The sequence below is a fragment of the Tasmannia lanceolata genome, unplaced genomic scaffold (genome assembly GCF_043159265.1).
Source record: "Tasmannia lanceolata isolate RefF3 unplaced genomic scaffold, GAP_Taslan_0.1 ptg000013l, whole genome shotgun sequence".
Taxonomy (NCBI): Eukaryota; Viridiplantae; Streptophyta; class Magnoliopsida; order Canellales; family Winteraceae; genus Tasmannia; species Tasmannia lanceolata.
Window position 1 is genome coordinate 22,056,708 of NW_027518690.1, and position 144,179 is coordinate 22,200,886.

The 144,179-nt window shown below is 39.1% G+C and overlaps 3 protein-coding genes and 1 pseudogene across 5 annotated transcripts; 1 reads left to right on the forward strand and 3 right to left on the reverse strand.

Moving 5' to 3' along the window:
- Positions 1-6,244: 6,244 nt before the first annotated feature.
- On the reverse strand, positions 6,245-22,796 carry LOC143890904 (cytosolic Fe-S cluster assembly factor NBP35-like; annotated as a pseudogene). The gene is made up of 3 exons (XR_013255276.1): positions 22,628-22,796; positions 22,413-22,514; positions 6,245-7,338 (listed from the first exon to the last, which is right to left on the reverse strand). The product of XR_013255276.1 is annotated as a cytosolic Fe-S cluster assembly factor NBP35-like (transcript).
- Positions 22,797-23,842: 1,046 nt separating this feature from the next.
- On the forward strand, positions 23,843-38,653 carry LOC143890905 (Restriction endonuclease, type II-like superfamily protein). 2 transcript variants are annotated; one of them, XM_077395588.1, is made up of 3 exons: positions 23,843-24,121; positions 37,249-37,894; positions 38,189-38,653. In XM_077395588.1, exons 2-3 carry the CDS (start codon positions 37,298-37,300, stop codon positions 38,507-38,509), a joined length of 918 nt encoding a protein of 305 aa, XP_077251703.1. In that variant the 5' UTR covers positions 23,843-24,121; positions 37,249-37,297; the 3' UTR covers positions 38,510-38,653. The 2 variants fall into 2 exon arrangements, with proteins under 2 accessions (XP_077251703.1, XP_077251702.1); XM_077395587.1 differs by having other exon boundaries at positions 23,844-24,121; positions 37,233-37,894.
- An 11,083-nt stretch (positions 38,654-49,736) lies between these two features.
- LOC143889950 (F-box protein SKIP14-like) lies at positions 49,737-55,906 on the reverse strand. The gene is made up of 2 exons (XM_077394363.1): positions 53,821-55,906; positions 49,737-51,276 (listed from the first exon to the last, which is right to left on the reverse strand). The coding sequence occupies exons 1-2, from the start codon at positions 54,754-54,756 to the stop codon at positions 50,734-50,736; spliced, it is 1,479 nt and encodes a 492-aa protein (XP_077250478.1). The 5' UTR covers positions 54,757-55,906; the 3' UTR covers positions 49,737-50,733.
- A 7,001-nt stretch (positions 55,907-62,907) lies between these two features.
- Positions 62,908-84,283, reverse strand: LOC143891078 (plant UBX domain-containing protein 1-like). The gene is made up of 7 exons (XM_077395728.1): positions 84,256-84,283; positions 84,014-84,160; positions 83,773-83,840; positions 83,177-83,306; positions 67,247-67,351; positions 63,483-63,701; positions 62,908-63,095 (listed from the first exon to the last, which is right to left on the reverse strand). Exons 1-6 carry the CDS (start codon positions 84,281-84,283, stop codon positions 63,502-63,504), a joined length of 678 nt encoding a protein of 225 aa, XP_077251843.1. The 3' UTR covers positions 62,908-63,095; positions 63,483-63,501.
- Between the last annotated feature and the right edge of the window lie 59,896 nt (positions 84,284-144,179).

Here is a 144,179-nt window from a genome sequence, read left to right on the forward strand (position 1 = left end):
TTGTGTCCCTTCCCAACGGTCAAGGATCTAAGGGGTGCGATCTGTACCATAGATGGATCATCTAACGGTTAGATGGGAGGACGGGAATTTAAATATCCCAACAGACTCTCTAGGATTGATCTGGTTCGTTGAATCGCGTATGGGCGCGATCTAACGGCCAGAATTCAAACCGATCTGGAAAGACTCTATACAGGGGTGCTTTTCACACTGAAAAGTCACCAGAGGCTCTATAAAAGTTGCAGAGCCCAACCATTTCAAAGTACAATCGAATTTACCCATTTCTGGATAAATTCTTAAGACTTCTAGTGCATTATACTCTCTTTCTTGCTCCCACCAAAATTCGTTTTACTAAACTATTTTCTTATTGTTTATCTAATTATTGTTATACTGCAGTAACAGAAATTAGACTGGTTCTCTCAGGCTTGTAAGATTCTAAGGGCATTTCGGATTTGACTCCGCTTGTGCATAGCGTCGTCAAATTAGTAGGACATTCCTACTATTTTCATTGTATCTTGGAGGCAGTTCGCGGATCCCCTTTGCACACTTCTAGTGGGGGCGAAATCTGTCTTAAGGAAAGCGATTTCGCTCCTTGAAGCAAACTGGTTACTGCTTTTTCTTTCCAACAGATACAGAATTATTTCTCTAACAGTATGTTTGTGGGATTTATCTTGCAGGTGTACGGCGTTGCCACGTCCTATGCCCAGGATGGGGTTTGGGGCGTGACATGATCAGATTCATACTGATTACTGTAAGAATGTTAGCCTCCTTTTCAGATGTGTATCTGGCTCAAAAATTTTCTTCTTAGCTCGTAATGGTCCAAATGTTTTTGCTGTCAACAGTCAGGAAGGATTAAAACTCTCAAGTCAAGCTATTTGTGTCATTTTTAGTAGACCAGTTTTTTCCTTGTTTCCTTTTTGCAGCTCCTTTGGCTGTTCTTTTGAGCATGACTGCAGTTTTACAATGAATCAGGAACTCTGTCCTCTTATGGTTTCGATTTTGGTTGATGAATAAAATTATCAGGAATCATTTGAATGATGTACAGGGTACTCATCTCATTAATGTAAAACCGCCAGAATTATACATGAATAAAGTCTGTCTTATTTCTATTTGTCTGGGTAATTAGACATATTTTGTTTTGTCTAACATTGAGTTTGTTGTTCATCTGTTCATTTCAGGTGTTTACCTAGATAGAGTTTGTTTAACATCGTGTTGTCTTTTCCCCTTTTATGACGGTTGGTAAACATGGTTTGAGGCAAACTAAAACCAAGTATAGTACTAAAACACCACATAATAAACTTGTTTTTCATAATTCAGGATTTCAGAATAGATAGAATTCTTTCTTTTCTTAGGAACAATAATCAGCCTAAACCAGCAATTCCCCATGACCGCCATCCTAATGTATACAAGATTTCTCTTTCTTGTCTTTCCTAATTCATATTTTTTTTATTCAGGATAAAAGCAACTTTAAAAGCTTCTTAGTCTTCTCTTTCCTATCATTCTATCATTCCAATTCTTTTTTTTCTGGATAAAAGCAACTTTAGAACAGATATCTGATCCTTTTTCATTTGAAATGCATGTATTGTGTACTAATCTTTCAATTATAAGTTCCACCGGTTTTAGCTCTTACCATCTCACACCTATGATTGTTGGCAGTGTAAACCTTTTTTCAGTCTTCTGGTATCTTAGTTTTAGGATGTGATGGAAAAAAGAAACACACTGAAGAATTACTTGAAACATGTATTCAATCAAAGGGCTTGAAAAGTGTTACAAAATTTCGGTCCGAAATTTCAGAATTTCAGTCTGAAATTTCAAATTTTGGGTCCGGAATTTGGAACCAAATTACCAAATTTCGGTTTTTGGTGGGGTCCGAAACGGTTACCGAAACCGAAATTTTAAACCTTGGTTATGGCTAGGGGTGGCAATCCAGCCGAAATCGAACCGAAAATTCGGTTTCGGTTTGGTTAAACCAAACCGATTCAAATTTCAGTTCAACCAAACCGATTCAAATTTCAAACCGAACCGTTGCCCCCGATTTCCAATGATTATGAGTAAGGGGTGGCGAAATTGGCCGAACCGAACCGAAAATTCAGTTTCGGTCAAATTTCGGTTCAGTAGAACCAAACCGATTCAAATTTCGGTTTGGTTCGGTTTGGGGATCAAACCGAACTGTTGCCACCCCTAGTTATGGCTTATTTAGAGGGATATCAAGGCCCCTCTAAATTAAAAAAAGGGGTTCGAGTTACTTTTTCATTTATACAATTGGGAAGTAGGAAATTTTGGGGAAAAAATATATCTTTTCCAAATTTTCCAAAAAATTCCTGCAATCAAAACAGGACCTAGGTATGTTTGGCAACCATGAAAAAATATTTCATGGAACATTTGCTTACCTGTTGTAAAAGAGAGGTACAGGTGGGAGAGATTTATGAGGAGACCATGAGCCATTGAGCCGTGGCTGAAAACAGGGAAAACAAAAAAATAAGAGCAGTGATAAATCGACCCCCAAATATCTTAAATCGACCGTCTTTCTCTTTCCTCTGGATTAGAGAGAGAGAGAGAGAGGGGAGAGAGAAAGACACATTGGGGGTCGATTTAAGATATATGGGGTCGATTTATCGGTCCCCAAAAATAAAGCCATTTTAAAGAGGATATATTTTTCTCTGTTTTCCATCCCCGTCCTCACCTCAAGGTGGCAACTGGGCCGTGCCGGCCCAAGGCACGCCCGGCACGGCACGCCATGGGCCATGCCGGCACGGCACGATTGCTACAGTGGGCCGTGCCGGGCCGGGCTGAAGGTTTAGGCATGCAGCAGGAAACGGCACAACACGCCCGGCACGACAAAAAACAAGGGAAAAAAGGCTTTATGTGGCTGTTTTCTCGTGCCGGCACGGCACGACACGGGCCACGGGCCGCGGACCGGGCCGTGCCTAACCTCCAGCACATTTGTGCCGTGCCGTACCTGGCCCGCGCCGTGTGGGCTGCGAAATTTCGTGCCCTGCCGACACGGCACGGCCCGTTTGCCACCTTGACTCACCGCATTCTCAAGTGTCTCTCTCACCAGTCCTATGTACCCCCCCCACCCCACCCCCCCCCTTACTCCGGGTAAACAAATATTCCATGAATTTTATATTCATGGTTGACAAACATGTCCCTAATGTACTTGTTTTTTATATAAAGTATTTAACATCTATTGAGAAATCTACATTAATAATTAAATGCAGATAATCATATTTAACTTTAAAACCATCTGCAGTGTAAGATTTATATGAAAATAATTTTTAGTTGACAGTAGCATTCCTCTGATCTTTTTGGAAGCCATTCATTATATCATTTTTAAAATTATAGTAAAAATAATAATTAAATGCAAATAATCATATTTAACTTCAAAACCATATGCGGCATAAGAAGATAATATGAAAATAATTTTTAGAGGCATCGGTACATGCAAGAAATTGATGAAATTCAAGTAACTCTGAATAGTGTTCTGTTAACATTTTTGCCTATACCTGACTAAAGACATCAGCTTAGAGTTGATAAAAGAGGGCACACAGTGGATGATGAAGCACAAAAGACTGCAAATGCACTCACCAATCTGCACTAAAATCCAAAGGAAAGAACGAATTCATCCCAAAGCTGGGAGTATCGTGGGACCCAAGCGGGAGGGAGTGAAGATTCATATCTGGCGCAGCCCAAATACCAAGATCAAACAGAAACTAAGAAAGAACAAGTAACAAGAAGAAGTCGTACGAAATCTCACGTATGCCGTGAAGATAAAATTTTATTCAATCTCAAAAACTTCCACAACTCCAACCATTCATCTCTTTTATTACATTTCTAAAAGATTTCCAAAATCTAAAAAGCAGGTAAAAATGATATTGGCATATCTATATAAAATATTAAAGTTTCCTAAGCTAACAACTAGCTACAAATAAGAAAAGCAACTAGAGCCTATCAAATCTAGTAAATAGCTAAATTAGAAAATGATAACCTTTTAGGAAACAAAATACTCAAGGTAATAGAAATCATATTTTTCAAATCTTGAAACTTGCTAAATCTCAAAGCTTGTAATCTTGCAAGCTTTCCAAGAATGTAAGTTTCTCATATCTCAAAATCAAGTAAGCTTGGCAAGTTTCCATTCCACCAAAACACCTCCTTATTCACGAAAACTTTTCGTATTTTCCACTTGTGAATCTTCCACTTATGAATCTTCCTAAAATAGCCATCCTCAAAATTTACTGCTAATTTTTGGATTGCATCAGTCACCCCTTGTTGAGAAGAATTCGCTCCTTAATTCGATATACCATCCTTCGACGAATCACCTTGCTTCCTCGTTTCAACCATACAAGCTTGTAGGAATTTGGATGATTTGTGAAGTTAATTTGTAACTTGGTCACGGTAGACTCGGGAGGGATGTTCTCACAACTGTTGTTGATAACCAATGAGTAAACCTTTTCGGCCACTGTACATATAGTATGAAGAATATTATTTTTGAGCCAACCATCTGAATTGTCTTGATATGAAACCATTTCTTTTTTTAATGATCGAGGCTTCCCCAACAACTCCTTGTAGTTCTACTATTTCATCATCGTCCTCGTCCTCGTACTCATCATAAATGGGCCTGTAGTTCCACTATTTCATCTTCATCCCCATACTCATCATAGACGGGTTTATCTTGACCTTCCATGTCTATATCAATAAGCAACTGTTTGCCTTCTCGATTCTGTAGAGTTTGATAAAGAAACTAAGACATCTAGAAGGGAGGAAGGCTTCCTTCATTTTCTTCTTCATCTTTTCCCAAGTATTGATTTTGGATTTTCCACGACGAGATCGTGTCACTTCCAATTGTGTCCACCATGCCGAGGATCGTCCCCTTAGCTTCAAAGTCACAAGTTGGACTTGCTTGTGGTTTGGAACCCCTTTGAACTCGAATATTTTTTCCACCGTGCGTAACAAATCCAAGAACTCTTCCGCGGACAATCCACCATGGAACTCCGGCATCTCTATTTTCATTCCGGATTCCCAACTATGATTGTCTTTTTCACGCGGGTTCACTGGAGCCTCCATTTGCACCATGTCATGGAAAGGGTTCAGACGGGTTTCATCTTCCTCTTCAGTTTCTTCATCTTGGCTAGAAGTTTCCAAGTGAAGAATTTGGGCCGTCAAGTCTTCAACTTATCTTCAAAGCGTGGCTAGCTCGTCTCGTGTCTCAATCTTCGCCATCGGAACGGCATGAGCGCATCTTCTATTCGGTGGCATGATCAATCCATCGCCAACCGCAGGAACGAAGCCGCTCTGATACCAATCTGGCGTAGCCCAAATACCAAGATCAAACAAAAACTAAGAAAGAACAAGTAACAAGAACTCGTATGAAATTTCACGTATGCCGTGAAGATAAAATTTATTCAATCTCAAAAACTTCCACAACTCCAATCATCCATCTCTTTTATTACATTTGTAAAAGATTTTCAAAATCTAAAAAGCAGCTACAAATGATATTAGCATATCTATCTAAAATATTAAAGTTTCCTAAGCTCAAAACTAGCTACAAATAAGAAAAGCAACTAGAGCCGATCAAATCTAATAAATAGCTAAATTAGAAAATGATAACCTTTTAGGAAGCAAAATACTCAAGGTAATAGGAAATCATATTTTCTAAATCTTGAAACTTGCTGAATCTCAAAGCTTGTATGTGCAAGCTTTCCAAGAATGTAAGTTTCCCATATCTCAAAATCAAGTAAGCTTGGCAAGTTTCCATTCCACCAGAACACCTCCTTATTCACGAAAACTTTTCGTATTTTCCACTTATGAATCTTCCTAAAATAGTCATCCTCAAAATTTACTACTAATTTTTGGATTGCATCAATATCCCACGGTGTGCTCGGATGCTTCCGCTCAGTGTTTGGCAATGGGATCTGTTCCGCTTACTCTCATGGTCAAGCCTTTTCCGGGTCTCACTAATCCCGGTTGGAGACAAACAAAATGTAGCGGAAATTCTAGAAAAGGGGGTGGAAATATCAATTCCCCCATAAAAATGTCATAAAAGAACCAAACACTCTTGCCTTCCAGATGAGGAAGATGAAATTCAAAATCAGATGAGTGGAAGAGTAGCTCATTCTGGGGAGATTGGCATCCAAGAAGTATATTAGACTGCCCATTATAAGAAAAAAAGGAAGAAAAATAATGATGAAACAGCACAAAAACATCAGAGAATGCATTTTGAAAGCCTTTATTACATTACAGGGGGAATTTGCCATAGCATATAGCACCTGATTTAAACAGAAAAAATAAAGAAGGGGAATAGCTAACATATTTATCTATACAAACAACAAAAAAGGGTCATAATTAAATATAGCCCAAATACAACTCACCCCAGGAAAAAAAACGAAAAAAAAGTCTTCCAAGGTGGAGCAAATAACTCATGTATCTACTGAAGTTTCCTGAGATTGTTGATTGGGAAGCAGTTTATCTACAATTCTCCTAAGAGCAGGTGCACTAGCACCACATTTCTGATCAGCAAAGCACGATCGTCCTTCTTCGGCCACCTTCCACAGTTGTGGGTCCATTGGCACTCGACCGAGAAACGGAACCTTCATGTCCACACACATTTTCATAGCCCCGCCACCGCTACTATCAAAGACTTCACTACAAGCAACCAAAGAAAGAAGCTCTGGAGCATTTTCTCTTATACATTTTACTGTCATTTCTGTAACATCTTTTTCTTCTCCATTCTCCATCACCTTCATAAACTTGAAATCCGTGACCGATTGCCTTAACCCACTCATATTCTCCACAACACCCAAAACTTTTATCCCTACCTTTTTACAAAAACTTATCTCTTTGCGAACATCTATTAGAGAAACTTGTTGTGGGGTGGTAACAATAATTGCACCATCTATGCCAGTGGCTTGGAGGAATTGAACTATCGATATGTGCTCATCGGAGGTACCGGGAGGAGCATCCACCACGAGGTAGTCGAGCTCTCCCCAATAAACATCCTTTAAGAACTGCTTGATAATTCCGTTCTTGCGTGGGCCCTCGATATGACGGCCTCGTCTGGGTGTGGGAGCATGAACCCAATAGACATGACTCCAAGATTGGATTCTACGTAGACAGGGGACCAGCCAAGATTGCTTTGGTGAAAGTCCTGGCCTTCTAGGCCAAGCATTTTAGGAATGCTAGGCCCACATATGTCAATGTCAAGAAGGCCAACTTGGTAATCCATACTGGCTAGAGCGAAAGAGAGCTGAGCTGAGAATGTGCTCTTGCCAACACCGCCCTTCCCGGATAGAACCAGTATCTTGTGTTTCACAGTAGCCATTCGCTCTGCTATTGCAACCAAGTCTGCAAACAAGAATAAATATAGAACAGAGACTACTACATTAGATGCCCAATTAGATGTGACGCTCAAATATATCATGTTTACTAATTACTATATGTACTAAGTTCTTATCGTACATTAAGGATGATGGATGTGGATTTCTATATGCATGGACAACGTTTTTCATGTGTAGCATACAATTTTTCAGCATATTCGACCAACAAGAGGATCACAATTTGAGAAATGAACGCATGGCTGTGCTATCATTGTCATATTAAATAACTGGTTTTGGTTGGGACTTAAAGAGCCCTAGGATGCATGCATAGGAAAGTATTGTTACTCCATATCCAAATTAATGCAGTTAGCCATTTTCCCGTGTGTCTGACCAACAGGTAATAACACCAGACAAGACATGATTTTCACACTAATGACAAACAAATTTTACCAAGTATTCATGCAATTCGATCCACGTAAAACTACTTGGAATCCACGAAAAGTAGAAAACTTGCTAGAGAATTAATTAATCATACAAATAATCTAAAAAGCTTCACAATATGAGAGAGAGAGAGAGAGGGAGAGATAAAACAACGTCGATTTGATCAAAACATGATCAAAGAAGGGTAAAATCAAAAGGTCAAATCTTGCAGCTCATCAAAACTTAACTGAAACGCACATCAAAACTTAATGATGGCCCAAAAAACCTTAAAACCATGTTTAATCCTACGCATTGGTATAGGATCAATTTCAGCCTCAGATAAACCTAAATAAAGCTTAATTCCTTTTTTAGAGTGGCCTAAACTAAAGACAGAAAGTATACTACATGATGTTGCTCTAAACTTTTCACATTTTCATTACATAGGGGCCCACCAAAAGCTAGTGAAGCTTTACAAAAATTAAATAATGATCATTAAAATTCAATTTTCGTGACAAATGGAGCCATGTGGTCCACTATTGACGTTAGCATGATGCTTGTTCCCCTCCATCCAACATTTGGGTCTTGGTGGACCCGCTTCTTTTGAAACATCTTTGCTGAATTATGGGCTTCTTCATAAATTTCGTTGAATTACAAGTTCTCACGAGGCTTGACATTCCTCTTGGAGGACAAAAAACAACCCAAAAGCCGAAAGGGAAATCTCGAACCTACTCAATGACCTCTTGAAAAGTACATCAAAACTTAATACTTGCCCAAAAAACCTTAACACCCTATTTTAATCTTAAACATTGTTATAAAATCAATTTCAGCCCATAGAATTTTTTTTCTTTTTAATGTGATTTCAGCCCCTAGATAAACATAAATAAAGCTTAATTCCTATTTTAGAGTGGCCTAAAATAAAGACCTAAAGTATACTACATGATGTTGCTCGAAAATACTGTTCACATTTTCATTACATGGGGCCGACCAAAACCTACTGAAACTTTACAAAAAAATTAAATAATGATTATTAAAATTCAATTTTCAGGACAAATGGAACCATGTAGGGTCCACTATTGATGTTAGCATGATGCTTGTTCCCCTCCACCCTACATTTGGGTCTCAGTGGACCCTCTTCTTCTTTTAAAACATTTTGCTGAAAGGAAATGTAATCAGCACTACTGTATTTTGATGATGGCACTCCTCACTTTATTAAAAGTACGATTCCTGCTTTCGATTCCCGTTTCGATTCCTGCTCTGGCAACCTTGAGCAGGATTCTTCCCTAGGAGCCTTCGATTCCCGTTTCGATTCCCACTTATGATTCCCGCTCTGGCAACCTTGATCCAAACCGTCCATTAGATGGGTCACGGTCTAAATAGGTTGTGCCCCAAAAATCATTTCCATAGGTTGATCCTACAACGACCTATTTAGGCTGTGGCCCATTTAATGGACGGTTTGGATCATCCTATGGTGCGGGCCATACTGTACTTTTAATAAAGTGAGGAGTGTCATCATCAAAATACAGTAGTGCAGATAACATTTCCCTTTACTGAATTATGGGCTTCTTCATGAACTTTGCAAACTTTGCTTGCATTAGAAGTCCTCACGAGGCTCAACCTTCCTATTGGAGGACAAAGAACACTACCAGGAGCTACTCCAAACACTTTCCAAATGAATGTTTTACTATGAAGTCTTTCAATAAAATGAGTTCTTCTTCACTTATGATTCCGTACCTTCTATCTGAAGGCATGAGCAGGTATAAGAAAATATAACTTCAATGACTTGTTGCAAATTTTGTGGGTTCCCAACGAATCTTCTCCGGTAGTTAGTCTATGGGAATTTGGATTAATTGCTTTAATATTTTACTATATGTGTTAATTTATGTAATTTCAACTCTTAAAAAAGGAGTGGTGAAAATGGTACTGTACTGGTGCCACCCTATAGGCTCCCGATGCTAAAGGCTTTTCTCATTTACATCTTGATTTAAGATGTTGTTCAAGGAGGAGAAATATGATTTTATATTTTTAGCTAGATGAAGACCATTCAAAAAAACAACAACAACTTTAGATGTATATTTTTCGTGTATTCAGTAATCAACCAATGAGGAAACCAATTTGGTGGCTAAATCTAGTGTCCGTCGGGATTCTTTTTACGAAGAGCAACCTCTACCCCTTTGTAGTTCTTCTATACTATCAGTTATCTTTTGCAATAATATAATGGTAGAATGATCCATAAGGTAGTGTTGCAACCACGAGGCTAGCTAAATTTTGCGTCGTTATAATGAGACATCTTTGGAGAACTTTTGCCCCTTTATGGAGAATGTAAAAGAGTGAAATTCTCATGTTTTTTTGGTAAATTGCTCTAGTTTTTGTGTAATGATCCAAAATATCGATAGTTTTAAAACTCCCTCGCATCATCGTGGACTCCCCTGAGTCGACTCCCTTTTACCATGGCCGCGGTCCGTGCTTTGCCACCGCGTTCCGCATTTTACCCTACAAAGTCAATAAAACTCCTTTGCCTCTCCTGGATTATGACCGCATCAACGGAGTACTCAGCCGCGTCAACCGAGTACTCAACCGCGTCGACTAGGATTTTCTTCGGCCGCGTTCCGCGCCGCATCCGTGTTTTTAGACATTGACAATATCATTGTTGATAAAAGAGCTCATATCCAAGATTGCAGCAAAGGAGTGACTTCTAGAAGGCTCCATAAGAGGGGTGTATGGAGCTAAATTTTGATGGTGGATAGCAGAATGTTCATTCAATTGGGTAGTAAAATTGAAGAACAGATTATGGTGGGACTAACTCGAACCTTTTGGGTAGTGCCCTCCTTGTGTATGTGATTCCAAGTGGCCACTTTCAAACAAACGATTTTGAGATTCTGGCTTTATGGAAAGGGATCAAGTTTCTTCAAATGTTTTAGCTTGATAAGTTGTGTATTGAAGGGGACTCAATTTTGTAACTCGATTATTTTGTACTTGGATGGCCAAATAAGAAAACTCCTCCTTATTCCTTAATGAGAATTTTGTCATGCTGTAAGGAGATAGACCTATGTTGTTTTCTCTCAAGTAAACTATTAGGAATCCACTAAAAGTAGAAACATTGCTAGAAAATTGAACAACAGCAAACAAGCTAGAAAGATAATATGACAACAGATTTGATCAACACAAGATCAAAGTAGAGTAAAACCTAAAGCACCATAAGGGAAAACTTGGAACTATTCATTAATTTCCTGAAAAGTACATTAAATTAAAACCCTGGTTTAATCCAAACCATTAGTATGGGGCCAATTTCAACCTTTAAATCAACCCAAATAAAGCATAATTTCTATTTTAGAGCAATCCAAAATTAAAATAGAAAGTGAATTACATGTTGCTGTCCTAAAAATACTACTCGGGTTTTAATTACATAAGGCCATCAAAACCTACTTAAATATCTCCTAAAAATTAATTAATATCACTTTAAATTATCATATCTATTTTTCTAATTTTCGTGATGAATGGAGCCCTATAGGGCCCACTATTAATGTTAGCATGATGTTTCAAATGCCTTTGGGCCTACTTTTATACATGAAATGTGCTTACATCAGTTCCCCCTGAGTTGAAGAATATCGGCCCTCAAGTTTGCATCATCAAGTGACAAAGCAGTCCAACTATTGTAAGACATCTTTTGAAAATCACAAGCCTTTGATTGTAGTATTGTTCTTATATGTTTCACCTCTCGATTCTGGATAAACAACAATATTCAAAAAGTTTAAGCAACAATGGTGCTAATTTCTCAAGGTTGGGTTGGCCAAACATAACTAACAAGATACCGATCTTGAATTTTTCTTCAAGAATTATTTTGCCACTCAATAGTACAAAATTAATCTGTCTCCTCACTTCTTTCCAACTACATGAAATATCTTAGAAAAAGGCTCCAATTGTTTGAATTTAATTTACCAAATAATACTTTGGAAATTCAATCAAACTCCTCCAATTTTGAATAATCAAAATTTATAAAATGGATGAAATTTCCTTCCTCGACTGTCTTATATTAAATAATCATACTCAATTTAGGAACAATTTCTGTTTCATGAGAACTACTTTCAAAAATATCAGTTGAAATAGAGTTCAGCTTCATTCTTTCATTAGCAATCATTCCATATCCTATATTTTCTTCTCCATCACAATCATATGTGTGACCACCTTCGGTTTTACAGCACTCATATTCATGTTTTTCATTGTTTTCTAGGACCAAATCTTCACATTTTTTTGAGAAAGAATATTGTAAAAATGAGAATCTGATTCTTCACTTTCTTCCACGATCTTCTGTAAATTAAGACTAAAAGCCTAATGTTTACAATATTAATCTTTAAACCTATTCTTCATTGGCAAAAGTGAGATTTTTCTCCATCCACACAAAAGAGTAAGTGTTTTATATTTCATAGTTTTCTGAGTGGGAAGCGAATGCGAGAAGCAGAAGCAGAAGCAGATTGCGAGGGAACTAGAAAAGAGAAAATGTGGGAAACGAAAAGCTCTTGGGAAAGTAAAGAGGAAACGAGTGGGGAAGCGTCATTGGAAGTCAACATGAAGCTTCTAATAAGCCTCGTTAGAACTGAAGAAGAAGCATATAGAAAGATATAGGGTTACAATAGATTACAAGCCTTGTCAGAAGTGAACAAGAAGCATATAGAAAGATATAGGGCTATAGTAGGTTATGGAGGAGAGTTAATGTAGGTTATGGTTACAAGTAGTAAAGAGCACTTACCAAGTGATTAGATTATAATTTTTGGGGATTTCTAGGTTTACATGTTTTATTTGTCTAGATTTAATGTTAAATTTTTGGAAAAAGATGCACATAAGTTTTATTTGAAACTTAAGATGAGTTTTTTAACTTTTAAATATACTTCATTGGCATTATTAAAAAAAAAAAGAACACTTTTTAAGAAAAAAATAATAATCACCTAAATACGAAGTGTATCTTAATTAAGAGAAAGCATGCTTCCCCTAAATTTGGGAAGCAGGCTTCCCCCCAAATAGGAAACTTCCAGTAACTATGTTCTTTCCCTTGTTTCATATGCATCGTAAGATTGCACGGAGTTCTAGTGTCCATCGTTTCCAACAGGGATCCCAAATTGTATCTCAGTTTTGGAAGAGTTTGCATGAGGCTATGGGAAAAAGGTTGAGTTTTAGTACGATGAATCACCCGCAGACAGATGGTCAATCAAAGAGGACCATTCAGATCCTTGAAGACATATTGAGAGCATGTGCTATTGATTTTAAGGGCTCTTGGGATAAGTAGTTGCCTTTGGTAGAGTTTGCCTATAAAAACAGTAATCAGTTGAGCATTCAGATGGCCCCATATGAGGCCTTGTATGGTAGGAAGTGCAAGTCCCCTATCTATTGGGAGAATGAAGGTGGGAGGCAATTTTTGGGCCCGGCTATTGTTCAACAAGCGGAAGAGAAAGTGCAGGTAATCAGAGAGCGCCTTCGGACAGCTCAGAGTTGCCAGAAGAGTTATGCAGATAACAGGAGGTGGGAATTGGAGTTCCAATTAGGCGATCACATAATTCTAAAGGTTTCTCCTACGGAGGGAGTAGTTAGATTCGAGATCCAAGGCAAGTTGAGTCCCAAGTATGTGGTGTCATTTTAGAATTTGGAGCGAATTTGATCAGTGGCATACAGAGTTGCATTCTCGCCCGGGTTTGTAGGCGTTCACGATGTGTTTCATGTCTCCTTGTTGAGTAAGTATGTTGTGGTTGGGGAGTGGGTGCCTTTGCAAGTCTGCAGCATAGAGAGACCAATGCGCATTGTAGACAAGAAGGATCATGTAATGACCACACCTTTTAATTTCCCTTTATTATTATTACTATTCTTAATAATATTATTAATTACTAATATTGATAATTATATCTTTTTAAAATTCGTGTGAACTTTTTTACCGTCGGATTTCAGCATACTATAAATAGTAAATTTCATTTTTACTATAAATAGTAAATTCCGATTTTTACTATATATAGTAAATTCCGTTTTTACTATATATAGTAAGTTCGTTTTTACTATAAATAGTAAAATCCGTTTTTACGATAAATAGTAAGTGGGTCCCACATGTTTTAAATAACTTTAACTGATCTTAGATTGATAACTACACCCTTTTACAATAGTTTAAACAAAGAAGGACTCTTGCTTTATTAGAAGTAGACTATGATTAGGAAACCCAACATGTGGGTTTATAAGAACAACCCACCATGGGTTTTCTAAACCCATGGACGCCCCCTTCTCCCCAAAAACGATTTGGAGAGAGACCGTGAGAGAGAAAGAGAGAAGAATAGAAAAAGAAAAAGAAGAGGTTCGATCTTCGGTTTGATTTTCATCTTCGAGTAATGTCCGAAAAACCCTTTTTTCATATTCCTTGTTCGAATTGTGTGTGTTTGCTTTTCTTTGTTCTTGATTTTTCAAAACAAGGGTTTTAGTGGTGTTTCTTGATTGATCATGATTCTTTTGGATCAAGAAAAGAGTTTTCAATTTTCTTTTAACGTTTTTAATGTAAAAATCCTATTTTTCTTATATAATTATTATTGGGTATGATCTAATGTGTTGGAGAGTTTTTTTTTTGTTACTTTAATCCATGCGTGTCATGTTTGTGAAGATTTGTCACTGTTTTTAGTAAAGATCAGCATAAAAACAGTAGTTTTATGGGCAGTTTTGAGTAGATTTTTCTACAGATATATTATATAACTTATATGAGTAGAGTCTTATATGATGTTTATGATATATATGAGATGTGAATAAGCCCAAAAGTGCTGATTTCCAAGAAAAATCAGCAAGAACGAATGGTTTTATGGGCTGTTTTGTGTAACTTTTCTATATACTTGTTATGTAATTTATATATATTAATGTTCATGAAACATATGGTATATATATACAATTTATAAGCCTTATAGTGCTGTTTTTAACTAAAAATCAGCACCTAAAAGGGGTGTATATTTGTTTTAATCATGGTTTTCGAAAAATTAGATTTATGTGTATTAAATCTATATGCTATATCAACTACTTCATTAAAAATCAGCACTATACGTGTGTTTTGATGCAATATACCAATTAGTTTTAAGGAAAACAGCCCTTCATATGTTTTTAGATGATAATAGAGCATGAATTTTAGGGAAAAACATCGCTTGTGATGTGTTTAATGTAATGCACTTACCGTTTTTATAAAACAGCCCTATGTAGATACATTTCAGATTTTTAACATGATTTCTTAAAAATCAGCCCTTTATATGTAATATATATAGTGTATAATTATTTATAATAAGAATATTGTATTTATATATGATAATGAATCATATCAAGATTTATTTTATTTTTTGGTTAGAAATAAACCTTATGTGTCACATGATGAATTTTATGTTTTATCTTTAGAAAAATCAGTACCCAAGATTTATAAATTTAAAGTTTTGATGAGCCTGATAGGGAAAAAGATATAAATATGATATAATTAAGAAAGGCATCTTTTAAGGTAAAAGGTTATACTTAAATTTAAGTGTTAGGAATAGTTTAGAAGTAGATTTATCAAGTAAAAACAAAAAGGTTGAGACGAACGAATTAAAATAAAGAGACTTTTAGCCTTGACCAATCTAATTGACACCTTGACATATAATATCAGGTTCACTTCGTGATTGATGCATAGAGCTTTTCATCTCAATTCACCCTCGAAAATTCAAGGCAAGTGATAGTGGCTTTCATGGTAACAGTTGCATAAATGGTCTTGTTATTATGATTGCATTTCGTATGATTAGATTTTTTTCTAATAGCTAAACTGGATAACAAGCTCTGTTTTGATAAATTGTTGAAAATATGGTAGTACACTAACCATGCAGGGGAAAGTAAAAGAAAAACCCCTGATGACAGAGAGGGAAGGAGGTAGGTATAAAAAGCATGCATTCACATATAGGATACAATGGGAGGGAGGCCCATGGGAGACCCCCTTGGAGCCAACCTTGGGCGAGATGCCAAAAGCCACCCCGAGGAGAGCGTACGACATTGGGCTGGCAATGCATTCAGGTGGACCTGATAGACAGGATGACCGATGAAATCCTACCTAGGTTACACCCAAATATGGGTGGGGGCCTAGATGGTCAAGATCAACGGCGGCATATAAATGACATGAAATGAGAAATAACGGAAAAAGAAAATGAATGAAATGGGGGTTTGAAATGCCGTATGGTCTTGGGGTAGCCTCATGCATTTTATTTTTGCATGCTTGCATCTTTGCATTTTTAAGTTTGGTCCCTATTTCTATTTCTAGTTCTAATTCTAGTTCTAGTTATTGTTCTATTTTTATCTTTATTTTAATGAGTGGTTGTTTTGCTTATGCTGACCCTCTAAATCATAAGAAATAATTTCATAATGCAATCTCATTTATTGGCTCTTACTTTGCGAGCTATTAAGAGATCTTGTTCAGCTTGTTGCTGACTCTGTCACCACCCAAAAGTTCTCTAGGTGTTAGCCATGGAGCTTCTGTCGTGCAGAAATACGCACTATAAATGTCACGGGATTGGGAGCTGGTTAGAGTGTCGAGCTATATTCAGTTATGGTGTTTTAGTTTGAGTTGCAGTTCAGCTTTTATTTTAAATTCAATGGTATTTTTAGTATTGGATTTTAATATTGTAATGGACCATAAATTTCATCATGGTATAAGATTTGTTCATTTTATTTGGTGAATTTTCCTCATGGGATAAAATTGGTTAGTCAGCTTGTTTCCCTTTTTGGGGTAGCGATTCAGGTTTTGGGATTTGGCAAAAAAAAAATTATGTCTAAAAATTTGCCCAAATCCCGGTCGTTACAGATCAACCCGTGACTCGATTTCTTAATTTTTTGATGCGTGACTCGTAAGAGCTTTTGACAAAAAAGAAATTTAGTTAAAAAAATAATTATATATCAAAAGATGAACCATGTAAAAAACATAACCCAATAGCAAATAGATAAAGCACTAAGCCGAAAATATAAATAACTATATGCTGTAACTTGCATGCACAAAAATAATTAAGTTCTGGTTGGAACTTAATCATGGATGAAAACCCTTCCTTGCTTTAGATTTGTATCCGCACATAATTTATGGTATGTTTGGAAGGAGATTTGTGGTGGCTTAGGCCAACAACCCAAGATTGTCCAAGACCAGGAACCTCCCGGCATGATTTTTTAAGCTAAACTTTGACGAGTTTAGCATGGGGAACCCTGGTCCTGCCAGAATTGGAGGAGCCTTGAGGGATGAATTTGGAGCTATGAAATGGGCTTTTAAGGGTCCCATTGGAGTCACAGACGCCAATGAAGCACGGATACGGGTACGAGGTGTGGGTACGACACGATACGGGTACGTGGATACGTGATTTTTTTAAAGAAAATAGGATACGGGTACGTTGTGGGTACGCTGAAGATAATATATTTTTTATATTTTATTATATATTTATAAAAATAAAAAACTAAATATTTTGTTAAAGAATTCAAACAATTTAATTGGAGAATAATCAAATAACAATAACATCACCAAAATCTAATATTACTTCACCAAAATCTAATATTACTTCTAAGTTGTTAGGTTTATAATTACATGATATATATATATATATATATATATATATATATATATTATAGATATTTTGATATATTCAACCCCCCATTTTGTTAATGGGGACAACCCCTCTATTGACTATTGTAGATCTGTAATTTTTTATTTAATTTCGATTTTTGATGTAAACTAGATTTTGGTTTTGTTTGCTATTTGGGTGCGTACCCGTTACGCACCCAAAGAGTACCCAAGAGCACCCGAACCTGATACGCACCCGACACGAGTGCGTGGGCCTCCGGAGAGTACCCATGCTTCTTAGACAGATGCTAATGAAGCCGAAGTGCGTGCTATGTACCAAGGAATAAGGTATCTTCAGAATGAACATTTGAATAAGGTAGTGGTAGAAGGTGACTCGCTCAATGCGATAAGGTGGATTACTGGCTCTCATTCCTTCCCATGGAGATTTGCCTCTTTCTTCGATGAGATCCAAGTTAGGGTGGGGGATGCATCGATTTCTTTCCATCAAGCTAGGTGGCCAGCTAATGGTGTGGGGGACAGTTTAGCAAGAGATTGTGTCTCTAGGGAGAGAGTTAAGCTATTTGACTTCGTTTCTCCTTGACCCTTGCAATGGGGCTTGTTCTTGTCTTTTTTTTTCTGTCTCTTTATTTGTATATACCTCCTCGGTCTTTTTTTCGCACTTAATGCAATTGCCTACGATTCAAAATAATAATAATTAAGTTCTAAGTTCCAACTTCCAAGTTTTCAACAATCAAAATAAGAAAGCCATGGCCCAACGACTCGACTTGACTCGTGAGAGTCTTAGTTTTTCGACTCGACTCGTAGCGACTCGTAAGAATCACTAGACGACTGGTAAGAGTCTTCAACAGAGGCGAGTTGCCCATGCGACTCGACTCGAAAGCCCAACGACTCAACTCGACTCGAGAGTTGACTCATACGACTCGTAAGAGTTTGACAACTATAGGCGTTGGACTATTCCTTACATGAAAGTCCAGTGGAGTAATCATTCTGAGTGGAAAGCCACATGGGAGCTAGAGGAAGAAATGAAAGAGAAATACCCCAACATTTTCTCAGGTATGCCAAATCTTATTCGTTAAATTACGAGGATGAAATTTTTCCAAGGGGGGAGAATGAAATGCCTCAGATAGGGTCGCAACTTGGGTCGGGCGGGTCGGGTTTTCCAATACCCTACCCTACCAGAGAAACTATCTCAGGTTGAGACGGGTCGGGTTTTTTTTTTAGAAAATGCACAATTCATAAACCCAGCCCAACCCGAGATAGTTTCTCGAGTTGGATCAGGTCGGGTCGGGTTTTCCAACATTTTCAATACAACTCCTTAATTTTACAATGTACAGACAGTACAATACATACGGTCATGCATTAGGTTTTTCACTTGATGTGAATAGCCCACAATGCAAGCCAACGACAAATATGCTTCCTTTTTTAGCATCAACAACAAATATGCTTTCTTTTTTAGCATCAGCAAGATCTCAATGTATGGTTTACCTTGAATGTCATATCAGTGCATGCAATAATTGGTTCTCAATGTAAAGTTTACCTTAAATGTCCAAGCAAATATTATGTATGAAGAGATACAACTCAACTCAATTCAACTCAACTAAGCCTTTGTCCCAAACTAGTTGGGGTCGACTAATGAATCCTTTAGAAAATTTGCATGAAGAAGGTCAAAGGATCTACCTGGCTCAAATTGACTAAGTAGACACTAGTTGGGTTCGTCAACATGGATCATTTTCTTCCATTCTATCATATCCAAGGTCATGTTCTCTGTTATGTTCCTAGCCCTCAAGTCTTTCCTCACTGTCTCTACCCAAGTTGTTTTCGGTCTGCCCCTACCTCTTTTTACTCCATCAACTTGGCACGAGTCACTTCTTCTCACTGGAGCATCCAAAGGCCTACGTTGGATATTCCCAAACCATCTTCAGCGGTGTTCTCTCATCTTCTCCTCAATTGGTGCCACCCCCAGCTTTTTACGAATGTCTTCATTTTTAATTCGATCTAACCTTGTATGGCCTCACATCCATCTAAGCATTCGCATCTCCGCTACATTCATCTTATGCACATGCTGCTTCTTGGTGCGTACAGCATGGCTGGCCTCACAGTTGTCTTATAAAACTTTCCCTTCAACTTGGTAGGTATTTTACGATCGCACAGAACTCTTGAAGCATGCTTCCACTTCAACCAACTTGCTCTTATTCTGCGGTTAACATCTTCTTCAATCTCTCCTTCCTTATGTAGGATTGAACCAAGATTGCGAAAAATATCTCTCTTAGGTACCTCCTGTCCAGTCATATTTACTACATCATCGCCCTGCCTCCTTATATTATTAAAGTTGCACTCCATATACTCTGTCTTAGTCCTGCTCAGTCTAAAACCTTTGGATTCCAAAGTAGTTCTCCATAACTCTAACTTAGCATTTACTCCTGCTTTGGTTTCGTCAATTAATACTATGTATTATGTATGAAGAGATACTAACAAAAAATTTAAACAAGCTGGTTCATGGTGTGCCTAGCTATGGATCTTGTAATTTATTTTTTATCATTGTCATTGTGGTTACAATTGATGCTTCCAAGCTACTTCATCTGACATCTTATCTGGATAGAAAGCTAGATTTACGCAAACCCACATTACTTCTAATAAATTGCCATTAGTTATCCACATGCTGGAAATAGGGAAAATAAATATACTACTCTAAACAAGAATTTTGTTTTATCATAGTTAGTGAAAAAGCACAAAAATTAGAGTTGCAACTCGGTCGGGTCGGGTTTTATAGAACCCTATCCTACCGTAGAAGGTATCTTGGGCAGGTTAGGTAAGGTCGGTTTATTTTTTTAAATACCCGAGATTCCTAAACCGGGCCCATGGTTTTTTCGGGTCTGGTTGATGCGACCCAAGTTGCAACCCTAGCTCTAGGACCACTTATAAATTGACAGAATTTTTTCAGAAGAAACCCTAGAAGAAGAGAAAGCGACGGCCGAGGAAGATTTTCCAGGGTCGGGAGATCGATCATCGATCGTGAGGTAAGAAGTTCAATCTGATCACTTATTACTGCGAAATATCATTGATGGCATGTAGGATAGGTCGTTTAGGAATTGATTAAGGGAACTTTTGCCTATTTGCGGCGTCGCCCATCGTCCGGTGAGATTCCAAAGACTTGTTGGACTCATGGGGATCCTTTCATCACAAGGACTCCGACGAGATGCACTTTGGCCGATCTCATTTAGAGGGAGAAAGATTGGAGGGTTTAAAATCAGGACTCTAGGGTGCTTTTGGTAGTGAAGATGAGTTTTTAGACAAAAATCGCTCAATAGAGGAAAACCGTAAGTTTCCGGTACGGTTGACCGTGAGATCGGACGATCGTCCGTCTAGGGAACTAGTTGTGACAGTACCTCGGACAATCGACCATGTAGTCTGACGGTCATCCGTCCAGAGATACTACTTTGCAATAGTAACTTGGACGGTCGACCGTGGGGACAGATGGTCGACTGTCTCAACGGCTCCGTCAATTTGTGATTCTGTCTTTCGGAAGGATACTTAGGGCATGTCTTATTCCCCCAATCATCCTATAATGAATACTAGAGCTCTAAGCTTGAGATGATCTTGATCGATATATGACGAAACATTGAAATTGTGGGTCTTATGCTTGTGAAGATTTCGATCAACATTCATTATAAGTAACTTCTTCTCTATACCAGTGTTTTCTTAAACAATCGGTGATTTGAAAAAGTTCTTGTGTATTCATTGTTTGTTCATCTTATTTTAATAATACACCCTTGGATATACTCTTGCAAACATGTTTTAGAAAAAGATATGTATATATTTGCATGAACTATGTCCTATGTACTTTCCAGGCACGTTTTTATTTTGTAAAATCATGGATCAAGCATGGGTGTGAATTTTGTGTGAAAGGTTATTGATTTTCATTATATAATGAGATTCCATGGAAATGTTTGACCCAGTTGGCGTCAGTTGTGGAGTGATTAGATCATGCATGTCGTTAGCCTAGCAATGTATTCGGGTAACCCACCTGCTAGTGGGACTGTGGCACTGGAACTAAATAGGATATCCTACCCGCCAGTGGGATTGTGGCACTGGCACATGGCCACATAGATTGTTAAAGCGCGCGTGTTTATTAGTGGGAGTACCACTTTATACCTATGATATCCTACCTGCTAGTGGAGCTGTGAAACTGGCCATGACCACATTAGACTGATCATACGTACTTGTTAGTGGGGCAGTGGCATTGATCGTGGCTTAGGCTATTGGGCATAAGTGATCTATCGTATAGTTTTGCAAGAAAACATGATGTTCAGTTTAACTGCTCAAGGATTCCTTCTCTCCATGATGACTGATTTGAGTTTTATCATGTTGTATGCACATGCTTGATCCGTCTGTTATAGTAAATTGGCTACTTGCTGAGCGTCAAACTAATTCTATTATTATCCTGTGTTTTTTAGATTCCGGGGAGCATGTTTTGGATCGTGTCGCGAGTTCCGGGAGAGTGAGGATTTAGTCAAGTAGAACTGGAGAACCATCATCAGATTCATTTGTTTCATTTAAGATTGTGGGCAAAGAAACTTATGTTGGTTTTGGTTATTTATTATGAACAATTATAACTGGTAACCATATGGAGAATTACTTTTATGTGGGCTCAATAACGATTTAATTAATGGTGGAATTTAGTTACACTGGTGTTGCAGGTAATAAAGTGGTTGATTAGCCTTGCACACCCGTGAGGTTGAGTCGTGGGCGTGCAGCGCTGTGACATGCCTAGCCGAATCCCGGTTCAGACGTGACAGTATTATAGCATAAGCTAAAATTTCTGATTTTGGGGTTTTTAGTCCATAGACAATTTGGGGGGTTCCTAATCTGTCTCAGTTCATATGCATGGAAGATTTTCCTATTTTGGAGACTTGGAGCCTAGAAAATTTCCCAACACTTCACACTAAATTTTCCAAATTCCATTATTTACAGGCTCAGATCCTGGTCCATGATCGACAATCAATAAAACAACAACCAACAACCCAACAAAGAAATGTATCTACTCTTATGGATGATACGAACAAAATCAATAAAAGAAGACTAACAAAATGCAAAATCCGAACCTGGGTCGGGCCCTTTTGGGGCCGTTGCGCAAGCTTCTTGATTTGGGCATCCAGCACAGGCATCGGATTTTCCTGCAGACTCTGATTGAGGACCTGGGCAATCTAAAAAAAAGAAAAGCAAACGAAATCACCACAATATGGTTAGAAAATAGAAAGAAAAACCGAATAAAAAAAAAAACCCACTAATGTTTTTATTTATTTATAGAAAACCGTACTCTCGTTAGCGTCTTCGGGGATTTCAGCGTCTCCGTTCTCCATCACTCTCTGTCTCTTATCTTTCGCGAGTAAAGAAGAGGATTTTAAATTTTTCAAAACGGGATCCCGTTTTCCTTGCAGTGCTCTTTGTAAATTTTATCTTGCTCAGTCTCGTTTTTGTTCGGAGGAAAAGTCTTTCGAAAGGGAGATTTTATACGGTGTAAGCCCTTATCTTATAGTCCTGTATTTTTTAAAAAGTACTGTAGTGTAGGATGATCTAAACCGTTCATGAGATGGGCCAATACGTAAATAGGCTGTGCCCAAAAATCACTTTCTATAGGATGATCAGGCCCATCTCATAAACACTTCATGAGATGGGCCCAAAAATCATTTCTATAGAATAACCTATTTGCTTTGTGGCCCATCTCATGAACACTTTGTAAAGTACAGTACTTTTTGTACAGCCTACACTTACAGTACTTTTTGAAAAATACGTGACTATAAGGTTTTCACCATATAAAATCGGGAAATGATAAATGCGCCCTTTTCATCACTTGAGACACCTGATAGCAGTGTATTAATGGCTGCATAGAGGCTGACATACTTCACGTCAAAAGGATTCGACGGATTTGATTGCCACGTACACCAGAGTTGGGTGTCCTATGTGATGAAAAGGAGCGCATTTATCATTTCCCTATAAAATCTCCTATTAAGATGGTGGGTCCTGGGTAAATTGCTTTCGAAGACCGTTTTGAGGAATGCTTCCTTAGGTCAATATCTTATTGTAATACAATGAAATGTACCTTTTGATTGATCTAAACCCTCCATTTGATAGGCCTCGCTCACTCTCTTTGGGTCTCATATGCAATCGTGCTATCCTAAGTAGGGGTCCAATTCAGGTCAGGTTCAACTCGAAAAAAGGTTGGGTCGCGTCGGGTTGAGTTCGGGTTGGGTTCAAGTTGATGCTTTGGAAATCCGACCCGAGTAAAACCCGACATTTTTTATTTTTTGAGCTTAAAAACTCGGGTTGTATCGGGTTTAGGTTGGAAAAAAGGGCTCCTCGGATCAAGTTGGGGTGAACCTCGTCAGGTTGGAACTTGGAAATCAGGTTGAGTCAGGTTCGTATTGGAAAAATGGGTTCCTCGGGTCGCGTCGGGTTGGCCTCAACGCGACCCGAGTTGCACCCTATTCCTAACATTCGATTTTATCTGGGCTTGCTTGCTCGCTCGAGGTCTCATATGCAATCGTGCTATCCTAACATACAAATTCGGTGTATTTGACTATTTTCAATTAGCCCTAGCACTTGGCTTGCTTGCGAGCTGAAAAAAAAGCTTTCCCCTTTCAGAAGCTTCAATGGGGGAGAAGCAATGAGTAAAGGATGAAAACCATTTCAGCTTCCCATTGTTTTTCTCAACGACCCAATACAGCCCATGTTGTTCTTTTTCTTCTCCCTCTTTCGATCCAATCGTCACCCAAATCCATTAGGAGGGTTAAAATGCAGAGGCATGGTTCAGGTACAAAAGGATTATTGCCTTTGGACTTTATCTTATATGTTCCTTTTTATAGTTTTCTCTTATTATATCCTTTCTCATTTTCATTTCTCTTTTAATAATATGGATGTGGATTTTGAAAGTTGTACAACTTTTTCTTCTTCTTTCAATAATTTGTGGGTTTCTTTTGTTTTGTGCTTATTGAGCTTGGGTTAAGACTGTTTTTTCAATTGGTTAGTTGTGGGTTTTTCTTTTCTTATTCATTGGATACTTCTTTAGTTCTGTATGTGGTTTGATTGCTTCTACTTTTTTCTGTGGCTGAGTTTCCTTGATTATTACTTAACCCGTGATTGGATTGAGCATAGGAATTTCTTCCAATATCATTTTTTCATTGAACTCTTTTGATTGAGTGTTTTATTATTTTAGGGTAATGGGTATAAAAGTGTAAATCACTCTTTATCTTTTGAACTTTGGTGTAATTCTTATATCGGGGTTTGGTTGATTGGGTACAAGTTTCAGTTTCTCTTGAGGGTTAATGGTTTACCAGTTATAGTTTCTTAATTTTGCTTCCTCAAAATAGAGAATTTAATGGAGCTTTGGTTGAACAAAGGCTTGATGTTACACAAACTATATTGATGAGAAGGGTAAGTTTTTTTTTTTTTTCTGAATGGTGAGAAAGGTAAACTTTTGCACGTAGGTTATTATCATTGAGTATATTTCTAGGTGTAAAAGAGTGACAAGGAGTTCGGAGCTGAATTATGGACATCGGAAACTTTCAAGGGCAACTTTAGTCATAAATCTGATTATTAACAAGGACATCTGGAGCTCAGCAATAGTTGATTCTTTAGTTGGTAATTCTATGCCAAAGTTGAGATTTTGCACTTGTTCTTCTTATTCTCAGCACTAGCTCCATAGACTAACTACTTTTCATTTGAAATGCCTTCCAAGCTCTCCAAGCTCATTTTTGTACCATGAATGGTTTGTAAGTTTGGCAATCCCAATAATTGGAAAGGCATTCCTCCTATGACACTGAACTCATAGAGTTAGATTCAATGACTATGCCAAATAGCTTTCTTTGGTGAAGTTGTTTATTTTTTCCACAATAAAATGTTTTGTTATACAATTTTCCAAGCAAATCTGCAATGTCATAAACAAGTCTATTTGTTTACCATCGAAGACCTTTCAAATGGTGTTATGGGGCTTGTTGTGACGTCAAAACTTCCTTATGTTTCACTCCCTGTTCTTTGTGGCATGCAAGTTGGTTCATCTTCTTCTGTCAATTAAATGGTGGAAATATCGTAGAGGTTCCCTAATGCTTCGTTTGGTTGCCTAGACTTATCTTGGAGAGTAGGAGAAAAAGTAGGGGGTGTCATTACCAATATAGGGAGAGAGGAGAGAGAGGGAAGAGATAGAAAGAGAGAGCATCGTTCCCTAGAAAATTAAACCATGATTCTTTGCTTTTGGAAGAAGGGGACAAGGAAGAGACAAGCAATTATTACATGAGAGAAATCCCTTCAGTCCTATGCATTTTGGTTACCAAACGTGGAATGGCATGCCAAATCCAAACCAAATTCCCCAGCTGTCTAGCTTTCGTGCAACCAAACGAAGCATAAGGATTTATCTTTGTGGCTATCTATTTTCATTTTCCCATTGTGTTGGAGATTTACATGGGTTTTCACCAACTGACTTCTCTCATGGGCTTGAGCTTATATTGCCTTCTTACTAGATTTTTTCAGGATCTATTTTTCCTTGGTGGGTGATGAACTATTTTGATGATGCGTCAACCTTTTAAATTTTTTACCAATCTCAAGGCCCAAGTCTTAAGACCATCACTAAAAGGAGGCATGCAGATTTATCTTTTTGTGAACATAGATTTGGTTGGTAAGGAACTTGGCTTTTTTTTTTTTTTTAAATGACAGTGAGGAACTTGTCTCTTTGCTTCCACCAATTAGGTTTTTGGTGCTAATGGGTTTGTGACCTTTGGGATAATGTGATGGTATTTGAGAACACTTGGAGGCATCATTCTGAGTAGCATGGTTGCTGTTGTTGGGCTAACACTCTCATTGGATCTTCTAAATGAGATCTTGATGGCCTTCTGGTTTCTTAAGAGAAGTGCAATGTTGCCATTCGAAAAAAATGAGAGAGATGCAATTCTTATGTAGCTTCCAGAATAGGGAAACAAATTTGAATTTGGGTGAGAATGAATTTTCCCCATGCACACTCTTGGCAAACTAGAACTGTGATTGACTTCATTGGCATTCAAATAGATTTCATTCACAAGTCTAGTTGGAAAACAGTATGTTCGTCTAACTATTCCCTTTTAAAGCATCCTGTGAGCACAAGTAATTGACACAAAACAGTTTAGTTTTAGATGAAACTATAGAAGATGGTCATTTCTTATTTCAGAGAATTTCGTGATTTTAATTGATTTTTAGGATTTGTTTAAGTGGGTTTTAAGATGGGTCCACGCTAAAAAAGTGAATAGTGTTTCTATTTCTTTCTATTTTTGTTGTAAGAATTCAATTGGGTTTTAAAAAGATATATTAGTTGTGTTTAAGGGTGTAGACACCCCATTTTGACTGGACCCCTTTCCCCAAAATCAAATAAAATTCTGAAATCGAATAAATTCCCGAAGTGTCTGAAGCCGAGTCTCAAAATTTTCGAAAAAACAAGCCCCAGCTGCGGAAAGAGCCTGAAAAGTCCAAAATTCCCTCGTTTGCAAAACATTTTTGAAAACCCAAAAGTGCCCATTCACAGATAATTCTTGAAGTCTTTCGAAGCCTTAGCAATCTCTAAACTCCTATTGGAACCCCTCGTTTAGTTATCCCAGTCATACCCTTCATTTTTTACAGAAATTGAAAAAGTACAAAGTACCCCTGAATTCTTGGTATTTGCACTACTTATTTGCACCCCTAAGCTTCAATACTTGATTTCAACTACATGTTGATATTTTCACCAAATCGTCTTGTACATTAGTGCGCCAAGAGCTATCAGGGAATTGTTACCTTCCCCAAGAGCGTTCTTGCAAGTTTTCAAGTAAATCGGTCGGGAAATGGAATAAAAGACAAGCTGAATTGGTGCTCGTATCAAAACGTAGGTGTATTGATATCAATCCCCGTCTACAGGCCATTTAGGTAGAAAAGACAAAGTGAGATGTGTCATTATCATAGCAAGGTGTTTTGGCATCATTTTTTTTATAATCCGATCAAAAAAGAGAAAAGACCTGTCAAGATGGTGCCGTTATCAAATGCAGAGGTGTGTATATCATGCCCCCTCAAGTTAATTACAGAAGAAAGGACAAGTTGAGGGGGTGCAAATATCGAATAGGGGTGTGCTAATACCATCACTTCACTCACAAAAATCCAATAAGAGAAAAAGGCAAGTAGAGGAGTGTGGCTACCAAGTAGGGGTATGCTAATATAAGAACACCCTTCCTTTATAAAATAAGAGCCTATTGAGGCAAAAAGAGGTCTTGAATGTTTTTTTCGTTGAAGAAGGGGAGAGAGACAGAGAGCATTTGGAGGGAGGGAGAAGCACAGAGGAAGAGGAGAGGCCGACCACCACCACCATGTTCGGCCATTTTTTTTTCTCCCCAATGGCCGCACCTCCCTAGTGCCCATCCATCACCCCTCGACTCTATCTCCATTAATTCCGGCAATGGCCATAGAACCCGGCCACCACCTCCATTAAATCCGACCCCACCTTGAATCCAACCCAAACCCACTTCAAACCCTTACCCAAAACCCATTCTCTCTATTCCCAAGATCGTACCCACCTCGAAACCATTTTCTACCATCGCACAAACCCACCTCCACCATCCGACCAAATTGCCTGCCATCCTCACCATCAGCCCTAGACCCAAATCCATAATCTGCAAACCCACCTCCATTTTTAACCTGCAACTCCATTCCATTTCAGATCCACCGCCTAGACCCACCAAACCCGCTCAAATTTATCAATCCGAGCCACCACCTATCATCGGCCTTCACCATCAGTCTCTCCTCCACCGATCTCAGGGCTGAAAGCAGAGAGGAGGGCTGAAAGTAGGGAGAAAGAATAGTGAGAGAGGGAGAAGATTGAGAATAGAGAGAAAGAGAGAGAGAGAGGGAAGGTCTGTGTAAATTTTAGGAAGAAGTAGAGAAGTTGCAGCAAAGGGGTTTGATCTTCATCTTCACCCATTTGGAGAAAATTTTACAAGAAGGTAAAACCCATCTCACTTTCCCTAATAATTCCCTTTTAGTGTCTCATGCTCATGTGGCTTTTTGGTTTCTTGTTGCCTGACTGATTTTTGGGTCCTTTGATGTGTGCTTTTCAATTGCTTTAATTTTCTCATTGGTGTATCCATTTTTCCTAATCCCTCTGTAATTTGCTGAAATTTGATCACCTTGTGTTTCTCATCGGAAGTGGCATCTGTTTTCTGAGTTTTGTCTGATTGGTTTGCTTCTCTCGATTTTAAATCCCATTGGTCTCCTCTTCTTAATTCGATTTCACGAGCCCATGGGAATTGTGTTTAATGAATATCAGGAGGTAAGGGTGTTGATACCATATCCTCATGTCAATGGGTTTTCCTTTTAGCCATCTTTTAGGTTCTTCCTGAGTTTGGTAATGCACATATATGATGGGCCATGTTGGCTGAATTTATGGAACAGGTCTCCACCCTCATTCGAATCAAATCAGTTTGTCCATGGTGAAACAAATGGGTTTGGCTGATTCTTCATTGAACATAGTTGGGTTATGAAGTTATCTACATCTGTTGAAGGAGAAGGCAAGTGAAGATTACCACCTGAGTTTATAAGTTTCATTGTTTTGATTATGCTAAGTTGTTAGTGAAAGCACTTGTCAGGATTAGTTGAAAATCCATGAGTCAACTGACAAGTCAAAATACCCAAATTTCTTCATTTGGTTTGGCTTTGTATACCCCACTTTGCTAATTTTCTTCTGCACCATCTTTCATCATGTCCAGTTCATTTGGAGACTCAACTCCTTAGAAGATTCCTGAGTCAATATCATTCGCAGTATCGTCCTTTGTTCACATATTGCTGTCATGTCTTAAAAGTGGAATGCAGCCATGGAATATCTGAACAATCTTGATTTATCTCTCTTGACCTGGAGGCCTCATCTGATTTATATCCAGTGTTTAGGGATTCTCATCTGATCTTGGGGCTTATTTGATCTGCGGATCATGTCGTCGGGTCATGGCCACGGTGGACGAAGACACCCAACGTCATAATCCACCTCATCTTTTGAAAATACCAAAAGCAAAAAAAAAAATCTAATAACAAAAAGTCCAAAAAAACAACAAAAATGTTTTTCGAAAAGATGTTTCGAACTATGTTGGCTTGATCCCTTTCCACAGGGTACGTAGGCAGCTTGGCACCATTCTCCCAAGTCCAGTCAAACTTTTCTCAAAAATCTTTCAAACCTTTTAAATAAAACATTTTCAAATCTTTCAAAACAACAAAAAAACTAAAAAATTCAAAAATTAAAAATGGGCAAGGATGGTGATTGCAAGGTCACTCGAAGCTCTCTTTTCATTCCATTTCCGATTTTGATCGTGGTTTTCCGGTTTTCATCGGTTTTTCCGACATTTTATCGGGTTTTGGGATGGGTGACGACGTAGCGTGGCCCCTTCACAAGGATTGTCCTCGCTGAGCCCAACGATAGGCTATGACGACCGCGAGACTCATTCGATCTTTAGCGGATTAGGACCACTGGGCTGGATTCCTGTAGAATCGCTCTCTGAGCCTATCGTATGTCCCCTTTTCTTTTCCCTGTCATCTTTGTCCTCGTATACTGTTGATTTTCCGATTCCTTTCTTTCCTTGCATCTTATTGCTCATTGTGTGTTTGTCTTTGGTTTCTTATGTGTTACTTTTAGATTGCTTACTTTTCTAGCATGTGATTGATTACTATTTTCTTAGCATTATCTCTTGCATAAGCTCGCATGCGTATTTATTCTATTGCTTTGATTGTTTACTGCTTTACTGCATATCTCATCATATCTATATTACTTGCTTAGCTGTAGCTCTGAATACGGATGTTACTGCTTTCCTAAGATGTGATGAGTTAGGATTAGATGTGATGAGTTAAGATTTGGATGTTTATTTTCTTTTGCCCATCCCCGGGTCATGCATGCTTAGATAGACGTTTTCTCGGGGATACTCGTTTCCATTTCACATGATTTTCGCCAAAAACTCTTCAAAGTTAATTAACAATGACATGAGACCAAGTGCTTTCACTTGGGTGAGCTGGGGGTGCTCTTCGGATCTTCCTCATTCGTCACTAAGCATGGACCTTTTGAATCTCTGGTTATCCTTTGTGACAGAGTATTTTATGGGGATCCAGAGCCAACTTCCCTGGATGGCGACTCTTCTTTCTTTTCAGGTAGGTCTTGGTTTCGAGGCTTTTGTCTCTCGATCAAGAGGTATCTCATTTATATCGCCACTCATGCTGTGAGGGCATTATTTCGAGAGTTCCTTGGTAGAGCTCTCCTTCACATTGTGGAGATCTTAGAGGATCGACGGGGATCTCGTATCGCCGCTCATCGTCCTCGGGATCGGGGTCCACAAAGGGCTAATATTTATTTAGGGCAAAGGATTGAGATTAAATGTGTTTAGGTTAGTTTGTCCTATGCTTCAAACTCTAGAAAGGACTGTAAAGATAGATCTTGCTATCTTTTCCTCCTAGAGAAGTTGCTAGCGCTTAGAAGTTGTTCTCGTCTACGGGAGAATACGATCACCAGATCGTCGAATCTCTATTATGTAAGTGAAGTAGATGAGGCATTAATGTTGAACAACCCAGGACGTATAGGTTAGGGTATTTGAGATTCAGTGGTGTATTTCCAACCCATGGATCAACCTAGACTCTGACTTCATCCCCCTTCTCAACTGTGAATCGAACCAAAGTTTAAAATTCTTCTCGTGCCGTGCAAATAGATCTCTATGCCCCCGACCCCTTACCTCTTCCCGGATTTCTCGCATTCCATCCACCCCATTCATTTCCATACTTGTCTCCGATGATTTTATGCCATAGAGCTACCTTTTCCTTGCCATAACGCCATAACCACTTGCCCAAGAGTGCTTCATTCCGCAACTTGATTTTTCCGATCTCTAGTCCTCCATGCTTCTTCAGTCTGCATACCTTTTTCCAACTCATCAAATATTTTAATTTTTTTCGTCTCTCCATCCCCTTCGCATAGAAATCTCTCTACAACTTTTCAATATGTCAAGCAATCTTTGCTAGAATTTTTTAGAGGGACATGAAATAGACCGGTATATTTGCAAGCGCGGCCTTGATTAGGGTGATTCTACCTCCAAATGATATGTATTTCCTCTTCCACGTGGCTAATTTCCTCTCAATCCGCTCCACCACCAGGTCCCAGAGTGATGCAACTGTTACATCATAGCTTAGCGGTAGGCCCAGGTAAGTGATCAGTAAGCATTCCTTCCTACACCCGATGCTTGAAGCGTGCTTCGCTACTTTCTCCTCTTCTACGTTAATGCTGGCCGTATCGTTTTTGAAAAGTTAATTTTCAGTCCAGAGGTTATTTCAAACACCGGAAGATCCGCTTCAGGTTTGCAACAGATACCTCATCTTCTTCAATAAAAATGAGGGTGTCGTCTGCGAACTGGAGGTGAGTCACCGTGTTTGAGTTACAACTGGGTTTCAAGCCCTTAATGTATCCTTTCCTTTCCGCTCTAGATATCATCAAAGTTGAAGATTTTATCACCCATTACCCCCTTCAACCGCCGCGCTAAGATTTTCGTCAGAATTTTGTAAATGCCGTGAATCAGACTGGTTGGTCGGAAATCCTTGATGCCTCTTATACCATCTTTTATAGGGATAAGGGTGATGAAAGTTGAGTTGACTTCCCTGCTAAGAACTCCCTCTCATGGAAATCTTTTAGACATGGCATTACATCCTCCTTAATGATTCCCCAGTACTTTTGGTAAAATGCCCTAGGAAAGCCATCAGGTCCCGGAGCCTTATCTTTGGCCATTGAGAAGATCGCACTTTCCACTTCCTCTACTAAAAACATCCTTTCTAGATCTTCCTGCTGTACGGTGCTGATACTTTTAAATTCGAACCCCCCAAGTTTGGGACGCCAATCATATTCCTCTGTGTACAGTTTTGAATAGAATCTGATTATCATATCTTTGATTATGTCCTTATCTTCAACTAATGTTTTGCCGTCCCTGATGCAGTTGATATTGTTGATTCTTCTTCTGATATTCACCATGCGGTGGAAATATTTAGAGTTATGATCTCCCTCTTTTAGCCATAGAGCACAAGATTTTTGTCTCCAACCAATTTTCTCCCTCATGAGGATATCTTCATGTTCGTCCAATAGAGCTACTCGCTCCATCTTCTCCGTTGTGTCGAAATGAAAACGCTCTTCTTTGCGTTCCAATTGGTTCAAAGAGGCTGTAATCTCCTCTTTCCTACTCTTGCTTGCCGCTTCATCCATTTTCTGCCACTCCTTTACCTTCTTCTTTAGATGTTTCATCTTTTTTAATAGAATGAAGCCTTTCCGTCCTTCTATCTGTTTCTCATTCCACCATGTGTTTATCAAATCTTCCAACTTTGGGTTATCGCACAGTGCCAAATTAAATTTGAAGGGTTGAGGCCCACCAGAGAAATCAGATACTTTTAACAACACCGGATTGTGATCCGATATGGGCTTAGGCAAAGCTCTTTGACAGATTAGAGGGAAGCTGTCATCCCAGTCATTAGAGATCAGAACTCGATCAAGACGACTCATAACAGGTGCTCCTGGTTGCTTGACCAGGTATATTTTTGCCTCCACCAATGGTAAGTCGATAAATTGGCAATCCAGGATAAAATTGGAGAGGTTTCTCATGCTTGTAGTTATTTTGGCCGATCTGTTTTTCTCCGCCAGGTAACGTATCATATTGAAATCTCCTCCAACAATCCAGTGTCCCTTCTAATGTTCCCTGATCTCTCTTAGTTCCACCCACAGACCACTTCTCTCCCTTGCTCTAGCTGGCCCATATACAGTTGTGAGCTTCCACTTCTCCGTCCAGTTTGTAGATGGAAGGAGCAGTGAACTTGAGAATTGTTTGATACTAATTTCCTCCACGACACAAAAATTCTCCTTCCAGATGATTATTATTTCACCCGCCGATCCCACCGCCTCTTTTGCCACCCATCCTCTCTTAATCCTACCCCACAACTTGTTAATTGTGGCTTCTGTAACCCCCATGATCTTTGATTCGATGATGGCAAGTAGATCAACCTTTCTATCATGAGCAAGATCCCTAACCGCACAGATTTCCTTGTCCGTCCCCAGCCCCGTCATGTTCCAGAAGCAGATCTTCATCAAGTACATTTGCAAACCCAAAAAACCTTGATCCGTGGCTTACATTAAACCACGAACCTCCCGAGCACCTTTTCGGGTCTTCCTTTTTTTGGCCTTGTTGGAATTATCCCTATCTTCAATACCTTGCAGCATGCTTCATGTCTTCGCCTCATTCTCTTCGAACGATACACCCAAATCTTTTCCAATGTTCGTCATCGCCTCTCTCTCATGTGGTATAGAGATATCAGATGGTTCTCTACCCTGATTTGTTCCCTCCACGGACCGTTTCTCAGAGGCTTCCGCTTTCTCCATGGCCTCTTTGATTTTACCATGTAACTCGACTTCAAGAGAATCCTAAAGTGAATCAGGAATTACCTCATCCCTCTCCTGTGTCAACAAAAACGGGTTGACCATCGATTCCTCGGCGTCGTTGTGCTTCACTACTCTTCATTATCTTTGTCCCGCCGAGATACTGTTGAGGGTCTTAGTATTTCTGGGGGTTGCTTCTGAGAATTTCTTGCCACCGGCTGCGATTGGTTCCTTTCCTCATCTCATTCACGCGTCATTGTTAGGCTTGTGTTATCCAGTATTGACCTTGCCTTCTCCGTGTAAGATTTTCGCCATTTTAGGTCAAGGAACTCCTATATGATCTCATCCGTTGATGGTGATTGTGTGTTGCACCTCCGAGACCCTTTTCTTGATTTTCCGGCGAGATTAGAAATATCAACCCATAGATCGTCTAGCAGGAGAGTATATTTCCTCCGAATTGAGGACAAGGTATAGTCTTTTCTGCCTTGTTTTTTCTGCCAACCGGCGGCTGTAAACCTTACTCGTCTTTTCAACCGGTCATAGGGTTTAAAGGGACTTCTTCTGGTACCCCCTTTGCCTGTTCTGGCCGGTATATGTGAGGTGTGCATCCATCTATAATCGTGTCTCTCATGCAGAGAGGTCTTCATACCTCCTCAATTACTTCATGGTTTGCAGCTGTCTTCCATTGGGTATAAGGAGATGATCCCACACCATCATGCAGCCTCCCTTTTTTCAGTGAATTTTTATTTTCTATGAGATTATCAGTAGAAAAGACCCTTGTCCCACCATGCGTCAGATGTGGCTGCTGACGGTGGCCTCTCGAGTCGCACCAGCTGCCTGTCTTCTCTGCAACGTTTTCTACAGCTGTTCGTACGTTCAGACTTCTGAGGATCAGGATGCCTCTTCGAATTTCCCCCCTTCTCTTTAAAATGTTTGAAATTTAAACGAACAGCCCGATCTGGATCTTCATTTGTCTCTGGTTTGATAGCTACAAGTGTCCATTCCTTCTCTGGGTTGGAATATCTTTTCCATGTTTCCGCCCGTTCAACCTTTTTTTCTTAAATTCAAACGGATGGTTCGATGTGGGCCATCCACTACCTCGCCTTGATCAATCGCACTATTTTTTTCCTTTTCTTTCCTTTAACCACTCCTCGCCATACGATCTCATCATATGGTCATTGATCTCACCCCAACCAACAATGGTTGAGTATTCTTCTCTGATGGTTTCTGGTGTGTGTTAGAGGAGCCAGCCACCTTGGATCGTAGAATCGAAGCGTAGCTTTCATTCACCATATTCACCAGCTCCTTTTCCCCAATTTCTTCTCTTCTACAGCTCTACTAATGTTTCCAATGTCATCTTCAAAAAACTCTGGAAGGTTATTCGTCTTTAACGGCATCTTGCTTATCTTCGTATCTTCCCCAGACTCACCGGCGATACCTATGGAATACCATCTATTTTCCACCGGTAATCGAACATATGATCGCATGAAATTCCACTCCGATGTGAAGACCTCTGCACATGCATATTCTTGCAGTTATCATGAGCCCTTTCCATTTTAACTTCAATCACCGATCCGAGCAGACTGCCCAGAGCCCTCAACCGTTGAAGAAGCCCAGGCATGCTATGGGATGCCATAAAATCTAATCGAGACGGCTTTGGCGCCAGTATGGATTAAGTGATAGTAGGAAATTCCCAAAGGCCCTCCCTTTTTGAAAATTCCAACTGACGGAACTTCGTTTTCAATTTCAGTGTTTTCCATTTGGTTGCCTGTCCTTCTGGTCCCTAAAGCCTGTTTGTACAATTACAAGTCGATATGAGCAACCAATGATTGTTTTTTCTTTCATAATATAACATGAGATTATATATCGAGATAGTATATGTCCTTTTGGTTTAGAGAGAAAGGTTTCGGAAGTTGAGGAAGATCCCAATATATTTCCTTTTGGTTTAGAGGGAAAGGTTTCGGAAGTTGAGGAAGATTACAAAACCATTTGACCCACTCCCATACTTCATCCACCTCCTTGCCCGTAACCACCACCGCCGGTATATCGCCTTCCTCTCTGATTTCAATGTTTCCATTTTCTGGCCAAAACTGTTTATTCTCCTCCCTTGAGTTCTTTGTTTCCTTCGGACGTGATGGATTTTCAGATCGTCTGTTTTTGCAGATTCAGCATAGGTCTCTTCGCTTGAAGTTGTGATATCCACAATCTCTACAAATCCAATCTCCTGAGAGGATTTGCAGATTTGTGAGTTTGTTTTCCTCCTTTTTTTGCCGATTTCTCTCAGAAATCTTTACCCAGCTCCAGTTGTCTTCGCTATTCGTGCCTCACTTTCTCCATTCAAACCCCTCTTCTACCAAGGCTAAGTCGTTTTAATGCCTCCTTTTCATGCCTCGCTTTCTCAGAAATCTTTACCCAGCTCCAGTTGTCTTCCTGATCTCATCGATTTGTACAGGAAATTCATTGATGACTTGGTCCGAGAATACAAGCAAAGTCAAAATGTGAAGCTCAAGATCATATCAGAGGGTAAAGATCACCCAGAATACAGACTCCTTCATTCCTCTACACATTTTATCTTTGATTATTTGCACCAGTGAATTTAAGCCTTCTTGGGAAGATCACTTTTATCCAGCTGGTAATTTCTATTTTGTAGTTTTTTTTATTGTTTCCACCAGATTTCCTGTCTTTCTAGGCTCCGAGTCACCTTCTAAGCTCCGCTGGACGACACGGCATTCTCATTCAAATATAGACCGGGCCACCCTAGCCCATTGAGTGCTCTTCCTCAGGCCATCGACATCATATGCTCTACTGAAATAGATTTCGTGGAAAACCAGCTCATGATTTGTGGCATGAACATAAATGTTTTCCAGCTTTCTTCCTGTAGAAATTTTATGCTTGATTATTGGCACCATTGAATTTAAGCCGTCGTGTGAAGATCACTTTTACCCATCTTTCTCCACAGGGATCTTTTCTGAATGGTAAATTTTTTCTCTCGTAGTTTTTGTCTTATTTTCCACCAGGATTTCTTTGACTTTATGAATGGATGGGGTAATGCTTTGATTTCCTTTATCTGTTAGATATCGTCACAGTTGGAACTTCATTGATTTAAGTTTGGAATTGAATACTTTGCTTGTGGTGAAGGTACCTCCTCCAACATTGCTTCATCAAAAAGATAACTTGTGATGATTGTTATTCACTAACAAGAATCTGACATTGCTGCTACCAGTGTGTTTCTTCTGAAACTAATGCTTTTTTTATACTTGGAAGTAACACAAGCTTTCCTTTAGGACCAAATTTTGTAACCATTGAACTAACAGAGACCATTAAAAGCTTATACTGTGGTTGAAGTAATGTAATATTACAAACTTGTCATGCACTTCAAATGGAGTCAATGTCAATTTTTGTTTTTTTGAGTTTCAAAACATGACAAGGAATGTCCTTTCATTTATGTAATTTCTCTTTATATAATTGTGCTTTGCTCTCTTGGGTCTTATATCTAACCATCAAGCAGTGTGTGACATTCATAGGACCCTCCAGCCGAACCCAATCGCAAGGACCAACACGAGCCTGGCTACAATGAACCATTCTTGCTTCTCCCAATTTCGAACCCTCCACCTCAAAGCAGCCCCATTTCTTCCAGCTAGAAAAGAGTACAACGGTGACATTCCCTGGTCATGTTCTACATCCTCTTCCGCACCACTCACCCTCCGTGCCCCCTCATCACTGGTGGTTGCATCTACCTTCACTCCTTCCAATGCACCCCAAAGATCCGAGGAGTGGTTCGCTCTCCGCAAAGATAGGCTAACCACAAGCACCTTCAGCACTGCCCTTGGCTTCTGGAAGGGCAACCGTAGATCCATGCTCTGGCATGAGAAGGTATTCACCCCAGATGCTCAGGCCTTCGAGGCTACCGCAAAGGCTGCCATGGAGTGGGGCGTGCTCCACGAGTCCGCGGCAATTGAGAAGTACAAGTGCATCACAGGCCGGAATGTGGACTCCCTGGGGTTTGCTACCCCTTCGGAAGAGAAGTTTGGGTGGCTTGGTGCCTCCCCGGATGGAGTCCTCGGTTGCTTCCCGGATGGCGGGATCCTAGAAGTGAAGTGCCCATTTAACAAGGGGAAGCCCAATCTTGGGTTGCCCTGGGCGGCCGTGCCGTACTATTACATGCCTCAGGTTATGTGAAACAATCAATTACTCCAAAAGCTTAAGCTCTTAGAGATGGTGTTATTTAATCATTCATTTATACTTCAACACTCCCCCTCACGTGTGGCCCCTCTTTTTTTGGGTTGGCCTTACACGTGGTACATGTAGCCCCTCTTTTGGGTTGGCCATACACGTGGAATTTTAATATCAAGGAGTTGTGGAGTTTTGAATCAAGGACCTAGCTCTGATACCATGTGAAACAAGCAATTACTCCCAAAACTTGCTATTAGAAATGATGTTATTTAATCATTTATACTTCAACAGGTTCAGGGGCTGATGGAAATCATGAACAGAGAATGGGTTGATTTGTATTGTTGGACTCCGAATGGTAGCTCGCTCTTTCGGGTATTGAGAAAGCGAAACTATTGGGCGTTGATTCATGGGGTTCTGAGGGAGTTCTGGTGGGAGAGCGTGGTGCCCGCCAGAGAGGCTGTGTTGATGGGGCGAGAAGCCGATGCGAAAGTATACGAGCCCAAGCCTAGGCATCCACAAACAGGATTGGTGATTGCTAAGAGCATAGAATTGGCAGCTGAGTCAAAGCTGGTGTGCAAGGATATTGGGGGTCATCTAGAGTTTTACAGCTGATTTGGGGTTGTATAGAGGGTGGTAATTTATCTCTTTGGGATTTGAGAGCCACTGGTTCGTGTACCATTTATGTGCTTCATTGTTTGTCATATGATCTCGTTGTATATTTCATTATTTATCATCTAATTGGTGAAGATTTTAAAATGCTGGGTTTTCATTTTTTTTCCATCAGTTGATTTAAATCTGGAGGAAAGAAGAAAGAGAAGTGTTTTGAGGTGAAGCTCAAGGTCCTTTTCGGATTCCATTTAAAAAATCATTTGCAACTATAATTTAACAAGTAAACAGTTCTGAAGTTGAATATGATTATCATTTGCAAATAATATTTTTAAAAGTTTTAGAAGGGAGTGATAAATGCGCCCCTTTTCATCACATGGGACACCTAATTGCAGTGTTAACTGCAGTGCATGGGCAATCAAATCCGTTGAATTCTTCTGACGTGAAGTACATCAGTCCCTCTGCAGTCATTGATACACTAGTCATTGATACACTGCTGCTGGTGTCCCAAGTGATGAAAAGGGGTGCATTTATCATTTCCCTTTTAGAAATGTTATAGTTAAGACTTTCAAAGAGGCCTTAATGACCATTTACAAATAACATAAGCTTCATTCGAGTAATAATTTACAAATAAGGACCAATTTTTGTGGGAAGTGATATTTGCGCCCCTTTTGATCACCAGGGACGCCCAGCATCAGTGTATCAATGACAAAGGGGGGCTAATGTACTTGATGTCAGAAAAATTCAGTGGGTTTGATTACACCGACACCGGGTGTCCCTGGTGATCAAAAGGGGCGTAAATATCATTCCCCGTTTTTGTGGCATCCAAAGATGCCCTATTCTAGGGGCACCATAATCCTTTGCAGATATTCAAGCCATCCATAGGGGGTTGCTTGAACTGGTAACTGTGCAGCTACTGATAGAAGCCGACTCTTCCAAGGGCCCTGTCCTGGGCTTCCGGCAAGGGCAGCTTATGGAGACTATGTTCAACTTATGAAAATACCTCAACGGGCCTTTTGGATATGCAGATTTTAGAATCCAGGTTTTAGTTTGAAAACAGTGTAAAAGAGGGTTCATGATCAAGCTGCTGTATGCAGCGTTTCTTGGATTTTAAGTAAGAAATTTATGCTTTAGAAATCTCTCCCCAACCTGAGATTTCTAAAACCTGAAAACATGGGACGATCTCTTGCTCTCTTGCTGTCGGAAAGAAGGGCGAGAAATCAAAAAGTGAAAACGACAGCTGCTCTCTGCTCTCTTTCTTCTTTCATCTCCCATCTACAATTTTGAGGAAATCCAAGATTCTAAAATTTACGTATCCAAACGACCCCTAAAACTACTTGTAATATAGATGTTGGGGTATTTTAGTAAAAATTGTTCTAACTTACCAAAATACCTCGAAACTAGCTTTTATATAATTGTTCAAGGGGGTTTTTTTTTTGGTAAAAAAACAAGTAGTGGGTCGTGCCAGCCCATTGCAGGCCCACACGGCCCATTGCCACCTTGATCAGAGGGCTAAAAAAGGGTGTATTTGGAATTCCAAGGCGTGGTGAATATAAACATAGGGGGTGACTTGGTACCTCTGATCCAACTTCACTTATCAAAAATCTACTAGGGACTTGACTATGAAAAACCTGGCCCGGCCTGAAGGTAATGGGCCTCCAATTTGTCAAGAGGCATCCCGCCCTCGGCGACTCAACAAAGTGTAGAAACAGGTAACTAGGAATCAATAATTCATCTAATTCATCATGCAAATGTCTCAACCAAACCAATACAAATTTTTACCATCTTTTCTGAACCATCGTCATAAGAATCAGTCTGTCTTTACACCTAATATACTCGTGTTTGGTCATCCCATGACTTTTAAGCATTGAGACAAAATAATGCTACAAGTTTTTTAAAGATTTCAATACTTTTTTGAAGATCACACAGAGAATGGTCTTCTGTCCACGTAGATAACGCCAGCTATGGCAGGAGGAACCACCCAAAATCATATTATTCTCAAAGAGACTCAACATTCAGAAATTCAAAGGCACAAGAGAACACTTGCAGGTCAAAGTAGTCTTTCATCTATCACTCAAAATTCAAAGTTTAGTCTTCAATTTTGGCAACCAACCAGGACTGAAGCCTGTGAAGTTCTTCACCGTTACGAAGTTCACTCTACTCTTCGAAGTGGAATCTCAGGAGCGAGTCTTGAATCTTGAACGGTGGTTGCTCCACAAAAGTTGGGCTTAGGAATGTCCACCTAACTGACCCGAAGAGCAGTGGCTCCCCAAGTAGTTGTCCAAATAAATTGATAAGTCGGGCATTCCCAGCACACCAATCGAAACCAATAGTTTCTTGGTCATGACCAGCTAAAGCTAAAGTTCCATTAATACTAAAAACCAAAAGAATAAAAGGGCATGTTGGTATTCAATTGAGTAGCAAATCTTCTAAATTACTTGTTAGCAGATCTACAAACATGGGAGAATGATATTGAATACAGTATCTGCCAAGTCATATGTTACGAACTTAGATCGGTTCTCAACGGATTTGATCTTCTTAGAGGAAAGATCAGCCACTTAATCCACTTCGAGAGAAGGATCAATCCTCCTTTGTGCACAAGACACAATTTCTGTAACAAATCTCTTCATTTATTCCCTTCAATGCCTTTTACTAGCTTTAAATAAATGTTTACAAACGTTATACTCCCAAGAAAGTAGGCACAACCCCTCCCAACGAAATAGGCTAATCACCTATTAAATAGGTAACTTCCTTATCAAATCCCTATCAAATAGCAATTACTCCTATAGCTACCATAACTACTAATTATTATCCTATCATAATAGGAAAAGATAAACACAAAGATAATCAAGTAACATTCCTCCCCCCTTGAAATCAACCTTGTCCCCGAGGTTGGATTGTTGAAAAAAAAAAAACAAATTATTCCACCGGGATCCCAATTCGTATTGGGCATGATTTTGTTGAGCAACAGATCTGTTGGACTTCCACCTTCAAAAACAACGGACGTGATCCTTTGAACTCCAACTTCAAAATCTTTTGTGATCAAATAGGAAAAGAAATACGATTTGTCATTCCGGCGCATCGAAGTGATGGAATGATCGATCTTGCAAAAATCGTCACGCAGGGAATTCCAAATCTCACAACTCATGGCGCAGGATTAATGGCTCTAATACCATTTGTTACGAACATAGATCGGTTCGCAACGGATTTGATCTTCTTAGAGGGAAGATCAGTCTCTTGATCCACTTCGAGGGAAGGATCAATCCTCCTTTGTACACAAGACACAATTTCTGTAATAAATTTTTTCATTTATTCCCTTCAATCCCTTTTACAAGCTTTAAATAAATGTTTACAAACGTGATACTCCCAAGAAAGTAGGCGCAATCCCTCCCAACGAAATAGGCTAATCACCTATTAAATAGGTAACTTCCTTATCAAATAGCAATTACTCCAGTAGCTACCATAACTACTAATTATTATCCTATCATAGTAGGAAAAGATAAACACAGAGAAAATCAAGTAACATCATAGAGTTCAACTGTCCATCTAGCTAGCCTCCAAAAGCCTGGGTAAAGCCTTTTGGACCACATGATCACATATTGTTACCAAGTTACATGCAAGTTAAAACAGCTTGTTATATCAAAGAGTTGATAAATGACCAAGAATCAGACCTCAGCTATGTGCTTCATTGTTTGTCATATGATCTCATTCCATATTTCGTTATTTATCATCTAATTTTTAAAGATTTTAAAATATTGGGTTTTCATTTTTTTTTTTCATCAGTTGATTTAATCTAGTGGAAAGAAGAAAGAGAAGTGTTTAGAGGTGAAGCTCAAGGTCCTTTTTGGATACCATTTAAAAAATCATTTGCAAATATAATTTAACATGTAAACACTTCAAAGAGGCCTTACTGTCCCATTTACAAATAACATTAGCTTCATTTGAGTAATAATTTACAAATAAGGACCAATTTTTGTGGCACCACAATCCTTTCATTTGCGGAGATTCGAGCCATCCATAGGGGTTTGATTGAACTGGTAGCTACTGATATAAGGCAACTCTTCGAAGGCGTTTTCCTGGGCTTCTGGCAAGGTAGACGGCTCGTGGAGACTAGGCTCTGTCTTAGACAGACAATAATAGATTTGGGCCAAGATATATATTTATCCTTTTTCCGTATACGGCCCATGGTTCACTTGGGTCATTCCACGCCCTGCGTTTTTTCTAATGAAAAATTGTTCAACTTACCAAAATACCCCCAACAAGTGTTACATAAATGTTTGGGGTATTTTGGTTAAAAAAAAGGAAGAATTGTCAACTGGTGACACAAAAATGCCAAAATAGTGAATGGGTGACACCCTTTTGAAAGTTTGTGAACGGAGGTCATTTTTCTGACATGGCCTTTTACATAAATACCCTTCAGGAAGAAAATCCCATTATTTTTACTTCTCTTCGTTTTTAACTGTACAGAGGCTTCTTTTTTTTTACTTTTACTCTCTCCATTTTCATTTTAACCACCTGAAACCCATCTTTTCCGGCGTGAGGTGTGACCGGCGTAAAGATCTCTCCTTTTTCTCTGGAGTGGGGCGGTTTCTTGCACTATTCCGAACTTCTCTCCTCCGTTATCAACTGTATTCCGACGAGGGCTTCATTTTTTCCGGCGAAGGCTTCATTATTCCGGCGAGGGCTTTATTTTTTCCGGCGAGGGCTTCATTTTTCCGGCGAGGCATTCATTTTTTCTGGCGTGGGCTTCATTTCTGGCGTGGGCTTCAAAACAGAATATGATGTGTGTTTATGTTTGTGAACAGAATATGATGTGTGTTTGAAGTTGAAATATGTATTTTTACAGGTTAAGTACACAGCTTTCTATGGTCCTATGTTGTGTTTCTGAGAGCAAAACCTTTATCTCTCCTGAAAAATAGTTGTTGACCCTTTTTTGGGTTGGTAACCCACATTCGAAGGTCAATCACCCAAAAAAATGGAGATTGGTAAGCCTAAATTTAGATTCCAGAATCTTTATCTCCCATGGAAAATGGTTGGTGACCCTTTTTTGGTTGGTAACCCACCTTCGAAGGTCAATCACCCAAAAAATGGGAGGTTCGTAACTCGAAATTTCAATTCCAGAAGCTTTATGTAGCCTGGAAAATTGTTGGTGACCCATTTTTAGATTGATAATCCACTTTCCAAGGTCAATCACTCAAAAAAATGGGACGTTGGTAAGCCTAAATTTCGATTCCAGAACCTTTATCTCCCCTGGAAAATGGTTGGTGACCCTTTTTTGGGTTGGTAACCCACTTTCCAAGGTCAATCACCCAAAACAATGGGAGGTTAGTAAGCCTAAAGTTCAATTCCAGCAGCTTTACTCCCCTGGAAAATGGTTGGTAACCTTTTTTTCGGTCAATCACCCACTTTCGAATGTTGGTAACCTCGTTTTGAGGGAGTCGATAACCTGGATTTTGAATTCCAGTAGCTTTATCAACCAAGGGAATGGGTTGATGATCCAATTTTGTGTGTTGATAACCTCACTTCTGATTGGTTGATGACCTAATTTGGGGGTGTCGATAACCTGGATTTTGAATTCCAGTAGCTTTATCAACCAAGGGAATGGGTTGATGATCCAATTTTGTGTGTTGATAACCTCACTTCCGATTGGTTGATGACCTATTTTGGGGGAGTCGATAACCTGGATTTTGAATTCCAGTAGCTTTATCAACCAAGGGAATGGGTTGATGATCCAATTTTGTGTGTTGATAACCTCACTTCCGATTGGTTGATGACCTATTTTGGGGGAGTCGATAACCTGGATTTTGAATTCCAGTAGCTTTATCAACCAAGGGAATGGGTTGATGATCCAATTTTGTGTGTTGATAACCTCACTTCCGATTGGTTGATGACCTATTTTGGGGGAGTCGATAACCTGGATTTTGAATTCCAGTAGCTTTATCAACCAAGGGAATGGGTAGATGATCCCATTTTGTATGTTGATAACCTCACTTCCGATTGGTTGATGACCTATTTGGAAGGAGTTGATAACCTGAATTCCAACATCAAGTGGCTTTATCATCCTAGGGAATTGGTTGATAATCATATTGTTTGTGCTGGTAATCCAATTCTGACTGTGCTGGTAATCCAATTCGGACTGTTGATAAGTCCCTTTTCATGGTCTAGATGTAGGAGAGCGAGAACTAACTAGAGAACAAATAGCATATCTATATCCAAAAAAATTGTTTATGTATTGATGTTCCAATTACAACCATTCTTTACAAAATAACAAAAAAGAAGTCATCACAATATCTGAGAACATTCAAAAAATTCAATTACACCCTTACACAAAGAAGGGAGCTTGGCAAGGTACGCTCGACCTACTGAGTATGGGTGCAGAAGGCCCAATAGCAGTTTGGTCAACTTATTGTCTTACCACGGGTGGTTCTTTGCAACTTCTTCTATTGTGGCCAAGTTGTTGACATGTGGTGCATTTGTAATGTAATCCACCTTTCAATTCGCGAGCAGTTCTTCTCCTACGCGGCCTTCCCGGTGGTCGCTTTGCAATCGGCGGTAATATTATCATATGCATCAAAATCTGTGATGCCAATGGCTGCCATGGCATGTCCACACGGGAGTCCAAATGTTTGGAATGCACGCCAACTGCACGTGCGAAGTTTCAAGTTTACACCATCTGTATGTTCAAGCGAGTGTACTTCATATTCATGAACCCCAACTCGATAAGCTGTATACTGGCGGCTCTCTTCCCTCGCTAATGTTATACGTTCTTCTGCGTAATGAGTCAACTTTGTTTGCCAACTATGACCCAATTTCTGATGCTTTTGAATGAAGTCTGTAGTCTGATGTCTAGTGTGCTCTACCAATGATGCAATCGGCAATCTTCTCGCATCCTTCAGGACAGCATTGAAACGCATGCAATAACTATGATGAGAATTGGGAAATATATTAGGCACTGCCTGCAACAACCCCTTCTGTCAATCGGAGCATATGGTGAATATGTTCATCTCTGCTGTCAATACGTACTGCCTCAGCAACATAAAAAACCACCTCCAACTATCTTCGTTCTCCGTCTCAACAACCCCAAATGCTAATGGATATAAACCGTTGTTACCATCGACCCCGATTGCAATCAATAAGATTCCTAGATACTTCCCTCGCAGATGTGTCCCATCAACCAAAATTATAGGCCTGAGTGTTCGATGAAAAGACCGTATGCTGGGACCAAATGTCCAAAATAAGCGAACAAATCTATCATCTCCCCTAGGTCGTAAATCTCTGACTCTAAAAACATGCATATAGCTGCCGGGATTTCTTCTCATCATCTGAACTGTAAGTGCAGGCAATATTCGATAAGAGTCATCCACATTCTCACACTTAATCTCAAGTATGATGTTCATCGCGTTGTACGCTTTCCAATAGCTTATAATTATACCCCAATGCATCTTGATATATTCTCGTATGATCCTCGTCCTCACATCATCTGGGCAAGCAAATAAGCGTAAACATGTCTGAGCAACCCAAGCTGCTGTGACAAGAGGGTGGTCATTGCCCCTTAATTTAGTTCTACACGTATGGTCGGGGACAAACGACTTCACTAACACACAGGTCATATGATTAGTACCTGTTATACGCCATTTGCAACCCTCTACCTTGCATCAAACGGCATACTTCTTCGGTGTTGACTTTGACCTCACGAACATAAATCTCTGCCGAATAGCGTACTCTTTGATAACCTTTTTGAAGTGTTGCATATTAGAAAATATTGCCCCAACCGTTAACTGCTCAAACTGAAGATTATTAGTATATACATCATGGGCCCCAACAAACATCCCATCTGCTTTCATTGGCCGACTACTGTCAGTCGGAACCGGTTGAGATCCCTCTTTGATAGGAGAACCCCCTCTGATAGAAGAATCCGCACTAAAAGGCTGAGCGCATGGACTAACACCGATATTTCCATAATCGTCATCATCATCATCATCATCCTCATCATCATCATCACTACCATCGTCATTATCATCATCATTTCTTTCTTCTTCTAAATCTAAACCCCTCACACAGAAACCGTCTTCAAAAACATTACTGAAGTCCACTTCAAGATCTCCCACATTTTGGAAGTCATCGATACCCCCATTAACATGGTTGCCATACAAATCACTTGCCAATGTTTCATTTAAGTCAATTTCAGACCTGCATAGTTCGGCAATATATAATCAAGTTGGATCCATATGAATTATAAATTGAAATATGGAAGTATTCAAACATTGCCAAAGAACTACAATACCTTATGACAGGTTCTGCTGGAGCACCTCTGATCTCTTCACTTACATATCTCCCATCAAATTCACTTTCGTAGTGTTTTTGCAAGTCCACTTCAAAACAAAGATGTTTTTGGGACGGAATCGAAGTAGAAGGAATGCTACGATTAAGAGAGGGTCTCCTAGTGCAGAGTTTGTTTGTGGGAAGCATTGACGAATTCAAGGAATTAATACATTTGTCATTTATGCTCTTAGTTATGTATATCATCACAGAATTGAACATGTATCTGTCAAACATCCTTAACATTGTTTGGAGGACATCATCATCATCGATGTCGATTAAAGTGACTATATATGGATCCACAACATATCGACATTTTATCGATAGTAAAACCTGTCTTTCTATAACACCAATCCTTCTTCGGATTGCAGCTTCAAATTCGTCGAAATTGATTCCGCGGCTGACAGATAACAATGTCTTCTTCCCTCCTACGTATTCCCAAGAAACATCATCCTTCAAATCTCCATCATAGTGTAAAAGAAGAGAAACCATTGTTTCGGACATTTTTATAAAATTCTAAATAGGGGTTCTAAACATAGTTGTTGCTAAAAGGGGATCTTCATATCTTCTTGAGGGGTATTCAAGTGTACACAATGGGTTACCAAGTTCATAAGTGGGGTTATGGACTCTAAAGGGGGTTTTACTACCTCAATGGGGGTTTGAAAGTCAGTCCATAAGGTGTTCTAAGAGATTATCATCTACCTAATGGGGGATTCAAGTCCGTACGGAGGCTTCTGTAAAGGGTAATCAAGTTGCAAATTAGGGGTTTCAACTCTCTACACAAGGGGGTTTTCAAGTTTCTAAAGGGATTACCAAGTACATAGAAGGGGAGTTACCAACAATGTACAAGGGCTTTTCGACACTCTCCAAGGGGGTTACCAAGCCTCTCCGGGGGTGTACCGAGTGTTTATCTGGTAAATAAAGGGTTACAGAGATACTTGAAGCAGAAGCCCTAACTAACCATTTTGAAAGGGTTATAAGACAGGGTTATCAAGCAAAATAAATACAGGGTTATTACCCACAATAATGACATGGTTCAAACACATTAATACAACCACAAATCCTAAGAGAGTAGATAAGCTACTCACCTTTAATCACTCTTCGTCAGTTTCAGGCGTTAATGGAGAAATCTGGAAGAGGTTGGCGGTCATTTTTTGTAGGTGAAAAGTAAGAGAGAGAAATTTCTACTATAAGTTGTTTTTTTTTTTAGTAAAAGGGGAATTACCAAGAATGTACAAGGGCTTTTCAACCCCCTCCAATGGGGTTACCAAGCCTCTCCGAGGTGTATCAAGTGTCCAAACAAGTTTATCAGGTAAATATATGGGACTTACCGACAGCAAATAAGGAATTCTCAAGTGCAATATAAGAACGGTTTCAGAGATAATAGAAGCACAAGCCCTAAGTCACCATTTTAAAAGGGTTATAAGATAGGGTTATCATTCACAATAAAGATAGGGTTATCACACACAATACAGACATGGTTATTATCACACACTAAACACAGGGTTCAAACGCATTAATAGAAGCACTAATCCTAAGAGAGTAGATAAGCTGCTAACATTCACTTACACTTCGTGGGTTTCAGGCGTTAATGGAGAAATTTGCAAGAGGTTGGCTGTAAAGTTTGGTAGGTGAAAAGTAAGAGAGAAAAATCTACTATAACGTGTTCTTTTTGCCATGAGGGGTATTTGGGTAAAAGACCATGTCAGAAAAAAGTGTTTCGACCTCCGTTCACAAGTTTTCAAAAGGGTGTCACCCATTCACTATTTTGTTATTTTTCTGTCACCAGTTGACAATTCTTTCTAAAAAAAATTCAACTTAACAAATACCACAAAACTAGCTGTCATATAATTGTTAGGGGGGTATTTTGGTAATAATAACAACTCGTGGGTTGTGCCGGCCAATCAAGGCCAGTTGCCACCTTGATTTGGGGCTAAGAAAAGGTGTGTATTTGGATTTCTAAAGGGTGGTGAATATAAATATAGTGGGGTGACTTTGGTGCCTTTGATCCACCGCTTATAAAAAATCTACCATCTTTTTTGAACAATCATCATAAGAAACGGTCACTTAATATACTCGTGTTTGGTCAACTCATGACTTCACGCATTCAAACAAACAAAGCCCCAAGTTTTTTAAAGGTTTCAAGCCATACCTTTTTGAAGATCACACAAGAATGTTCTTCAGTAGTCCTTCCTTGTAGATATCCCAGCTACGACAAGAGGTACTGCCCAAAGTCATGCTATTCTCAAAGAAATTCAGCATCGAGAAATTCAAAGGCACAACAAGAAGTCTTTCGTCGTCTATCACTCAAAATAAAAAGTTCAGTCTTCAATTTTGATAATTAATAAGGACTGAAGCCTGTGATGTTCGTCGTTAGGAAGCTACGAAGTTCCTCCACTCTACTCTTGGAAATGGATGCTCAGCTGGCTGAGGAGCGAGTCTTGAGTCTTGAGTCTTGTGCTCCTCCGAAGTGGTGGCAGACCAAGTAGTTTACCAGATAAATTGATAAAAGTCGATGAGTGGCATTCCCAGCCCGCCAAACGAAACCAATAGTATCTTGGTCATGACCAGCTAAAGCCTACTACGCTAAGAAAAAAGGGCATGTGGTAATCGATTGAGCTGCCAATCTTCTTAATCACTCTCGTTAGCACATCTATAAACATGGCAGAATGATACTGAAAATGGATCTGCAAAGTCATACAGTTCAACTATCCATCTAGCTAGCCTCCACATGCCTGGGGAAAGCCCCCTTTTTTATATTAAGGTCCTAGGGAAAGCCTTTTGGACTACAATCACATGATTCACATTGGTAACATGTTGTATGCGAGTTATAGCAGTTTATTGCATCCAAGAGTTGATAAATGACCAAACACCATTTGTAAAAGGTTAACATACCCACATATACAACAAGAAGAATTCAAAACAACCAACATTCCGAGGAAAAATCTATTTGATAGCTTAAGCATCTCAAGGAGCTAACAAAGGCAAACATACCAAAAAACACTGCCATGGCAAATCCCCAACAACCAACATTCCAAGACAAAATCCTTCTGATAATTTAGCATTTGAAGAACCTAACAATACCCAATATCACTGCCATAGCCATTATTCCAGTATCACAACATCCCCAAAACAAGATACACTTGCTAAGACAATGCACATGCAACTAGTAACAGATAATTTTTATTTCTGTAGCAGCCACAGATAAAGTTGAAAGACAGAACACTCGGAATCTTAAAAGACAATGAAAGGTAGCAGTGTCTCCGGTGCAAGTACATTCCTTCAAAACACTTGAACGAATGATCATTTTAGCTTCGCAAGTAATAAGTGTCTAAATGAAGATAAGTGCCATATCTGCAAATCATTGGACAATACTCAAACATGGCCCACATAGCACGACTAACCTTGCAATAATAAAATAACACCCTCCTACTCTATCCACAACAAAATAAATAGTTTTTCTTGTTTTCTGGTCATCCTATGCATCACACAACAGGTCGAGCCCATTGCCATCCACACCAATGTGATATGATCCCTTAACCACGTCCTATTTGGATGGATAAGTGCGTCGATTGAAAGGTCCCCTATTTTTTTCTTTTTGACATGGTTTTCCAATTTCCAATTTACTTTTTTCTTCTTTTTCCTTTTCATTTCTTGTATCCTTATTCGGATTGCAAGCTTAGGCAAACTCGCACCCAATACAACAACCCTAGCAAGATCTGAAGACTCATTGCATCAAGGCTGGAATACTAGCTCAAGGTTAACGATCCGACGAACCAAGAACCAGTTCAATAGTTGGCTTCATTTCCTCATTAAATACTTCGATACCCAAATCTGGAAACCCTCCACGATCCACACTTCAAAGGGCAACCTGGTACTTTCTAGCAATTTTTTTTTTGGATGGGTACTTTCTAGCAATATAGGCAAAAGTGATACCTTGTCTCCTGGTGGAAAATGGTGTGCTTGGAGCAAGACATAAGCTTCCAACAGCCCAAACAAAGTAAGTCAAGACAGAACGTCTCCTCATACTCGTTGTCATTAATGCATCTCCCGCATTGGACACACCGTGGGATGCAAAATATGCATGCCCGGCACTGTTGAGCCACCGGTTGCTTGCCTTGGCAGCCCTCCACCGGGCAATCATAGACGAGCCTCACGTTCTGACATCTAGGGCACATCTCAATATCGATGACACATTCATCATCACAAGAGAGGGGCAAATGATAGTAATGTGGCTTGCGAGCTTTGGGCTGCTGCCATTTATCTGCATCTAATAAGAGCCTCAGTTCTTCAAAGTGCTCGCGTGATATACCGTAAAGCCCACCAAATCGCAGGCATTTAATCCCCGACATAACTTTTTTTTTATTAGTTCCTGGTGTAACTTGAGACTTTAAAGCCTTTAAGCTGTCCACAATGCTACCGGTACTCAATCTTAAACATCCGGGCACGCTCAGCTGCATGGATTGAAGGAATACATGTTAGATAATCAGAGAGGAATCTGAAGACGAGATAAAATATGATATAAGAAGCCAGCAGTAATGAAAAATTCAATGTTTCAGGTGTTCAGTATAAAGGAAAAACTGAATGAGGGTAATTAAATTGCTTTCGAAATTGTAAATAATTGAACAACAAATGGCTTTTTTTAAAATTAACAACTTTATTCAATCTGGAAAGCATATTACAATAATGGGGAGAAGTTGTCCCAACAATGTAACCAGACATTACACCCAATCCCTCTAAAACCAGCACCAGTCCCCTATACACTGATCCCATGTATAACAAACCGCAATCCTATGGCAACTGACCCAAGCCCAATCTGACTGCCATGAAGACAATACGAATCTCCAGCTGTTGCCTGGGATAATACCACCAATACCAGCTTCTCTTGGATTTCCTTTCCATTGAAATTAAATTTCAACCAGCCAGCAGGTGAGTGGGTCCCATTTTGAAGAAGGCTTCTTTTGCCAAAGCAAAAGCATTTGGCAACCTCAAGGTTCCCTCATGGGAAAACCTTGGAGCTCAAAAATAAGAAGCGTAGATCAATGGGTAAATTTACAAGTGAAAGAATTTGTCACTGGTTCTATACAATGTCATCAATGTTTTCCAAGATTGCATATCTGTCAAGAAGAAATGATAATACATTTAGTCATATTTTTGGGGAGGGCAACAATATTGCCGATTTGCTGGATAACAGAGTGTTAGCAGAGATGTTTTAGCAGAAGGGGCAATCTATGCCCCTCATGTAACTGTCTAACCATTGTATTTTTCATTTGTTATCGTCTCCAATACTCTCTTTTTTTTAAATGGTTAAAGCTACGCTTTTGGAATATATATATATATATATATATATATATATATATATATATATATATATATATAGGGGTGGTCAGAACCAAACCAGAACTGAACTGTAAAAAAATATTTTTGGTCCGGTTCGGTTCCGGGTCTAATGTTCTCGGTTCGGTTCCAGAACCGAAGAACCGAACTTTGAATATATATATATATATATATATATATATATATATATATATATATATATATAATATTTTTATATTTCTATTATACATATACTTAATAATATAAATTACTTATAATATTAATAAGTAATAGTTAATACTATTATTATAATAAGAAAGTAACTTATATTATAACTTTAATTAAAAGTTTTTATAAATTATAATTAATAATTAATAATTAGCCATTAGAACCGGACCGGACCGAACCGATTATGTTCGGTTCGGTCCTACTGTGTACTACGGTTCGGTTCGGTTCTTACGGTCCATGGAACCGAGAACCGAACCGGTTGGCCACCCCTATATATATATATATATATATATATATATATATATATATATATATAGTTTTTTATCTCTCTCTATATACATATTATATATATGAGAAAATAAAGTATGTGCAGCTGCACAGATAAGTTATCTGTGCATGCTCACAAACCATTGGGGGGGGGGCACATTTTTGGGGGGGTCCAAAGCATTCATTTGGAAAGCCCTTCCATGGATAGGGTGTGTACCAAAAATAAGCCCTATAGGATCATCCTAACCCAATCAAAGGTAGAGGGAAAATGGACAGACACTGTTTCTGCCCATTTTTTCCCTCCACAAATGGCAGGGTTAGGATGATCCTAAAGATCTGATTTTTGGTACCCTATCCATGGAAGGGCCTATCAAATTAATGCTTTGGATCCCCCCCAAAAAATGTGCCCCCTCCTATGGTTTGTGAGCCATGCACAGATAAGCTTATCTGTGCAGCTGCACATACTTTATTCTCTCTCTCTCTCTCTCTCTCTCTCTCTCTCTCTCTCTCTCTCTCTCTCTATATATATATATATATATATATATATATATATATAGTCATACCAAAAGCATAGAAGATATTTTTTTTTTTATAGGTAAGCTGGGGTTAGGCAGGACCCCTACCAGATATATTAAACAAGGAACAAAGATACAGCATGAAAGCCCAAAGACCACCCCTAGCACAGTGCACAGGGGGAAACAGAAAAAAAGGCAACAAGCTCATGAAGATGCATCGCTCTATAGAAGAATTGGCTAGGACACGGCATTGGTATGCCTTACTATCAATTTCTAAACATATATTTCAACAATGAATGATTAAAACCCACTAGGGTTACTTGTTTCAGCGATAAGCATCCAAATGTTTCACAGAAACATCCATTTAAAAAAATGTTTCAAAGAATATGCGGTAGACCTATAGAGAAAACAAATTTGTTGCAGTAACAAGAACCATCAGAACCTGAAACTGTTTTAAAAGTGCCAAAATGAAGCAACCACATATCATAGATAGCACAATGATTGATAGCCAGAGAAAGCAAACAACCCAAAAGACATGAAATTGAAAACATTATGAACAGACGCACCAACTAATAATAATAAAAAGCAAAAGGAATCCAAGAATGAAAAAAAAAAAAGAAGCACGCAAATGGTTAAGTTTTATTGATAGTATAATAAGCTTTGGTAACTGACCTTTGTAAGTCTAGGATTACACTGTAGTACACGCTTCAGACCATCATCACTGATCCTCAAACAATTCACCAGACTCAAGCATTGCAAAGTTCCTCGAGCCCTACTAGTCAGCTGTAAAAGAGCAGTGTCTGTAAGCCTCTCGCTCAGTGGATGATCAATATGAATATGCCTCCACAGAAGCACATCATTTTGAACTTCCAAGTGCAGAGATTTGCAAACCCTTTCAACAGAAAGGAGATCCCGCACACCCAAATAAGGGAGTGCAAAGGACAAAGCTTCATGTGGAGCTCCTCCATCTCCATCAGAACAACTATAACTGCACTCCCCCGATACTTTACTTTGACAGTTGATGACCTGCTCATCCTTGTCAACAAAACTCATAAACCCCTCTAGATTCGAAATTGAGATGAACCCATCATCTAATTCCTTCTCCTCTGCCCACCCATCAAACCAGCCAGGTGAACTCAATCTCTCATTGTCACCCACATTATGAGGCTGCGATTCAAAGACCATAGCCCTGTTCCAAACAGCAACTAACTGATAATCTCCTTTGGTTGGCTTCTCTCCGCTGCTACCAGAATCCTCAGATCCCATCTCCAAACCTTCAAGCCAACCTGTGATTGTCGTAACGGTTGCACTCATCTCCATGCCAAATGGATCCGATGGTAGAAGGTTGAGAACATCATTGGTGATCGGATCGCAAGAACATCCCGAATCATTTTTATCCTTTCCCAAATCATATGACTCCCCAACTTCCCAATTCAAAGGCCGGGGCTTATCAAAAGATTCAAAACCCTCGCCGTTCTTCTCCCCACCGCTCTTATCCCCAACACCCTCCATGACTAAACTGTTTCCTAACTGAATCGAGGATACCAAATTGTCATCCTCTGAAGGATTCATGGGTAACGTCGCACGGGTAGGGATATTCAAGGCCATTCTCAATGTGCTAAGCCAATATATAATAATATCGTTTTCCCCAAAAAAGAAAAGGAACCCTAGATAGTACCGTTCAAAAAAAAACCCTAGAAGGTAGAACACAAGATCCAAACCCTAGAAGTTTTTTTTTTTGAATGATACCCTAGAATATAAAAGAATAAGAACCGAAACCCTAGAAGGTAGAGCACACAATCCAAACCCTAGAACTGTTTTTTTTTTTTTTTGAATGATACCCTAGAAGATAAAAGAATCAAGAACCGAAACCCTAGATTCCACAAGAAAACCCTCGATTATGGATGAGCAACAAAAAATAAGCACCAAAAATTTCACCGAGCTTCTTGTTAAGAACTTAATAACAATCAAACAATACAATCAACCAAACAAGAAAAGAAACCCTAGAAAAGGGAGCAAGAAAGAAGGAAAAAATCCAAGCAGCCCCTACCCTAACCCAAATAGGAAACAAGGAACGATCACGACAAATCAAACATAAGAACAAATGAATCAACACAAACAATAGACCCTTTTTTTTTTGGTATCTTTTTGGAACCCTAAGAACCCTAATCCTAATAGAAACAAAAAGAAAAGAAACGATTAGAACAAATAAATCTAAAGAAACTAACAGACCTTTACTGTTTTTTTGTATCTTTTTGAAACCCTAGGAACCCTAACCCTAATAGGAAAAACAACAAGAAGAAACGATTAGAACAAATGAATTTTTTATTTTTTTTTTGAAACCCTAGGAACCCTAACCCTAATAGGAAAAAAAAGTAACAATTGGATCAAATCAAAGGTAAGAACAATTGAAATCAAAAGAAACAACAGACCCTTTTTTTTTAAACCATTTTGGAACCCTAGGAATCGATCAGAACTAGATAATAAAAATAGAATCCAAGAAAACCCTAGACCACAGCAATAAAAAGAGAAAGAAAAAATCCCTTACTTTGAAGGCGGAAAAAAGATAAAATCTAATCCGACCCAATCCGCGATCGAAGTCCAATCAAATGAACTGATTGCCGAAAAAATTGAAGAAGGAAGAAAAATATTAAGGGCGTAAATCGATAGAGGGAGGGCCAGAACGAGATCCCTCGGCAAATCTTTCGCTCTCTCTCTCTCTCTCTCTCCTTGATTTACTATTCTAAATTTCAAACTATGATTCTTCGTTCATGGTAATCTATTTCTAATCTTGAAAGTGATTTGTTAAATCGTTCTACCCCTTTTCTTCCCCAAGACACTCCTTGTTGTGTATTTATAACTTATAACTATTCTTTTTAGAATACGATGGGGTGGTACATGGGAAAAAGGGGGTAAAATGTCATTTCTAAAATTTAGGGGTAGAATGATGGGTCCCATCCTATGCACGGATTTGGTTGGAGATTGTGGACCCATCGCATTAAAATATGGGGTAAAATGGTGGTCCCACTGGATACATGGTTTGAGGCAGTTAGTGGACCCACCATATAAAAATAGTGGAGCCCCACCCTATGCATGGATTTGGGTGGAGATGGTGGGGCCTACAACATTGATATTGGGTGTAAAATGGTGGGCGCCACCCCTGCTATGCACGGGTGTAAAACATGTGAAAATTCCAATAAAAATTTTCATGGAAAAAGTTTTCAATAAATATTTTCCATAGGAATAAAAAGGAAAGCGGCAATTCTTTCGCATTCTCCTTGTTTTATATCCTAAATTTTAGACACCTTAAGCAGGTAACCTAATTTTGCTCCAACTTTGATTCTTAGCTCATGGTAATCTATTTCTAAAGCGAGTTGGAAAAATTCATATTTTAAGAAGCCCAAATATTATAATTCTTAAGATTGTTGGATATAATGGACAGATCAAATTTCTACAGATCTTATAAACAAATAATGAAGAAATGATATATGGCTTAGTCGAATCTAAAACAGAAAGTTGAAGTCAAAACATGTTATTTGAACCCAAAACAGGTTATTCGAACTAAAAACATGTTACTCAACCTCAAAATAGTGCAACTCGAAGCCAAAAATCCATGTAATTTATATCAAACCATAATTGAAATAAAAATATGAAAAAAAAAGATTGCACTTATCTTTTTCGATGAAAACCGTTTGGAAAAACCAGATTCGAAGAAAGAAGGCTGAGTCGTGCCACATGGTCACTCTCCTTAAGAATCGTATCCGCCCCCTACCGATGCAGGCGGGATCCGTAAATCGACGCTCCAAGATAAAATAGCCAAATATGCTCAAGTCCACGTGCACTCGCTGACTAGTCCACCCAGAACTACCTTAGAACTGTGCTCAGATACAAAAGGAACGGGTGGAAGAAGATGAAGCAAAACCAGAAAAATAGAATACTTTTTTTGTCTAAATCTCTTTCTTTTTCTGATGGCAAATGCCATCCCAAAACGTCTGTCCAGATGTCTACCCAAACTGTGTTCTCTTCTCCCTTTTATGGACTCCAAAGTGTATGTTGGAAAGAGCCACCATTTATGGGTATGACTATTGAGAAAAGCTACCATTAAGGGCCTTAAATGTTTCTCTTCTAACAGTCACATTTGTGACCGTTGGAGATGAAACGGTTTTACAACTTTAATGGGTGTTATTATCACAACTGTTTGGGGTGCCAATATAAAAAACGTGGGGATAAAAAACAAAGCAGCTTTTTGTGATAAAAAGATCCTTTTCTTATTTAAATCCGAACCCAGACCACGGCGCGGCGCATATGTGATTTTATACATGGGCTTGTGTTCATATAAAACCCAAGGATCCAACAGATTCTAAAGCCCTTTCTCCAACTCTCCATCTTATTTGGATGAGAAACTTTGACAAAAGTTCCAATGTGGGACTATTTATTTTTGCTTGTAGTTGGGAACCAACTCCACACTCTCTCCAAGGTCTAGGGTTCAAGTCCCCAAAAAAACACTCAAAAGTCACTAGCTTTTGAAACGAGGGAGAAATCAAATTGTGAATCTTTCCCTCAAAATTTTAACGAAAAGGCAAAAGGAAATTTTGACTTTTCAAACCTTTAAAATTTCCAACAAAATGATTGGTTCTACCCCATTTCTTCCCAATGCCGCTCCTTATACAGTGTATTTATAACTACTCTTTTTACAATACATGGGGTAGCCCAGGGAAAAAGGGGTGAATATAACAATTCTAAAACTTAAGTGTAAATGGTGGGCCCCATCCTATGCATGGATTTGGGTGGAGATTGTGGGACCCATCACTTTAAAATATGAGGTTAAATGGTGGCCTCACCGGAGGCATGATTTGCGTGGAGTTTAGTGGTATCCGGTGTAAAATGCTTGAGCCCACCCTATGCATGGATTCTGGTGGAGATGGTGGGCTCCGCCCATGCTATGCACGGATGTAAAATGAGGGAGCTCACCATATCAAAACATGTGTTGTAAAATGATGGGCCCCACCCATGTTACACACCAGGTATAAAAAATCCACCTTAAAAAATTCCAAGTAAAATTTTTAATGGAAATTGTTTTCAATAAATATGTTTCTTTAATATATATTATAGATAAAAAGCTATGCCCTTGTATTTCACTGCACCATCCGTGTGGCGAGTTCGGATTGAAATATGACCATTCGCAATGACATGCAAAAGTGCAAAGTACGCCAAAAAGTGCCACTAATGCCCTACCGCCCACGCCGTGCACGTGTGCGCAAACGACGCCTCCCACCATTTGCAAAAGGTATTTGAATTTAAAATAAGTGGGAAGAGTGGAGGGATACTGTTTACACCCATTATAGGCACGTCTCTTGAGACCGAATCATTTGATGATGTCTTATTTGGACTGAGCAAAAAGGGTTGTTGGTTACACTTGTTCTGAGTTCGCTCAGTCAAGAGGGACTGAGTCGCAAAATGATGACCTAGTTGAACTAGGTCAAAGGAGTGACGTGCCTACTGTCACTTGAGGGAAGGTAGGGTAACAACCATATGAAGAAAGGAGGGCATGTAAGTAATGAAGCCTAAAATAGGCAGTTATCAGAAGTTTCCTCCCTGAGAATGTGGGTAATGGGGAGCGGTTACCCAAATAACGCTATAAAAAGAGCCGATTGTCTCCAAAGAAATGGTCCCAAAACTAAAAGGGCGCTGATATCCCCTCCCCCCCTAAATGGATAAAATCCCCCGCTTTAACGGTTTTTGTGAGAGTGGTTCACTGCTTGAGGATAAATCCACCCACTTAACGTTTTTCTTTGCCTTTAAAATCTAAAGAATAACGTTGGGGGGTGGATTTTATCCATCAGAAGGGGGAAACATATCATTTCCCAACTAAAATCAAATGTCTTAGCATTTATCTTTTTATCATTAACTTTCCTGTACTGTACTGCCATTTACTTTTCTTAGGTGTAGTTCTTTCGAATCAGATTAAGGAAGCAATGGATTCATCTTCTTAGGTGAGCCTTTCTCTTTAATTCACTATCCTGTGCATTGTGTTTGCTTGTGCCGTTTCATTGGTTAGTTAATCAAACAGTTTGTTGATCCTGAGAGTTGTTTGCATTCTGCGTACATCGGCAGCATCGTTTGTGTTATGCAGGCATCGTCGATTCCCCCTGCGAGTCGTTCACATTCTGAGTGTGTCGCCGTATCATTCACATTCTGCATGTGTCGACATCTCACACTTAGCATCGCGTCGTACCGTAAAAAGTCTTTTTCCATCTATGTAAAGGCAGAGGAGCCCAAGGAAGAAGTGATGTTCCCATCTTTTTTTCAATCTCCTAAAATCTAAATTCCAAGGGGCGGAAATGTTTCAGTCATCGACCCCCTCGAATTGAGTTTTGATGGAATTGAGTTTTGACGTTGCCTCTCTGGAGACTGTCACATCTGTGCATTCACCACACACTCACACACGGCCACTCATCCACACTCAATGCACTGATCAACCATGCCGGATGATTTTAGACTGAACATATAGTTATTAACCCTTCTCTACTCTTCCGAGACTAATCTTTTATTCTTCCCTCATACTTTTACTTTAAAAAAACTCCAATTTTCCAATTGTAAAACCTTTTTAATTTCAAAACTCTTTTATTTCAAAAATCTCTAACATAAGTTACCCATAATTGCATCATTTTTATCTAAATCTTAGAAATAAAAAAAATTCTTACAAGTTTTTTTTATGAAAATAATGTTTTTTTCTTGCAATCCAAGCAAGTACGTAGAGAGAGAGAGAGTCTTCTGGAAGATGGAGAAGGTAAAATCCTAGTCCACGTGGGTTTGGGGACGACAAAGCTAATCAAAGTGGATTTAACTAGAAGGGAAGAATTAAGGCACATTTGATGGGGCCCACTAGATAAGGACCGGCTTATTAAGGGCCGACGGACCCATCAAGATGAAATGAAGAGAGATCAAGAAATTAAAGAGAAGATGAACTTTATCAACAAAAAAAATTGCCAATGATCGATCTAATCAGGACTAAAACAAGTCAAATTAGCCTGATCCAACCGTACAAAATTTAGCCAAATTATGAGAGCATTGAGTGAAGAGTCTCAATGTATGAAACAGATCTCTAAATCATCCCGATCGAACTGGGCAAGAATAGACGACTCTATTGAAATCCCTACACCAAAGCCGAAAAGCCATAAACTCGCCCCCATTTATTTATAAACCACGGTCCCATGGAGAGACTTGATAAGGTACGGGTGGAAAGAGCACCAAAACTTATGAAAAACAGTGAAAACAAATGTGCTAAAATTGGGATTTTATTTTCCTGGTTTTTTGGGGCTTTTACATGCTCCCTTCACACCTACCCTCTCAAGTCATTGCATCTCCAGCCCATCTCTTACAACCGGCCCCACAAATATTCCATAGAATGTTTTTTTTCTTAGTTGCCAAACATACCCCAAAGGAACATTTTCCTTACTCATTAAGAAACTTAAAGATTGGCTTTGGCTTGCTTCGACTTGAAGCAAGCTCAAGTGAGCTAGTGGAGTGAAGGCCGTGTAGCCAAAGAGTGGAGGGTCTAGTTACTAGGTCTATCAGTAATGCACCAATTCTATAATAAACATTTTTATGAAAATCTGCTAAAAGGAAAGAGATGGTTATGCTTCTTCCTAAAATACACTCATTGGGCCCCACTTCTATCTTGGATCCATGGATTTAAATTTCGGTTTCGGGTCGAAACTGAAATTTTGGCCAAAATCCAGTAAAAAAAAGTATTTATTTATTATTTCTGAAAATTTGGGGAAATACTATATTTATAAAAAAAAATCAATTTATTCGAAATAAATTTCGGCCAAAATTTGGGAAATCCGAAATTTCAAATTTCGGATTTCAGGAAATTTCAGTTTCTGTCCGAAATCCGAACTGAAATTTAAAACCATGCTTGGATCCACCATAAGTCAGGCCAAATATTGTTTAGAATATCTCAATCAGATGATCCTAAGGCCCGATCTACCATGCCTTGCTTAGGGCAGAAGAGAAACTAAATTGTGATTTTTGTGGACATTTATTTATCTTACAAAAGCCCTTACGGATCGGATCGCCTCAGGATGCTTTTGAAGATAATGGTCTTAGATTTCAAATACTTGTCTCCTTGTAGGAGAAAAAAAACATATACTTTTCTCCTTGTAAAAAATCCGTCCTACCATCTATTGCAAAAGTGACTCATTCAAAAATGTTCTTTTACCATCTATTGTTAAAAGTGACTTATTCCTAGTTATCTAGGAGTTTTTTATATGATGCCCGACGGTCAAAATTAAAAGGGCAGGCATTCCTTTGATTTTTTATCTAAGTGGGAAGTAAAAAAATGTGGTTTGACTAGGATAAAAAATCAAGGGGCAATGTTTTGCCACTCTGCCCTTGTAATTTTGACGGTCAGCCACCATATAAATTCTCAGTAATCTAGATCCATATCCCATGCTGAAATGTAGATTTTATTTGCAAGATCGGGCAAAAAATTATGGCTTAAAGATATCATAAATGGAATCTTTTTCATCTCGCTTTATCAAAGTCTAGAATCATCCCATGGGAGTGATGCCAAGGGCAACAGGGCAATAGGCTGAATTTGTGATGACCATGGTTTAAAATTTTGGTTGGGGCCGAAACCGAAATTCCTGGAGGATTTCGGATTTCCCAAATTTCGGCAAAATTTTTCCGAATTCTGAAATTTCGACAAAATGATTTAAAATAAAAATAAAATATATATCATTTGGGATTTCGGCCAGATTTCGGCCAAAATTTTTGTTTTGAAACCAAAATTTAAATCCATGGTGATGACCAACAACAGTCATGAACCATGATTGTTTTTTCTCATTCGAGCATGTTTGGTTGGCAGGAAAGTGGTGGAAACTTTTAGAAAGGAGAACTTTTTCATGTTTTCACCAATTTCCTTTGTTTGGTTGCATAATGAAAGGCTTCCCGAGGTGAAAAGACCTTTTCGAACACCCATTTTTTTGTTCTTAAAGTTTTCCGACTTAAACAGCAGATGTGGCTTACCTTCTATTTGAAAATAAATGGTAGAAAACATTTGGGCACTTGGGCCACCTTTGGCTACCAGCCATAATAAATCATTGTCACCAAGTGGAGATGAGGGTGAAGAAGTGGCTAAAAATTAGGAAACAAAAATAAGGGAACTAGTGTGTCCAACTGACATGGAGCGGCTAAAAATCAGGAAACCAAAACTATACTCAAAAATTGATGGACTCTTTCCTTATTCTTAGCCACTTTTCAGTCTCTCTCCTTCTCCCACTGCCCTACCCCTCTTTAACCATTTGGAGACACCAATTTATCATGAAAAAAAAAAAAATTCTGACTGCCAGACATGGCCTTAGGGTCCATTGGTTTTTAGTAATTACTAAGTATTAAGTAACATGTTAATGAGGGTCTCATTAGTTTTTAACTGTTAGTTCCTCCATTTAAGTCAGGGTCCAAAACATGATTGGTTTAGATCGTGAATAATATGTAGGCGCCACCATATTGATCTACTAAACCATAATGGGTCCAACCCAAGGAACAAGGTCTCCAAAGCCCCTTAGCCGTAAACAAATAGAGCAATGGTTAGATTCGGATCACATAAGCATACGCAAGATCAGATGAGTAATTTATGAATCCAAATTTTAACTTTATAAGTACGATGACAACAAAACAGACTGCAACCATACATTCTACAGAGACATATGGCTGGAATACTGAAGAACTACTAGTACAGAAGAACATTCACTATGATGATAAATAAAAACTTGTCATTAATCTCTTATATAATGCATTGAAATATCCCAATATATAATACGTAAGGATAACCGTTAAATAGACCACTTTGTTAAATTCCTTTTCTGCCCAAAGAAACATACCACATTAAATCTTTCTTCTCTCTAGTATACTGAAGTCACCTGTTTGCAATCCATACCATTCTGCAAAGCATACACAAGGGCGCATGAGCTCCATGTAAATCATAGGACTTGCTTTAATGGTTGATATCTATATATATAGAACTATTAAGACTCGCTTTAATGGTTCATATCTTAATATCCAGAACTATTGCTACAGCTGGCTCAAGGTTGCCCTCGTGCTCTGTCAGGTAGGATCTAAGAGTCGCAACATTGAGGTTATGGGTTCAGTCTTAGCTTCAGACCAAGCAATGGACAAAGAAACTTGACCTATTATTACTATATTTTCAAGTTCTTACGAAATTTTTAGATGAAATAATACGAAATTGAATACAAAATTTTTTGATCAAACAAGAAATTGAATATTGCTTCAATGACTACTATAATGAAGATAACAAGTAGGACATATACCTCACTGATGTGGCAGTATTTACATTTTAAGCCACTTTGGTTTAACGGGCTTCTTCACAGAAGGCTTACTCTCTTGAACATCTGGCGGACGCTCCACCACTGCAGGTTCTGGTGCAGATTGGACAACTTCCACCGGTTCAGGAATAACATCCAGATCAATTAGAGATAAGATGTCATCACGAAGGAAATGCCCTGAATTTGAAACTCCATTGTCATCCTCTGCAAATGCCAACAAAAGATCTTTTAAGAAACTTGCTAAGCTTCTAGAGGACCATGGCTTGTTGAAAGAGAGTAAGCCTAGGAGTTATGCATAAATCGTCTAGCACAAGTTGGTTACACAAACCAATAAAATTACGCACCCATTTAAATGGGATGAAAGTTTCATTGCAAGGATTTAGTACATTAACGTGAGTGCAAAAAAGTGGTAAAACTTTCACAAGCAGAAACTGTTCAATAATATGCTCATATAACACAAAATAAATAATTTGCATCATTCATGTACTTTATACAGCATGTAGGCTGGTTAGTAGTTAGTACCTTTTTAAGTCGATAGTCTTACAAAACTGTCACAAAGTTTTCAAAAAAAAAAAAAAAAACTCACATAAACCCCTATCACACATGGAACTTGTCAAACCTTCAATTGAGTCTAAGCTACTTTGAAGCACAGCCAATTGGCTTACTTGACCATTATATAACTGATCCATGCTCTAGCCTATATGTTAGGCATTCGTGTGGCTTTTCAGCTAATGTTACATGCATATATTGAATATGTACTAATTTATTCATATTGATAATTGTGATTATATTTTCTTACTACATGAGAGGTAGTCATTGCTTATTATTACATGCTTGTGATGATGCATATTGTGGAACCGAGATAATTAGTTGATTAATATGAGATTAACCAATTGTCGTCAATAGGTTGGCTGGTTACTCGCACAGTAAGACCAAGGCCACTGAGGAAGATGAGGCTGATCATGCGGATTCCTCACGAGATCAAGATGAACATATGGATGATAATCTGCCAGGATATGATATATGAGATGAGTCTAAATGCGAATAACCCAAGTTGATGAGGACTTATCCTCCGTGGTGTAGTTAGGCAACACCTTGTTTGATATTGCTTTAAGCTTCCTAGAATTTCACCACGACGTGATTATCATACCACACGTGTGATCATTACCTACATGCACAAGATTGATCTCTATTTTTGTTACCTTGCAAGAGAAGCATATTGAAATCAAAATTGTAACTAATACCGAAACTGAAAAGCATACTGAAAGCAAAATCGTAAGGGTATTAGTGGAATACTATCTTAGTATGTGCTACATATTTATATGAATTACATGTGACATGTAATATATGTATTATGTATACCTATTTATATAAATAACATGTAAAATATGGCAAGTACTAAATTATCAGACATGTGCAACAACACATGTCACTAGGTGTTTGAATTTGTTAAACCATTGTGGATGGTTGTATTGCTCATGTGATCGTTTCTAAGTATGTATTATGCTTATTCTAGCATTTCCTAAATTTTAATCTTAAAATTCTATCATCTACATATGTATCAGCATGTTTCCATGATTTTGCATGATTTCCACCAAAATTTTCAACCGAAACCGAAACATTTCTGTTTCCATGACGACCGAAACTGAAATTTAAATCCTTGTATCACCCTAGATGAGCTATTGAATAGGTTGGCTCCTACGAGAAACATCCAACATCACATAGATCTCATTATTTTTGTTGGCTCCTACGAGAGATATCCAACATCACATAGATTTCATTACTATTCTAGCCTCCCAAACATTTCCTTAATATTGCATGAACAAAAGAAGAATGATAAACTGCAGCAACAAATAAAACTATTATTAAAAAGAAAAAGATCAAGGAAAGAATGAAATCATGTGTTGTCTTTGTGCTTTTGACTTTAAAGAAAAATGACAGTTGGCTCATGTGAATTGACAATTGGGAAATCAATAAATCACCAACAAAAAACGATTTCAATCACAACTAGATGATAAGTTTGATATTTAGTGGGGTCAAAAGTGCTCTAAAAAATATCCAGGGCGTAAGGTTAGGTATCCCTGAGGTGGGACAAGCTCAATTAGTGCAACTGAGTGAATCAGGAAGGCAAGATAAAGGGAAAGGAATTTTGATATCAAATGATGAGGAAGAGCCTGGGAGCCCAGAGTTGGAAGGCTTTAACGAGTTCCTAGCAATGGGCGATGTACTTGGGATGTCCTATCAGGAAAATCTAGGAAAAACTAGAGAAATCCATGCAATCTAGAGGTGTTAATGAGACATCAGAGATAGTTACAGAGGCTGACCCAACAACAGGATCGCAAAATTAAAGGACGCCTCCTGAGAAGTGTAGAGATACTCTTTAGGGAGTTTGGATTGGTCTCAGTTAAGGACAACTTGGAAATTGAAGGGTAGTATACAAATCCAGTCAGTTTAGCTCCTTTTAGACATTTAAACAGAGTTAGGAGGGGAGGAAAATGATTGCAGGAAAGCTGGAAGCTGGAATTGAGAATTCGAATGATATGTGAATGGTTTCAATTTTAGAGGTCGATGTTTTGACAGTCGGGGGAACCCGTCAAAGGGTCACTATTTAAGCTGGTGATTCTTTTAGTGATTACCTAAGATATCTTCATGCTGTAATAGTAAAAGGGAGCACTTATATCTAGAAGTATACAATCTCCACTAGTCTTGGCTTGAGAGACTCTGCCTTTCGCCTAGACTTCCTTTCTGGACACCTTTGCCTTGCTATATTATCTCTCGGAATGTCTCGAATGTCGTAGGGTCTCAGATCTTTAGACTGGCCTCGGTTAGAAAGGCACAAGTAAAGGTATACAAGGAATCCTATTGAACTCGTTAAGGAAGTTTGCTGATGTAAGAAGGAAAGGAGGAGGTGACGGGTGGGTGGCTGTATTTTGACTCTATATGATGTACTTTCTATCTGGTTTTGGGTATGCTCATGCCAATCCTCTTTAATATTTTGTATTGCAGGCTGGGACTCCTGGTCCCGAATGCTACCTTAATAATAATGAAATATGTCATCTTTAAAAAAAAAAGTGCTCTCAAAAATAGATTTGAATGGGTAACACAAAGGATGTATTAAATTGGGGATGATAGGAATACAATTTCTAAACCCCTAAAGTTCCAACAACCAAACACATTGTCCAATGAATGTTGCATGCATGCATGCAAGTGACAAGTGTATCTTTGGTCAAAGATCCAGTAGTAGGTCAAAAGTAACTAGTAGACCCAACTTATCTTGCAAGCTCGTAGTATAACTGGTAGACATGGACCATGTAGAATGCCTGGCCTATCGACGGGCATAAAGTAACTAATTGGCATGAACAATATGGGAGGCTCAATGTGATAGGCTAAACAACAATGAGCTTGGCATAGATGCTAAACAACTGAGAAAGAGGGGTTTAGTAGGATAAGTGGGCCAGGTGTGAAAGTGGGCCCAATGAAGGGAAAGATGTATTAGGGGATAAGAGAACAATTTCTCTTTATTAAAGTTGTCTGAACTTAAAAGAACAATTTCCAGATGGGGTTATTGACAATGATAAAGCTACAGCTTAATAGAGGAATAAAATTGAGGGGTCAAATAAAAAATGACCTTTTGGTAGCCATTCAAAAAAAAAAAAAGTGACCATTTGGTAGATCATACAAAAAATATACAATTGCTACGTAACAAGTGGAATGGCATAGATTCAAGCATATTTATATTTTAGTCCGACCTCTTGGTAGATCATATGAAAAATATACAATTGCACCAGGAGCAAATCCTGCAGAGTAGAAATCCCGGGACATGTCGTTGATTTCCTTCTTCGGGGGAGTGGTAACTGAAACATGAAAAAATTGCAGATTAAATTATGTCCTCTGCATGTAAAATAAGTTTCATCAATATTAAAAGTCCGAGCCTAACTTACTAGATTGACGAAGAATGTAATGGGAATGGCATGGAACTAAAAGATGCCTAGTAGAATTATTATCTTCTATGTGTACACTCGCATGAAGTTAAATGGATGGCCCAGAAGAACAAAGAACAACGATAAATTCTGTACACTTTTTACTGTGAATTTGACAAGAGCATCATTGCTTACACGATTATTATATATTCTTATGCTTTAAATCAATGCATATTTGAATAAGGATTGTTCCTTCATTGCACGTATCTGAAAGGATAGCCATTAAGATAAGCACGCTTGTATTCATATGGAAAGTTGTCTGCCCTAAGGGTTTCCAATGCAATTGACAGTTCAAACAACTCACAACATGTTATTATCTTTTCCTAAAGTTATCGTGGCATTAGAGCTACTGATTCAGGGTGGTGAGGGTGTTTTCGCGCCTGGGAATTCCAGATTTTTCGAAAGAATCTCAGATAGGTTGGCCAGAAGCTTCAGGTAAGTGACCCTTTTTTCTCATTTCAGAAATTTGTCCATTTTGTGGCCAAACGGTAGGCATACTCGATGGCACGTATTCAACACTGTATTTCGTTTTTGGAGAACTCTTTCTATCACGAGAATTCCTAAACCTAGTTGGCTGACAGGTACTTTATGGTTGGAAATGGTTTCCTTTATGACTACAAATCAGTCTGTTGAAGTCCATCTCAAATGTCAAATGGAGAAATTGTACACTTTAGGCATTTTTTCGAACGGGTGAAAAATATTGAAGAAAGGAATGAGATATAATGATATCTAAAACAAAGAAAAATGAACCTGGCAATATCCAACCCAACATTTACAAACTAGGCATCTCATGCCACACTAAAAAGCTCTGTACAGAAAGCTCCAAAATTAGCAAGGGTGTCAGCCAGAGCATTTCCTTCACAGCGAATATGAGTTAAGATTCATTTTGGCATTTCATTTTCAAAACTTACTAATGAGTCGTGATCTTCGTAGTGTTGTTGATAGGACAGTCCCTGCACCTCTCAGTGGAAAAGGAGCTGCGACCTAGATAGCAAACTATGCGCATATTATTACATGGATTCTAACTTCTACGTATGATTGAAACATTTGTAGCAATGAATTTAACCCAATTTTCTTTAACCATTGAGATGTCGAATTTTCCAATACAGGTGTATCAACTAGAGCAACACTTGATAATAATGATGTAGGATGGCATTGATTCAAAAATTCTTCGTCACTCTCTCATTGATTTGTAGTCTATGGAGATGATGAATGCATCCTATCCTAGTGATGCTATCAGATTTCTTTAAAGAAAAGGAACAGATTTATTTAGAGAAAACGATGCTCATATTTTCACTTTTGTATCCATCCATATAGACACTTCAGGACTTCAGGATTACTCAAAGAAGTTTACAAATTCGAACAACTTATGATGCCATCTCTTTTCCTCAACGTATCAATTATCCTAGTTACTGGGTTGGGGAATAAATCTAGGAAATGGAAAAAAAACGCATAGGACATAAGTCGTTGGGGGAAAAGGGAAATAATGAGGAATTGGTTTAGAAACATAAGAGGTAAACATGAAGAATCATTTAAGAAGGACATGGGAAGTATTCCAAAAGCATCTGGAAATGCATTATAAAGCAAAAGGAAATGCTCAGGAAGCAATTGGAGAAGATTTTTTAAAATAGTGATTGCATTTGGAAGGAATCTAAACATATGGGACGGATTGAGGAAGCATAGAGGAAAAATTTGAGAAATCGATAAAAGGAATGTTGCTCATATAGTCAGTTATAATCAACATGATTATATCTAGACTCCATAACATTGATGGCCTCGCATTCGATGTCATTGAGACAGCTAGTCTGGAGCTATTGGACAGGTTGTTTGTTGTTGAGGTGGAAGTTACAGTTTTAAGCATGAAACGAGATCGCCCCCCTAATCCTTATGCATTTAGCATGACCTCATTTCAGGAAGATTGGGAGCCGGTAAAAGACGACGTCTTGGCAGTGCTCAAGGAGCTATATGATGGATTGAGATTGAAAGAAGCATTGGTGCTTCCTTCATTATTTTCTATAAAATTTGATGTTGCAGATTCGCTTTAGGAGTTTCATGCATCAGTCTCGTAGGCAGCATCTATAAGATCATTGCCAAGGTTATCTCCAACAGTATCCTGGGAGTCATGGACCAAATCTTTCAGGTCTCACAGTGCCTTTGTGTTGAAGCACAAAATCCTCGATGGTTCATTGGTGGCCCACGAGTGCATTGAGGCTCATTCAAAGTCTAGAAAGGAAGGTGTTCTATGTAAGATTGACAGGGAGAGGGTGTATGATCGCGCGGATAGGGACGTCCAGGCCCACATGATGGGTCAGATAGGATTTGGCGATAGATGGAGAGAGTGGATGATGGTGTGTTGCTCATCTGCATATTTCTCAGTCTTGGTTAATGGATCACAGAAAAGACTTCTTTAGGGGAACGCTGTCTTCAAAGAGGCAGCTGTTAGCTCCTTTTCTGTTCTCCATCGTGGTTGAAGCGCTAAGTAGGTTGATGCCTAGGCCAACAACGGTACTTTGATCATTGTTTCAAAGCGCGAATGCAGGTCCAAACACGGCCAAAGAAAAAAAAAACCCAGAGAAATAGACTAGAGCAGGAGAAATTAAATGCTCTAGTCTATATTGTGTATAATACAAACTTGCACGAATGAAGTATAAGGAAGCAGATCTCTGACCTTGGTATATTATAAAGATTCTAACGAGTAGTAGTCGCTGAGAAAAAGAGTGTTATTGTTGATCCTAGGTGGTTGGATGACGATGATGTGATGTTCGCTGTACAAGTTATTCAGTCCATCCCCGTCAGTTCAGTTGATGTGTCACTCTTCTACCACCATCACGATCAATTGGGAGTAATTATAGATTGGCTTCTCACTGTCATGTGACTAAGAGAAGAAATAGTGTTCCTCAAACTGAGACCTTTCAAGTTTTGTAGAATATAGAATCTAGTTCTGATTTAAGTTTATAATAAATAACTATTTTTGAACATCAGTGCAGATAAAGCTAAAGGTATAGCTGAAGTGCATTGTCATCATGTGTTCATAGATAAGTATGATGATGAGGGTGGATATGTCCAGAGCATCCACTACATGGATGAATAGAATATCAATCATGCAAATTGTAGGCCCAGTAAGAGGGGAGAATTAGGGGAGAAAAGAAGAGAATCTATGGAGGGGAGATTCTATATTCACTTCAATTAATCGTCAAAACTAATAACCCCTAATACATGAGGCCTATATATAGGCAATGGAAATAAACTTCCATGGAAAATAAAAGCCTTAAAACTAAAAACATGGAAATAAAATCCTAGAAACTAAATAACATGGAAATAAGAATCCTAGAAACTAAATAACATGGAAATAAGAATCCTAGAAACTAAATAACATGGAAATAAATCCTAATGGGCAAATGTGCCTCTTATTGGGCCTACAATCTGCATCATTCTCCCCCTCTTGAAAAGAACTCGTCCTCGAGTTCTAGTCTGCCTGGATCAAATATGTAGACGATCCACTGAAGCAGTAGGAATCACAATTTGTCGGAGGCACTCCTGATGTCTAATGCTCGTGACAACTGTGAGAATCGTCTGAAATGCCAGCGGAGCAAGAGGGAAGAAATCGCCCATGTAGAATCATAAGAACACAAACCACTCCGAAGAAGTAAATTAGCTAGGAAGATAGCAACGTACACATCTTGGATCGGCGTGATTTCTACGGGTAGTATCAATCCATGACCATCATCTATAAGGGCAACATCCGTTGGTATCTCATCGGGCTAAGTAAAATCGGTAATAAAGTCATCCGCTGGGACCGTATCTCGCTCAGTGCAGTCATCCGATGTGCTGAAATCCTCTACCTGAATATCCAGTGCAGACTCAACACTGCCATTATGCTCCTCCTGTCCTAATGAGGAAGAGATCTTCTCAATGGAATGCTCCAGCTCTCCATGCTCTAGCAATGCATCATCAGTCACTAGACACTGGCTAAGTATTTGCCATCCCTTACTCTGCATCTGACTGATCAAGGTCTGATATAGGCTCAACATCTATAACGGTCTCACAAACAATGGTGTATGGGTCATCATGCGGGTCCTCAATAGTGTTAGCAACTTCCTTCTTCCCTTCTTGAGAACTAACATCATCAACGGGTGGTACGCTAGAAGAAGTAACACCATCATCTGTTGATACTGATATGCATAAATCCTCATAATCTCATAACAAATCTCCTCCCATAGATGGAATGGTGGCTTGCCCAAATTACTGCGCTTACGAAGAATCCCCATTTTGACCTAGCGTCCCTGGATATTGTATTCTCGTCAAGCGCCTTCCCCACGAATGGTTATTTGATGATCATAACCATAGTACTTAATGCATCAAGTGCCTTGATCCATTGTAGACACGGATCCTCGAAATCTCCATAGGGATAGTAGTAGTCATCGTAGCCATAGAAATATGGAACATGTAGTGCAATAAATATCGATCCTTGTATCCATCAAAATATGGAAGAACTGGCAGAGCCATTGGGAATGTGTTGAAAAATTACATCCACCGTACGATCTGTCTACCATGTCGAAAGAAACACAATGCCTTTTGCGGATCTCAGATCGGATTCCCAGATGGCCTGAATCAGCGGTCGGATCAAAACGGACGAATGATGAAAGTTGGCCGAAGTGGTGCTTGCTCTAGCTGCCGGCTGTTGAAAGTAGGCTGGATAGACTTCAAGTTGACACAAACAACTTTCAGATCAACGGCGAGGCCAAATTCCAAGTGGAAATGGCTCGAATGAAGAGAGAGAACGAGACGGAGAGGAGAAAAGGTGTTGATATTTTTCTCTTTTTTTTTTTCCTTTTTTCCCCTTTTTTTCTTTTCTTTTCTTTTTTCCTTTCTTTTTTTTTTGTTTGTTTCACTCAAGTAATTTCTCAGTCATGTGAGTCACTAAAAAGAATTGCAATAGAGTCGGGTGCCCAAGGGAGGAAAAGTCTGTATTAAAGTTACTTTAAAAAGAAAAGCAAGATGGAGCGTGGTCAAGGGAAGAAAAATTGGGGGGGGGCAAAAATTACATTTAGCTCTCTTTTTGTGGAAAAAAGCAAGTTGCCTTCCGTGAATGGAATTGTACTCTCTAAGTTACATAAGCTTTAAGATAAACACTAACTTGGGTTAGTGGGACTTGCCTTCCTTTACTTTTCCTAAAATCACTCAACTATGAGTAAATAGAGAGAGAGAGAGAGAGAGAGAGAGAGTTGGAGACGTCTCCCCTCTCCTATTCAGACTCTTGTTTTTTCCTCTGGAAACCTTCTATGTCCGGCATGTACCACCCCTTACCTTTCAATAGGCAAGGCTTGCTTCATTTATATAACTAGAGGTAATATATTACGCCCCATAAATATAGGACAACGATGCTGTAACCCAACTCGTCTTGTTATAGTCCTAGTTGTGTGCGGCAAATGTTGGTTGACACCTGACATAATAGAAGCTTCGCGCCCTCATGTGTTAGGGATTATTAGTTTTGATGATTAATTGAAATGGATATGATTCTTGCCTCTACAGATTTCCTTCTTTTCTCCCGTAATTTCTATTCTTCTTCTTCCTCCTTCCCCTTTTTTTCTCCTCTATTCCTCCTCTTCTCTTCTCCTTTCTCCTCTCTCTTCTATTTCTCTTACCTGGCCGGCATCAAATTGGCATCAGAGCAAAAGATCCACGTCGAGGAAGATCAATCCCAAAATCCCCTTCAAGGTACGCCATCACCTTTCCCCCATCCAAACCCTTTCCATCACCCTCCATCCACATCCTCCATAAATTAGCTGCCCCTCCATTCCCTCACCTAATTTCCCCTTTTCTTAATCGAAGCCCAAAATCAGACACCCAACCTTAAAAAAAGCCCAAAATCAGACACCCAAAACTTCTTCCCTTCACAACCGAAACAAGCCCATGAAAAGCTTTTCATATCCCAAAAGATCGCCCAAACCCAGCCACCTAGCTTGTTAAACCAACCCACAAAGACCTTACTAACAGCTAACACGCACAAGGGTCTCTTCATCATCTCGCATAGTCTGTGCCGCAACGAGAAGGCTGCTTGTTCTATGTCCAGAAAAGTGCCGGAAAAGTGAAGAAAGTCTGCACTTTCATCAACCCACCTACGATTGCAACCACCCACGTAGTTAGAGCTGCGCAAAGCTTCTATTCTGCTGGTAGGGGTCATGCCTAACCCCAGCTTACGCATAAAAAAAAAAGCTTCTATTCTAAGTAGGGCTGGCAATTTCACTCGAAAAAGCGGGGATCCGCCCCGCCCCGCCCCGTTTGGGGCGGGGATTCCCTGATTTGAGAGGGGAAGGGTAAGGGGAAGGGGATTTTAAAAATTCCCCGGTGCGGGGAGGGGAAGGGGAAGGGGATGGAGTTGTCCCCTCCCTGCCCTGCCTCGCCCCGTTAATCAATGCCATTTTTTTGTATATTTTTAAGTGTTTTTTTTTTAGGAAAACTACTATAAACTCTGTGGATCGGCTACAAGATTCCCCCAAACATAGACTTAGCTTGTCTTTTCCTTTTAATTAGCTTCTGAGAGCATTTTGGGAACTATAATAACCTTTTGACAGATGTTGAAATAATAAAGACAAGCTGAGTGAGTGAGTGTATGCAATTATCAAAAAATCGTAGTGCCAACATCGGTAGCCAAAATAAATTGCATTTTATTATTAAAAGTATGGTATGGCCCGCACCATACGATGATCCAAACCATCCATTAGATGGGGCACACCCTAAATAGGTTGTGCCCCAAAAATCATTTCCATAGGTTGATCCTAATCCTCCGATCTATAGAGGAATAGGATCATTCAGTACCTCTACAGATCGGAGGGTTAGGATCAACCTAAGGAAATGATTTTTTGGGCGCAAACTATTTAGGGTGTGCACCATCTAATGGACGGTTTGGATCATCCTATGGTGCGGGCCATACCTTACTTTTAATAAAGTCAGGAGTGCGATCATCAGAATACAGTAGTGCTCATAACATTTCCCAAAATTAATGATCCAAAATGGGGTTTGGATGTTGGGTACTCTAAGTGGCAAGCTATGATACCACTTGATCTAAAATTGAAGTTGGATCGAATCCAATTAGCAATGTGCGGAAATCCCATCATCCAACAACAGCTACTATCGGTCCAATGGGTCCATCCATCCATCGTCCACACACAAATACCGAATATGGATCTGCCCTCTCTTATTAAATCTTCAAGTAAAAAAACACTGCAAACAAGTGAAATCTGGACGTTCGTTGCTGCCCAGCATTTCAATCAATATATAAAGAAGAGAAGACAAACTCCTTATACCAATCTCTTGCTAATTTAATTAACAGCTAGCCTATCGATTTTTAGTTTATAACATTTTTATATATTGAAATTGCATCAAGTTGATTAGGGACACCCAGCATTAGTGTATCAATGACTAAAGAGGGGGTGATGTTGGGGCGGGGCGGGGCGGGGATTTTGTTCCCGAAGGATGCGGGGAAGGGGATTAGATATTCCCCGCGAGGAGGGGAGGGGGATTCCCCACCATCCCCGCAGAGGGGAGGGGAAGGGGAGGGGGGAAATTCCCCGCATAGGGGAAGGGGTAGGGGACCCCAACATCCGGCCCCGACCCGCCCCGTTGCCAGCCCTAATTCTAAGTGTGTGCCATGAAAAAAAAAAGCTTCTATTCTACGTGTGCAGACATGCAACAGTTGCCGCACGCAACTAGTGCAATTATAACAAGACGAATTGGGTTACAACATTGCCGCTCTTTATTCTTTGGGTTGTGATATATTGCCTCCAGTTATAGCATTAAAGCAAGCCCTGCATATTGAAAGGTAAGGGGTGGTGCATGCCTGACATAAAAGGTTTCCAGAGGAAAAAAATGAGTCAGAAAAGCAGATGGGAGGCATCTCTCTATCTCTCTCTTGTCACTTGATTTTAGGAAAAAGCAAAGGAAGGCGGGTCCCACTAACCCAAGTTAGTGTTTATCTTAAAGCTTACTCGTGACTTATAACTCGGAGAGTACAATTCCATTCAAGCAAGGCAATGTGCCTTTTTCCACAAAAGAGAGGTAAAAGTAATTTTCGACACCCTTTTTCTTCCCTCGGTCACCCCATCTTGCTTTTCTTTTTAAAAGTAATTGTAATACCTCCCCCCTCTCTTGCATTTTTATTTAGGGTCTGTTCCAGCCAAGGTTTAAAATTTCGGTTTCGGTACCAGTTTCGGACCTTGAAATTTCGAAATTTCGGTCAAAATCTGGAACAAAACCCGAAACTAATATTTTATTCAATATTAAATTTCGGTGAAATATTAAATTAATATTAAAAAAACAGATTTTTTGGGGCAAATTTCGGAAAAACCGAAATTCTGAAATTAATGACCGTTTCGGTTTTTATGGATGTCGGTGTCGATCTCCATCGAAATCCGAAATTTCGGTCCGAAATTTAAAACCATGGTTCCAGCAAGGGTAAATACGAGGGAGTAATCCATTTCAGGGTAAATCATTTCGATGTAATCTACTTACCAAAGGGGGTATATTATTTCTGGCGTTCCAGGACCACATATTGTAGAGGGTAAATGTCGTAAGGGTATTTTAATCATATTACATGACTTAGGGGTATTTTGGTCATTTTCACCCACTCAATAGTGGTATGTCAGCCATTTTCCATGACTCGGTGGTATTCTGTTCATTTTTACCCGATACGGCGTATTTTGATCATTTTTGTCATGAGGGTATTTTAGTCATTTTCATGAATCCGGGGTATTCTAGTTATTTTACCCTGCATTGGGGTATTTTGATCATTTTTATATCATAAAGGGTATTTTAGTAATTTTCTATGACAAGTATTTTGGTCATTTTCACCCTGGGTATTTCAATCATTTTCCATTATGCCGAGGTATCATGGTTATTTTTACCTGATGACATATTTTGATCATTTTTTATGTTATAGGGGTATTTTAGTCATTTTTACGACTTCAGAATATTCTGTTCATTTTTACCTGATATTGGGGTATTTTAATCATTTTCCATGACTCGGGGGTATTCTAGTCATTTTACCATATGTGGTGGGTATGTTCATCGTTTCATGTCGATATTTTAGTCATTTTCAATGACTCAGGGCTATTTTGGTCATTTTTACCCGATATATTTGGCCATTTCCATGATGCAGGGGCATTATGGTCATTTAACCCGATACGGCGAATTTTGATCTTTTTTATGTTATAGGGGTATTCTAGTCATTTTCCATGACACGGGGGTATTCTAGTCATTTTATCCTGAATGGAGGTATTTTGATCATATTTATGTCATAAAGGTATATAGGGTCATTTTCCATGACAGGAGGACTCTGGTCATTTTAACATGATACGGCGTATTTTGATTACTACCTCCTTGAGTGTGTGCCATTTCGCCTCTTTCAAGGTAAATAGATGGTAGCACGGAAATAACTTACGAGAAAAGTTGATTATATTTTGACTATTGGAACAAGCTTAAGTTTTGCACAAGGGGTAAACGAATGTTTTACCCCTATTTACGCTCACTAGAACAGACCCTTAGTGACTGGCGTGACTGAGAAATCATGTGAGTAAAACAGGCAAAAAAAAAGGAAAAGGAAAGAAAAAAAAGAAAGTAAAAGAAAATGAAAAGAAAAAAAGCAAGAAAAGAAAAAAGAAAGAAAGAAGGAAAACAGGGAAAAAAGAAAAGGGGGGGGAGGAGAAAAAAAATACCAGGTCAAATGGAGATTCTTCGTGCTAGAGTATAGTAATTTGGGCAAGCCACCATTCCATCTATGGGAAGATGTTCGTTATGAGTTTAAAAGGATTTATGCACATCAGTATCAACAGAGATTAATATGTGAGCAGCAGTGTAGAAACGAAGGATGTGTGAAGAAGCCGCTTGACGCGAAGAAGCCGCTTGACGTGAACGAGAAGCCGAAATTGTAGCAAACAAATATCTAGAGCGTCGCATACGTGAGTGGGACTTGCAAAGCCGCTTCGCTACTTCTTCTCCCCTACCACCTGTTGATGGTGTTAGTACTCGAAAAGAGGAGAAGGAAGTTGCTAACAATGGTATCTGGATTTGTTTGTGAGACCGTTATCGACGTTGACCCTGAGCCTAAGTTCGACCTTGATCAGTCATATACAGAGCCAGAGATGGATATTGAGCCAGAGAGTCTAATAACTGATGATTCATTGCTAGAGCATGGAGAGTCGAAGCATTCCACTCGGGATATCTCTTCCACATCAGGACAGGAGCATAGTGGTGGTGTTGAGTCTGCCCTAGATGACTTCCACATTCGAATAGAGGATTTTGACACCGGATGACAGCACTGAAAGAGATACGGTTTCAGCAGATGACTTTATTGTAGTTTTTACTTAGCTTGATGAGATACCAACGGATGTTGCCCTTTTAGATGATGATCATGTATTGGTACTACCCATAGCTATCACACCGATCCAGACGGAGTATGTTGCTATCTTCCTATCCAGTTTACTTCTTCGGCGTGGCTTGTGTTCTTTATGATCCCACATGGGCAATTTCTTCACTCTCGCTCTGCAGGCATTTCAGACAACTCTCATGGTTGTAACGAGCTTTAGACATCGGGAGTGCCTCCGACAGATTACAATTCCTACTGCTTCAGTGGATCATCTACATTTTTCATCCAGGCAGACTAGAACTCGAGGACGAGTTCTTTTCAAGAGGGGAGAATGATGCAGATTGTAGGCCCAATAAGAGGCATATTTGCCCATTAGGATTTATTTCCATGCTATTTAGTTTCTAGGATTCTTATTTTCATGTTATTTAGTTTCTAGGATTTTATTTCCATATTTTTAGTTTTGAGGCTTTTATTTTCCATGGAATTTTATTTCTAGTGCTTATATATAGGCCTCATGTATTAGAGATCATTAGTTTTGGTGATTAATTGAAGTGAATGCAGATTCTCCTCTCTACAGATTTCTCTTCTTTTCTCCAATAATTTCTGTTCTTCTTCTTACTCCTTCCCCTTTTTCTCCTCTATTCTTCCTCTTCTCTTCTTCTCCCGTTTTCTCCCGTTTTCTCCTCTTGTATTTCTCTTCCCTGTCCCACATCTAGGGGTGTAAACGAGCCGAGCTCGGCTCGGCTCGTTAAGCTCATTACCTGAGCTCGGGCACGGCTTGGGCTCGAACCAGGCTCACGAGCCTGGCTCGGCTCGGCCAGGCTCGCGAGCCTTGCCGAGCGGCCAGATCTGATTCTAAGTTGGCCAGATCTGATTGGATCACCGGCTAGATCAACGGAGAAGATGGAGAGGGTTTGCTGGTGATGATGGATCTCAAATCCAGAGAAGTAGATGACGAGGATAGAGGCCGAATCTAAGGGTTTACAGAGTCAAAGGAGGTAGCAATGAAGGAGAAGGTGATGGTGGTACTGATGTGGGTTTTAAGGTCTTGAAAGGGGGTTTGGTGGTGGTCGAATTCAATGGTGATCCACCGGAATCCGGCGAGGACGACCGGAGAAGATGAAGGGCTGCGATTTGGGTTAAACAAGAGATGAGGGCTGATGGAGGGGTGAGGCAAGGGAGAAGAGTGTCCGGAGCGGTCGAAGTGGGCGGGGACAGCCAGAGGATGACCGGAGAAGATGGACTCCTGGCGACGGCGATTCCTCTTTCTCCCTCCCTCTTTCTCAAACCCTCTCAAAAAGACAGAAACCCTAATCCCTAATGTGCTCTCTCTCTCTCTCTCTCTCTCTCTCTCTCTCTCTCTCTGCCTTTTATATAAAGTGGTTTTTCATTACTTTTTTGTGTGATGGGCACTCCCCTATTCTCTGATTCACCCTCTCCTGTCTTTAAATAAAGGGAAATGATATATACGAGCCTTAACAAGCCGAGCTGAGCAGAGCCTAGCCTAGCTCGGGCTCGGCTCGTTAAGATTAACGAGTTGGGCCAGCTGGCTCGGCTCGTTAAGGATTCGAGCCGAGCTATTACCGAGCCTGAGCCCAAATTGACACCCCTACCCACATCAATCGATGATTGAGGATGAAGATATAGATTACTAGATAGTTGATGGCTTTAATGATTGATAGTTGATGGCTTTAATCCTTTTTTATAGACCTTATCATTTGTGTCTTCTGTTTGTGAATTCTGACCGGTTAACTTTGTGTATTTGTATTTTATGTAGTAAATTGGGAATGTGATGCAAACTTCTCAATTTTTTGTGAATGGTACTGTAAACTTCTCATTAATATCTCTATTTTTTTATTATTTGGCTAGTCACTTAGTAATGATATTGACATTCACAAAAAAACTTGGTAATGATATTTGGATGATGGGATTGATGCATTGTTTTGTCAGTGCATTGATGGTCAGATGATAATATTTGGTTGGAAATAAAATAGATTGTTTTTATCTAGATTTAAAGGTCTTTTTTGTATTTTTCTTAATATTTTATTTTTAATCTTTTCTATTTTTCTTAAATTTTTTTTAAATTTTTATTTAATTCTTATTCCTCAAGCCTCAAGGGTTATGCGTCGCCTCACAAGTGGGTTGAACTTCTCATCCTCTAAAACATTAGTTATGGGCCTTATGGCCATGTCTTTAAATTTCGGCCTAAACATCTTGTTTCGATCGATATATTCCGATTTCATCATCTACCGAAATGAAATCTATTGTTTTGGAAAAACACCAGATTTCGCCAGATGTGTAGGAATTTCGCCCAAAATTTTGGAATTTTGTTAATATTTCAATTAAGATATGCGAAACATGCAACTTTTTTAGATAAAAAAACAAATTTTTTGTTCGACATAAACTTTGACAAAAATCAACTACACTCATAGAAAAGAGAAGAACAAGAAGATTCCTTTAAGATATTTCTAAACAACGACAAAAAAAAAAAAACCAGTGGTGAAGAATCTTACAAGGATTTCAGCCATGATTTCGTACCGAAATGTTTCCGTGATTTTACATGATTTCAGCCGAAATGTCGCACCTAAACCGAAACCGAAATTTAAAACCTTTGTTAAGCGCCCCCCCCCCCCCCCCCCCCCTTCCTCAAAAAAAAAAAAAAAACCCCAAAGTGGCTTTGGAGATTTGGGTTAGAGGAGACTCATATGTGAGACTCTGACATTAGATGAAGGAAGCACAATGAGGAACATGGTGTTTATGTAAGGATGATGGTGGTCTTTGTGGTTCGAGTGATTGGAGAGACATTCAACTCACTAGAGACTCCTAGGCATATGTCTGCTTCAGAACCAGAGTTAGCAACATGATCAGGTTGTGGCTGACTGGCTGGATCCTTGGTGGGACAATTAGCCTCTTAAGAAGCTATTTTCCTGCCTCTTTAAAGTTCCTGAGAGGAGGAACACGAGTGTGTAAAAGTCCTATTCTTTTAGGGAGGGTTCCATATCAACGTATATTCCTTTATAGAGGAATTATTGAACACGAGATTGAAATGGTAGCGAAGTTTGGAAACAGTCTGGGTGATATGGATTAGCAACATGATCAGGTTGTGGCTGACTGGCTGGATCCTTGGTGGGACAATTAGCCTCTTAAGAAGCTCTTTTCCTGCCTCTTCAAAGTTGCTGAGAAGAGGAACATGAGTGTGTAAAAGTCCTATTCTTTTAGGGAGGGTTCCATATCGTCGTATATTCCTTTATAGAGGAATTATTGAACACGAGATTGAAATGGTAGCGAAGTTTGGAAACAGTCTGGATGATATGGATATTAGGCGCTCAGTTAAGGATTGTCACATCTAAAATGGACCCCCTCTAGGTCATTTTCAGTCAAGCCCTTTCACATACACCTCCTCTCCTGCAAAGGGATTTTGGGCTTCTACTGGATTGTGTGCCTAGACAAGAATTTTATTGTGGACCGCCTAATCCATCGTTGGAGGATTAATGTCAAGCATTGCTCCCCTTGCCTTGTAGTTGTTGATGCTCGGTCAGTTGTCCATATCTTGCCATATTCCCAGTCATAAGGCTCCTTTTAACTTACGCGATGTCAATGTTCGAGGTTTCATGGGTTATGTCCAAGGCTATGGCAAACTTATTTGAGGTTTTTCTCCCTGGCCATTTTGTGGGAAGTTTCTTTGGTCTCTATTTCTTCCTGCCATCCTTTGGACTGATCCACCATAGGAGAATAATTGTCAACTATTGCTCCGTTTGCCTCGCTAATGTTGAGACAGTTGACCATCTAATGATCCATCGCTCAGATAACAGGTTCGCTTGGACTTATGTGAAGTCGATGGCCGAGGGCACCTAGGTTAAGCATAACAATGAGGAAAACCTGCTAGAAGCATGGGCTTTCTCTCCTTGGCCAGCTAGAGAGAAGATAATTGGTCTATGTTCCTTTTTTGCCATCCTTTGGAATCCTGGTTCGGCAGGTGTTGGCAGTTTTTTAGGGATCAAAGGGAGAGATAAAGGTCGCCTTTTCCAGTCTGATTGGCATAAAGACTCAAGTGAAGAAACGGAGGTCCTAGCTCTCAAGTGTGGGATTCAGATTTGGAACCCTCGCCTATAGGCACACTTGATTCTAGAAAGGAATTCCAAAAGCGCCATTAAGTGGATCCAAACTAAGGATGTTACCCTTTGGTGCTTTGTGAATTATTTTTAGGAGAAAATATACAAGCTCGAAGCTCGTAGCATTGTGTTTCAGTATGCTAGATGATTGGCTAATGAGGAGGAGGACTCTTTTAGCTAGGAAAGGAGTGGATAGTCCTGAAATGCTTTCCTTGGATGCCTTCCATATTTGAGTCGAGTGGCTTGGCAGTGTAGCATTTTTATTTTTCTTCGCTCGTGACCAGCTCTGTCTATGAGTGTGTTGTGTATTCTTCTTCCCCATCATTGAATGTTTTCTCACCATTCTCAAAATAAAAAAATAATTAACTATGAAATATTAGAGAAAAAATACAAATTGACTCGATGTTTATTGGAAATAATCATACTAAATCTGATAAGTACAATTCTCTGTGTTTCCCTAAGTTCACTATGTGTTTTCACTGAAATGTCAAACTGGGAAAAGGGAAGGAAATTTGAAGTGTGTAGTGTGTCATTGGTTTTATACATGGTTGATCAAACATGTCCTTATTTTCGGAACATTTTGATATCTACATTTAATTTCTTACAAAAATTTCACATTTGCCATGTGTTCTTAACGTGTCTAAAATATTTTCTCATCTGTTCATATACATTTTGCATACTTCTTTGCAAGCATGAATGATTTCCGTCTTGGAGACGCAATTCCTGCAACTATACACCATTCATGACAGGCATGTTAGTTAATATGTTTAAAATGTGATTGAAATAGAAATAATGGTCATAGAACAAAGGAGATTAACGTTTTGCGACAGATACATGAAACATGTTGTTTGCTACAAAAGGTCCCACAATCTTAATCACTAATGAGCATGAATTTAAGTTTCGGTTTCAGTCCCTACCGAAACCGAATTTTTTTTTTAAATTGCGGTGATTTCGGCCAAAATTGTAAAAATAACCAAATTTCGGCTGAAATATGAAATTTTCAGATTTCAGACCCAACCGATTTCGGCCGAAATTTAAAATGATGCTAATGAGTAACAATTAAGCAGATAGGAGAGACACAATGCATGTCAAGAAGGCAATATTTCTTCATACCAGCCTCTAAGATGGAAATGCAGATAGAGAAATCAAATATATTTATAGTGAAGAGAAAGTGAAATCTGAAGCAACCTATGAATCTGAATTTATGTGCCAGATATTACTTACATAAATAGAACGGCAGGTCTGGTCGAGCAACTACTTTCATGAGGAGATCCATTAAACTTTGAATTGTCTCTGATGGATGAAACTTTGCTTCGAACGTGCAGTTATCAGGGAAACGGACCCTAATTACAGCCTGGACCAAAAAACAAAAACACTAAAAAATTCTGCAAATCATGCAGAAAAGGGGAAACTAAGGATGGCTACCATAAACTGCAAAGAAGTATAGATACAAGCTAAGCCTTTATGTTGTTATATCACTTATGATCAAGCTGAAAAATTGCATATGCGGTAGTTGCCTATATGGCTATACTTGTGTTTCGACATAAGTCATTTGTTTAATTAAAGAATCATTTGAAGCTTAAAAAGAAGAATAGATGATAATTATATCATGCAATTTTGGGAAGAGAAGCATAGCAGTGTTTAGCTGATTAGGAAAATATTGAACTGAACGAAGAAAGCATAATAATCAATGTACTCTATATAGCCAAGATAACTTTTCAGGAAGGATGAAATTCACTGGCAGTATTTGTTATTAGATTCAGTCCTCAAGCATGATAAAAAAAATTGAATGTGTGACTGAGGAACTTGTCTTAGAGCACCTTAGCGATTCTCGATCTACGTGCAGCCTCCTCTGATTCTCGGATCTTGCGGGTCTTCAGAAATTTGTCTGTTCATGGGCCCAACTAGACCATTAAAAGGAGTATAGAAACTATAAGGTGACAACCATGAATATCAAACTCGCTGCATGAAATTGTCTCAATCAGATAATTGCACGCATACTACTACTTTAGAATACTCAATATGCTAAACCAGTATAATGCGAGTCATTGCCAATATTACCTTCCTTTTTGCTTGCCAAAATGCGATAATAATCCTCTGCGGTGAACTCATAGAAATCATCTTGGCCCTCTGTAACAAAGCATCCACTTTTATTAGTGTACGTACAAATAAAACTTACACAAAGTAACTCTTCAAATGTTCTAAGTTCTGATATCAACAAAGTTAAAACTTAAAACAAAAAAGTACCAACATGTCAAAAAGACTAAACTTGGGATCTTTGGAAAAACACTTAAGGAGTTTACCTAACATTCTAAGAGCATTCAAAGGCATTTATTCTTATTCTCCTTAAGATTTTCACTCTCCCTCTCTCTCTTGTGCCTTTACCTTATATTATCCTTGAGAGACCTTAGGCTTTTCATTTGTTCATCTTTTTCTTGCGAGAGTGAGTGTACTTTACAAGTAATCAGCCTATCTAGAGGCAAGCAAGCTACACCTTCATTTCTTCTTTGTATTTGGCAACAAAGGGCGCCGTAGAAGACCCTTAGAGTGCGGAGCTCGATTTGTACAAGGCGGAAGGAACGCCGTATTTAAATTCCTTGGAGAAGATAGTGGAATCCTCAAGGAGAGCAACTTGAGAAGAGTGGAGTAGGTCTTGGATTAAGACCGAACCACTATAAAAATTCTTGTGTCTTCCATCTTGTCTCTTCTCTTCTTCTCTTGTGGTAAGCTTTTTACTTTTGCATTTAAATCTTAATTTTAATTTTCTAAACAAACTAAAACTAGTGCAAATCAAAGTTTTTAAATCCGTAAAATTTGATAAGAAACCCAATTCACCCCCCTCTTGGGTTGCTAAGTGAAATTTCACTTGGTATCAGAGCTTAGGCTCTTACATAGGATTTCTCTTGAAAACCTACAAGGGAAAGATTTAAATGACAACCTATTCTCAAGTAGTGAGGGGCAATCCACTACTAGACTTCCCTTCTTCAATGGCTTGAATTATTCCTATTGAAAAGCGAGAATGAAAGTCTTGTTAAAATCCTTAGATTTTGAAGTATGGAGAAGTATTCAAAATGGATATAATGAACCCACCATTGACATAGAACTATGGGATGAAAATGAAAAGAAAGAATCCACCATAAATGCTAAAGCCATGAATGCCTTGATTTGTACCTTATCTCCCGAGGAGTTCAACTGAGTTTCGACTCTTGAATCCGCTAAGGAGATTTGGGATATGCTTGAAGTAGCACATGAAGGAACAAATCAAGTCAAGGAGTCTAAGATGAATCTTCTCTTCAGAGAATATGAGCTCTTCATGATGGACCCAAATGAAACAATAGCTGAAATGCACACTAGGTTTACTAATATAACAAATGGCTTAAAATCTATAGGTAAACAATTGTCCAACAAGGAATTAGTCACTAAAATTCTTAGATCTTTACCTAAAGAATGGGACCCTAAAGTCACCGCTATTGAAGAAGCAAAAGATGTGTCTAAAATGGGACTAAAAGACTTGATATGATCATTAATCACTTTTGAAATGGTTCAAAAAGAAAGAGACACATTAACCAAACATAAAGAAGATTAAAAAGAAAAGTATAGCTTTCAAAGAAAGAGTTGAAAGTGAAGAGGAGAGTGAAGAAGACATACAAGATGATGATTTTGCTCTCTTCACTAAGAAGTTCAAAAAATTCCTCAAGTTCAAGAGAGGAGGAAGCACAAGCCAAGGTAGAAATCGACCTACAACCAAAGAAGAAATGCGTACAATTGTAGGAAGATTGGGCATATTAGGCCAAATTGTCTACTCAACCAAAATGATGACAAGAACAAAAAGAAGAAAAGAGTTGGCAAGAAGGCTCTATGTGCGGCTTGGGATGAAGGGAGTGCCTTATCCAGAAATAAATCCAACGGAAAGGATGAAGATGACCTTTGCTTCATGGGACTAGCCGAAGTGACACAAGACATCTCCATTTCCGAGGTAAATGATCTTGATGATATTTCTCATGAATTTTCTAATGATGAATTATTGATTGCTTGTGAAAAACTTAATGAAAATTTGGATTTCTAACTTGCCAAAAATAAAACCATGAAAAAATCCTTGCAAGGGAATTTTGGCTTCTTGAAAAAGGAATTTGATTTGCAAACCAATACAAGTGAAAAATTGATTTTGAAAAACAAGGCCTTGAACGAAGAAATTGACAAGTTGATTTTTGAAAACAAGAACTTGAAAGAGGAAAATGAAAAACTTGAATTAAAATGCAAAGAACTAGAATTGACTTTTAGATAATTTACATGTGAAAAGAACAAGTTGGATGAAATTCTTGAAAACAAGCTTATCTCTTTAGAAAAAGTTGGTATTGGATATCAACCCATTTCAAAAGGAGAAGCCTCATTCAAGAATAAGTTTGAATTGTATTATTTTAACATGCATGCTAGCTCTAGCTCATTTATTCCTACTTGTCACTATTCTGGTAGAGTATGACACTTAAGATTCACATGTAATGTCAAGAAATCAAAATCATCTAACCTTGTTTGTGTTAGAAAAGATGAACTTTACGATGTTGCTAACCTTGAAGAACCCAAGAAAAAGTGGGTACCTAAAGCTTCAACATGAGGTTTGATTCTTGTAGGTATGCTTGAAAAGGAAGCCCTCAAAAGACAAATGGTTTTTGGATAGTGGTTACTCAAGGCATATGATGGGAGACGTGACCAAGTTCGCCTTTGCACCATGAGCCACTAAGGAAATGTCACATTTGGGGATGACACAAGAATCAAAATCATCGGTGAAGGTACCATTAAAATTAAAGATATTAAATTTGAACATGTGTTGCTTGTTGATGGAGTTTCTTTTAATTTGATAAGCATTAGTCAACTATGCGATCTTGGTCATAAAGTTCTTTTTGAAAAAGATAGATGCAAGATTTTGAATGCTAAGAATAATGAAGTAGAATTTGTTACATATAGAGATGGTAACATGTACTCATTGGCTTTAGAGGACCTTGAGAATCAAAACATCCAATGTCTCTCCGTCATGGAAGATAACCTTTGGTTATGGCATAGAAGACTTGGTCATGCTCATATGGATTTGATCTCAAGATTGTCTTCTAAGAATCTAGTGAGAGAGCTACCTAAGCTCAAGTATGTTAGAGATAAAGTTTGTAGTGCTTGCATTCATGAAAAAAATACTAAAGATTATTTCAAACCCATAAGTGTGATATCTACATCTTGTTCACTACAACTTCTTCACATGGACCTATTTGGTCCCATGAAGACTTGTAGTAGAGGTGGAAGTAGATATGTGCATGTGCTTGTTGATGATTATTCTAGATTCACCTGCGTGTTATTTTTAACTAGTAAAGATGAGATCTTCAAAAAGTCTGTCAACTTGTGTAAAAGAATTCAAAATGAACTAGGGGTTTTCATAAATGAAATTAGAAGTGATCATGGAACCGAATTTGAGAACATTGAGTTTAATACCTTTTGTAATGAAAATGGAATCAAACACAATTTCTTGGCTCCAAGGACGCCTCAGCAAAACGGAGTAGTTGAAAGAAAAAATAGATCACTCATTGAAATGGCTAGGACTATGTTAAATGAGCACATTGTTCCAAGGAATTTTTGGGCGGAAGCAGTTTACACGGCTTGCTATATTTTAATTAGAGTGCTCATTAGACCCCACCTTAACAAAACACCTTATGAACTATGGAGTGGAACACCCTCTAAAGTTAGCCATTTCAAAGTTTTTGGTTGTAAATGTTTTATTTTAAATATGAACGATACTTTGCGCAAGTTTGATTCAAAATCTGATGAAGGTATCATTTTAGGTGTAGACACCCCCATTTTGCTACATTTTAAAAAAGTAAAAGATTCGGTAGTTTGTCAAGTCTCGAGTCCATATTTCGCAATAGATTAGACATCCATGCATTCTAGGGTAGATTTCATCTCCTTTTAGGTATTTGGAAGTTGATTCGCAATCCTAAAGGTTTCTAGGGTGTTCCAATGGTATCTGGAAGATAAAAGTTCAAGTTTCCAAGCAAGTGAAAAAACCTGCATTTTTTAGAATTTTCAGGGTTACCCTCATTTTTGCCCAATTTTGCACTACATGGGTATTTTGATCATTTCTAATATGTTTCATTTGACCTCTAGGGTGTGTCTAAGGAATCTTAGATCATTTCATTAATTTTGGAAAGCCTGCTAAATTTAGAGTTTCTCAGGGGTTTCGCTTGACTTGGAAATTTTATGTGTCAAGGGCATTTTGGGTATTTTCAGGGGGTACCAAATGATCCTGTTTGATATTGCCCACCAAAATGACTCAATTTTAAAAGTTTCTATTTTTGAAGTTTGACCACAAAGACTTTCCATTTTTAACTTTCCCCTTTAAGGGCTGAACCAATTTGAGGGTATTTTGGTCGCATTTGGATGTGTAATGGTCGAATACGGGTATTTTGGTCCGAAAAATTATTTTCTAAAGGGGATGGTTCAACCATGTGTCGATGGTGCACCATAAATGTCATATGGGTTGGGTTCATCAATTAAAAATTTTAAATTTAAAGGATTTTATTGAATTTTCATTAAAAAAGAACCCAAAATACATGATATAAGGCCCATTCGGCTAAAGCCCACAAGGTGGGGGTCCATGTGGACCCACCCATGTGGGTCGGCCACATAAGTGGGCGCCCCATATGAGGAGGCCACATGCAAAAATGTCCAACATGGGATGAGGTGGTTGGTGAAATCATATTTGTTTTGAAAAAATAATAAAGAAAGGAAGAGTTATAATTAGAAAGAGCTTGTAAGATCAGGTTACTAAAACAGCCATAACGTTTTATCCTCTGGTCTAAAAAATTTGAAATTATACTTGTTTCGAACATCTCAAAAAGATCTACAACTTTTTAGTTTATGACTTTTCCTGAATCAGCTTCTAAATTGGTCAAAAATGAGCTCAAATGTCGGGTAGCCCTTTTTTGACGAAAATCATTCATAAAAGCTAGTTTCCTATGTGAGAAAGCTTCTAGATTAATCTTGAAGAATCTCCATTGTGTAATTTAGCATTGCTTAACTTGCAAGAAACAAGGTTTAGAAATAAGTTCAATATGAAAATCAAAGAATGAGAAAGTCAAAGCACAAATTGAAAACTAACTAAAGGTAGGACTCCTCATATTGGAAACTTCCAAATCCAATCTACCCCTGACTTTTTGTATAAAACCAAAGCAAGCACAACATTTGGTTTTTCGCTAGAAATTTTCATCCCTCTCTCTCCTCCATCTTGGAATTTGTTCCATTGTTTTGTGTGCTTTGGTGTTCATCTCTATCACTTGGTTTTATACAAAGAGTGCTTTCATATATTCAACATATTCAACATTGGAGGCCATTCGGGGTTTTCGTTGCAATTAAAAGGGTAAGTCAAAGCGTATATCCAAGGATTACATACCCTAGAGACAAGGAGAGCTAGCAATGTTGGTTTTTCAAAACCCTCTTTCATGTAGTTTAAATTAGAAGCATGCTAGGATTGAATTTGTGATTTTCTTTGAAAAGCTATGAAGATGAAATTATTTGCATGTGAAATTTTGAGAAGAGAAGATCAGGTTTAGGTTATTTCATAATCTAAAATTTTTCCTGAAAAATCTATTTTTTAATATTAAAATCCAAAATTTGAAATTAAGATGGCTTAAATCCACTTTACAAAGCAACTTAAATAAGCCTTTGAAATTTCTTGAATTTTTCAATCTCTGAGTCTTTTGTTTATTATAGAGCATAGAAATCTGGAATTTCTAGAAATTTTGACTTCGTTTTGACCACGATTTGACCTTTTGAACTTTACCATCAAAAGGGGTAAAATTCCAAAGATCGAATTTAAAAATATGTCAAAATAGATAAAAAATCAATGAAAATTTAAACTTGATAGACTTCTAAGGTTCTGGAACAGTACGAATATTTTGAAGAATTTTAGATTTAATTTAAGGGGCTTAAAAATTTATTTAATCCTATTTTGAAAAAATATATAGAGTTTCCAGTAATGAAATTTGGATGAGAGGTAACTAAGACTTAATCTAATCTCCTCTGAAGTTTTCAAGATTTTTGGTTGTTGTTAGATACTTGTTTATGATTTGTTTATACCAAATCAAGCATGCCATATTAAATTGAAAAAATAGTAAATTGCAATGAAAAATTCTGAAAATATTTTAGTGAGAGTTACTGCTGGGGTCACATGTTTTTCATGAAGTTTTGATTGATTTGGATAGATTTACTATGTGTTTCTTTGTAAATTCATAATCTGGACAGATACTTTTAAAATCGAAAATTGATGAAACTTTTACCATAATCCTCTTTGGTCCAGAGAAATCGACTGTAAAAGTTGAACTTATTTAGATTAGATTTACTATGAGTTACTGTGTAAATCTATAATCTGGACAGAACTCTTCAACATTGGAAAACTGATAGCAAAACATATTTATAATCCATGAAAACTTTACAGTAATCTTCTCTAGTCAGGAGAAAGCTACTGTAAAAATTTCAGCTTAATCCGAATAGATTTGCTATAAGTTGATGTGTAAATCTCTAATTTGAACTGAATTTCTTTAAAATATTTAAGAAAATCACAATAAATTCGAATTGTTATCAAAATTTCTCAAAAAAAATTCTAATGCTCTATCATGTATTCACTCTTTAAACTATTGAAATAGAAACTTTAGGAGTCATTGATTTCCTTTGCTAATTTGCAATGCTATGATAGTTTAATCGCCAAGATTGCGTTCAGAATCGTATCTTAATTGTGATCAATCCTTAATAATTTGAGCATTTAAATTATAGTATGTTGTTGGCTCCGAGGTCCACTGTCCACGAAAATCCTGAGAAATATGCTAGGCTATTATAACTTACGTGTTAAATTATGCAGGGGTGGAAAGCATGATTCCCTTTCATGAATGCAACTCAAGGCTGAAATTCGTCAAGCCCTAGAGCCTTTGGTATTCCTTAGATGTTAGGAATCGAAAAAATTTAAAAAATTGAAAATTATTAACTTAATAAATTAAGATCATTTGATCCATGGTTTTGGAACCGTTGGATAACGGTATCTCTTCGTAATGACCTTTAGAACCAATTATGAACACTTACATCATGTTCTAGGTTTTAGGATGTCCTAAAGTTAGGGAGTTCAGCCCCATCACGACCGATTGCTATTATTAGCAATTGAGTCATAGATCTAGTTACACTAGTTACTCTTTTTTCCCATAGGACAAGCCTAGTTACCTAGGATGTAGGTTCACATGCATTAGTCTAAGGGATGTCTTGCACTTAGATAAGACCATATAACATCTTAGATGAAGTTCTAAGATAATAAAATTTACTCAACTTGAACCAAATAATCTCTCTTAAACTGTTGAAACAGTCATTCCAGTGTAAATTGTTGTCATAGATGTCTTAGGCATGTAGCTTAGTTTAGGCACCGAACCACGATCGACTCTGATTCTAGTTAGGCTTGGATACGTAGGCCAGCTTTGGATGCTTTGAAAAGCATACCGAGCACGAGTCGGCCCACCACAAATGGTGGGATTTTGTATATTAGTTTTTTCTAAATTCTTAACTAAATTAATTAAAATATATAGGATTTTTCTCAAATTAGAATTTTAAGAGATCATTAACTTAGATTGAATCCAAACAAATTAAGAAAATCAAGATACACATTAGGGAATACATTGAAATTAGATTTTAGGATGCATGTCACATAGTTCGCACATTAATAAACAGTTAAATGAGCAATTTAAAAGAAATTCAAGAGAGTTAACTTTCGGAATTGAAGACCGAATTATCGGGCAAGAATGGTGCTTGTGGTGGTAACTCCCCATACCTTTTATTCTCGTAATCAGGTAACGAATCTAGATTTCTGATCATTTACTGGTCCTCGATCTCTCTTCTAGGTGGCGACTCTGTCATTCTCTTTTGCATGAAGTTCGGATTGCTTTAGTGATCCCAAGTTCACGGAAAGGACGATTTAAATGAATAATAAAAGGCACGCACCAACCGCTTGGGTACGAGAGACGAAGAGAGAGGGAGGCAGGCCGCGCATATTAAATTTGATGAGTCATTTGAACTACCTAAAGTCATTAATAATGATAATGATGATGCCAACCTTCTAGAACCTCCTTGTCATGTAGATTCTCTTGTTCAACCTTTAGAAAATCTTGATTTAGATGGTCAACCTATAGAAGAAGTTGAAGTTGAAGGTCCTCCTAAACATAGTAGAATCATGTTTAGTCACCCTCCTACACAAATCATAGGTGAAACATCACAAGGAGTCAAGGCAAGATCTCACTATAGGAATGTGTGTGCCTACATGGCATTTATCTCCCAAATACAACCCAAATCCATAAAAGAAGCAGAGAAGGATGAATTTTGGATGGTTGCTATGTAAGAGGAACTAAACCAATTTGAGAGAAACAAAGTGTGGAGATTAGTTCCTAGGCTAGTGATCACCCGGTCATTGGAACAAAATAGGTGTTTAGAAACCAACTCGACGAGCATAGAGATTTCCAAAGAAATAAAGCTAGATTAGTAAGAGGAAGGCATCGATTATGATGAGACCTTTGCTCTGGTTGCTAGATTAGAAGCCATAAGGATGCTTCTTGCATTTGCTTGCCATAAGGACTTCAAATTATATCAAATGGATGTGAAGAGTGCATTCCTTAATGGGTATATCATGGAGGAAGTGTATGTTGAACAACCTCCCGGTTTTGAAGATTTTAAATACCATAATCATGTATATAGGTTGGATAAAGCCTTGTATGGTCTAAAGCAAGCTCTTAGAGCTTGGTATGAGAGACTTAGCTCCTTCCTATTAGAGAGTAGCTTCCAAATGAGCAAGGTTGACAAAACCTTGTTTATTAAAAGAAAAGAAAAATATATGCTTATTGTTCAAATTTATGTGGATGATACCATAATTGGAGCTACCAATAATAAGATGTGTGAAGAATTTGCTCAATCCATGCAAAAAGAGTTTGAGATGAGTATGATGGGAGAGCTTACCTATTTCCTAGAACTCCAAATTAAACAATATAAGAATGGAATTTTCATCAACCAAGAGAAGTACACTAGGGAACTCCTTAAGAAATTTGGAATGGATAGCTCTCAAATCAAGCAAACTCCCATGAGCACATCCACCAAATTAGAAAAGGATGAAGTTGGTAATCCAGTTGATGAAAAGAAGTTTAGAGCCATGATAGGTAGCTTATTATATTTGACCGCTAGTAGGCCAGATATAATGTTTAGTGTGTGCATTTGTGCTAGATTTCAATTGGCTCCTAAAGAGTCCCATTTGAGTGCCGTTAAGCGAATATTCAAGTATCTCAAAGGAACTCATTCTCTAGGTCTATGGTATGAAAGATCAAATGAATTCAACCTAGTGGGGTATTCAGATGCTGATTTTGCCGGTTGTACGATTGATAGAAAAAGCACAAGTGGCACGTGTCAATTCCTTTGTAGATCTCCAGTGTCTTGGTTTAGCAAGAAACAAAACTCCGTAGCCTTTGAAGCCGAATACATTGCGGCCGGAGCTTGTTGTGCACAAATCCTATGGATGAAGAACACTCTCATGGACTACATCTTGAATTTAGCAATGTTCCAATCCATTGTGATAATACAAGTGCAATCAACTTGACAAAGAATCAAATTCAACATTCTCAAACTAAGCACATAGATGCATCATTTCTTAAGAGAATATTCTAAAAAGGGGATATTTCAATTAAGTATATCCACACCAATGAACAATTGGCGGATATCTTTACAAAACCCCTAAATGAGGATAGATTTTGTGACATTAGGAGTGGACTCAATATTTGGAGCATGGATCAAATTAAAGAGTTTGACAATGAAGCATGAATAGGTGATAATGTTCTCCTTGTATGTGTATATATCACTATTGTTTTGGTAGTGACTACATGATTTAAGATGATCAAACACTTAAAACTCACTCAATTGGTGCCCATAGCCCACTTTATTCAAAGGGGGAGTCGGTACCGTCACCTTAATTAAAAAACACTTAAGCTTTTGGTCATGTGTCATCATCTAAACCATTGGAAAGTCATATATGGAATTCATATTTTGAATTAGTGATAAATATGTGCTATATCTATTAGCAATATATATATATATATATATATATATATATGATTATTCATGAGTAAATACATTGAATGTGCAATGAGTGAGTGCTACAAATATGCTATTTTTAATGGCAAAATGTTCTTGTTGAAGGACACTTGTTCAAATTCATATTCAAATTAAAAAAAAAAACTCTCGGAACTCCGAGACATACCTCGAAACTCTGAGCAAGGGTCAGAAGATCCCTGGACGAATTCTCGGAACTCTGAGAACATGTCCAGGTGATCCTTGGAGCTCCGAGCAAATTTCTCGGAACTCCGAGAATCGAGACAGAAGGAAAAAAAATATGGGGTCTCGGAACTCCAAGATTTTTTCTCGGAACTCCGAGAATCGGTCCAGGCGTGATTAAAGGCGTGGACCCGGTTCATTTCCTTAATTTTTTTTCTTCCCTTCTCTCTTATTTCGTCTTCTCTCTCATTCCTTCAACCCCTAACTCTATTCTCTCCTTTTTTCTTCCCTTTTCACCTCAATCTAACCCTAATCCACTATCTTCTACCTTCAAAACCATATTTTCTCCATTCAAACCTAGTTTTCTCCATCAAAACCCTAGGATTTCGCCCCTTTGTCAAAATTTGAAACTTTTTCCCCAATTTCTCCTCTCTCTCCTTCATTTTCTTTAGTTTTTTAGTGTTCTTCCTCCCTTTCCACAGTTTTTCTTCCATTTCCTCCCGTTCTTAGTTGGTTCTGTCAATTCTCTCTTAGTTTTCCTCCAATTTTGGGCTATTCTTCTTCACTTCTTCTCTCTTCTTCACTTCTTCTCTCTTCTTCACACCCTACTTTCTCACCATGGCTCCTCAAACCAAAAATCTAAGCATTGGAGGCTCCTCCTAAGTTGAAGAACATGAATATGATCCCGAGGAAGAAGGACCTTCACTGAAGAGGGCAAAGGCCAAGGCTCCGGCTGTGGCAGCAGAGGTTGTGCCCAACTTCTACTTTACTAGAGATAAGGCCAAGAAACTATGGGCCGATGTCGGCACTAGGGGCATCCTCACCGGTAGGTACATTGATCCCCCTATCCTTCAATATTTTCATTTACAAGCCAAGTTTGATGCCTTACATTGGACGCCCATCCTTCACATCAACGAACCCATTTACCCTCGACTGACACGTCTCTTCTATGCCAATCTCACCATTCCCCTTCCTTTTCAAAATCGAATCTAAGGTCAAGAAAACTATCATCAAACTCAACTATCACACTTTTGCCGTGCTTCTTAGGATTAGCCATGAGGGCTTTTTACACTATTTTTGTCCGGAAAATGGGATCCATTCACTTGATGATCTTAATCATGACACTGTCTATGGTAGGATTATCCAGCACTACAAACCAAATATGCCCGTGAAAGCTGCTAATCTCATTCCGGTTAGGCGGATGCTTTATAATTTCGTGTACCACATCTTCACCCTTCGTGCTGGGATGCGTGAAGCCCTGAGACCCTTAGAGGCCTATCTTATCTACTGCATCCTAGAGGGTCGCCAGATTTGTCTCCCCTATATCATGTTTCAATACATGTTTCAGAGACTTGGCAGCTACCGCTCTTCCTTGCCATATGGCATGATTCTCACCTGTGTCTTCCGCCACTTTGGCATCATCTTGGATGGAGAGATGACCATGACTCCTACTGCCTGGTTTAATGATCAGACATTTAAACACATGGCACTTGATCAAGCAGCGGTTGAAGTTGTCTCTGATGACGCCGACTCCGACAATGAAGAAGAAGATGAAGCGGAGGACCTGGATGCACAGGCACCCTAGGCATCACAGGATACTTCCCAGTTCTGCACTCGACTGGATTTGGCCCACATGCAGGAAGCCATTGGGTGCTCCATGGCCTCACAGTTTGAGAGGTTGTCTACTCATGTCGACTCTGAGATATCTACTCCCTTCCAGACTCTTACTACACACGTTGATGACTAGTGGGCCGCCTATTACCACAATACCACTACATCTCCAATGGCCAGTGGGGTCAGCAGCCGGGCAGTTCATCTTATCAGCCACCGGCTCCTCCCGAGCAGTAGCCGGCCTCAGTTCTCTAATGATAGACATCTTTTTAATCAGACTGCTCTGACATATTAGGATTACCTTTCTGCCTGGTTATTTCACCGTCTTCATATTTAGCTGTTTCTATTTGGCATCATGATGGTTTGGATCCTTCGGATCATTTTGGATGCTTGTATGGTTCTCCTTGGATGTATTAGGCTCATCTTTCTGTAGATGTTGTTCGTGTGTATATGGCTATTGCTTGGAGTATATTTGGATGGTTCGTGCTGTGTTTTGAATAACATTTGGATGTACTTTGGATTATCTCTCTATGTATCCATTTCACTTTATCTATATATATATACTATGGTTTGCTCTCCACTTGTATTCTCTGTTCTATCTTCTTACACTCATTGTTGTGTTGTGGGGTACTCGCTTTACATTATCTCTATGGCATATCACTTTACTTGTCTCCTAGGTTCTCACATACCCTCTTTCCTTTTGTTCCACATTTTTGGTGATGACAAAAGGGGGAGAATATTTGAGCTCCCAAGTCATAATAATAGGCATATATTGAGGGGGAGCAAAGCTCCATGCTTATAATTTTGCAATCAATTTCAATCATTATAATTAACGTGTTAAATAGTCAATCTAATCAATCTCTTAGGGGAAGCATTATTTGTTCTATTCATCCCTTAAGGGGGAGCTCTTTTCCTAAGGCAAATTGTGTTTGTCATCATAAAAAAGGGAAAGATTGTTAGCCCAAGGGTTCAACAAGTACTCCCATTGAAATATTTTGATGATTAACAAACTCAATTTGACATAAAAAGGTTTTATGTACTAATGATTTCCATTGGCTAAGTTATTGTGTTCATAGCTTACATTCAAGATTGAATAACAAAAGGAAAAATTATTCATGCTCAAGGTGAGAACAAAGACATGAAGAAAGAATCATCATCAATGGCAAATCAAAGCTAAGACAAGACCAACCCAAAGGCAAGTCAAGTTCATTTAAGAACAAGGTTGAATTCAAGCTCTACAAGGATGGAAATCAACTCAAAAGCTGAAGCAAGGCTCAAGCATCAAAGAAGTTGATTGAAGATATGTCAAAGCCTTTACAAAATGCCAACAAGAGTGAAGACCAAGCTATTTTAGAATGTATATGGTCTATCATGTATAGTCGAGGTCAAAGGCACAAAAGGGAGTTAAAATCAACCTAAATCGAACTTAAAGGTTAGTGAATGTTCATAGTGGTGTCCTCACATATTTGGACCCTCATGACATTCCATTTACCACGATTAAAGTAAGTTCCAAAAGCCCTAAGAAAATCAGCAACAAAAAATTGGAAATCATGCTGTTTGAAGGCTTCTCAAAACTCTGAGAAAATTCTCGGAGCTCCGAGAAAGTTTCCAGGTTCAAAAATTAAACGGACTATACTCCGCTCGGAGCTCCAAGCCTGGACTTCGAGAAGACCGTTGGAGAGTTTAGAAAAGTCTTTTCTTGAGCTCCTCTATATATTTGAACCTTAGGATCTTTGAAAAAATACTTAAGGAGTTTACCTAACATTCTAAGAGCATTCAAAGGCATTTATTCTCATTCTCCTTAAGATTTTCACTCTCCCTCTCTCTCTTGTGCATTTACCTTAGATTATCCTTGAGAGACCTTAGGCTTTTCATTTGTTCATCTTTTTCTTGTGAGAGTGAGTGTACTTTACATGTAATCAGCCTATCTAGAGGCAAGCAAGCTACACCTTCATTTCTTCTTTGTATTTGGCAACAAAGGGCGCTGTAGAAGACCCTTAGAGCGCGAAGCTCGGTTTGTACAAGGCGGAACGAACGCCGTATTTAAGTTCCTTAGAGAAGATAGTGGAATCCTCAAGGAGAGCAACTTGAGAAGAGTGGAATAGGTCTTGGATTAAGACCGAACCACTATAAAAATTCTTGTGTCTTCCATCTTGTCTCTTCTCTTCTTCTCTTGTGGTAAGCTTTTTACTTTTGCACTTGAATCTTAATTTTAGTTTTCTAAACAAACTAAAACTAGTGCAAACCCAAGTTTTTAAATCCGTAAAATTTGATAAGAAACCCAATTCACCCCCCTTCTTGGGTTGCTAAGTGGAATTTCAGTGGGCACGAGATTGGCATCCAGGGACAACTGGTCTATAACATTAAGAAAGAAGAGAGAGACTGGATTGTATTTCCTGGCACAAGATGTACTTTGCAAAGTGTATAGGCCTCAGATGACGTTGCTGAAACGCAACGTCTTGCAGGTTTCCTTCTGAGGAGTAGGCGTCTATGAGTCTATCTATGTATAGACCATCTGTTGACATGAAATCATCAGGATTTTATCCTGGCATACAAAGGAATCTAATACACATGAGCCTATTAATCCCATATCTAGCTCGGGGTGGATGATGGGTCCATTCTGCATATACTGCAAAAGTGTACAACACTCTTCGAAAGTGGGACACACTTCCTGAAGACCAAAACGGAAGACGTGATACCGGGGATCCTAGAATTGTGCTGCTGCTTTGAGGAGATTCCAATCCATTGGAATAGACTCATAGAAAGGAAAGGTGTACTCATGATGAGTCGGGTAGGTGAAACAAGAAGAGCTTATTGATTCTGTATAGCTTTGCATCAATTCAGACATCATTTCTGCAGACATGGTCTGTTCAATATAGAAGATAACAAGAGAATTTTCAGATAAACAAAAAGATTGATACAATACCTATGCACATACTTTTTATTTATTCACATTTCTTTTTCTTTTCTCTGTCTTCTGCGCAGCTAGATCAATGACCGAGAGTCAACATTCTGCCTGCGATATCTCTATGTAAGGCGGGGTAGTAGTCAGGTGACGCCTCATCCGTTTGATTTCCAGAGACACGGAGGTTGGAGACGATAATCCTCTTTTCCCATCTGGCAGCGACTTTATTTGCTGTACGTTGGTGGAAGATTATCGGAGGACGGAATTGATAAAGGGGACGAGAAATCTCCTGCCTGGACCCATACTGGCACATACGATTTGGGATGTAAAAAGAAGTTTTTTCTAATGGCAGAATTTTGATATGGTTGGATTTATGGGTTGTTAGGGAGAAAGACTCATGTCTATATGATTTCCAAAATATATCTTCTGATACGCGACTACCTAGCCAGGATGTCCATTCAGACTGAGTATCAAAACATCGTCCATAAGTCCAAACGTTAAAGTTGAAAATGGAGATATTATTCCGAGAGGGCGGGATGAAAACACCAAGTTTAAGGGTGAGTCAGATGTATCGTAAAACAGGGGATCCTGAAAAGGGTACGTCTGGGTCAGCAAAGACTGCATCTAAGCCATTAAGGGTTTCTGCTAAAATAGTAGAAACAAGGTTGAATCCATATGGGACCTGGTCAACAAGGTGGAGAATGCTAGGGGAAGCTATCTCAGAGTGCTAGAGAGTGAGGTATCGGGCACATACGCAGAATAAGAGGGTCCTATACCGGTACATTTGATAGAAAAATTCCTTCAAATTTCTATCTGGGGAAAATGCACGGATAAGAAAGTTGGTTAAGATGCCTCCATTGTGTCAGAAGGTGGATGGTTCAAGATGTTCCCAACAAAATAGTCGTTGAACAGTGGCTTGGACGCGACCTTCTACCGTAGGAACGACCATGGGCCCCTCAAGCGATACTTTTAATAAAGCACAAAATTCTTCATACGTCGGACACATTTCTTCTAAGCCGAAAAGGAAGACATGGTAGTGAGGATCCCAAAATGTAGCGGCTGCCCTAAGAAAATCCATATTTATCAGTATGGTAGGTAGGAGAGGGATCAACTCTTCATTGGGGTGTACCATCCATCCGACATGTTCCAAGCTCTTGGGAGAGTAGAATCGCTGTAATCATTCGATGAGCTCATCCGGGTCCATGATCTACCTATATGGAAGACAGAGAACCAAAACACAGTAAGACAAATGTAAAATGGTTGGTAAAACATTTTTTTTTAGTATATTTTTTTTGTTAGTCATTTTTCTTTTTGTAAGTTCTACAAATTTATGGACGGATCCTGAACTAGAAAGGGACGGAGAGCAACGTTTGCCCTGGTGATATGAGAATTGGGAGACACCCCTTTAAGGCTGAACTCAAATAGGGTTTAGATACAGATCTAATCCAGACTTCATGATGATAAATGGACAGAGGTTCGATACCTGAGTTATGATAAAGATTTGGCTGGAAATATCTTTTCACGAGAAGATGTATTCACAGAGACCTGACATTTTGAACGCAATGACCAAGAAATGGACGTTCCCTTGAAAGAAGATGAAGATAACTTGGGCAGAGTTCTGCCTTTGTTTTGGGTGGAAATGTGTCTAATCTTATGAAAAGACTGAAAGGAGGGGGAGCAGGGCTCTGAAACTGTGACCATAACGGATGGTTTGAACGAAGATAACTTCATACCAGAAGATGGATCGAATTAGGTAGAGCTTCGCTGCTACAGAACCAAAAGTGGTTCGGAGACGAGGTTTAACCTTTCAGAAGGACGGATTGGAATTTTGAGCGGAGCTCGGGTACTGGGACCACAACAAATGGTTCAGGCAAGGCTATCTTCTTACCAGAAGATGGGTTGAATTGGGCAGAGCTTCGCCACCACGAAACCAAAAGTGGTTCGGAAATGGGTCTAACCTTTTAGGAAGACAGATTGGAATTTTGAGCGAGGTCGGGGACTGTGACCATGAATTGGAAGGGAGTATCTTCGCATCAGAAGATGGGTTGAATTAGGCAGGGCTTTGCCGCCACATACCTCAATAGAAGGTTTATCTCTGTGTGGAGAGATATCCTTTAACAAGAACTTGGGTAGAGCTTTGCCTCTATTGACAGCAAGAGGGGTCAAGGAAGGTTTATCTCTGTGTGAAGAGATAACCTTTGACAGGAATTTGGGCAGAGCTTTGCCGCTATAGACCACAAGAGGGGTCAATGAATGTCTATCTCTGTGTGAAGAGATAACCTTTTAACAGGAATTTGGATGGTTTAGAATGGGTCTAAAGATAGGTAGACTTTATTTGAACATGGCTTCGCCGTCTTGACTATAATGCTAGTCAGGATGGATTGAAGTGAAAAATAGTAGAGCCTAACATGACTGAGATCAATGTGATTTGGCTTTGAAGAGAATTACTGAGGGATTTGCAAAATTTTTGTGAGATAGGACCAGAATGAGGGCGTCTTTTGGCTAAGCGCATTAACCGTAAGACGAACGTTCTTCCTGGGTACAATGGTTTGCTTATCCAAAGAATGTGATGATATGGGTTTGCAAACATGACTCTGGACAAAATTAAAGGTTAGACATAACCTCTAATTTTGGGTCAAATGAACTGCGACCGAGTGCTCATCTGGCTAGGGTAATGACATCCCTAGCAAGAATTGGGGCAACCTGGGGACACCTTTCGAGACTCGCTCAACATGCCTGAGGTGGGCTGGGGGTTTAGTGTATCCCTATTTAGATGACACTCACATCTCTTGAGAGTAACTAGTAGGCTTACCTAACTCTAAGCTCACATGTCCTTAGACAGGACATGGTAATATTTAAGTGCACAATATGCTGGGCTATGCCAGGGATGAAGGCTAGAAGGTCCCTCTTGCCAATGTGATTAAACAACACATGTCAGGGGTAACCTGTAAACACCCCCATTTTGCTACACTTTAAAAAAGCAAAAGATTCGGTAGTTTGTCAAGTTTTGAGTCAGTATTCCACCTAGGATTAGGCATCTGTGCATTTTAGGGTAGATTTCGTCTCGTTGAAGGAATTCTGAAGTTTAATCGCGATCCTAAAGGTTTCTAGGGTGTTCCAATGGTATCTAGAAGATGAAAATTCAAGTTTCCAAGCAAATGAAAAAACCTGCTAAATTTAGAATTTCTCATGGGTTTTGCTCACCGAAAGGACCTAACTTTAAAAGTTTTTATTTTTGAAGTTTGATCATAAAGACTTTCCATTTTTTTATTTTTTCCCTTAGGGGTGAACCAATTTGAGGGTATTTTGGTCGTATTTGGATGTGTAATGGTCAAATAGGGGCATTTTGGTCCGAAAAGTTATTTTCCCAAAAAAAATGCTTCGATCACGTGTTAGGGGTGCACTATAAATATCATATGGGTTGGGTTCATCAATAAAAATTTTGAATTTAAAGGATTTTATTGAATTTTCATTAAAAAAAACCAAAAATACATGTCATAAGGCCTATTGGGCTAAAGCCCATTGGGGGGTCCATGTGGACCCACCTATGTGAGTCGGCCACATAAGCGGGCGCCCCACATGAGGAGGCCACATGCAAAAAACGTCCAACATGGGATGAGGTGGTTGGTGACATCATATTTATTTTAGAAAAATAATAAAGAAATGAAGAGTTATAATTAGAAAGGGCTTGTATGGTCAGGTTACTAAAACTGTCATAACGTTTTACTTTTTTGCAAAAACATTTGTGATTATACTTGTTAAAATGTCTCGAAAAGATCTACAACTTTATAGTTTATAACTTTTCCTGAATCAGCCTCTAAATAGGTAAAAAATGAGCTCAAACGTCGGGCAATCCTTTTTGGACGAAAATCATTCATAAAGGCGTTTCCTATGTGAGAAGGTTTATAGATTGATCTTGAAGGATCTCCATTGTGTAATTTAGCATTGCTTGGCTTGCAAGAAATCAATATTAGAAGTAAATACAATTTAGAAGGTATGGGAAAAACAAGTCATAGGTGAGAATTAGAAACTAAGTAAAGGTAGGAGTCCTCACATTGGAAACTTCCAAATTCAATCTAACCCTAACTTTTTCTATAAAAACAAAGCAAGCACAACCTTTGGCTTGGCTCTAGAAAATTCATTCCTCTCTCTCTTCCTCCTTGGAATTCATTCATCTCTTCAAGTGTGTTCATCTCTCTTTCAAGTGTTCTTCACAAAAGGGGTTCTTGAACTTCTTCTTCTTCTCCAAGGCATCATATAATCAAGGATTATTGGAGTTTTCTTTGGATCTTTTTGAGCGTATAAAAGGGTTGGACAAAGTATATATCTCGGATCACCAACCCTAGAGACGAGGATCGCGATCAACGGTAAGGATCTCTCTTCTTTACGAATTAGAACAAGCATGCTAGGGTTTTATTTTTGAAATATCAAATCAATGAGTTTTCTTTTGAAATTTTAGTATGTTATAGTATAGATTAAAGGCTTATAGTATAGATTAAAGGCTTTCAAAATCTAAAATTTCAGCAAAAAATTAGTTTTCCTCCATATAAATAATAATTTTCTTTCTTTATTCTTCAATATGAGTTTAAATTCAATTTTCAAGGCAAGTGTTTGAAAACATAATCTCTTTCAAAAAATGAAATTTTTTTAGGTTAGTAAAATTTTTAAAACTACTGGAAACTGAAATCTTGGACCACGGTTTGACAGCCTCGATTTCCGTTTTATTTTTCGAAAGATAACTCGGCAAAAGGTTATTTCTTGAAGAATAAAATGAAAAATGGGTCAAATCAAATCCAAATTTCATGCAAATTTGGGTCCAAACCGAATTTTGGATTTCCAGTTCACCATAAAAGTTTTAGAATTTTTTGATTTTGTTTAATCCGGTTTTAATTTATTTTAATTTTGGGTTATTTTTAATAAATATCAAACGATTTTCAAAATTGATGAAAATTTTCAGAACTCATGTTTAATTATCAATTGAAGTTTTCATTGAATAAAATGTTAAAAACAATGTTTTATTTACTGTTTTCTAATCGATTCTTCCGTTTACGTGCCGTAATTCCTTTTCGTATTAAATTAGTAAATTTTTAAAAATTTTCTTTACAAACCAGTAACTTAGGTTACTGGAATGTTAGAGAAAAATTTCAATTGGTTTTTCAAAGTTTTAATATGATTTTGTAATCTATTTTAATAAACGGGTTTCAATTCATAGGAAACAAATTCCCCTTTTTTATTTAAAAATCAATTTTATGGAGGAGTTTTAATTTTTAAGTTTTAAAATTTTGATAGAAAATTTTATAATCTATTTTATATCTACTGGAATTTTGTATTTGATTTTATGATACCATTAGGTTTGCTTGTTAAGTAATTCTTTGGTTTCATCCGATTTTTGTGTGAATTTCAATTGGCATAAAATCGTAATAAAAATTCATGAAAGTCAAACGGTAGTCTAATCTCATGATTATATTTATACTGTAAGAGTTTGATTCGATTTGAAATTGATATGCTATAGGTTGCTGTGTTAATCTATAATCTGATTTGAATTTTGAAAAATCAGAAATTGATATCAAACCTTAATGATAATTGATGAAAATTTTTCAGTAAGCTATAATCATCTATATATTTATTCTAAAAAAGTTTGGATTAACTTGAAATTGATATGCTATAAGTTAATGTGTTAATCTATGAACTGATTTGACTTTTGAGAAATCAGAAATTGATATCAAATCTTAATGACAATTCATGCAATTTTTTCAGTAAGCTATAATCATCTATATCTCTACTCTGTGAAAGTTTGGATTAATTTGAAATTGATATTCTATAAGTTACTGTGTTAACCTATGAACTCATTTGAATTTTAAAAAATTGGAGATTGATATCAAATCTTAATGAAAATTCATGCAATTTTTCCAGTAAGCCAAAATCATCCATATATTGTTACTGGAAAAGTTTCAACTAATTTGGAGTTCGATTGTTTAGGGTTTCTGTCTAATCCTAGCAATCTGGTCTTAATGTTAATAAGTCATAATTTAATATCAAATCAACACAAAAGTCAGTAAAAACCTCTAACAAATCTTAACTTTACATCATTAATTTAATCCCTAACTTGTTTGAAACAGAAACCTTAGGGTTCATAGATCTCCCGTGTAAATTCGCTATACCGTGATAGTCTAACTGCCGAGATCGCAACCACAATCGTATACTAATTGCGATTAATCCTGCATAATTGGAGTGCGTAAATTATAGCATGATATTGGCTCCAAGGTCCACTGTCCACGGAAATCATGAGAAACATGCTAGGCAATAAGATATTATAACTTACGTGCTAAATTATACAAGGGTTGAGACCACGATTCCCATCCATGGTTACGATTCGAGGCCGAAACTGACAAACCATACAACCTTTGGTATCCCTTAGACATTTAGGAATCGAAAATCCTTGAAAATAAAAATCAGTCAATCTAAAAATCACCAATACCAACAAATTGAATTAACTTAATCAAAGTCTTATGAGCCGTTGGATTGCGGTCTCCTATCATAGGAACCTTTTAGGGCCCCTTAGGAACACTTATGTCACGTGTGTCTTATGTTTTAGGGAGTCTTAGAGTTAGGAGTCCAGCCTCATCACGGCCGTTTGCTATGGATAGCAACCGTGCCATAGATTTAGTTACACTAGTCACCCAATTTTCCCCTAGGACAAACCTAGTTACCTAGGATGTAGGTTAACCTGCATTAGTCTAAGGGACGACTTGCACTTAGATAGGATCATATAGTATCTTAGATGAAGTCCTAGGATAATAAAATCTTCAATTTGAACTAAATAATTTCTCTTAAACTATTAAAACAATCAATCCAGTCTAGATCAGTGTCCTAGATGAGTTAGGCATAAGTAGCTTAGTTCAGGTGCTCCGAACTACGATCGACTCTGATTCCAGTGAGGCTGGGATACGTAGGCAACTTGGATACTTGAGTGGCATACCAAGCCCGAGTCGGCTCCACACATAAGTGGTGGGGTTTTGTATATTAATCCTTAAATTAAAAGTAATTAAATCACTTAGAACTTTCAATGAAATTAGAATTTTAGGAGAACTTTCACCTAGATTGAATTCAAACAAATTAAGAAAATCAAGATACACATTTAGGAATTACATTAAAATTAGATTTTAGGATGCATGTCACGTAGTTCGCACTTCAATAGAGTTAAATGAGCCATTTAAAAGAAATTCAAGAGAATTAACTTTTGGAATCGAAGACTGGATTATCGGGCGATGATGGTGCATGTGGTGGTAACTCCCCATACCTTCCATTCTCGTAACTAGGAAACGAGTCTAGATTTGTGGTTATTTATGCGTCCTAGATCCCTCATCTAGCTAGCGACTCTGTCATTCTCCTTTGTGTGAAATTCATATTCTTTTAGTGATCCCAAGTCCACGAAAATGATGAATTAAATCATACCTTGCTAGGCTCGGTGGCTTACCCCTGCCCTTGTGGGTACTGGGTTGCACGTTTGTTTGCACCCTATGGATTGGTTGTTGCCGGCTTGGTTGGGTAATCAATAATACAAGGCACACGCCAACCGCGTGGGTACAAGAGACCAAGAGAGAAGGAGGCGGCTCACTGGCCATTCCCCTCTCGCGAGATCGGGTCCCACATAACCCAACGCGGCGTGAAGTTAATACATCATCATTTTAACGCCACCACAAGGGCGACATGCAAAGAGGTGGTGCTTTCACCGCAAATGGATGCGAGATCAGCTGCACTTTGGGTGATGAAATCCAAAGTAGTACCGAATTCGTTCCAAGGGCTAGTCACTCCCGGGTAAATAGGTATGCAAGTGGGCGATGAACTCCCATGGTGTGTGCGTGAAAATTTAAAAAAAGGGTAAACCCGGGTGCCTCCTGGGGCATTATCATGAAATTTCAATTGCGAGCATTGGCGCTAACAATTTTGCGGTAATTGCGAGCATTGGCTCTTAGCACTTTTACAGCAATTTTGATCATTGGCTCTTAGCAACCCTGTAGAAAAAGGTGCAGAAAATGTATATATACTAGAAAGTAAATCTAACACTTGTTTTATTTTTGCTCGTCTGGTTCGCAACTTGCGAAAAAGTTCGCAGCTTGCGAATAGCCCTGAAGGCTATATCGTGTTAATGATAACCCCAACAAAGGAGAAAAATCAAATTAGTTGATTTTAAATTCTTGAAACATGCCAATTTTAGCTATATAGAGCTACAACATTTTCATTTGATAATAGGCTCTGCTTGAGAGGGATTATCATGTTTTCTCAATTCCCCAGCAGAGTCGCCAGTCTGTGGGAGATGATTTTTTCTTGTGTTTGCGCAGGACGACAGGGGATCACCACAATCGGGTTATACAAAGAGGGGTTAGGGGGTGTTATTTGATCTGCGCATCTTGCGAACTCTGGACCGTAGTCCTAATTTCACAAGTTAGAGAAACTCAGAGTCGCCACCTAGGTTAGGACCTAGGACCCGTGTCTATTCTTCCAAGGAAATGAGTAACGACTCGAACTTCGTTGGAAGAATAGTAATCAGGGGTTCCTTTGCTCTGGGCCTAGAACCTTATGTTTTACTCTGTTCGCTTAAGGCATGATCCTTACAGATATCCGGGTAAGGGTTGTGGTTACAATTAGGGAAGGTGTTAAGCACCCCTCTTGCCCGGATTAATCCGGTCTCTTAACTTAAATTGGCATTTTGGAGGGATTTAAAAAGGATTGGATTCTGTTTCCCTTGTTAGATTATGCTTAATTTTGATTATAAATGAAGTGTATTTATGAAAGAAATGAAAATAAGCGATAGTTAACATGATTGATATTGTAAGTTGCTTATGGAAAATCCAGACATCGCAACTTACTCACAACGCGGGTAAACTTAAATCAAACAAAAAATGACTGTACAGAAAGTAAAACAAAAGAAAGATAACATGGTTTATATAAGTTCAACATGGGCTGTAGAACTTATTCACCACCACATACCTTACTTTCGTAAAGTAGTAAATGCAGAAATGCAGAAAGTAAAAGCAAGTCAGAGGGAATAATGTCTTAAGCGCTCGGCCGTAGCTGAACAAGTCTCTTTGACACCTCAACCTCATACCTTACTTTGAAATGTAAAAGTACAGAAAGCAATAAAGTGCTAGAATTAGTAAAAGGCAGGTAGAGGGGCTTGACATCTGGATGATGAAACCCACCCTAACAGTTTCGTAAATGAAAGCTGTGAATAGCAGAAAGTAGTAAAGGGGCAGGTAGAGGGGCTTGACATCAGAAATGATGAAACCCACCCTACCCGTTTTGTAAATACACAACTGAAAAGTAAATGGATTACATTATTTACATTTTTTAGGGTTTATCCTTACCACTTGGAGAGTTGGGCAGCGTAACCGCGCTTGTTTGATGAGGGAGGCTTCAGAGATTGCCGAAATTTTGGTAGAACCACGGCGCTATATTGAGAATAGGGCGTTGGGTTCTCTGAAATTCGGCAGCGCTACCCCACTGTGTTGAAAAGGAGCCTTGGAGGGTGCGGAGAAATCGGCGGCGCAACGGCGCTGTATAGCCGAGTTGCCTCCTAGTTTGCCGAGATTTCAGCAGAACAACGACGCTACTATGGAAAAGTAGGTCGTAGTTCCTCAAAATTAGACTGAACAACAGCGTAAAAAAGAAAAGACGTTCTGAACTTTCAAAAATTCGGTGGAGTGCCGACGTCCGAATAGAGCTATCTAGTGTTTCTCTACTTTCTCTCTTCTAAAGCAAGCTAACGAGGGTTTCTGTTTGATTTTTTGCAGGGCTTCAGGGTTTGAAAAAAAGGGGGAAATACACTGGGAGAAGGTGTATACACCAAGAGGGAGGGAGAGAGAGAGAGAGGTAAGGTGTGTAAAAAACCTTTACCCGAGGGGTAAAAAATATCTGGTTCGAACCAGATTTTGTCTCAGACGAATTCATATTCGTCTGGGACAAAATTGAATTCATCTGGGATGAAATTTGGGATGACATCATCCCATAAAGGTGGATGATGTCGTCCCCGGTTCCCGCGATAGTTCGTCTCTTCTTTGTTTTGTTTTGTAGTGTTTTTTGTCTCTTATCGATATGTTCGATAGTCCATATCTCTTCCGATTGGACTCCGATTCGCACACGGTCAGGTCCGTTGGATTCCTTACGTTCAGGGCTTTCCAACGAGCCAGAAATCGGGTGCTTTAGGGAGACTGGGTATCCTTTGGATGCCAAAAGAAGGTTTCAGACTCAAATTTAACCTGCCGATTGGGAATGCCGTGTGCAGACGGGCTTACTGGTTTATGTCGTAAATGATGGGCGCTGTGTAGATAGGTTTCTCGTTTGACGAAAAAGGGCATTTGCCGTGTTAAAAAGGGCTTGCGGGTGGCGGTGGTTTCGTCTCTTATCAATGCATTCGGCCATCCATATCTCTTCCGATTGGACTCCGATTCGTACGCGGTCAGGTCAGTTGGATTCCTTGTTTTCAGGGCTTTCCAATAAACCAAAAATCGAGTGCTTTTGGGAGACAAGGTGTCCTTTGGGCACAAAAAGAGAGTTTCAGATCCAAAGTTAACATACCGATTGGGAATGCCGCGAGTAGACGGGCTTACTGGTGGATGCCGTAAAAGGCGGGTGTGTGTAGACAGGCTTTTGGTTTGCCGAAAAAGGCGGTTGCTGTGTGGAAACTGGTTTTCTGGTGATGGTGAAACGACTTTCAAAAATAGTTTGTTACCCTAAAGAGAGATTGAGAGAAACACAATTGGTGCTCTAGAACACGTCATAAGGTTCTTCCTCGCGTCACCTATCACTAATACTATCTTGACAAAATTGGGTGTCTACACTACCCTCGCCAGTAAATGGTAGGATCATAAACTGATGCCCTACGTGGCTCGGTAAAAGATCTACCATCGCCAATAAAAGGTGAGGCAAAAAACCGACGCCCTTTGAGGCCCGGTAAAGGGCCTATCTTCGACAAATAAAAGGTGGGGCAAAAAACCGACGCCCTTTGAGTCTCGGTAAAGGGCCTACCTTCAATAAATAAAAGGTGAGGCAAAAAACCGACGACCTTTGAGGCTCGGTAAAGGGCCTTCCTTTGACAAATAAAAGGTGAGGTAAAAAACCGACGTCCTTTGAGGCTCGGTAAATGGCCTACCTTCGACAAATAAAAGGTGGGGCAAAAAATCGACGCTTCTTGTGGCTCGGCAAAGGGCCTACCTTCAACAAATAAAAGGTGAGGCAAAAAACTGACGTCCTTTGAGGCTCGGTAAAGGGCCTACCTTCGACAAATAAAAGGTGAGGCAAAAAACGGACGTCCTTTGAGGCTCGGTAAATGGCCTACCTTCGACAAATAAAAGGTGAGGCAAAAAACCGACGCCCTTTGAGGCTCGGTAAAAGATGACATAAAAAACTGACGCCCCTTGAGGCTCGGTAAATGATGAGATAAAAAACTGAGGTCCCTTGTGGGGCCCGATCCCGCGAGAGGGGTGGGGCGCGAGCCGCCACGCCTCTCTTGGTTTATTATTGATTTTAATTACCCAACCAAGCAGGCAGCAACCAAGCCATAGGGTGCAAACAAACGTGCAACCCAGTACCCATAAGGGCAAGGGTAAGCCGCCGAGCCTAGCAAGGTGTGATTTAATTCATCTTTTTCGTGAACTTGGGATCACTAAGGCAATCCGAATTCCACGCAAAAGAGAGTGACAGAGTCGCCACCTAGATGAGGGATCTAGGACCCATAATTGACCAGAAATCTAGACTCGCTACCTGGTTACAAGAATGGAAGGTATGGGGAGTTATCCACCACATGCACAATTCCTGCCCGATAATCGGTCTTCAATTCCAAAAGTGAACTCTTTAAAATTCATTTTAAATGGCTCATTCAACTCTTTATTAATGTGCTAGCTATGTGACATGCATCCTATGATCTAATTTCAATGTGAATCCTAAATGTGTATCTTGATTTCTTAATTTGTCTGGATTCAATATAAGTGAAAGGTCTCCTAAAATTCTAATTTCATGAAAAATCCTAAATAATTTAATTAAGCATGTACAAGCAAATTAATATACAAAAACCCCACAATTTGTCGTGGAGCCGACTCGTGATTGGTATGCCATCAAGCATCCAAGCTGCCTACGTACCCAAGTCTCACTGGGATCAGAGTTGACGTAGTTCGGTGCACCTAAGCTAAGCTACTTATGCCTAACTCAACTAAGACACCGACCTAGACGGGATTGACTGTTTCAACAGTTTTAAGAGAAGTTATTTAATTCAAGTTGAGGATTTTATTATCTTAGGATTTCAATCTAAGATGCTATATGATCCTATCTAAATGAAAGTTGTTGCTTAGACTAATGCAGGTTAACCTACATCCTAGGTAACTAGGTTTGTCCTAGGGAAAGACTAGGTGACTAGTGTAGCTAGACCTATGGCACGGTTGCTATCCTTAGCAAACGTCCATGATGAGGCTGGACTCCTAACTCTAGGACTCCCTAACACCTAGGATTCCCTAAAACCTAGGACACGACATGACGTAAGTATTCCTAAATAGGGCTCTAATGGTTCTTATGACGGAAACCGTAATCCAACGGTTCCGAAAGACATGAGATAAATTGATTCAAGTTCTTGTAGTTAATGAATTTCAGATTTCAAAGATTTTCGATTCCTAAACATTTAAGGAATACCAAAGGCTCTATGGTTCACAAATTTCGGCCTAGAATAGCATCCAAGGAAGGGAATCGTGCGCTCTTTCCTTGTGCAATTTAATACTTAGGTTATAACACCTTATTGCCTGGCATATCTCAGGATTTCCGTGGACAGTAAACCTCGGAGCCAATAACGTGCTATAGCTTAAATATTCAAATTGTCAAAGATCAGTTGCAATTGGGATACGATTATGGATGCACTGGTCATTTTTCCAGGAAAATCTAAAGATCCTAAGATTTCTGTTTCAATGGACTAAGGAGTGAACATGTGACAAAAATTTAGGATTCTTTAGAAGCTTTGTGATGATTTTCAATTAATTTCAATTTCTCGATGAATTTTATCAATTTTAAACCGCATGAGTGATTTTACAAATGGAATTATTGCAAACGAATTCGAAATGGATTGAAACTTCTACAAAAACAAGACATGATGGGATGTAGCTTATTGAAAGAGCTTTACAGATTTTTACATTAAGCTCATATTTAATTTTGATTTAACAATAATAAGACCAGATTGCAAAAATAACACAGAAACTACTAGAAATAGACTTTAAATTCATTGAAATTTCTACAGTAGTAAGATATAAGTAAAAATAGCATTCTGTGAGATTTTAATGAATTGTAGAAACTATTTACTATTAATTTAGGATTTTTCAATTTTCAGACCAGATTATGAATTAACACTACATCTCATACATTAACCAAATTACGACTCCGGAAAATATCCTTTAATCTTGTTCTGTTATGATGAACACAAGAAAAATTTAAAATTCTAAAAAATAGATCAACCCTATGATGGCTATTTTTTCGAATTTCGTAATTTCTCGGCCATTATTTTAAATAAAATTCCACTCTTCACTCAAATTCTAAAAAAAATTTGATCCAATGTCCGATCCGATCCGATGATTATTTTAGTCTATTTAAAAGAATCAATGTATTAAATTTCGAGACGAAACGGAATTGAAACACTCATACAGATCATGATTTTGAGCACACACATTTAATATTGAATTAAATTCATTTAAATGCTTAAAAATCATGCAAAATACATAAAAAATGCCAAATAATCTTGGAAAAATCTGAGAATTGTGCGCCTACATGTGATGAAGATCCTTGCCGAATCCGAGAGCCGAAAAATCCAAAAATCCTGCCGCCGCACGATCCGATTCCTTTTTTTTCTTTTTGTTTTTTTTTTTTTTTTCACAACCTTGGAGGGAGAGGATCAAAGAGTTATGATGAGGGTGAGAGTGAGAGGAATATATAGAGAGTTAGAGGGAGTGGGTGAGAGAGGGATCGAGGGGGTTTTGAGAGAGTGTGATAATGAGAGATAAGAGGGTGAGAATGAGGACTGTAGAGAGGGAGAGAGCTGTAAAAAAGGATATATGAGAGAGGCCGTTTGGAGGAGAGACCAGCTGCTGTTTGATCTATGGAGAGAGATGAGTAGGCTTGATATCTAAGAAGAGAGAATGGGAACGAGGGGTGCTCGGTTATGGGTCTTTGTCAAAAAAAAAAAAAAAAACCGTGAGATGGAAGAGAGGTATGTAGGGAGATGATAGAGGGTTAACCCAAAACAAAAGATGGGAGAGATTCTACACCATTCTCTTGTGAAAGGAAAAGAGAGAGATAGAGAGATGGGACATGAGAACCGTTTGGAGGGTGTAAGAAGAGGGAGATGAGCGAGGGAGAGGGAAAGATGTTGAGAGGGAGAGGGAGAGCTATGGTGAGTGGGGAGAGATGAGAGTGAGAGAGAGAGGGCTGTGGGGAGTGGGCTTGATCTCCAAGACCGAGCAGTGAGAACCCGCCTCCTCTGTTTTTTTTTCTTCTCTCTGCCTTTTTTTTTTTTTTTTCAAACCGTCCCCTGGTATTCCATCCTTTTAAAATAAACGAATTGGAAATTTTCCTCCTTTTGTTTGCCACGTGAGATACTTGCCCATTGTGTAAACAATACATGACCGAATAGAGACAAAAAAAATCAGTGGCATCTTTAGCAATTTCCACAATAGATTGCAACTTTCTCTCCTTGTCAGATCATTGCCCTTTTTTATTTCGTCCATTTGGGAAACTCATCTTTCCATTCTTTTTTTCTTGCTATACTCTTGTCCAGCCCATGCATTTCAATTGAAAGCTGCCAAAATTGCCCAAGGATTCATAATAGACCGGTTCTTGCTTTCTATATATAGTTTATACTTATTCTTAAGATCAACCAAAACCCAAGTGCGTCCCACCATTGTCACATTGTATATGCATTACTCCAAATAGCAATTACTATGCCCAAACAAAAACATGGAAGATGGCTACTGTTTATGTGGCAATCTTGAATTGTAAGTGCAATTCTGGTGGGTCGCACGTTTTTATGCATAGCAATTAGGAAATAATTCTAAGAGAGAAGGTCGGTGGAGATGTTCACAGAAGATAATCCAAACCGTCCAATTTGCTGGCCACAGAAGTTGCTTCCCAAAATATTATTTCCATTGGAGGGTCCCACAATTCAGCCGAACGTCCTAGAGTAGAAACCCCTTCTTAAATGGTGAGTCCAACTCAAACGAATCCAAATTCCCCCTTGCTCGGACTTTCGTAAATAACCCCTCCCAACACTTAGCGGAAAAATACGAAACATGGCAGAAATGATTGAAAAGATCGAGAAAACATAAAGGACGGACACGGGAATGAAAAACACTAAAAAAGACCGATAGCGAAACATTAATTTCTTTGTTGATTCGAGCGAAGCAAAATGGGGGTGTCTACAGATGCCCCTCTTTGGTAGAGATGACGTAGTCATTGAATACCAAAGCAAAAGTGACAATGCCATTTTGCGTAGCTTTGATCGGCAAAGGACTCCCTAGACACAACACAACCTAACATAATGCAAGACCCTAGATGAAATCCTAGAATTTGAACATATATAAAAATCATTTACTCTAAACAGCATGAGATGGTAGTTTAGAATAACGGAGAATCGGATTTACTCTGGGGGCAAAAATCTTGCAATCCAGAACAAAAGATGATTATGATGCGGCGCCACTTTCGAACGGGCAATGACGGAATGGGATACCATTTTCGAATGGATATTCGGAGAGAAAGGAATACCGTTTTTGAACGGTTTCAGAGGAAACTAGACGCCATTTTCGAATGGTTTTAGAGAATAACAGATGACTTTTGAAAGATTTTTGAAGAAAACGAAGCATCATTTTTGAATGGGCTTGGATAAGATGAAATACCGCATTTTTACGGATTTCAAGGAAATGAGACATCATAGTTGTATGATGTTCAAAGGGCAGAGGCCATTTTCAAACGGCTCGACGAGAATGAAACAACGTATTTATACGGATTTCAAGGAAAATGAGACATCATATTCGTATGATGCTCGAAGAGAATTGAGGAGCCATTTTTGAATGGATTCGGAGAGAATGAAACACCATATTTATACGGATTCCACGGAAATGAGATATCACATTTGTGCGATGCTCAAAGAGAATAAGAGACCATAGTTGTATGGACTCGAAGAGAATGGAATACCATATTTATACGGATTCCAAAGAAATGAGATATCACATTTGTGTGATGCTCAAAGAGAATAAGAGACCATAGTTGTATAGACTTGAAGAGAATAGAATACCATATTTATACGGATTCTAAGGAAATGAGATATCACATTTGTGTGATGCTCAAAGAGAATAAGAGACCATAGTTGTATGGACTTGAATAGAATGGGATACCATATTTATACGGATTCCAAGGAAATGAGTCATCACATTTATATGATGCTCAAAGAGAACAAAAGACCATTTTCGAATGATTTGAAGAGAATGAAAAATCGTATTTTTACGGTTTCCAAGGAGACGAGACATCATATTTGTATGACGTTCAAAGAGAGTAAAAGACCATTTTCGAATGATTTGAAGAGAATGAAATACCGTATTTTTACGGTTTCCAAGGAGACGAGACATCATATTTGTATGACGTTCAAAGATAACTCAAGAAACAATGGAATATCGTATTTATACGAATTCCAAGGAATGAGACATCACATTTGTATGATGCTCACAGAGAACACATCATTTTCAAATGGATTCAAAGAGATATGATAATTTGAGTTTTGAAAGAAATCGAAATTTTCAATTAACAACTTTAGAAGCAAAGGATTTAATAACACCATGCAGCAAAGGACTTTCAGGGCTTGAATGTGAGATGCCACTTCATTAGCAACCTGCCCCAGTTTGAGGCATTCTGACCTTCTTCTATTCATTGACCAGAGATTATCTTTTCAAAGATTTTTCGCCATTCGTGACAGTCTCACCTTTTCCAAGTTTCTCAGCACCCTACAACAATTCTTAAAATAACCTTTGTAAATTTTTCTAAAAATGGAACCACAGACATTTGTAATAAAAAGACAAAATAAGAAATATTACTCAAGTAATCTCGTGATGCTTCTGACTTATCAGTATTTTCTTTTGGGTTAGGCTGGCCTCTTTAAAAGAATATTTCTCCATTGATAAGCATCTTCACTTATTTTTAAGACAGTGATACTTCATATATCTTTCTATCAACTTTCGAATTGCTTTGAAATTAATGCCCCTAGTTTCAGGAATTGTTGTTATTAGCTTTGCCTGACCTACTGCGTCTTCAGAGATCGATATAATTCTTCTGGCGTGAACCCAATCTTACCACGACCAAATCTTCCTTTTTTGATTTTCAACTTGGCGGACCGCTCGGCCTTAACTGTTACCTGAATCGCCTTTTCAGGTTTTCGACTCAGCAGGCCACCTCCTTAACTTTTGCCTAAGCCGCCCTTTCAGGTTTTCAACTTAGCAGGGGAATGGTCATAAATTTTGCCTAGATCGCCTTTTCAGGTTTTCAATCTAGCGGATCTTCAAACTCCATTTCTTTTTTTTTTACTTGAACACCAAAAGGACTTTATAGGTGAGGTAGGGCTTTTCAAAGAATGGCTTAGGGTTTTGCAAGAATTTCGACCGAACCTATGAATAGGTTGCCTATGTATCCTAATGTAGGAATCAAGTCATGCGTAGTTCAGAGCGAATGCCCCTAGTTCGAAGGTATTTCAATTTTTCTTTTCTTTTTGCATGGATTTTTTTTTCTTCTTCTTTTTTTTTTAACTTCTTTTGGAATAATTGATTTTCTTCTTTTGAAACAACCGAACTCGGTTTGACCGAGCTGCCTACGTACCCCAGTGTAGGGATCAGGTCATGCGTAGTTCAGGGCGAATGCCCCTAGTATATTGGGTTTTGAAAGAAAATTTTATTTAGGCTCAAAAGGGTTTGCAAAAGGTTATATATTTTTTAATTTTGGGTTATGAATTTGGGATTTATTCGGCCAAAGGACGGCCTTCTGGTGTTCAAGCATAGAACCTCTTGAGTTGATCAAGATTTGTTGGTTCTGGCAATATTTCTCCATTTAAATTACGGAGCTTGACGGCTTTTCCGGGTAAGATTTGGTCCACAATGTATGGTCCTGACCAATTTGGCTTGAATTTGCCTCTTGGGTCAAACACTGGTGCTCGGTTCTCTTTCAAAACAAGACTGCCTTCTTCTAGATCTCTGATTTTAACCTTTTTATTAAAAGCCCTGGCTATTCTGCGCTGATAACCCTGTACATGGTAAAGCGCCTTTAACCTCTTCTCATCTAGCATGTTCAGCTCTTTATATCTGGCATCTGCCCATTCATTTTCTGGCAACTTAGCCTCAGTCAATACTCGGAGCGAAGGTACACGGATCTCAATAGGTAACACTGCTTCCATCCCATAAACAAGAGAGTAAGGGGTTGCCCCAGTTGAAGCTCTAATTGATGTTCTGTAAGCCCACAAGGCGTAAGGTAGCTTATTCGACCAATCTTTGTAAGCTTCTGACATTTTGCTAATGATAGTCTTGACATTCTTGTTTGCAGCTTCTACCGCCCCATTTGTCTGCGGACGATAAGGTGAGGATTTGTGATGCTTAATCTTGAACTCTTCGCAAAGAGTGATTACTTCCTTCTTGAAATGAGATCCGTTATCTGAGATAAGTTCATGGGGAATCCCATATCTGCATATGATGTTGGTGCGTATGAATTTAGCAACTAATGCGGATGTAAGCTTTGCATAAGAAGCGGCCTCAACCCACTTGGTGAAGTAGTCAATTGCAACGAGTATGTACTCCTGACCCTGACCACTAGACGACTAAGGAGAAATCTTGCCAATAATGTCAATTCCCCATACCGAAAACGGCCAAGGAGAAGTAAGAGAATGCAACTCGGTAGGTGGTACATGGATGAGATTCGCATGTATCTGACATTTATAGCATTTCTTCACAAATGTGTGACAATCTGCTTCCAATGTTGGCCAATAGTACCCCAGACGTAGGATCTTCTTTGACAACATCTTCCCATTCATATGAGGTCCACACACCCCTTCATGAACATCTGCGAGAATTTCCTCTGCCTGATCTTCAGTGACACATAAGAGTTGAATTCCGTTGAAAGACCGTCGATACAACTCTCCTCCACAAATGACAAAATTAGCTGCCAATCTCTGCAAAGTCCTTACTTCTTTATTCGACGCCTCGTTGGGGTGTCCCTAGCCCGAGACGTAGTTCTTTATATCCGTGTACCATGGTTTACCATCGGGACATCTTGCAACTATCTCTATAGCATCAATATATGCAGGAGCCCATTGCTCTTGAACCGTGATGGGCCTCATCTTCATATTGTGAGGTATGTCAATCATAGAAGCTAATGTCGCTAAGGCATCGGCGAATCTATTCTTCAACCTTGGCAGATAATTGAAAGTGATGCACTGGAATTGTTTAGCAAGAGCATCCAAGTATTCATGATATGGCAATAGCTTTTCTTCTTTGGTTCTCCACTCTCCTTGAGTTTGGCAAATGATTAGCTTCGAATCTCCATATACATCAAGATTCTCTATGCCTAAGGCCAATGCAGCCTCAAGCCCAACAATGCATGCTTCATACTCTGCCATATTGTTGGTGCAATTGAATTGTAACTTAACGGCAAGGGGAACATGCTCATTTCGAGGGGACACCAGCAATGCCCCTACTCCTTGTCCTGTTTGATTTGCTGCTCCATCAAAATAGAGGGTCCAACCAGTTTCTGGGTATTCATCTTCTACCATCATGATCTCTTCATCTGGGAACATTGGTTTGAAAGGCTGATTTTCTTCTCGGGGTGCTTCTGCCAATTGCTCAGCAATGACTCGGCCCTTTACTGATTTTTGGGTTACACGGGTGATGTCAAACTCAGACAACAACAATAACCATCTGGCAGTCCTGCCTGTCAAGGTTGGTTTTTCAAAGAGATATTTCAGAGGATCCATCCTTGACAGGAGCAAGACCTTATGTGATAAAAGGTAATGCCTGAGTCGCTGAGTAGCCCAGACCAGAGCTAAGCAGGTTTTTTCTAGGACAGTGTATTTTTGTTCATACTCCAACATTTTCTTACTGAGATAATACACAGCCTTTTCATGCTTGGTTTCTGGATCTTGCTGTGCTAACATACAACCCATTATGGTTTCTGTTACTGACAAGTAAAGCAGCAAAGGATGCCCCGGTATTACTGGTGCTACTATTGGTGGTTCAGCCAAACTTTGCTTTATCTTCTCGAAGGCCTGTTGACATTCCTCCGTCCATACTTTGGAAGTATTTTTCTTTAAGAGCTTAAAGATAGGTTCACAAGTTGATGTCAGATGAGCGATGAATCGTCTCAGGAACTGTATCCTTCCTAGGAATCCCCGAATTTCCTTTTCGGTTTTAGGCGGCGGCATCTCCTGGATAGCCTTAATCTTCTGAGGATCTACCTCTATGCCCCTTTGACTCACCATAAATCCAAGCAACTTACCGGAGGTAACCCCGAACACACACTTGCTAGGATTCAGGCGAAGCTGGTATTTGAGAATTCTTTCAAAGAACTTCTTAAGGTTCGGGATATGATATCTCCTTTCCTTGGCCTTTACAATCATATCATCAACATAAACTTCGACTTCTCTATGTATCATGTCATGGAGTAAAGCTGTAGCTGCTCTTTGGTATGTCGCACCGGCATTCTTAAGACCAAATGGCATTACCCGATAGCAATAAGTCCCCCATTGTGTAATGAACGAGGTCTTAGCCATGTCCTCGGGTGCCATCTTAATTTGATTGTAGCCCGAGAAACCATCCATGAAAGATAGTAATTCATGCCCGGCCGTATTGTCTACCAGGATATCGATATGTGGTAGAGGAAAATCATCCTTTGGACTTGCCTTGTTCAAATCCCTGAAATCTACACACATTCTTACCTTTCCATCTTTCTTTGGTACAGGTACTATATTTGCGAGCCATTCTGGATATTCCACTACTTGCAGAAACCCAGCATTCAACTGCTTAGTAACCTCTTCCTCTACTTTCAAGACCCACTCGGGCTTCATTCTCCTTAGCTTTTGCTTTTTAGGTTTAATTCCTGGTAACAAAGGTAGCTTGTGCTGAACAATGTCTTCGATCAACCCGGGCATATCTTTGTAGGACCAGGCAAAATCTTCTTTATATTCCTTAAGTAGGTTTATTAATTCATCGCGCTCTTCAGAGGATAGAGTATTTCCAATTCGTATTTCCTGTATTAAATCTTCTGTTCCGATGTTTATAATTTTGATTTCATCTTTAAGAGGCTGGGCTCGGCGCTCCTCCTCTTGTTTGGGCATATGCTGCAATTCAAGAGGAGTTTCGTCGATCCCTTCTTCCTCGTCTGAGAAGGGAGTGTTATCATTATTAAAGTCAGAAGCAAACACAGAGACATACTGAGAATCAGATTTCATTGAATTGAAAGAAATTACATCATTATCGTTGGACTCATCCTGAACAGGCTCAGGATTCACATAGTAAATAAAATCAGAAAATGACTCGCCTAGACTAGGCACTGACACTGATTCAATCGACTTGACTTAGCAATAAAATAAGATGGAAAAACATCAGAACTCCAGTTTGAAAGATTTTCTGTTGCAGGTGCAATCTGACTCTGAGATTCAGTAAATGTATCATTACTCTGAATAACTGCCACCAGCACATCTTCACAATCTGTCTCTTCTTGTTCTTCAGAATAGTAATCAACATCAGGCACATTTTCTTCAAACAAAGATCCCAGCACATCGGGCTCAAGGTAGACTAACCAGTCCTCAACAGCTTTCTCAACATAATATATCGGCGGTTCTGTTTCTGGGAGAGCAAGGCCACTGAATATTTCAAAACTGGGTATCATGATCCCTGTTACTGAGTCATACCATGGTTCAGAAAACCCATAGTATGTAGAAGTCTTACCTTCTTTGATAAAATGACCATTCATCGATAAGGAATATGGAGCCATTGGGAGTACCCTTCCGGTGCGGCGGATTTCTTCCTACAATTTCAACAATTCTTCCATGGCTTCCTCCTCCTCCTCAGTAGGTACATATCCAAGACCGAAAATTCCATGGTTTGCTTTGATTGGGCGCCAGTGAGATGCCTTGCTTGGATCACGGCCCAAATTCATACCAGGGAAGTAGTTCATTTTTATCATCATCTTGGCCACCACAGGACTGATGGCAAACGGCAAACACAACTCCTCCCGAGAGGCATCCTCATAAGAAATAGCAGCAACGTCGAATGCGAAACCATTCAAGTTGTAGTTATCTGCTTTTGCAACTGGAAGGATCAAGGTTTCTCCTGTTATCTGCCCTATTTCTGGCTCTTCGTCACCTCTGACAGTGAACAACTTCCCATCTTTGATGAACTTCAGTTTTTGGTGAAGGGTTGAAGCGACAGCGCCCTCCTTATGCAACTAGGGACGTCCCAGAAGCATATTGAACGAGGCCTTGATATCAATAACTTGAAACTCAACCTCAAATTCTTGACCGCCTATAACGATCCTGGTGGTGAGAACCCCGACTACATTTCTGCGGGTGTTGTCATATGCGAGGATACCAAGGGTTGATTTGGCAAAATCAGTGGGACCGAAACCCAAGGTAATGGCAGTTCTCAATGGACACACATTCAACGCGGATCCGTTATCTACCAACACGGATGGTACTTTCTTGCCTCCACAGACAATGGTGACATGAAGAGCTCTAGCGTGATTCCGACCTTGAGGAGGCAGCTCCTGATCTGATAAACTAATGACCCTGGTGGCCTGGGTTAGAGCAACAACTTCAGCCAGTTGCTCCGGAGATATCTCTGAGGATACCTGTGTGGTGTTCAATTCTTTCAACACGGCTTCTCTGTGTTTCTTTGACGCTATCAACAATCCCCAAACAGATATAACGGCCTGAGTTTTCTTCAACTGTTGCACAACTTCATCATCTGGATCTTTCACATATTGCGGCTCCTCTCCTCGAGCCAATGCCCCTGGATTCTCGACTCTCAATTCAGCAGGTTTGAAAATTCTTTCGCCCCTTGTCACATGTCTGACTTCATCCAATTCAGGCTCATCATAAGTGATAACTTGAGGGACTTGTGGCTCATAGGTGATTACCAAGGGAGGTACAGACTCTCTTAGGTATGATTCATCACAGAATATGATTTAGGGTTTAGAAATGGGTTCTAAGGCACATATGAGGGTGAGAGGGTCAAACTCAGAATCTCCTGTGGTTATGGCATTAACGGCAGCGGGAGGATTGGCATGACCAGGTAGCGGGTTTTAGGTAACATTGGGTCTTGGCTGGAATGCAATGACTTTCTCATCAATGAGTTTCTGGATTCTAAATTTCAAGGCAATACAATTGTCAGTAAGATGACCAGGACCTCTGTGATACTCACAGTGTAGGTCAGCTCGCCAATTTGCAGGTAGATGATTGGGGGGAGGCCGGATGGCAGGTAGGGTTATGCGACCTGAAGCAAGACACTGCTTAAGCACCTCTGAAGATGGAATGGGAAGAGGGGTAAATTCTACCCGGGTTTGTTGCTGAGGTGCGGTCGCGGGTTGGGCATAGTCCATTACTAGGGGTTTTTGGGATTTAGAGGGCTTAGCATTGGAACGAGAGATACTACTGACTTGGGCTGGCGGGGATTTTTTGAAATCTCTGGGGTTTGGGTTGCTACGGTTGAATACACCTTGAGCCATAGCCTCTTCTATCTGGGTGCCTGCCACAATGAAGTGTTTGAAGTCTGGATAATATTGCAAAGACATGTGATACTGGAGTTGGGGGGAAATATTTTTCATGATTATCTGGACCTGCTCTTCCTCAGAAGGGCGCTCCATCATCTGAGCTGCTAGTCTTCTCCATCTCTTCACAAAAATTAGAAAAGATTCCCTCGAATCTTGCTTGGTCCTTTCCAAATCATTTCTAGTGATTTCTGTCCCATCATCATATTTGAATTGCCTGATGAACTGTTCACCGATATCCTTCCATGTCCTATAACGAGTCTTGTCTAGGACCATGAACCATCTCCTAGCAACCTTGGTTAGGGAAACTGGGAACAATTGAGCCATTTGCTCAGGAGATAAGCCTTGAGGCTGACACATGATGGTGAACATTTGCAAATGTGTGATTGGACAACCCACACCATCATATTTGTCGAAATCTGGCATTTGAAAATTAGCAGGAAGGCGGATTTCGGGAAACAGTGTAAGGTCACTTGGATTGAAACCACCCTGGTCTTGAAACTGGATGTCTTGTACCTTCCTAGTAAGAGTTTCTAATTTCTCCATAACAATTTTATCAACCATGGACTGAGAAGGCCTACTGCGATCCTCGCTGTACTGCTCTTTTTCCAAATCTTCTTCAGTTTTGTCAGGGATAGGGATGAACACTGGCTGGGCAGGTGCTACTGAAGTAGCTGCTTGGTGCATAGGTCCTTTATCCTTGGCAGGCGACGGCCCCAGCTTCTCAGAAAGCTGAGCCTTGATCACTCGGTTCTCTTCTTTGAGTTCTTGAAGCTGCTGGAGAATCAAGGTAAGAGTATCGGTAATAGCAGCGGGTGGAAGGCCATCTTGGTTGTCTGCCATTGGTGAGGATGAGAAAGAAGAAGATGCTGGGGTTCTCAGAGAGGGTGGTGGAGAGACAGAATTCCTCTCCAATCGTGAAGAGATCCGAACCCAAGGAGTAGTGGGGTTAGCTATGGTGTTTACTGCCCTGAAATATTTGAAAGACATTTTAAAATCAGAAAGAAGTAGACAATGATGCACGCATAGACCAAGATAATGAGAGAGAAAGATGAACTTTATTGATCAATCATTAAAGCTTGAGTATAGGGTTCATTCTTTCAAAGATAAACGGATAAGATTAAACATGGAACTAAGCATTCTTTTTAGACTTCTTCTTCGGACGACAATCTTCCTCAGCTGACTCTTTTAAAGGCTTGATGATTCTGATATCCCAAGCAGATGAAACGACTTTGACAATCTTGGGCTTGAGATCCTCAGGCGGATAAAAATGACGAAGGGGAGGCTCAATGGATTGCTCTCTTCCATACTGACGGTGAATCCTGGCAGGAACATAGAAGGAAGTCTTTTTGAGACCAAGAAGGCGGACGTAGTTAGCTTCTCCGGTGTTGAAGACAGCTTCTTGGATTCCAGGAATTTGCCAATAAATCTGATCTTGTTGGCGAGAATTTAACCATTCAACCCAATCACTTTTATGATCGAAAGAAACATCATGACGCCATTCACTGAAGGTGTATAATGTATGATCGAAATGGACAGGAGCTGCAATTTTTAGCTTGTGGCACAACCACACCTGGAGTAATGCAGGACATCCTGAGAAAGACCCAACGAAAGAGCGAACATAAGAGCCTGGACCTGAGCTGGCACGAAGACGAGCCATATCATCCAAACCATTGAAGGTTTCTGCAAGTATAGTAGGAACTGGATTGGCACCATGATCCATTTGATCAACGAGGTCCAAAAGAACAGCTGACGCAAAGCGAGAAGGCTGGACAGTGAGGAGCCTAGCAAATGAGCAGAATCTCAAAGCACGACTTCGGGCTTTTTGAATATCAACAGCACCAATGTGTCCAACAGGAGGGTAAATGTCAATCAGTTGTTGCATGGGCACTTCTTGGCCTTTCATGAAAGAATTCATGGATTCATCTGGATTATTCATCAAGCGAAGGAACAAAGGACGATAATCTGACACACAGGATGGCTTCACTAGAGGGCCATCCACAGGATATTTGAATAAGGCACACCATTCTTCAAAGGTGGGACACATTTCTTGGTTGCCAAAACGGAAGACATGATGATCGGGATCCCAACACTCTGATGCGGCATAGAGTAATCCCCAATCGAGCTTAATGGTTGCCACGTAACCGAAGAGATTTTTCTCTTGCTCACTTATGGCATAGATGTGAGATTCTCTTAATGTACCACGGATCCAATCAAGAATTGTACGAGTAGACATGGTGCCTGTAAGCCAAGAGAATGGATACAAGAATGATCAGGATTTATATGAACACGAGATTGGGATAAGTTCCTGCCAGTACAAAGAAAGTATGAATACATGATTGAATCACATGATAGAAGATTGAAAGACGTACGATCGAGAGATGAGATGAGATAGCATAAGATTGCTTTCAACGGATAGATCATGAATGACTAATCCTATGAGATCTTTGGAAATGATGGGATTTATATCCTAACCCCAAAGGGAAACTTTTTAATCTTCGCACATTTTAACAGTGTTACCTGAAGGCATCAAACCTTAATCTTAATCTAGCGGAGTGGAGAGAGGATCTCGACTCATGACTTTGTTTGTGCACCTAAGAACCGATCGTAGCCATTGGAAGATGGACCACGGCCTAATCTAGACACAAATGGGTAGGATATCCTAAGCTAGGCTCACACACGTGATGCACATGTGTTCGTATACTACACGCATGTGTGGGTTAATCTAGGGGTAAGGCCAAGAGTTCCCTTAGCGCGAATCCATGTTCGATATACTGTACCAGTGTCCGGCGTATCAGTACATGAACAAGAGATCCGTTTACGCACCATAAGGTGCTAGGCTAAGGGTGGAATGCATCTCTAGCACAGAGGCACCAGGTGATGAAATCCCAGTCAACCATGCTAGATAACACTCCGGGTTCCTAAAATAGGACGTGTGTGCATGTGAGATGCAAGGGTTTAGGTGCAAGTGATGTAAGTGTGTGCAATAAGTTCGCGCAATCTATGATGCCTTCAGGTTTTGTTAGATTAAGTTCGAGTAAAATGTGATGAGAAAATAAAACAAGACAAACTAATCTAACAAGTATAGAGTTTTTATGAGCCAATTAAATTAAATTCAAATGAATTATCTTTTAAAATTTTAATGAAGTTAGGTGGTCCCCAGCAGAGTCGCCAAACTGTGGGACCCAATCCCGCGAGAGAGGTGGGGCGCGAGCCGCCACACCTCTCTTGGTTTATTATTGATTTTAATTACCCAACCAAGCAGGCAGCAACCAAGCCATAGGGTGCAAACAAACGTGCAACCCAGTACCCATAAGGGCAGGGGTAAGCCGCCGAGCCTAGCAAGGTGTGATTTAATTCATCTTTTTCGTGAACTTGGGATCACTAAGGGAATCCGAATTCCACGCAAAAGAGAGTGACAGAGTCGCCACATAGATGAGGGATCTAGGACCCATAATTGACCAGAAATCTAGACTCGCTACCTGGTTACAAGAATGGAAGGTATGGGGAGTTATCCACCACATGCACCATTCCTGCCCGATAATCGGTCTTCAATTCCAAAAGTTAACTCTTTTAAATTCATTTTAAATGGCTCATTCAACTCTTTATTAATGTGCTAGCTATGTGACATGCATCCTATGATCTAATTTCAATGTGAATCCTAAATGTGTATCTTGATTTCTTAATTTGTCTGGATTCAATCTAAGTGAAAGTTCTCCTAAAATTCTAATTTCATGAAAAATCCTAAATAATTTAATTAAGCATGTACAAGCAAATTAATATACAAAAACCCCACAATTTGTTGTGGAGCCGACTCGTGATTGGTATGCCATCAAGCATCCAAGCTGCCTACGTACCCAAGCCTCACTGGGATCAGAGTCGACGTAGTTCGGTGCACCTAAGCTAAGCTACTTATGCCTAACTCAACTAAGACACCGACCAAGACGGGATTGACTGTTTCAACAGTTTTAAGAGAAGTTATTTAATTCAAGTTGAGGATTTTATTATCTTAGGATTTTAATCTAAGATGCTATATGATCCTATCTAAATGAAAGTTGTTCCTTAGACTAATGCAGGTTAACCTCCATCCTAGGTAACTAGGTTTGTCCTAGGGAAAGACTAGGTGACTAGTGTAGCTAGACCTATGGCACGGTTGCTATCCTTAGCAAACGTCCGTGATGAGGCTGGACTCCTAACTCTAGGACTCCCTAACACCTAGGACTCCCTAAAACCTAGGACACGACATGCCGTAAGTATTCCTAAATAGGGCTCTAATGGTTCTTATGACGGAAACCGTAATCCAACGGTTCCGAAAGACATGAGATGAATTGATTCAAGTTCTTGTAGTTAATGAATTTCAGATTTCAAAGATTTTCGATTCCTAAACATTTAAGGAATACCAAAGGCTCTATGGTTCACAAATTTCGGCCTAGAATAGCATCCAAGGAAGGGAATCGTGCGCTCTTTCCTTGTGCAATTTAATACTTAGGTTATAGCACCTTATTGCCTAGCATATCTCAGGATTTTCGTGGACAGTAAACCTCGGAGCCAATAACGTGCTATAGCTTAAATATTCAAATTGTCAAAGATCAGTTGCAATTGGGATACGATTATGGATGCACTGGTCATTTTTCCAGGAAAATCTAAAGATCCTAAGATTTCTGTTTCAATGGACTAAGGAGTGAACATGTGACATGTGACAAAAATTTAGGCTTCTTTAGAAGCTTTGTGATGATTTTCAATTAATTTCAATTTCTCGATGAATTTTATCAATTTTAAACTGCATGAGTGATTTTACAAATGGAATTATTGAAAACGAATTCAAAATGGATTGAAACTTCTACAGAAACAAGACATGATGGGATGTAGCTTATTGAAAGAGTTTTACAGATTTTTACATTAAGCTCATATTTAATTTTGATTTAACAATAATAAGACCAGATTGCAAAAATAACACAGAAACTACTAGAAATAGAACTCTAAATTCATTGAAATTTCTACAGTAGTAACATATAAGTAAAAATAGCATGCTGTGAGATTGTCATGAATTGTAGAAACTATTTACTATTAATTTCGGATTTTTCAATTTTCAGACCAGATTATGAATTAACATTACATCTCATATGAAAAAAGATCCAAATCAATTGAAAATTTTACAGAAACAAGAAATATGGAATATAAGACTACTGTAAAAATTTTGTGAATTGTAAAGGTGATCTGATGTCAGTAACAATTCTCACAAAATCTAATAATTTTCAAAGAAAGCATAAAATAATCTACCAAACAAGATCCAAAAATTCTCAAAACTTCAAGGTAGAATGTATCAGTATCATATTATTTTCCTATGAAATTTTATTATTTTTCGAATCTCTTTAGTATATATTTTATTTTTCTTCGTCCAAAAGATATTTTTGAAGAGTTTTTCATTTTTAAAACACGATTTTCGAAAAAATTACGACTCCATAAAATGTCCTTTAATCTTTTTCTGATATAATGAACACAAGAAAAATTTAAAATTCCAAAAAATAGATCATCATGAGATGGCTATTTTTTCGAATTTCGTAATTTCTCGGCTATTATTTTAAATAAAATTCCGCTCTTCACTCAAATTCTAAAAAACCTTTGATCCAATGTCCGATCCGATCCGATGATTATTTTAATCTATCTAAATGGATCAATGTATTAAATTTCGAGACGAAATGGAATTGAAACACTCATACAGATCATGATTTTGAGCACACACATTTAATATTGAATTAAATTCATTTAAATGCTTAAAAATCCTGCAAAATACATAAAAAATTCCAAATAATCTTGGAAAAATCTGAGAATTGTGCGCCTACCTGTGATGAAGATCCTCGCCGAATCCGAGAGCCGAAAAATCTGAAAATCCCGCCGCTGCACGATCCGATTCCTTCTTTTTCTTTTGTTTTTTCTTTTTTTTTCACAACCTTGGAGGGAGAGAAAGAGAAAGATCAAAGAGTTATGATGAGGGTGAGAGTGAGAGGAATATATAGAGAGTTAGAGGGAGTGGGTGAGAGAGGGATCGAGGGGGTTTTGAGAGAGAGTGATAATGAGAGATAAGAGGGTGAGAATGAGGACTGTAGAGAGGGAGAGAGCTGTAAAAAAGGATATATGAGAGAGGCCGTTTGGAGGAGAGACCAGCTGCTGTTTGATCTATGGAGAGAGATGAGTAGGCTTGATATCTAAGAAGAGAGAATGGGAACGAGGGGTGCTCGGTTATGGGTCTTTGTCAAAAAAAAAAAAAAAAAACCGTGAGATGGAAGAGAGGTATGTAGGGAGATGATAGAGGGTTAACCCAAAACAAAAGATGGGAGAGATTCTACACCATTCTCTTGTGAAAGGAAAAGAGAGAGATAGAGAGATGGGACATGAGAACCGTTTGGAGGGTGTAAGAAGAGGGAGATGAGCGAGGGAGAGGGAAAGATGTTGAGAGGGAGAGGGAGAGCTATGGTGAGTGGGGAGAGATGAGAGTGAGAGAGAGAGGGCTGTGGGGAGTGGGCTTGATCTCCAAGACCGAGCAGTGAGAACCCGCCTCCTCTGTTTTTTTTTCTTCTCTCTGCCTTTTTTTTTTTTTTTCAAACCGTCCCCTGGTATTCCATCCTTTTAAAATAAACGAATTGGAAATTTTCCTCCTTTTGTTTGCCACGTGAGATACTTGCCCATTGTGTAAACAATACATGACCGAATAGAGACAAAAAAAATCAGTGGCATCTTTAGCAATTTCCATAATAGATTGCAACTTTCTCTCATTGTCAGATCATTGCCCTTTTTTATTTCGTCCATTTGGGAAACTCATCTTTCCATTCTTTTTTTCTTGCTATACTCTTGTCCAGCCCATGCATTTCAATTGAAAGCTGCCAAAATTGCCCAAGGATTCAAAATAGACCGGTTCTTGCTTTCTATATATAGTTTATACTTATTCTTAAGATCAAGCAAAACCCAAGTGCATCCCACCATTGTCACATTGTATATGCATTACTCCAAATAGAAATTACTATGCCCAAACAAAAACATGGAAGATGGCTACTGTTTATAGGCAATCTTGAAGTGTAAGTGCAATTCCGGTGGGTCACACGTTTGTATGCATAGCAATTAGGAAATAATTCTAAGAGAGAAGGTCGGTGGAGATGTTCACAGAAGATAATCCAAACCGTCCAATTTGCTAGCCACAGAAGTTGCTTCCCAAAATATTATTTCCATTGGAGGGTCCCACAATTCAGCCGAACGTCCTAGAGTAGAAACCCCTTCTTAAATGGTGAGTCCAACTCAAACGAATCCAAATTCCCTCTTGCTCGGACTTTCGTAAATAACCCCTCCCAACACTTAGCGGAAAAATACGAAACATGACAGAAATGATTGAAAAGATCGAGAAAACATAAAGGACGGACACGGGAATGGAAAACACTGAAAAAGACCGATAGCGAAACATTAATTTCTTTGTTGATTAGAGCGAAGCGAAATGGGGGTGTCTACACCCCTTCGAGAGAACAACGACCGACGTGCCGAAGCACAAAAGGTGAGATAAAAAACTGACGCCCCTTGAGGCTCGGTAAAAGATCTACCTTTGCCAATAAAAGGTGAGATAAAAAACTGACGCCCCTTGAGGCTCGGTAAAAGATCTACCTTCGCCAATAAAAGATATGACCCATAAACCGACGCCCCAAGAGGCTCGGTAGAGCATCTATCTACTTAAAAGATATGACCCATAAACCGACGCCCCAAGAGGCTCGGTAGAGCGTCTATTTGCATAAAAGATAAGACCCACAAACCGACGCCCCAAGAGGGTCGGTAGAGCGTCTATCTGCTTAAAAGATATGGCCCATAAACTAATGCCCCAAGAGGCTCGGTAGAGCATCTATCTGCTTAAAAAATATGACCCAAAAATCGACGCCCAAGAGGCTCGGTAGAGCGTCTATCTGCTTAAAAGGTGAGACCAAAAATTGATGCCCCTTGAGGCTCGGTAGAGGGTCTACCTTCGCCAAATTCTCCAACAGGTGAGGCCAAAAACCGATGCCCCTTGAGGCTCGGTAGAGGGTCTATCTTCGCCAAATTCTCCAACAGGTGAGGCAAAAAACCGATGCCCCTTGAGGCTCGGTAGAGGGTCTATCTGCGCCAAATTCTCCAACAGATGAGGCCAAAAACCGATGCCCCTTGAGGCTCGGTAGAGGTAGAGGGTCTATCTTCGCCAAATTCTCCAACAGGTGAGGCAAAAAACCGATGCCCCTTGAGGCTCGGTAGAGGGTCTACCTTCGCCAAATTCTCCAACAGGTGAGACCAAAAACCGTTGCTCCTTGAGGCTCGGTAGAGGGTCTACCTTTGCAAAATTCTCCGAAAGGTGAGACCAAAAACCGATGCCCCTTGAGGCTCGGAAGAGTGTCTACCCTCGCCGAATTTCTCCAATGTTAAGGCACGCTCTAAAACCGATGCCCTATGAGGCTCAGTAGGGTGTCTACCATCGCCAAATTTCCCCAACGCTAAGGTACGCTCTTAAACCGTACCCTACGAGGCTCGGTAGGGTGTCTACCATCGCCGAATTTATCCAACACTAAGACATGCACTAAAACCGACGGCTTATGAGGCTTGGTAGAGTGTCCACCAACGCTGATTTCTCCAACATATGGTACACTCTAAAACCAACGGCCTACGACGCTCGGTAGAGTGTCTACCATCACCGAATTTCTCCAACGTTAAGGTACGCTCTAAAACTGACGCCCTACGAGGCCCGGTAGAGTGTCTACCATCGCCGAATTTCCTCAACGCTAAGGCACGCTCTAAAACCGACGACCTACGAGGCTCAGTAGAGTGTCTACCAACGCTGATTTCTCCAACATTTGGTACACTCTAAAACCGATGCCCTACGAGGCTCGGTAGAGTGTCTACCATCGCTGAATTTCTCCAACGTTAAGGTACGCTCTAAAATCGACGCCCTATGAGGCTCGGTAGAGTGTCTACCATCGCCGAATTTCCTCAACGCTAAGGCATGCTCTAAAACCGACGGCCTACGAGGCTTGGTAGAGTGTATACCAATGCTGATATCTCCAACATTTCGTACACTCTAAAACCGACGCCCATGAGGATCGGTATAGTGTCTACCATCACTGATTTCTGCAACATTTGGTACACTTTAAAACCAATGCCCATGAGGCTCGGTAGAGTGTCTACCATCACTGATTTCTCCAATGTTAGGTACACTCTAAAATCGACTCCCCACAAGGTTCGGTAGAGTGTCTACTGCCGCCGATTTCTCCAACATTATGTACACTTGAAAACCGTCACCCTACAAGCCTCGGTAGAGTGCCCACCTTCAATGAATTTCTTCAATATAAGGAACACTCGTAACCGTCGTCCTAGAAAGCTCGGTAGAGCGTCTACACTCTCCATCGACGGTTTCTCCAACAAAAGGTGCACCCAAAAAATCGTAGCCCCGAGAGGGCTTGGTAGAGCGTCTACCTTCTCCATCATCGATCACCCCTCCTCAAGGCCATTCGACCTCCAAAGGTTGAAGGAGACACAACTTGGACTCCAACAAAGGATCTACGCCAGGCTTCTCAAAGCTCGGATACGCTAAGGATAGACTCCACACTTCCGAACTTCATATCGCCAAACTTCTAGTAAACTCGACCGAGCATCTAAAAGCACCTCATTAAAGGTCGGTACCGAAAGATCTTGAAAGACCTCCAAAGCCTAGAGCTATTTCCTGCCAAGGACGCTTCAGCCCCATTATCATCAAGCAGTTAATAACAAGTAGGTCGCTACAGGGCAACCTCTTAAAATCTCAACTACTTCCTTGACCCGCATAACGGGACAGAAAGTAGGGGGGCAGTATGTTGGGGTAAAATCGGTATACCCGGTACCGACCCTCAGACCAAACCTCAGCACACAACCGTGCCAATATAAACTCCTACAAGGAACTACCGGCACTGAATCACGTCAAGGCACTCACAACATTTCCCCTAGTCCGGTACCGACCATCAAAAGGGATCAAATGCAATCGCTAGAATCTCACCATTAAGCGATCAATTCGGGCAACAGTTATGCATAGGTGCCTTATTCAAATTCAAAAGTTCCCGCCATTCCTTCATTCCCGCTCGGTCAACCCAAAAATTAAGCCTCCAACATAGTAACGTCTCCAAATAATTAAGAAGAGTCCTATACAACAACCTTCCTTAAAGCACGGCTAAACTTGAAAATCACGTTCTATAAGGAGACCATAAAGATCTCCAAGATAATGATGGAAAAACCCATTCCATGGGAAAGTCTTCCAATAAGGAAAGACTCCAAGAAAGGTAAGCTTCCTAAGCTACCGTGGACTCTAAATCTATAAAAAGGGACTCCCACGCTCAAAGGTAGACATCTTCCTACCTCCAAAATGCTCTCTTTCTCTATGAATTAGTATTTTGCTTAAATGTCTGTTGACGCCGATTTCTAAGTAGAGCGTCGGAGGGTGCCCCCGGAGTCCCCCTTCAGGGGTCCTTCTAACGTTGTTTTCTGTGAGCGCAGGCACCCACTGCTCGGAGCTCTACCAACCCGAACAGCTGGATCCGTCTACAATGCTCATCCGATCTCAGGTACGAATTTTGGCGTCATCAGCTACCATGATTTTTTTCATGATAATCTAGCACCTCCAAGTAGTGTGAGGGGTTGGACTGGTGAAATGGCTAAAAATCAAGAAAAAAACTAGCCTCCCCAAGTTGTGAGAAGGGGCTAAAAATCAGGAAACAAAAAAAATGTACTCAAAATCCGATCGACTGTTTCTTGATTAGCAAAATAGCATATACATACGATCTATTCATTCAATTTCCACTTCTCATTCCCAGAGACACTAGTTTTATATTTTATGTTTCCTGGTTTTTAGCCACCCCACACTTGGAGACATTGATTTATCATGAAAAAAAATATTTCATGGTAGCCAAATGTGGAGTTTTTTTTTCCTTGCTTTTTCAGCCTTTTTTGCACCCTCTCCTCATTTGATCCCTCTCAGGCCTCTCTACCTATATTGTCCTCCCTCACCATTTGATAAGGGTTAAAATTGTCCAAAATGGAAGTTTTTCCGGACATGGCTCATATCTCTAATCGTCCGTAGTTAAACTTTAGCTGATCCAAATCTGTTGCTTGATAGGCTTTGCTTTGGATCCCCTCAGTTACAAAAATCAGTCCAATCTTGACATCTGATGCCACATATTTTGATTATTTTAAACGAGAAAAAAGGCAGAGATAAATCGACCCCCTAATCTCTCTCTCTCTCTCTCTCTCTCTCTCTCTCAGCACAGCCCTATATGGTGGTCGATTTTGTTAGATTTGATTTTCAAAATCTTGATTTGGGGTCAAAAATTAGTGTTTTGGAAAATGCTTTCCTATAGTGTTTTGGAAAAGAAAAAATTTTCTTTGGAAAAATGTTGCTTTTTACAAGAGAGTGTAGTTTTGTGAAGAAAAAGATAGTCCCATATCGAATGAGAAAAAAGAAAGAGAAGAGCTTATAAAGCATTACCCTTCTCTACTACTTGTTTGGTTGCACATTGGGTTGAACCCATGGGTGGACACGTGGGACGGTGCACCGTTCGCACAGCGCGGCGTGGGCTATAGGGCACATAGTGGCGCCTTTTAGGCGAACTTTGCACGCCCAGAAAGGCAGAAGCTCTATTTAAAGAGCAGAAAATGCCCAGAACAAACAGAAACTGCTGATTCCAGAGACATTTCTCTCTCTGTTACACTCTCTTTAATCCCATAAGAAGTTACGGTTTTACTAACTAATGATTCTAGAGCCATTTCTCTCTATTACACTGTCTTTTAATCCCCTAAGTTACTGTTTTACTATTTTAGAAGTCTTTTCAAGTATTCTATTTTTCTGCATAAACAGAACACTTCGGTCTCAAACACTTGCAAAATCTAAGGGTATTCTGTTTTTTTGCAGAAACAGAACACTTGGGTCTCAAATACTTGGAAAATCTAAGGGTGATTCAGGCCTGATTCCGTTAAGTGTAGAACGTCATCAAGCAATCGGTTTAGAACCGGGCTTCATTGTATCTTGGAGGCGAGTTCGTGGTCCCCTATGCACATTACTGGTGGGGGCAAATATCATCTTAAGGAAAGCGTTTACGTGCCTTGAAGCATCTTCTTATCTTATTCTCAACCTCTACACCGATTGTTTTGCAACAGATTTATCACTGCCCAAAAAAAATCAACTACATGTAGGTGTGTTACATTAATGACAAAGTGCTTGCTATGAAGGGTCAGGTTTGCATGATTCACATGATCTTTGAGACATTGGCGATCCAAAGTAGGATCAATCAAATGAACGGTTTAGATCAACCATTGGTAAAACTAATAATACTTTAGTGGGACTGCGGTATGTTTTTTGTGCTTGTCGGTAAAAGAGCGCCACTAAAGATCTACTTTCTTGTATTGATTATCTCAAAGAAAATAGAAAAATGTTCTTATTTCATTTAAAATGACAAAAATAACCCCAATCCCTTTGAGGCATGGGTAGAAGATGACACTATTTTAGTTACTTTCTATAAGATAGGAGTATTTTGGTTACGTTATATGAAGTAGGGGCATTTTTGGTTTTTCTGATAAATAGGTATTTTCATAATTTTCTAATAAGGTTATTTAAGTAATTTTTGATGAGGCAGGAGTATTTTGGTCATTTTTCATGAAATTAGTGTATTTTAGTAATTTTCTATCAGATAGGAGTACTTTGGTCATTTTTATGAGATATGGTTATTTTTGTAATTTTATATGAAATAAAGGTGTCTTGAGATTTATTTTCCTTTTTAGGATTGGGAAATGATAAATGCGTCCCTTTCATCACTTGGGACACCCAACTGCAGTGAACGTGGCAATCAAATCCGTTGAATTCTTCCGAAGTGAAGTACATCAGCCCCTCTGCAGTCATTGATACACTGCTGTTGTGTGTCCCTAGCGATGAAAAGGGGCACATTTATCATTTCCCAAATAGGTGCTTATTTAGCAATTCTTGAATTTGTCTTGGATAGAAAAAACTGTTATGACTTTCACCTAAGGCAAGAGTGAAAAAAGTAAAAAAAAAAATTAATTAAAGAAAGAAATAAAATCCAAGACACCCATATTTCATAGGAAATGAGTAAAATTCCTCTATCTCATAGAAAATTACCAAAAAACCGTTGTCATAAAAAAAAAAAAAACCAAAATAGCCATATTTCATAAATTGGCCAAAGTTACCCCCAAACTCAAAGAAAATAACCAACATACCCCTACCATAGAAATAACTAGGATACTCTACTCGTAAAAAATTGCCCTAAATACTAACTCATAGAAAATGACCAAAATACACTTATAGAGTGTTTGTTCATACATAAATAAGTTTGTAAAGAAATTGGAAAAATGGGAAACTTTTTACAAAATCCTAAGCCTCTGTTCACTTGTTTTCTCATTGCAGGAAAAGAAAAGAAGGGAAAGGAATCTGACATGGCAAAATGGAAAAGAAAGGAAAAGAAACTGTCACGGGAAACCTGTTTTTGCACTGTTCACTTGCTCAGATTAAATGGAAAAGAAAGGAAAAGGTAGCCCGTATTTTCCCGCGACAGTGAGAAAATCGTTTTCTTATCAAATCGGTGGGAATTTTATAGTTGAGGGAAAGGAAAGGAAAGGAAAGCAGAATTTCCACGTAATATTTTGGTTATCCACGTCAATATCTCTAGTTTCCCGGGAAACGAAGAGAACAACGTTATTTGTGTTTTCTCGGAAAAAATGAGTGATATTCCTTTCCTTCCTAGCGTCGGGAAGACAAGTGAACAGAGCCTAAGGGAAATGATATATTCACCCCCTTTTTTTAACTTCAGATTGCCCGCTCTAGTGTAAAATAGTAGTCGTTTTTGTAAATTCATTTTGCAATAAAAAATTTCTATGCCTCCAGAGAGCCCCTCAATATATTTTTATTTAGTTTGTTATATTTCTTTTTAAAAGTATCTTCATAAAAAGATTTATGTTCAAAAATTAAGCTTGTGATTTCCGAATTTTGATACGTACTTATTTATTAAGTTGATATTGTACTCCATTATTTTGATACTGCCACTCCTTTTTCTATTATTTGTAAACACTAACCCCGGCTTATTGCCAGGCTATTGATGTCTGCATAACTATGTTTTGATAATTGAACGAACTCGCATTGTTTTACATTTCTTTTAACCAAATGTTAAAAGGCTGTTACAATTCACCAAAAAAAAAAATGCCTTTGATATTGGGTCAAAAAACATAACACAATCTGAGTTCGTTCCATCATAAAAACAAGGTCGTGCAGATATAAGTCCCCTAAATTAGCAAAAATAAAGTATTTATATATTTAATTAAAATGGGAATTGCTAGCGTCCATCGCAAAAACATTTCGCAGCTAGTCTATCGCATGTCTCCATTCACGAGGTGGCTTGTCTGACATGCGACAGACAAGCTGCGAAATGCCTTTTGCGATGGACCCTATCAAATCCCAATTAAAAAATAAAATATGAACAATTTTATTCTATCCAATCATAATTATTTAATTACAAATAATTAGAAAATATTAAATAACTTATGTATTTAATTAAATAATAAATTATAACTAACTTTTATCTAAACATAAAGTCTTTAATTTTAGCTCAAAATTGAGTATTTGAATGTAGGATAGATTGTGTTTGTACTTTTATATTCAATGTTTACTTGGCATGTTTGGGAACTATGAAACAATATTCCATTGAATATCTTGGGGGAGTTGGAAAGATGGACTGGAGAGGGAGAAACTTGACAGTTTAAAGGGAGCATGAAAAGCGCATAAAAACAAGAGGGGAAATCTCAGTTTTAAGGCTATGTTTGGCAACTATGAAAAATTATTCCATGGAATATTTATGGTGTAGTTGTGGAAGATGGACACAGACGGCGAGACTTGAGGGGGTGATTTTAAAGGGAGCATGAAAAGCCGAAAAAAGCAAGGGGAAAAAACTCCATTTTAAGGCCATGTTTGGCGACCATGAATTATTTTTCCCATGAAATTTTAGCTCATCTGGTGGTGAGATAGGGCTAGGGAGAGTGGGAGATGAAGAGCTGACGAAGAAATGGCAAAAAAACTGGGAAAAATATAAATTGTATTTGGTTTAGGGTTTTTCTTTCCCTTGTTTTCACTCTTTTCTTGACCTTTCCTCACTCAAGCCGTCTATATTCTCTCTATCTCCCACACCCTACCTAGTCCTTTCTCACCACGTGATAAACTAAATTTTCATGGAAATTTTTTTCATGGCAGCTAAACGTGACCTAAGTAGTTTTTTTCACCACCTCCATTTTTCAAAATTGTCCTCACAGAATGTTCTAATAAAATCTTTGGATTTCCAAACAAGCCCCGCGTAGCCAACTAATTAAAACAGAAAAGACAAGTTGTGTTTGTGCAGTTACTAAAACAAGGTAGTAGTAGCCTTTAACCAAATGACGGAAATGCCGTGCGATGTAAAAATGATCTAACGCACTCTTTCAAAACGTGGCGATTAGGTTTTGGTCATTTGACCGTTAAAAAGAATCTAAAAGATTTCCTGTTAGAAAACCGTTAGAAAAATGTAGTTGTCGGAGCATATTTGCAACTGACGTCAACACTCATTTGCATGTGCTAAGAAGGATGATAGGGACTTCATTATGGAAAGAAACCCTTTGAATTCTGGAATTAGGGTTTGCAAGAGAAACCCTAATTCAAGCTTCAATTTCAGTAAAAAACCCAACCTAAAAGCAGAAAAATGATAAATCAATCTCTAAAGAAGCTTAGAGAAACTGCCAATGATACCCAGGTGGGTTTGTCTATCAAATTAAATACAGCACACTCAAATAAAAAGTTAAGAAAAACAAGACTGAATTTCAGAATTGTACATGTATTAAAAAAGAATCCTAAGATATGACTGAAATTACAAGGAAAAATAACCATATTTGGAGAATCTAATTGCTGAACCTCCATATTTTATCTCAATTGTTATCGTTTTAATTTAGTATATTAATTTCGAACTCAGGATTATGAAATCGAGCAAACATCGCTCCCTCAAGTGTCAGTCAACCTGTGTGGTCTAGACAGTCAACGACGTCTAGACTCATTCGTCAATTTGAGCCGCTAACCTTACCCAAGCAATCTGCACCCTCTTTATCTGAGTCATCTGAATCCTCAGAATGTGTCCAAATGGCTGAACCTAATGATGCGCTAGCTAGCTAAAATTCAAGAGATGATGATGAATCTTACCCGAGATATGGGCTTTATGAAAGAAGAGCTCAGTCTCAAGAAAAGGTCTCTACTTCTAGAGCACCTGCAGTTCAACCCCCTCCTGTTATACCTGCAAATCTGAACCCTGCAAACTTGAACCGTCCTTTTTTCCCACCAGTAGACGTCGACCTGGAAGAAGAGTAGTATGCTGAAGAATATTGTATTCCAGATATTGCCCGGTATAATAAGGAGAAGCAGGTAGCTGATCAATTGGAGAAACTGACAAAAGACATGGAAAGCTTGAAGCATCAAGGTCCAAAGCAGTTCGATATATCCGAGCTGATAATGTCTCCTGGGGTCTCCTTGTCCCCTAAATTCAAAACCCCTAATTATGACAAATATGATGGGACTGGGTGTCCCCGAAATCATATGAGGTGGTTTATTGAGCTGTCACAGCACTATGGGCTCGCTCATGAGCAAATGGCCAGGGTCTTTCCAATGTCTCTTACTGGGGTTGCGAAGAAGTGGTTTCTGCGTCGGAAACCCGAAGAGGTGAAGACCTTGCAAAGCATCTCCAACAAATTTGTAGAGCAGTTTTCGATGGAGGAAGGAATAGAGGTTACCAAGAGGGACCTCAAGCAGCTAAAGCAAGGTCCGCTGGAGACCTTTACATTTTTTATCCAGCGTTGGCGTCGAAAGTCTGCACAACTGAGCGAGAGGCTATCAGAAGAAGATCAGATCAAGCTGGTGATTAAGAGTTTGTCGCCGCAGTATTTCCATTTCATGTCCCCTCAGCATTACACCGACTTTGACCACTTGATTAAGATTGGGACGAGGACTGAGGATGCAATAGCGAAGGGTCTGAGGGCTAGACTTCCATCGGATATTAGAGAAGGAAAGAGACCTGTGGTCATACAGACTGAAGTAGACTAGGTGAACTATGTTCACCCGGCGGCCAGGACTGTAACGGAAGTGGCAAAGCCAGCGCCAGCACCATTAGAGCAGAAACCTCAGAGACGCTTTGATCCGCTCCCATACCCTTTACCTATGATCCTGAAAAGGTTGATAAGGGATAAGAAGACCAGACTACCTGAAATTAGGCTAGTACCCGACCCATTGCCCCCATACTGGAGATTAGACCAGTATTGTGAATACCACAGAAATTCGAGTCACCTCACTGAAAGATGTTTGGCTTTAAAGCATGCGCTCCAGACTATGTTAGGAAAGGGAAAACTTGAGGTGGAGAGGCCCAATGTAACTCAGAATTCCCTTCCTATTCATCGTGCTATTCCTCCTTCTACGACGAACGCCATTTTTGTCGAGGAGCCAGTTCTTGATCCATCCGCTCTCATTTGTGTAATCACTTCTGATGAACCTTATATCCTAACGTTTGACCCTAAAGAGATCAAAGAGATGGAAAGAGAAAGGTCTTATGCCCTCTGGATGGATAGTACCGATCTGGCAGAGGCATCCTCTCGACCATATGTCCTTCGATGCGAAGATGTTGAGGCAGAAAAAGAAACTCCTTATGTTCTAAGGATTGATGATTTTGAGGAAGAAGACATAAATGAAACTCCGTATGTTTTGAGAATGGATGCAGATGATTTGCTTCTATTAGAAGATCAGTGTGACGAGCTTCGTCATATTACGAGGGGTGGCCGTGTGTTCAAGCCCGCAGAGTTGAGAGCAGAAAACCCTGCAGAAGCAGTGAGAGCAGCGGAGAATCAAGGGCAGAATAGGCCGAGTGCAGATGAGGAAGAAGATAATTTGTTGAAGCAGCTGAAGAAGACCCAAGCAAACGTTTCCATTTGGGGTCTACTTATGTCTTTGTCTAAGCACATGAAGGTTGTACTCAGAGAGTTGAATGCTGCTCAGGTGTCAACTAAGATTACACCCAATGAATTGGTAAGCCTAGTCGCTGTGGCTAAGACTTCCAAGGCAGTGTCTTTCATAGATGACGATTTACCTCTTGAAGGAAGAGACCATACTCGTTCACTTAAAATCACTATATTCTGTAACAAGAAGAGGGTACCCCGAAGTACTAGTCGACAATGAGTCTGCTCTGAATATTTGTCCACTGAGTACTGCCACGACTTTGGGCTTTGGGCCCGGAGATTTTATTGCTTTAGAGCAGGGTATATTAGCATATGATGACACCAAGCGAGATGTCATCGGAACCCTGGCCACTAAAATCCAGATTGGGGGAGAAGACTTTGACATAGAATTCTAAGTATTAGACATTAAAGCTTCTTTCTTGCTGTTATTGGGTCGACCTTGGCTGCATAAGGTCGGAGTTATCCCCTCTACCCTTCATCAAAAGTAGAAGTTTGTTCATAACAATAGGGTAGTGACTGTAAAGGGTGACCCAGATTTAGAAATTGGACAGATTTCACAGGAGCTTGTAGCTGGGAAGGAAGCCGATGTCAGTTTGACAGGTTTTTCAATGGAGGTGTTGGTCATATCCATGGAGGAGGCCATTGGCGAGTAAGTTTTCTTTTTGACTAGTACCAACTCACTTTTTGACTAGTACCAACTCAAATGTAGTCAGAATGATTCGTAAACAAGGCTATATTCCAGGAGCAGGGCTGGGCAAGTATCACCAAGGCCCTAATGAGTGGCATGAGTTTAGAACTTTCAATGGTCTTTTTGGCCTAGGATATGAGTCGACCGAGCAGGAGGTCAGGGAATGAAATTCCAAGGGTAGGCCCGAGTACTTATTCTAACGGCAAATTATGAGGAGGTAAAATTAGGTTGCTAACAAGTTTTAAGCTTTTGAAAACTCTAACCAAATTTTGAAGATTTAAGAGACCAAAATGGCAATCAAGCACACAAGTTAAATCCTAAGTGCAATGCAAATATAAAGCAAGAGATAAGAGAGAGTGCACCCAAGATTTAAAGTGGTTCGGTCCTCAAAACGCGAGGCCTACTCCACTCCACCAACCAAACCCGTTGATGGCTTCACTATGTTGATCTTCTTAACTTCGGCGAAGATCGGTGCCAATTACAATTCCAATTGCCTTTAACCTTGGTGGCAATCCTCACCACGGAGAGTGGGCTCCGCTTCTCCGAACACTCGCCCGAATACAATCTTTTGAATAAGAAAGAAAGAACAAAAAATCCCTCACAAGGGTTTTACAAGGTTTGTAGAAGATGTACAAATTTGAGCCTAATGATCCAAATCCTAATTCTAGAGGATGAGAGGTATAAACAAGCTTGATTCACTCTTAGGATATTCCAAAAGGTTTTTAGAGTGTTAGGATTGATAATTGGGAAGTTTAGAATACCCATATATATATATATATATATATATATATACATATATATAGAAAAACCAAATATGACTGTTTGAGGGGCATAGTGGTAAATCTGGCAAAATCCCCAACGGTCGTAATTTCTTCCCGAACAAGTGGTATCGGAGTTCCGAGAGATTTTCTCGGAGTTCCGGGAATACAAACAGAAGCTGGAAAAATGTTACTGAACCATTTCTCGGAGCTCCGAGGAATCTCTTGGAGTTCCGAGCTAGAAGCTCTGAGAATTCTCTCGGAGTTCCGAGAAGCCTATTTCCAGCAGATTTTCAATTCTTGTTTTTTATTCATTTGGGCTTCCAAGTCTACACCAAGTTGGGATTGTTATGAGGGTTCCAAAGTGTTGGAACACCACAAGGACAATCTCTTAAACATTTTAGGGTGTGTGAGATTACTTTATTTATGCCTCTAAACACCTAAACTAGGATTTGGATCTTTACATTCTAAATGAGTTCGATCTTCAATTGATACTTCAAGTCTTCATGCGTCTTGGATCTCTGATGTCTTTGGCCTTCCTAATGCGGTCCAATGAGAGCTTCTTGGCCTTAATCCAAGCAATCTTGTCTTAATACAATCAAGATCTACAACTTAGACATTCAAATACATTAGTGATATAAAATCACTTGTGTATTGGAATCATCAAAAGAAGATGGGAATGCCAAGGTGGGAACCATTGGGCCTTCAATCTCCCCATTTTTGATGATGACAAGCACAAGAGATTTTCCAATAAAAACACACATATATTTCCTTACACTAGATTTTTCTCCCCCTTTGGCATCACTAAAAAAGATGGGGTAAAATAAAATCAAAGGGATGAAATTTACAATTTTAAGCTCCCATTTTTTCAAGAAAAAACACAAACATAGAACTCCCCCTATTGGGAAAACAAATTCAATACAAGAGGGGATTTAAAAATTCAAAGATAAAGATATACAAATTATTAATTTCAAGCCCCTAATCTAAACACATATGAATAGAATCATATGGGGGCTTTGGGAACCCAAGCTTTCTTGGTTCCACCACAATCCCTAATCTTAGATGCCCATTAGAATTGGTAGTGACCATTGATTCCACAATAATGGTATCTAACATGAGGGTTAGATAGACTAGTCCTATCATAAAATACATGATTAGGTTTATAACTAGCTTTCTTCAAGATTATGCCAATAATTTTATCACCATTTAGGAATCCATGGAGACATAATCTTAACCTTTCATTTTCATTATAAAGATGTGTTATTTGATTTAAAAAATCATTAAAGTCATCTTCATAAGATTTGGAAGAGCTTGCCACATTTTGGAGTTTAGCAATTTGGCAAGATTTCTCATCCAAACAACCCTTAAGGGTTTCAATCTCAAGTTTAAATTTTTTAATTTTTACTTTAGCTAGAGATTTGGAAGAAGAAGATTCAATTTTCAAAACATCAAGTTCATTTTCTAATTTTGAAATAGATTTTTTAAGAACTTTATTTTTTGAAATTTGAGAATAAAAGGTAATGCACAATTCATCATAAGATATGTTTCCACTATCACTACTTGATGAATTACAAGAGGGGTTAGAATTTACCTCATCTTCATGGGTGAGTGCCATGAAGCAAAGATCATCCTTATTAGCTTCCCCTTCACTTGAGCTTTTTCCCGAGGTGCTAGAAGCATCCCAAGCGGCTACAAGACCCTTGTTCTTCTTCCAATCCTTCTCATTTCCCTTGTACTTTGAGGAAGATGAGTTGAGAAGAGGGTACTCCGGTCTTTTGTGTCCCGTCTTCTTACAATTGTAACACCTTATTCCTCCTTCTACTTCAATTTCTTCTTTTTATCCTTTTTGTGCTTCTTTCTCCATAAGCTTTTGAATTTTCTTAAAGCTTTTTCTTCATCACTATCCGCCTCACTTGAGGAAGATGAGTCCGCTTTCACCTTGAGTGCTAAGGATCTACTCTCTTTTTCTTTCTCTTTTGGCTTCTTCTCCTCTTGTCGGCTAGTGAGGAGCATCTCATGAGTGATAAGAGAAAAGGCATGCAAATTTAAATTACAAAGCTATAAACTCTTTGTTTTGCGCCTTAT

Excerpts from the sequence above, each read along its gene's own strand:
- LOC143890905 (XM_077395587.1), top strand. The coding sequence starts at position 23,986 with ATGAAAACCATTTCAGCTTCCCATTGTTTTTCTCAACGACCCAATACA. Across the intron at positions 24,122-37,232 it reads AATGCAGAGGCATGGTTCAG|TGTGTGACATTCATAGGACC; the intron begins GTACAAAAGGAT and ends ACCATCAAGCAG. Across the intron at positions 37,895-38,188 it reads CGTACTATTACATGCCTCAG|GTTCAGGGGCTGATGGAAAT; the intron begins GTTATGTGAAAC and ends ATACTTCAACAG.
- LOC143889950 (XM_077394363.1), bottom strand. The coding sequence starts at position 54,756 with ATGGCCTTGAATATCCCTACCCGTGCGACGTTACCCATGAATCCTTCA. Across the intron at positions 51,277-53,820 it reads GTAATCCTAGACTTACAAAG|CTGAGCGTGCCCGGATGTTT; the intron begins GTCAGTTACCAA and ends CAATCCATGCAG.
- LOC143891078 (XM_077395728.1), bottom strand. The coding sequence starts at position 84,283 with ATGCCTTTGAATGCTCTTAGAATGTTAG. Across the intron at positions 84,161-84,255 it reads GAATGCTCTTAGAATGTTAG|AACTTAGAACATTTGAAGAG; the intron begins GTAAACTCCTTA and ends TGTTGATATCAG. Across the intron at positions 83,307-83,772 it reads GTAGATCGAGAATCGCTAAG|GCTGTAATTAGGGTCCGTTT; the intron begins GTGCTCTAAGAC and ends TTTTTGGTCCAG.